Source organism: Uloborus diversus, chromosome 8, assembly GCF_026930045.1.
Source record: "Uloborus diversus isolate 005 chromosome 8, Udiv.v.3.1, whole genome shotgun sequence".
Lineage (NCBI taxonomy): Eukaryota > Metazoa > Arthropoda > Arachnida > Araneae > Uloboridae > Uloborus > Uloborus diversus.
The window spans coordinates 42,994,979-43,134,237 of NC_072738.1; the positions used below are offsets into that span (position 1 = coordinate 42,994,979).

The 139,259-nt window shown below is 32.7% G+C and overlaps 4 protein-coding genes across 6 annotated transcripts in view; 2 read left to right on the forward strand and 2 right to left on the reverse strand.

The window, feature by feature from the left end:
• The first annotated feature begins 29,279 nt into the window (after positions 1-29,279).
• LOC129227744 (protein FRA10AC1-like) lies at positions 29,280-31,093 on the forward strand. Its single transcript, XM_054862349.1, has one exon. It carries the CDS (start codon positions 29,374-29,376, stop codon positions 30,259-30,261), a length of 888 nt encoding a protein of 295 aa, XP_054718324.1. The 5' UTR covers positions 29,280-29,373; the 3' UTR covers positions 30,262-31,093.
• A 14,236-nt stretch (positions 31,094-45,329) lies between these two features.
• LOC129227497 (DNA polymerase delta catalytic subunit-like) lies at positions 45,330-106,196 on the reverse strand. The gene is made up of 19 exons (XM_054862072.1): positions 106,019-106,196; positions 104,442-104,731; positions 103,087-103,180; positions 98,081-98,249; positions 96,517-96,737; positions 94,950-95,116; positions 91,419-91,664; positions 81,399-81,509; positions 79,802-79,993; positions 74,946-75,262; positions 74,263-74,410; positions 66,336-66,569; positions 63,440-63,612; positions 62,268-62,420; positions 61,872-62,104; positions 60,849-60,962; positions 59,585-59,640; positions 48,179-48,276; positions 45,330-45,501 (listed from the first exon to the last, which is right to left on the reverse strand). Exons 1-19 carry the CDS (start codon positions 106,194-106,196, stop codon positions 45,405-45,407), a joined length of 3,291 nt encoding a protein of 1,096 aa, XP_054718047.1. The 3' UTR covers positions 45,330-45,404.
• Positions 106,197-109,453: 3,257 nt separating this feature from the next.
• Positions 109,454-117,027, forward strand: LOC129227843 (5-formyltetrahydrofolate cyclo-ligase-like). 3 transcript variants are annotated; one of them, XM_054862457.1, is made up of 5 exons: positions 109,454-109,522; positions 110,320-110,427; positions 111,061-111,194; positions 112,789-112,919; positions 116,706-117,027. In XM_054862457.1, exons 1-5 carry the CDS (start codon positions 109,514-109,516, stop codon positions 116,924-116,926), a joined length of 603 nt encoding a protein of 200 aa, XP_054718432.1. In that variant the 5' UTR covers positions 109,454-109,513; the 3' UTR covers positions 116,927-117,027. The 3 variants fall into 3 exon arrangements, with proteins under 3 accessions (XP_054718432.1, XP_054718433.1, XP_054718434.1); XM_054862458.1 differs by lacking the exon at positions 109,454-109,522 and adding an exon at positions 109,647-110,206; XM_054862459.1 differs by lacking the exon at positions 109,454-109,522 and adding an exon at positions 109,647-109,879.
• An 11,609-nt stretch (positions 117,028-128,636) lies between these two features.
• LOC129228333 (uncharacterized) overlaps positions 128,637-139,259 on the reverse strand; it is a 16,717-nt gene continuing 6,094 nt past the window's right edge. The window contains exons 2-3 of the mRNA XM_054863012.1: positions 130,297-132,173; positions 128,637-128,825 (exon numbers count right to left, since the gene is read on the reverse strand). Coding sequence (XP_054718987.1) covers positions 128,637-128,825; positions 130,297-132,173 — 2,066 coding nt within the window. The remainder of the gene's footprint in view (positions 128,826-130,296; positions 132,174-139,259) is intronic.

Sequence of the window (139,259 nt, forward strand, 5' to 3'; positions counted from 1 at the left end):
GACAATTGTTGTATTGTTGACTTTCTTTGCTTTTCGTGATTGTTCAAGGCTTTTCTCAAGTCAAATCTTGAAGTAAGATTTTTGCACAAGATTGGCAAATAATACATGATTTGGCTGATGATTTTCCATTTAAACGGAACTTTAATGTAATTAATGGTTTTTGTTATTATTTATGCTGATTGAACACTTACTCATTATCCAAACAACCAGCAGATCGCCAAAATTTTGGCAGAAAGATTTCCGTAGCTGATGCATTTGGCAGTTTTTTCAACGTTGCTGTTTTTGAAGCCGAAGGCTACGTCATAATGTTTCTCAGCTTTCACCATGTAAACAAAATATCGCCAATCAAAGAATTTTCAAAAGACTTTTTTTACTGTGTTAAATAATCCAGCAACTAAATTAGGCAAATCCATAAACAGCACAAAAACTTCCATTAATTTTCCTTTTTGCACAATTTCAAACAATCACCAAATTTTATTACTTATTTTGGAAACATTTCGGATGAAACTCTTTAGCGCCATTTTATGGTGACCAAAAGTATCTTAGCATCTGGCGATAATATCTCTGTAACGAAAATTAATATCATATCGTTTTACAAAGTAAGGAAAGAAGGGGGGAGCATCATCGAAGGTACCCCGAAACGACTTTCGCAAATTCGGTAAAATCGCACCAAGAGCCACAATGATTGAAATTTCCCGAAATAACTAAAGCAAGTATTAAGGGTATTACGAGCGCAGCTACTTTTTTTTAATCACTTCGTACTTCATTAGCCATACAGAGAAGGTTTTAGATGTTAAAAAAAAGTATCAACAGAGTAATCTTTTTAAACATGAGAAGATTAATTTCATGTTTTTTAAATTTGTATATGCTTAAATATAGTGCTTTCGTTTCTAAATCAATACTACTTTGTTCTTTATACTTATTGCTATTTTAGTTTTATAGGTAAGGAAGAAACTCGATTTTTAATCACGTCAAAAAGATGTGTTTTAAATTCTTTCACTTAAAACAGAAAACAAAAGCAAGTAACGATTTTTTCTAATAATTATTACTGACCCAGGCAACGCCGGGTATTTTTTCTAGTATAATATATACAGCAGCTCTCTAACTTTCAATCAAAACTGATTCAGTTACAGTCCTGGTTTATGAGTGGAGGGCAATCTCGAGAACCACCGCACCTTTTGAAAGACATTATTCCAGATGGACATAAATTATATATTATGAGTACAGCAGTTACATACAAAACCTGAATATATTTTCTAAAAAATACATTACTTTCCAAACACCAACATATAAATCATTTATTAATTGTAGAGTTTACTTGTACAATAATTAACAAACACGACACGCGTTCTTGGGCAACTTTTTTCTGCCTATTTGCAACTGTCAAAAAATTATCTTTCGTATTATCGTTGTTAGCATTTGGGTAATTCCACGGGTAACTGACTGAGGTTCACAAAAGAATAATCATTTTGTCACATTCCACGCACACACTGCTAGCCGCACAAAATGCAACACCAAGTAGTAGTCAGAGCGAAACGAAATTTTACACACGTGATGGCAAAATTGATATTAGAGAGTGATTACGAAATAAAAGCATAATGATCCTTTATTGCTGAAAAAAAACCAAATGAATGAAGATTTAAGTTGAGCCATGTCTAGCGTAAATGTACGAGGCGACATAGTCGAGCATTGAGGCATAGCAGTCTCGCACGATGTCCTACGTATTCCCGTACCACTAGGGATTGCAATACCGGTATACCGAATACCGGTATTTGGAGCTATTTTGCGATTTCGTAATACCGGTATTTGATGGTGTAGGATACCGGTATTAGCTAAAAATAATAAATAAATTTTAATTTAAGAGTTTTCAATTTAACTAATTAGGTATCTACTGTTATTTTAAATAGTAATTTCTTTTTCAATGAGACAGTTCGATAATATCAATGATTAAAGTAGCGGAAACATTACAAAATGATATTTTCATCACCACAGATGGTGTGATGAAACGCACTTGCGTGAGTTTATCTAAACCCCTAGTTAGTTTTTCCATTTCCTCGACTCTCTCTCTAGTGAAAATTATTTTCAAGTGTACTTACGAATGTGTTTGTGCTATGAACAATTTATTTCAACCATCAAATACAGCAATTCTTTATGATATATTTTTTAAATATTTGTCTCAACTGTACTGACTTTTTAGAAAAACTCTTCTTTGCTAGATTAACAAACAATATAATTTGTCGTCACCGGTATTAGCTGCTGTTATGCCTCACTATTTAGCTTTATACCAAATGAGATAATATTTGAAATACCTTGAACACTTGCAAAGAGCTAAGGCATAATCAGTTGGAACATATTTTCAGAAATTTACATAATTGTAAAGAATTTTGAAAAGGAAACGAAAACAAAAAGAAACTAACAAGATCGAATTCATCGTAAATTTAAACCAAAGAGTTGATAAAAAGTAAACACAAACCTATTCTGACTAAGAGGAAATCGTTGAAGATGATGGTGATATTAGAAATGAGTTGTCGCTCGAAAAACAGTTACTATATAAATAGTAACTGTTCAGCTAAAAATAACAATGATTTAAAAAAAAAAACTACCTATTATACTAAAGATACACTCTTACTCAAAAAAATGATTTTTTTCCAAACTAACAAGTTAAAGACCGGGTTATATGAAGATGAAGGAATTTAAGCAACTATATGAGGTGTATTGAGCTCTTATTAATGGTCCCAACTTCCTGCTTGAATTCAGAAAGAACAATTTCAACTGCAGGATTTTTATTTTTCATTAAAATGAGTTTGAGGCTTCGTGACAATTAAATAAATGCATTATGTTTCTTGTTATTATTAATTTTTTATCATGATATTTGTTCCTTCATTTTACATTTGTTCACGATAAGTAAATAATGCACTTTTTGCACAAAATAATAAAATATGTCAAAGAAATCTAATGTTTTTTTGGGAAATTTCCAATATCGGTATTCCGGTGTCACGTTAAAAAAAATACCGAATACCGGTACTGTATTTTCGGTCCGGTATTGCAATCTCTACGTACCACAATCACCGTAACGAGCCACTAATTCGATCAAACTCATAGGCTGTCCAATTTACCGTCACAAGTGATCCCAGATGTGCCCGATTTGTGACAAATCAATGGCATCGCGCAGGCCACAGAAATTGATAACACTACACAAAAAGAAAGAACTTTTTGTCTGCATCCTGGTTTTAAATACAGTGGCAGCCGCTTATATGAATCACGTTTGTTCTAAACGGTTTTAATTCCATAAAGCTGCTAATTCAATAAAGCTGGTCTTGTTCTGTTTCTGACGATTTGATTCATTAAAGCGGCTGATTCAATTAACCGGCGTCCGCTGTAGCAACAATTCCTTCTAATTTTGGGTCGAGAAAAACAAATGTGTGTTAGTGGATTTCTTTTATTAGCTCTTGTTTTCAAGATACACAAAAGCCCACTGGGGAAAAATGCACACAAACCACACATTAATTTGCAGGTAAAGTTATCTCTTTATATTAAAAAAAAGTAAGGTCAAAGACGATTTTGAATAGTAATCTGTGGCGGGCCTGCGTCTAGGAGATCCCATAGCATCTACAGCCTTGAAATTTTGTACAAAATTACTTGGAGCCCCGGTGGTTTGCACTTGGGGTTTTGTTTTTTAAAATTCGAATTAGTTTTTCTGTAATTAATTTTTTAAGCTCAAATTTCGCGTAAATTGCCTATTAAACGGATGAAAAATTACTTGCACATATTAATAGAATATATCGTTGGAAAAGGTAGAATTTTTCACGTTCTACGCAATTTGTTTCAATGCTCTAACTTAAATACGACGAGAGTTATCTGCGTTTGTAGCTCGAACTTTTTTAGGCTTAGCTAAAATTTGGGCACTACCATCTTCATTAGAAAGTGAAAGAATTGTTACCTAGTTTTCTTTTTGACACCACTGGAAAGAGAGGCATTTTTCACTCGACCTATAGTCGAAAAACTTAGCTTCTATATCTCCAAAGAAAAAAAATGTTACAAGCAGTTTTAATCAAGTTCGAAAACTCTCATTTCGCTCTTATCGCTCTGCAAGTTGATACAAATTATTTTGAAACCTGGGAAAGGGGATCTTTTTGTTCCAAAGGGAGCTCATAATGCGTTTTTAATCTGGTTCATTTAAATTGACTATTTAAATCTTTGCAAATCAAATAAGATTGCGAAGCAATCCTCGGGGGTTGGTGAGCGTTAGTAAGCAGGAGGCAGAGCCCAAGTAAAAGGAAAAAAAATATTCTGTGCAGTTAAATATTAAATAAGTCTTGTTTCACTAAACAAAGTTTTTTTTTCCTATACCAGCAGTTGGTTTTTGCTGATTGCAGACAGGGTTGGTAAAAAAAAACCGTTTTTTTTTTCAACCCCCCCCCCAAAAAAAAAACCGTTTTTTTTGGTTTAAAAATCAGGGTTTTTTTTGGTTTAAACCGGGTTTTTCTTTTGTTTAAATACTATTTGCGAGAAAAACAATTCATTTTCGGAAGGTCATTAAGGTTCCATGTAATTAACAGTTATTCAATAGTCACATTATACCTAATTTCTTGATTAATTAAAGAGATTAGAACAAAATCTTGTAACTAAATTAAATAACTAAAATAGCTTTCTGCGGGGAAATATTGATTGAAATGTTTGACTTGATTAGCATATTAGTATGCATGTATATATAGACCCTTTATGATACGAAATACTTCAAGAAGTGGTTGTGATGCGAGTTAAGATAAAATATAATGAAGATCCAAGAAAAAAACTTTATAAAACCAACATAATATGAATAATTATCGAATAAAGGTAAAAGTTATATTTTTAAGCATAATCTTTTCAAAAGAACAATTTTCATATTTTTTCTTTCTGATCTTACATAATGCTGATTTTTATATACACAATGTCGCAAATATTGAAGTAAAGCAAAATGTACAACAGTACATGATTGAACAGTCAAAAAAAAAAAACGATTGCTGTTGTACTGGCAAAGTTTTAAAAAAAAGTGCTGCTCTATATTCGACTCCGTTCTTATTTTGGAAAGACTTGGAAAAGATATCGACTATCGCTAAAACAAAGAACCAAATCAAAAATACAAAAATTGGTGTAACATGGCTTAAATTACAGCTTATTTACTGGCATACATGTTGCATCCAGCATTGAAGTTTAAAAAATATTAAATGCAAACTCTTTAGAACAAATAAATGTGTAGCAAATTCTATTTCAAGAAATTTTTTTTGCCAAAAACGTTATATACGTGAAGTATAAACTTTTTTTTTAAAATTTGATTCAAAAAATATTATTTGTGTTCACCTGCAGAACAAATCTTAATTTTTAGGTGCAAACAATTAAGTTAGACTGTTGATTGATTACCTTACAAGTCAAAGTTAAAATTCCAGGAAAGTTCAAATAAATGGGCAAAAATGTCACATCCCTGCAACAGGAATGAGCAATATAATGGATTGCATCTACAATAAAAGATTCAATCGTTAGTAAATCTTAACTAATCATGCAAATTAAGCATAATGATGGAAGTTGACTGAAATCTGCTTTATGGCACATATATGAAATAAAAAATATATTAATATTTTTTTTCGATTAAAGCTTGTAATACATTTTGAAGAAGCAACTTTGCAATTTTAGTATTTATCTCTGCAACTTAGCTAGGAACTTAGCATAAATGGAATTTTACATTTTTCAATATGCGTGGGGAAATCAATGTAAACCTGTAAAATGGATTTTTTTTTTTTGGCTTTTTTTAAAAAAAGAACATTTAAAAAAAAACCGCATGGTTTAAACCATGGTTTAAACCAACGTGGTTTAAACCAAACAACCCTGATTGCAGTGAACGCTTCAGCTTTGATTACTTCTTGTACGTCAAAGAAGGATCATTTCTTGTAATAGTTCAGCAGTATTTGGTGAGCTCAGTCCATAATGACCCCGATATCTGCAGTCCATTGTAAAAATATGTTGGTGTTAAACCTTTCCTCATCGCTCTAGAGCTTTTAAGCAACATATTCTGGAGGAAATAAATGAAATCGAGTTTCAGAGACATATGTCTCATCAATGGTCACATAACTTCTAGTGGGTTTTTCGACCAACTGGCTTTAGTTCCCGTCTTCTCTGCTGCTTAAAAACACTCGTAATACACCCTTAAAAGCTTGCTTGGTGTTTTTCTCTCTTCCCTTCAAATTTTTTTTTTATAAAAAACAAGTGACCTCCATAGTTCACGTATTTGAAGGGCCGTTAAAAATTCTCTCCAAAACATTAGCTTTACTATATCTTGGAAATTTCCCGCTAAGTTAGTGGATAACTATCTTTGTTCACAGCTTTCTTCATTATCCCAACAGAATGAGGCTGGGACGAAGCAGAAATGAGTGGATCTACTGGAGGCTCATTTTGAGACATTTGTGAGCATATTTCGTATATGGTAGTATCCCATAACATAACTCCAGCTGTGGGTGCGGTTTGCCGCAGAAAAGTTAAGGCCCTTTTTTTGAGTTCACAGCGGGTTCTTCAAAAGCGTAGAAAACTATTAACATTGCCCAAATACGATCTCGGTACATACTGTTGCTAAACAAATCCCTTCGACCTTGACACTACTCCAAGTGGATGTGGCAGTGTGAATGTTCTAACAAAGCCTTTGCTTTTCAGTGGCATATAATAACTTGTGAAATAATAACGCAATACTCTGCGCACAATAGAATACTCTATCTGAAAATTACTTCATGAACAGAACACTGACGAACACAAGATTTAAAAAAGAAAGTTTTATTTACAAGAACGGAAGCTTAACTGAACTAGTGTTGGTGTTGCCAAACAAAAAGTTTAAATTCCAAAATTACAAATCATGATACGATATAAAAGAATTATACGATATATTACAGGCACACCGCAATCACAGCTGGAGTAACGTCATGAGTTGTTATCGGATACGAAACATGGTCATTCCTAAAATTGATTCAGAGCACTATGAAAGCCAGCTCTACGTTTGTGTTTATGCTTTAGTCACATGTGTTGGCACTCACGGCGGGCTCTCAGGAGCCATTTTTTAACAGGACAATGCGCGGTCACACACAACAAAGGAAGGCAGGGGACTTCCTCTTCCACATTATCAACTCTGGCCTGCACGATGTCCATATTTGTCACAAATGAAGTATATCCGGTATCACTTGAGACAGTAAATTGAACAGCCTATGAGTTTGATCGAATTAGTAGTGCATTTTCAGTAACTGAATTGATTATTTCAGAAAGGGCATAACTCCAACTAACGCAACTTTTCAGGAATCAATAAAAAGTGAGAAATGAACTAAATTCTACGAAAATTATTATGACTAATCTAGACTCAAGTAGGATTATTACCTCACCTTAAATTACGTTTCTTTTCTTCACTAAAATTAATTTTTAAAATTTTTTTAACTTGGACTTATGCCTTTTCTGCAATAAATATCCTGAAAAACTAGTTTAGAGTGATGAAAATGTAAATCAAGTGAAACAGATTTGTTTCAGACTGATTTATGATAATAAGAAATAATATCACAAAGTGACAAAAATAATTAGTGTAGTCCATATTAATAAATTAATTATCTTAATAAAATGCATCGTGTATTTTCTTCTTTCAGTCGTCTTGTTTTTAGTGAAATAATAAAGTCTGGTGAAAAAAATAAAAAAAATACAAAACCTAACAAACTGAGATAAAAAGCAAAAATTTTACAGATGTATAAAACTAGATTCAAATTCATATTCATCAAATACATCCCCCATGGAAATATCATTTCCTATCCTTCTCTTGTCGTCTTGTCTACTTTTGTGTACCAAGTTCGATGTACATTATGACTCTGTTCAAAATTGCACTGAATAATCATCTTGATGTTTGTTATTTCTTCAAACAATATGAATATTTGCACTTAATACTCAATATTGGCAAAGGCAGTTCAGCCGATAAGCGTCACGTCGCATTATTCTCTTGAAATCCGTCCATAAATAGGTAGCCTGAAACCGTTCCTTTGATGTTCTATCGAATATTTAAACATGATGTATGTCGATAATTGAAAACATTTGTCACCCAGTAGAATCTTTCGCCAAAATCTCAATTTCGGAGATAAGTCCTCTTCAAAAATGAAGGGCACCTGTTTTAGCAGTTACAGATTTCATTGTTTTCAACAGATGTGTCAACGGTGCATCTTGATGTAATTTCAGAATTTCACTTATAAGAGAATGGATTTAACAAACTAATAATCTGTCACATTTGTTTAACATTCGTTTTACTGTCCTAAAATCCCGGTCGCAAAGGGCAAACAAATGTTCTCTCAGAGGAAAGTCATCAGCAATCTTCAAAGTCATCATCAAACATTTCTTTAGTGTTATTTCTAGAAAAAAAGTCTCCTGCAGTGTTGTTTTTATTTTGACCAGCGTATATCTCACTGAAAGCATACGTTTTTTTCCCGCAGTTTCTAGAGTGATGTTAGTAAAAACCCTGAGAAATTAGCGAATTTCATTCCAATTCCGTGATTTCGAATCCCCCGTAACCCCCCGAACTGACGAATCTGCCATAATCGAAATTAGGCTAGATCATAGGAGTTATTTGTTTTTACTTTATTACGCCAAAAAAATCGAGTTCTTCTATGATCTTGCTATTGCGTCTAATCTATTTCTTCCTTCGCGTTTAGAAAAGCGTCCTTCGCGAAAGGGCGTAAGTCCGGAACTTATGCCCTTTCTGCACTGAACGAAAAATGTGACCCCTAAATAAAGTGCTTTGTTGTACAAGGATTGACTTCCCTGCTACACCAGTCGATGTCTCTACATACAAATGTGGGAAAACCACACCTAACTCAATTTTGAAAAACATGAGACCAATGCCGTTTCTGAAATAATCGATTCAACTGTGGTATGAGGATGACGTAGGATATCATACGAGACTGCCATGCCTCAATGATCAACTGTATCGCCTCATACATTAAAGCTACAGTGAGCTAGCTCAACAGGGTATACAAACCTCTATTTATTTGAGATTTTTCTCAGTGACGAATGATCGTTTTGCTTTTATTCATCAATTTCCAATATCAATATTGCCATCACGTGTGTAAATTTTCGCTTCATTCTGAATACTTCTTCTTGGTGCTTCATTTCGTGTGGCCAGTAGTGTGTGTATTATTTAAAAGATATTTTCCCTTGGTTTGTTGTTCTTTTTTAAGTTGAACTTAATAGAGTAATTGATTTTCTAAAATACTGTTAGGGTGATTTTTAAACTAGTATGTTGTCGCCATCACGAAACTTTCTTCTATATATATATATTTTTTTTTTCTGATCCCTCCCCATGATTGACGAGGAAGCAATATTCCCAACAAAAACAAAATTACACATGCAAAAACTTGACGACCATCCCAATGTCTGAATTATTACAAAAGCAAAGCAGAGAGCGAAAATTGAAAGTTATTTTTAAAACCTTGCTTGCATTAATTACAAATATTTTATTTGTTAACAAATATAATGGCAACAGTTATTCATTTTAAATCATTGCGATAACATTTCCGGCTATTTCCCAAAAATTAAAATCACGTGAAATAAGCAGACGACAATATTACAATTTATCTTTCTTATTGTTGCATTTATAAAGCTATTTTTATTTACACAAAAAAAAAAAAAAAAAAAATCAGCCCCCCATGGAGCGATTGCCGCCAAAATTGAAACAACGCCTATTTACAAATAGATTCACATTTATTCCAAATTTCATCCAGAACGTAGCATTACTTCTTGAGATATGGCACTCACAATGAAAAAAAAGAACATTCGATTGCGCCACCCCCTTTTCAGCTTTTGACACCAAAATAAAATCAGCTCTTATACCCACTACGGGCTACTTGCCGATAAATTTTTCTTTCATTCCGTTCATTATTTCTTGAGATACAGCACTCACAATTGGCGACAAAAAACGTTCTATAGCTCAACTCCCGTTTGAGTTATTGACGCCAAAATTGAATCAGCACCTGTTCCTGTTAATGGCAACATATGGACCAAATTTTGTTTGAATCCGCCAGTTACTTCCTGAGGAATATCAAGCACGCGTAAGTAAAAAAACGTCCCATTGCTCCACCCCCCTTGGAGGAATACGCGCCAAAAACCAATGGGCACAAATTCACATAGGGGCACATATGTGTACCAAATTTCGTTCGATTTCATGCGGTAGTTTTTGCTGTAGAGCGGCCACAAAAAACTGGTCACACACAGACGTGACACACACACATACACACAGACAGACAGACAGACATTTTCCAAAAATAGTCGAAATGGACTCAGTACACCTCAAAACGTTCGAATCCATCAAAATTCGAAAATTTGCACGAATCCAATACTTTCTTCTATGTATTAGATATAGAAGAAAGTAAAAATGGGAACTAACATTAAACTGACATTAAAGTATTCTATATGTCAGTCAGTTATATTTTAACTACTTTTTAAAAATTAATTTAGAAATATTTGGGAGTTCAATTACGCTGTTAAGTTTAAATTGAAAAAGTTATAAACTAGGCTTTATTAAAAAGTAGATTTCACATTAAAAAGCGACAAAATGCTAACTGTTTTGTTTTGTAAATGTTAGTCAGTTACCCGCGGAATCGCCCTTGCCCATTTAATTAAGTCTACGAGTCCACGTAAATATTTTATGTTTTGTGTCAACGTTTCTGTGTACCACATAGTTTCAAAATAGAGATAGATACTCTTATCTATCGGTTATAGACACAATGGGCATGCTATCCTTCCTTGCTCGAAACTCAAAAACGACCGCTCAAATATCCTTTTGTAATGGAAATGTTGATTGCATGACAGTCCGAACACAATCCCCTGAATGTATTTAGACAAATGGAACAAGAGTCGTCTGCGTCAAATCGATGAGGTGTTGCTGCAGAAACGACGAATATTGTGCTTTGAATTAACGAAGACATCGTTTAGCGTCCTTTTTTTTTTAGATCTTTGATGCTCACTGCAGCATTATTTCTCTTTCTAATAAAGCTTCCTTGTAAAAGAGCGTATCAAATCTTATTTTTAGACTGTTCCTAGTACTGGAAACAGAATAGAACTTCAAGATGTTGCTGCTATGAAAACAAAAATTCTTTTTTCCAAAACACTTTTCTCTTTAACCTGAAAAAAAAAGTTGAGAATTGATAAATCAATTTAAATCTGAGAACTTATTTTGAAAATAATTTGCATGAGCTTTTCCATTAAAATTAAGGGCACAAAATGAACAATTTTACCATCTCTGACAAGGAAATATTTTCCTAATCCTGATGAAGGAAATTACTTACTTACCATCCAAGACATACGTTTTTAAACTTGGAAAGGTAGGTTCACCACCGAAAAGTTCAAGTTTTTCATTACTAAATGAAATTACCTATTTTTAATCCAATCATGTTTTTTAAATTGCTCAGTAAAAAAAAGAAAAAAAAAAGAGTAATTCTTCACTGAACATAAAAGGACAAAACAAAAGGGAAGAAAAATAAGAAAATAACTATAAACGAAAACCATTCAGGTCATTAAAAACATAGACCAGCACTTAAGAAGATTTCAAAGCTTTTTAAATACGAATTTCATGACTATTTGAAGCTATTTTCTAAAACCATTAGTCTTCCTTAGTATAAACTAATTATGTATGTGTTTATAGGGGTTTGGGGTCAAAATGTCGCCACCGAAATGTCGCGGGACAAAATGTCGCGGCCAAAATGTCGCCGGACCAAAATGTCGCCTGTCCAAAATGTCGACGGTCCAAAATGTCGACGGTCCAAAATGTCGCCGGCCCAAAATGTCGCCGGGCCAAAATGTCGCCGGGCCGAAATGTCGCCGGTCCAAAATGTCGCCGGTCCAAAATGTCGCCGGGCCGAAATGTCGCCGGTCCAAAATGTCGCCGGTCCAAAATGTCGCCGGTCCAAAATGTCGCCGGGCCAAAATGTCGCCGGTCCAAAATGTCGCCGGGCCAAAATATTGCCGATCCAAAATGTCGCCGGGGCAAAATGTCGCCTGTCCAAAATGTCGCCGGTCCAAAATGTCGCCGGGCCAAAATATTGCCGATCCAAAATGTCGCCGGGCTAAAACGTCGCCTGTCCAAAATGTCGCCGGGCCAAAATGTTGTAGGTTCAAAATTCGTTTATTCAGTTGGTGAGAAATATTTAAATGTACAAAAATGATGTTTAACACCAAATTTGCAGAATAAATGGTTACTGCCTTTAATGAATGTCTCCGTTAAAAATGGGACTGGACTAACTGAGTTTCATGATAAATTCTAAAAAGATTATTCCGTTTTGATTCGCAACTCTCGGCTGTTTTTCAGCAAACAAATAGAATACAAGCGTTACGTTATCTTATTTCTTGTGACTCGCTATCTACCAACTGTAAAACGTTCTGACGGCGTTCAGTTCTGACGTTCGCTAAATTATTTTAAACTTTTCTTCAAGAATAGTGTGCGTTTGTATGTGACCGATTTTTCGGGACATTCTACGTCAAAACCTGTAGTAAGAATTCGAACGATACCCGCAAGTAACCATATATGATTTAGAGCTGCGTGGTTTTTTGCGTCAATTCGTTCAAGATAGTGGAGTAACTGAACATTTTCATCGATATGCGTGACTGTCATTGCTCAAAAAATGATGAACGGAATCAAATAAAATGTTAGGAAGCAGCAGGGGGACAGATTTTGGGCTGCATAACACCAGAGGGTGGAGCAATCGAATGTTTTTTCCTTTCTTTTTTATTATCTGTGATTGATATATCTCAAAAAGTAATACAGTAGACCCTCGTTTTCAGCGGGTTTATTTTACGCGGTTTCGATTATACGCGGTTGAAGATTTGACACCTTTATTTTATTTACGCAGATGAGTTTCGGTTTTACACAGATGCGGCAATGCAAACAGGTAACATTTTCCTCTCTTTCAAAACCCAAGCTCCTAAAGATTGCAGATTACACGTAACTAACTGCATTTTGGCGTGCTAATAATCGAACTTGGGTCCTTGGAGACATTTTATGCGATTGGTTCCAGAGCTTTTTCCATCAGAAGTAAAGTGATTAAACTCACACAGTTCAGAACTCACTGGAAGAAGAGCTTTTAGGAGTGACAAAGGAGGTCAAAACCAACGCGGATACCGACTCCGGTGACACACAACCAAAAACGCTCACATTGAAAATTTTCGAACCATCCGTAGACAATAGGAATGATCTTTCTGATTTGTTAGTAAAAGAAGATTCTATCATGGAAATGACGCAAGTGATCATGGATGAGTTAATGCTAAGCAAAGAATTGGAGGAAAAATTCTTAATGACTACCAAAAAACTATCATAGTCAGCTCTTCTTCATAAACAGAACACGAAATTAGTTTGTTTTCTTTATGCATATTGTGCATAAAAATTGATATAAGTACACATTAAGCTTATTATACAATTAGTCATCACTAGAATGAAGTAATTTTTTTAATCTACGGAACCTAATTCCTATTTTGACAATAATATTAAGTCTCAATTTACGCGGTTTTGATTTACGCAGCATTTCCGTGGAACATAACCCCCGCGTAAAACGAGGATCTACTGTACAAGGGTTAAGACAAAATTTGGTCTACAGGTATATCTTAAAGGGCGAGTTGTTCATTTATTTTTGGCTTCAGTGATCCCAAAAGGATGGATCACAGAATAATTTTTATCGTTTTATGTGACTGCTATATCTCAAGAAGTAATGCGAGGATTCATGCAAAAATGTAGTATACAAGTGAAATTAAACGAAAACAAGCCTTATTTTCGTTCTAAGTTGAGTTTCGTAATCGTTTACGTGAGTCAGTGTAATTAAATAAACAATGAAAAATATACTAAATTTATATATGAGAGGTTGAGCATGATATCAATAAAATCTAAATTAGCCGTGTATTCCTCTCATTTTTGTAGCACTTTAACTAGCGTGAGTGTTAAATAAAAACTGAGTTTGCATTCTTATATAATTTGCGTAGTAAAAATTCACTAATCAAAACAGCAATTTTTTCTGAGAGAGAAAAACTTATTTGTTTATTATTATTATTATCAATATTCTTTTCTTTCTGAATTACCAAGCTATATTGAGCTGGAACTATTACTTTTTGAAACTCATTTTAAAAATAAGTCTAGGTCAAAATTGATCTGAATAATCTCATTGATATCAGTTATTTCACCCTACATTATGAAATTTTTTCTTTTCTATTTAAAATTGGAAAATGTGATTAGCTGACAAGCGCTATTTCGCATGCATGAAAGTATCCTCTTGAAAACCTTCAATAAAATAGCTGTTCTGAAATTGTCCCTTGATGTTCTATCGAATATATAAATTTCATGAATAATGAGAATTGAAAATATTTGTCATCGCGTAGAGTCGTTTTTCAAAAATCTGAGTGAAAGACACCTGTTTTAGCAGTTACGGGTTTCATTGATTTCAAAAGATTTGACGGTGAACATTTCGACGTAATTTCAGAATTTTACTCATAAGAGATGGGAGTTCCCACGGCAGTTTTGATCTTACTTTAACCAACGTATATCTCACTGAAAACATAGTTTTTTTTTTCTTTACAGTTCTTAGGGTAATGTTGATAAATCTATGAGAAAATTAAATTTCATTAAGATACTTTTCTACTTTATTTCCACCCTGGCCCGTGATTTCGAATTTTTCCAGTGAAAGGGGAGAGGGAGGATAACGGGCGTATGTATAACCAATGCAAATTTCATAGGATTGCTATAAAAACCACTCCCACTTGTGTATAAAAAAAAATTCAAAGTCGAGGGCCATTCCGCCTGATCCCCTAAATGACTGACCTGTCGCTACCGTAATAATATGCTAGAGTGAAGGAGTTATTTGTTTTTACTTCATTACGCCAAAAAATACAAACCGCCTATTCTCTTGCCATATTCAAATTGCGCCTCACTATTCTTTCATTCGCGTTTAGAACAGTTTAGTTTTACTTACATACCAATTTTTTGTCTGAATCCTTGCGTTACATCTTGATCCTTTATGTTACATCTTGAGTATTATTATTAATCAGATTAAACGAGAAAGAGAATTCCGCTGGAAAGCATCGACGTACATTTAAATTTTTCGTACAAATTGAACTAGCGAATTTTAGGCCGGCGACATTTTGGACCGGCGACATTTTGGACTGGCGACATTTTGGGCCGGCGACATTTTGGGCCGGCGACATTGTGGACCGGCGACATTTTGGACCGGCGACATTTTGTACTGGCGACATTTTGGACCGGCGACATTTTGGACTGTCGACATTTCGGGCCGGCGACATTGTGGACCGGCGACATTTTGGACTAGCGACATTTTGGACTAGCGACATTTTGGGCCGGCGACATTTTGGCCGCGACATTTTGTCCCGCGACATTTTGGCCGCGACATTTTGGGCGTATACCGTTTATAGGTGCAAAATGGAGCAGAATCACAGGAAACAGAGGAAAATGGAACAATTAAGAAGAAGCTTTCGTTCGGCAGTGTATTCATATAGAGTGACAATGATGATATACACAAAAATATCCATATCTTCTCCTCTTTACAAGTATGAACTGGAAACCATGTAAAGCAAAATCATTTTCTAAGAATAAAAGCTTGCAACTAGGGTAACGGCACCAGTAACAGACAATCTTAAGACATCGCTCTCAGGTTAACTCCATTTTCTGAGCTTTTTAATGTATTGACGTTTAAAACTATTTTTCTCTCATGCAACTACATCTCATCTGGGTCATTATACAAAACACGTAGGTTTTTGAAGTTGGAATTCATGAAAAAACAAATCTTCAATTTTTTAAAGTTATTTTATACTGTTCCTTTTAGGCACCTTTTTACTCTCACATAGTTAGTCACATTCTTTATTGGTAATTTTGTAACTTTCTTTTGTAGTTAAAATTTTGGATGTGAACGGAGGGTAACGGATAGAGTAAATATATATTTTAAATGTTATTTTTAAACTTTTCATTTAAATAAACATTGCATCTTGTACGAGGATCACGATTTGCACTGATTAAAATGTATACATCTTTCTTAAAATAGATTCTTAAAGAAAGTTGTATGCTCCATTTCTGATTGTATATCCTCCATTACATCCATACTGTAACGGAGGATACAAATACTTACAATTTAATATGATCATTGTGTTGATTTAGGATTAACGCAACATGTTATTTAGAATTTACTTAAAAAAAGTGATTCAATTTTAACTATATTTTTTTTTTTTACACAAACTATTCTTTCCTTTTTAACTCAAGAACGGAGGATAAACAAAGTTAAGGACCTATTTGACTTCAAAGAGAATAATGCTGAAATTCTATAACTTTACTATGAAGACCCAGAGTTGAAAAGGTCTAACTTGTGATTCTAAACCTCTGTAATGAGCTGCCAGTACCTGCCGTCTATAGGAAATTCTATTCTTAATTAAATCCTGAATGGAGGATACAAGAAATACTGTGACCGTGATTCAAAAGATTATATATTTTTTTTATTTTACAACATAATTCTTTTAGCCTATTTAAAAAACATCAAATGATTTAAATTTCACTACTAAATCTGTTATATTTTTTTGTATTGAATAAATAAATGAAAAAGTACATGGGAAGAAATGTGTTTGGACATGTAACGGAGGCATACAAGTATCCCTCCGTTCAGTGAAAAAAACATTTAAAAATTTTTATAACATCATTAATTTGTATTGATCATTTTCAAAATTTGTTATACTTTTCTAAATCTCATAAAAAAAAGTGCTTAAAAATAAATATTTTTGATACCAACCACCCTGGACCTAACAAAGCGCGTTTTTTGTAGAATGACTCATCTAACGTTTGGCTGCTCTTGGATCCTCTGAATAATTTAATTCTATTTTCATTTGCTTAATTTCGAAAAAAGGTCTGATCCTCAGTAACAGACCAAAAAATCTGATGATACTCTATAACATATAGGATGAGTATTGGACAAAATTCTCTCTTTCTCTACAAAATGGGCAAGAGCTCTTTATTTTAGAACTAAAGCCTTAATAACTTCAAATGAGCATGAAACACCAGCTGACCTCGTGGCGGCTGTTCATAACCTTCCATTACTGCCTTCTAAATACCGACTGGCTCATAAAATTCACCCTGATAATACTAGATCGTTGCACCACATTCATTGGTCACAGCAACATTAGTTTTACCCGCCTAAAATTTTTATTATTTAAATCCAAACTTATGACTGTCTGTTACTAGACCCTTGTCTGTTACTGGTGCCGTTACCCTAACGCAGCGGTTCCCAACCTTTTCCCTCTTGCGAACCCCTTCCAAAGGCAGAGAGAAGTTAGTGAACCCCTTGGGTACTACGTAATAAGTAGCAAGCAAAAAAAAAAAGAGCGCGCACACACACATAGACAGTAAAATTTGGGAGATTTTTTAAAGTTTGATGCTGCTCCTTAGTTTATAACAAGAACGAAAACATAATTACAAAATATAAAATTATAAATATTGCCACGAACTAAAATTGTCGCTAAAAAATAAATGCAAAATAAATTCACCAAACAATAAACACAGTGGTTATTCTGTGTTCAGCTTCAATCAACTTTGAAAAAATTTTGAAAGGGGGACATTTATGGAACAAAGGTTTAAAGATTGGCTAAAATTTTTCTGACACAAGGGTACATTTATCAATATTATAACTAAATCAGAAGTCAATTAAAAGATATTTAAAATATCTTTCTGGAAACTGTCTCAGATTAATAAAATGAACTTTTTTCTTACAGTAAAATGAGAAAGATCTCTAGGTTTAAGTGTCCTTAAAAAGGACTACGAGCCTAGCTGCTTGATTAAGATATACTGCGTACATTAATCGTTTGATTGTTGAAAGATTTTCTTGTAATTATACTATTAGCGCGGAGTAAAATGCGTATACTGAAAAATAATAGAAGCGTCTATTTTCAACATAAGCATTTACTCCAATTTTTACACAATATGTAATTTTTAACAAGACAAATATATTTAAGCTTACTTACTACAAGAGAAATTTTCTGCACAAATTTCATAAATTCCTTATTTACATATAGCGCAAATGAAGTTGCAAGGTTAAATTCCGTTGATTTTTTCTTTTTTTTTTTTTTTTTACTGTGTAAACCTCACACTGACAAACTTTCACTCTCACGAAAAAATTTTATAGTAATTTTTCATACTTCCTGTGGTATTTTTAGGTTGCTAGCCATTCTTTCCCTTTTTCGACAATAAAGCTCGAAGTAAGTTGTAGTCTCACTTCTACGCATTTTTGACTCAACACAAGAGAAGAGGGACAGCTCTTCGCCAGACTCAAATGGTAAAGAAAGACTAAGCATCAAAACAATTTTAGACGCTCGCATATAGCCCATGTAATGTTTTCATCAAGTTTAATCAATCTTTCCGATACAACGTTTCTGAAGAAATGAACGCTTTCAAATTCTTTCATCTGCGTACATTGTATTCAAAAGTTGAGCTTTTTCAGGATGGCTTCAGGGCTATCCGTCCCAATGGAAGCGCTAAAACTGGCACTTCGCAATGACAGACTAAATTACTTAAATGTAAAATAAGTGAGGAAGTTTGCAAATATTTTCATGCTAAGAGTATCAAATGTGCGAGAGACAAATGTATAAAAAAGGAGCAAAATTTGCTCAAAATCGCTTGAACATAAAACTTTACCAGAAACAGCCATGTTAAAACTCCGCAATTACAAGATTTTTTTTTCGCGAACCCTCAGGGGTTTGCGAACCACCGGTTGGAAACCGCAGCCCTAACGCATAAAAACACTTGAAACTACTTCCTCTAGGTCTGGGAGAATGCTAATGATGGCATTGTCTCTAATAAAGTAATTTTGAAACTCATATCGCAAATGTCTTTTTAATGCTTTGAGAAATATTTTCAATAAAACTTTTGAGCGAATTAACCAAGCCAAACCAATTACTTTAACAGAACTTACACAAAAGAAAAATCCAAAAACTATACCCTTCAGTTCAGTTTAGGTATTGCACCTTCACACCTCCTGAGATTAGGTTCTCACTTCTCAGTCAAGAAGATATTGCTTGAAGCCCTTACATACAGCAGTCAGCACTATTTATAACAGCTCAAAAGTGTAAAAATATTTCCCCTCCAGCCATAAGCCTTAAAAATTTATCATTCATAATTAATTTTTAATTAGTTTTAGAAATTTGTTAGACAGTGCTTTTTTAAAAGTCTTATTAAAATGCTTTAAAGTAGTATGTTTGAAGTTCAGTGAGAGCTAGAATTGAATAATAGCTCAGTGTAAAGACAATTTCCCTTTAAATCGAAATACAACTTGAACAACTTTCGAAAAAATAAATTTAATCAAAAAATTTAAAACGTGAGTGTTAAAATGTTTGAAATTAAAAATAAATAAATAAATAAATAAACATTATTCTAAATGCATTTTAGTGAACACATACCAAAGTTTTCAGAGTTAAATCATGAAAAGTTGCAGCAGTTGTAGGAAATAATGAAGAACAATTTTTGCTAAAATTTGCTTTAAAATCTTTTAACTCGAGTTTTATCAGAGCAACAAAGTTCAATAACAATGTGTTCTTTTTTCACAAAATTTTTAAATTTAAAAGTTCTAAAATATTTGAGATAAATGTTTTTTGAGAATTTGTGAAAGAATTTATGATTTTAAATGTACTTAAAGGAATGCATCCAGAAATTTTCAGAGTGAGGTCACGAAGGGATTAGTAGTTACAGCAAATAATGTGAGAAACATTATTTGCTACTTTTTTAGTAATTGCTGAAACTGCTGATCCCTTCATGGTCCCACTACAACAATTTCTGAATGTACAGCCGAACTCGCTCATATCGAGCCCTGATTTAACGATAACTCGGATTTAGCGATGAAATCGGAAATACTTGGTTGGTACAAGTTAAACTTGTACCAACCTACTTTTTGTTACTTGGTTAAGGTCTATGAGAGAACAACTCGCTTTTAACGAGCAAATCCAGCTTAACACGAGGAATATTTTTGTGATTCAAAAGATTTCTATTGACTTCCAGCTCAGCTTAGCCTTTTTTGGTAAATTTCTTTAACACTCCAAAGTTAACTTAGGTTTAGTGATAACTCATAAATCATGAGAACAAGCAATGACAGAATTTTTTTTTTTAAATTTGTGGAGTAAAGAAACATAAAAAAATTACATATATCATATATGTAATTTTTTTATATACATTTTTTTATATGTCATTGTTTTTGAGGAATATACATATAATATGTATATTCCTCAAAAACTGACATACCGTAAACGAGGGCTACTTTGTCTGAAGTGGAGAATAAGATACAATGTCCTCTATCAACCTTCAAGGCACAATTTTCTCCACATATTTTGACAGATTCCACTAGAGAGCATCCCCAAGCACTCAATTATGTATACCAAGCAGTGCTATAGCTCAAGAAGCAACACTAGTGGTTTTGCGTTCCTTGTGCTAACATGTGCCTTCATAACATCTTAAACTTCTCCTTGTAGAAGTAGTTCTACATCAGCTAAGTGTTCTTTAAGTACCTATTTATAAGCGCTATTTAATATTCTATGCCGTAGTATAGTTGTACTTCTCATTTCTGTTTAGGTTTTTTTTTTTTAAATTTGACAGCCCAGCATAAAAACTTGAAAAATTCCGTAAAAGAGATTTGGAGAAGTAAAGAATAGCTAAAATTAAAACTCTAGACAGGAAACACAAGAAAACACCTGGAATTCTCGGCAACGGATAAAGAAAGAGATTGCAGACTCAATTCACCAGGACTCAGTTACTTGGCCTTCATTATGGAAGATGAAGAGGAATTAAAAGATGCAGGAGGTTTAGAAAAAGGTTTACCCAGGTGTATCTACTTCTTCAAATATAGTTAAATTTATTGGAAAGTTTGTGGAATTTTATTATTGTAGAATGGAATGAGTCAGGTTTCCAAAGATAGCTGTTCATGCGAGAGAAGGAGCGAATGTTGAGAGCAATATGGAACGCACCAAAAAGTTTCGGAAGTGACCGAAGATCCTTTGTTTTATGAATGGTGTTATTTTAATAAAATTATTCAACCTCCAAAACTGATGAAAAGTATACTGTTATCCGTTGGTATTTTCTGAGACAATAACTAGGTATGCACACACATTTAAAAAATAACAATAATTTTCCTTAAAATAAATATCTGCGGCTCAAACTTCTAATAAAATGTGTAGATTTTTTTCTCAACAAAATACTTTTCCCCTATGAGCACACGTCTTTCTTTGTCTCAGTTAGTTCTACAAAGATTTGAAATAGGGAATATCACTTTGGGCCGAAGTAACCCAAATGCAAGGGTAACATTGACATAAACAAAAAACAATAATAAAGGGTAAAAATACTTGGAAATAAACTGATCACTATTCAAGAGTTAAATTAAGAGATTTCTAGAAATGTAAAACAAGTTTCCACAGCTTGGAAATAAGAATAGTTATAAAATTATTGTGTGAGAAAGGAGAATGAGAAAAGTTCCAAAATCTGGTCCAAAGTAGCCCGCGTTTACGATACGAAAGAGAAATTCTGGCAGTGTTAAAAGTAAAGTAACCAACTTCTTTGGAGCACAGCAACTATGATGAAATTTTGTGGTTTTTTCCCACAAACTCTTTTCTTATGAGCACTCGGTACAACGAGCAAATGTTGCGGTCCCTTTGCGCTCTTTAGAAGCGATTTTGACTGTATTCATAAAAACAAATTAAAAATCACTTTTTTAATGTATTCAAAACTCTTTCTTAAAAGTTTTTTAAATTTAAGGTTTTAAAATACTATTTGTAATTTTTTTCTTCTAAAAGTATTGGAGTTTCATATCAAGTTAAAGCGGATATAATAGTCCTTAAAATAAGCTATTATACAGGGTGTCCGAAAAGTCCTTGACCCATTAAAAAAATTCATAGAAAACCAACAAATTGTCATATGAATTTGCGGTTTGCACCATAATACTTCACAGGTTCAAGAGTTTTTTCGACATCGAAAAACTAAATGAAAAGGGGGAAAAAAAGAAGAAGGAAAAAGTCATTTCGCAGCCAGGGTGTCGGTATATGCTATACTGTACGGGGAGATATCCCGTATCTCATGGCGAGCAAGGCTCACACATTAAGGGGTAAACTCCCAGCTGGGCTGACGCCCAGCACGGGGACCTTCCCCGGCGCAATTCGCAACTCCAACGAACTATAGGGGGCACTGAAGTCACTATCTAATGGCAGACTTAAAAACTAAAACAAACGCACATGGTAACGAAGAAAATGCTAAAAGTGTTGTGATTTTTGTTCATACGTATGATTTTTTCGCTTTATTCTTTTAAAATTAATTTTCAAAGTCTTGTGGATATTCTGGCCCACGTAGAAAGAAATGAGAATTCAAGAAGCATTACTAAACGTCAAAGATTAATGCAAACTACGTAGTTCGTAGTTCTAAGCAGCTATTTCCACGATGTTGAATTCGATATTTATCAATTCTTGATAAAACTAAATAATAATTGTGGCCTGACAAGAATAACAATTAATTCTAGAAAATTCAATATGACATTACAATTGTTATCGAAAGAAGATGATACTTTTTTGCCTTGCTTGGCTAGCGCTTATTGTTTTCCATTTGTAGCTGATGTATTTCTCTCGAATTCCCAAATCGGTTAATTTAAAAATTTTCTGTTTCGATTTTTCTAATTTCTGAGTTACGATTTAATTGTGTCATGTTATGCAAATCATCAACAAAATTCTCACGGAAATATATGGTGGTAGTTTTCTTTTCAGTTGATTGATCATTATTTCTTTTCACTTATCGAATTCTGTAATCTTACTACCATTTTATTCCACTCATGATAAAAATTAAAAATGGTTTAACTAAAAACGCAAAATCTCGCCAAGGCTACTTTGCTCGCACTATACTAAAACTATAACCCTAAACAAATTTGGCGAAACGTTTCAGCTGAGAATAAAAGGAATAAAGTAAATTCTTTCTCGGTTATTCATTTTGTTCTACGATAATATATTCAAGAAAATATTTTGCATACTGTCCATTCCAACTAAATGCTGCTGTAAAATATGGTAAGTTTAATTAATTTAAGATTAAAAAAAACCCCATAATCTTACAAATTCATACAAAACAATAAAATTTTTTACCTTGTATAACGTTATCCAAGTTTGTTAATCCAGAATTATCGCTTTCACCAATTATTAAGGAAATAATGAAAACTAACATTATTTTGAGAAGCTCGAGAATACTACTAAGGGACGAATTAATTTCTGTAGCTGAAAGCAAACTAAGACACATCGATTGCGTTAATAAATACTAAGAACAAACTGCCTGTGTTTACGTCAACAGACACACGTGGAACGCAACGTGGCAATGTTTTAGTTTCATTTGCAGTTTTGTAAATCACCGCAAGGTAGCGTATTCGAGCGCTGGAGTTCCAAATAAGCACCAAGACCGTCCCTCGCTTAGATGACTATCGACCGCCGCACTCAGCCGTGCGGAGGGCCCGCTGCTCGGACCCCCCGGACGGTGGAACCTAAGGCTTACAGCTAAGTGGTGGGGTGTGTGCTGAGAAAAGTATATGCTATGCTTGTAATTCTTCGTTAAGTAATTTCCATTCCTTTTTGCGTTTTCCCATGTCAACAAAAATGATTTAAAAGTAACTTTTAACTCGTTTAGAATCGTTATGAAAATTCAAACAAATCATATGCAAACCCAAACAAAATATAAAGCACAAAAACATAAAATAACAAAACATATACTAATAATGAAATTTTGTTTTAAAAACTGTTGATCAACTTACAAGAAATAAAAAAAAATACAATAACTAATAAAATATACAATATTGAATAAAAAGAAAAAAGTACTCACATGTTTCCTCCAAAAAATCCATGTGCTTGAGCAACATTGTGGGACATACCATGTTATCCAGTCATAATGTGAATGTCTGAGAGCTATAATACAAACTGACCCAGCTAAGAACCAAGACCACACATATTCCAAAAGAAAAATATTTTCAATTGGACCATAAAAGTAATTACTATTTCTGGATACATACTATTGCCTCTAAATTTAAAAAAAAAGAGGAAATATCAACAAATTGAAAGAAAAACCTTGATAGTATTTTTTCTTCAACCATTTAGTCGCAAGCTATGTGGAATATTACTCATGGAATTACTCAAGCTTATTACCCATTTCCACTCGATTTTCTTTTACTCTGACAAAAGGGTCCATCACCCTGCCGCTCACCAACCCCTGAGAATTGCTTCGCAATCTTATTTGGTTTACGAAGGTTCAAAGTGCTTGTCAAGATGAATCAGGATTTAAATATATGCTACGATTAGAACACATCGCTCTCCCCTTCCCATAGAAAACAGTTCCAGCAAAGAGCTTATTAAATGTAGAAGAATATTAAAATCCCACTTCAACACAAAGACGAAAAGAACTTGAAAAAAATATGTATAACAAAATTTTTTTTAAATAACGCTTTAAAGAGCACCTCTCCCCTAGACTTCAAATTAACTTGTAGCAAATTTCACACCTTAAGGGCTTCTTACTTATAGCAAAACAGCAGTTTTGTACGTTTCGTTGTCTCTTGTCTCTACTAATATTTTGCTGCTTAGCTCCGGACTTGAACTGAGTTGAGCCTAGGACTTTCACTAAATTAGAAACCCTTATATCTGTTGTTCTAACTAAATGAGTCTCCGTGTGGTGACTGGAGCAGAATAGTCCCAACGTAGTCCATGCGTGTCGTAAGAGGCAACTAAAATGGGCACACAATCCAAGGTTTGAGGCACCATGCTGATGGATGGATGGCATCTGGGTTCTATGATGTCTGAAACGGTCCCCTCAAGAAACTGGGAAAAACCTTGTTGTAATTTGCCTTGCACTCGTACAGGGTGGTTGTGCGGGTGTTAACCTTTTACCACCGCCCAGTTCCCAGCTCCTGTGGAGTTGGAGGCTGGCTTGGTGAAAATCAGCAACCTTGCTGCTGCAGGAGGTGAGGGTGTGGGTCTGCAATCCACCGAACGAGAGGGGGTGAGGGTCTGCAACCCACCGACTTGGCAGTAAGGGAGTACTCATTTGGCAGGGAGTACTCATTTGTGTACAAAAATGAAACAGGCGCTAGCACAGGCAGAAATGGAAGAGGTTGGTATGGGAGGGGAAAGCCACTGGGCCAACCATTCCTGAGAAGGCTGGAGAAACCAAACGTCTTCAGTCGGAGGTTTCAACTCCTTCCCCTGCACAAACTGCTGTATCTTAACGAGTATGGACAAGTCAGCCACAGTCCTATCTATGCTCAAGCAGTGACTATGCTTAAGATGGATGTTGTGAGAGAAACCATCCCCTTGGAGAGGTTATCTTGCGATGACATTGAACATATTCTGCTTGTCATTCTAAGAAGGACACTGGGAAAAATACTGGGGCAATTCCACCATTACGGACGTAGCAATCAGATTTTAAATACACATAATTTTAATTTGGTTTCATTAAAAGCTACAAAAAAAAAATTTCTGGGGCATTCCACGGTATTTTTGACATTATGTAGAGTCCGTAACGTGACCTTTTTTTGCCATAACTTTTTAATTTACCGTTTGATTTGCAAATTATTTTAATTTGAGCTGGTGTGTTGGTAGGAAAAGATCAAAATAAAATAATATGCTAATCAAACAGTAAATTAAAAAGTTATGGCAAAAAAGGTCACGTTACGGACTCTACATAAATGTCAAAAATACCGTGGAATGCCCCTTCTGTTGTATAGTTTGGTGTTTATTTATGCTAGCAAAAATTTGGGTGTAGATTGCTTGATTACAAAAAGTACCAAAAAATTAGAACTGCCTGTTAAGGACATAACTCAGAAAACAGCAAAATGTATGCTTTGTCATACGATTGCCAATATTCCTGTGAATTATTCATAGATTTCTAAAATTTTCTTTTAAATACTTGTTCTAGAGATTTCAAGCTTTCTAAAACCATAAAGTTTTCACGGCTATTGTTTGTAAAATTTATGGTAAAAATTAATATACTTGTTACGGACATAACAAAAAAGTGTTACAGACGTAACGTGTCTGATATGCTGATTGCACAAAGCAAATAAAAGCTTAGATATACTAATAATTTTTGTTGAGAGAGTGCAATGGTATAGATTAACACAATAGTATAGATTTAATCTAATTATTCTTTAATTTAAGTTTTAAAACTATAAAATATTCAATGTATCAATGAAACAGTAATTTAAATATTATTTTTTTGTGGAGAGTAATTAATAATAAAAAAGTAACTCCGTAACTTTGGTTTAAACTATTAAACAACAGGAAAAATTCTTATCTCTAAGTTAGTTTTTAAATAAAAAGTAATATCAATTTGGCTATGCTTTCAGAATGATAGTTTGAAGAGAAAAACTATAATTAATATATGTAATATAAATTTTTGAAAAAAAAAAATCTTTTATTAATGAAAATTATGCACAGAATGCTTTGGACTTTATCATGTTAAATGATAAAGTAATTTTCACAAAAATCTACTTGGAGAACACTTTTTTTTGTACCATAGTGCATTGATGAAGCAAAGTTTGAGAAATTAAGGAACCCTCTAGAATATTTTTATGCAAGTTATTAAGCATTACTTGCTAATCTAGAATTATTAACTCCATTAAAATTTGAACTATAACGTTTTTTTAAAGCATATTTTATACACGGCTAGACTTTTATTCACACGATTGGTAACCGAATTCCTTGTTGGTCGACAAGGAAAGAAAACGCATAGATTTAAAAATTTTATCTGTTGCCAGCTTCTATTTGCTAACAAATAAAATACTTGCAATAGATTTTTGATAGTTCAAGGCTTTAAAGAACATTTTCAATTTTCCCTTTTAATTCTACACTTGCAACTCAGTTTTTTTTTTTTTTAAATTTTAGTTACTTGTTTATTTATTTATTATTATTCTTTTTTTATTAGTATTATTATTGTTATTTTATTTATTTATTTATTTTTTGAGGCAAGCAAAAAAACAAATTGATAATACTTTCATTGAAGTATGTCATTCATCATGCTTTTTTCAATTCAGAACGTAGAGCACTTAGTCTGTCTTTGCTCGCTCATAATGACTCTTAAAAAGTGTTTTAAGGACTTTAACGCATGTAAATTAAAACGGTGAAAAAGGAGGCAACACACTATTTGGTTCCCAAAAGGCTTGGAAAATATCCAGAGTTTTTATAAATCAACAAAAGCTTTAACTAAGGAGCTCTTGGAAATTAAATAAAATATACCTAGAAAAATATTCAATCATATTTTATTTCAAGGTATAATACATAATATTTCTGTTTTCCTTGAAGGGCACATCTCACATGCACATATAGAGAAGCCACCATCAGTTCGTACTACTGACTACAATATTTTACACACAAATATCCAAAACAAAAATATTACAGTACTTACTTCACGCCAAGTATCACAACCTGTTTTGAGACTGAAGAAATCATTTAAAAGAATCAAGGGTTGAAAAAACTTATATATATATATATATATATATATATATATATATATATATATATATATATATATATATATATAATTAATGAGATTTAAGAGCAAAAAAAGTTTTTAAACTATGTGGGGTAGATTGGTTGGGTCTAATGTGCCTCACAAAGAGTGGACCAACCTATCCCACCTTCTTGGTCTGAAAAACTGATGTCATAATTTTTTTTCTTTTAAACAAAAAATGAAAAAAATGCCAATTATATCAAGCTAAAGAAACTTACTTTAAGAAAGGAGTTCAATTTTTCCTCCGCAATCTTGATGAACACCATTAAAAAAAATAAAGTTAGTTTTGTGAAAATTACTCAGGATTATTGAAATGACACTTCCTGGAATAGAATTTGTTCAATATAACTGCACCATGTGATTGCATTATAAGATTTGTAGGACCATAGGTGCTATTTGTTGGTCATCAAATGAAATAAAAAACATTAATAATATTAAAATAATTGAGATCGATTCAGCGTGCCCCACGGTTCGACGTACACCACCTTCCCCCATACCTAGGAAATATCAAAAGGACTAGAAATCCATTCTTTTCCCAGGTCTTTAATAAACCCCATATGAATTACTTATAAGCATCCTGTAACTCAATGTTTTATGTTCCAACCGAAGATTATCAGTCAGACAAAAATGAGTTGCCAAATATTCCAAAATAAGGACTAAAAGTTACAATATGTGGTGTAGTATTTGAGTGGGTAGCCCGGGACAACAATTTAATTAACAAGCATAAATGAACAAAATCGAAAAAAGATTGGAATGCTTGAGTAAAAAATCGAAAAAATAAAGAGAAGTTGTCTGTCCCCTCGACTACACTACTGCTAGAGTATCTACCAACCTTATAATGCATGTATATATTTGATCAAGAATTTATTTTGTACCTGCAGTCAACTCTCAACAATTCAAACAGCTAAAAGGTTTGAGTTATGGGAAGTTTCCACAGCCTCCTCAAGAGGATGGGATCCAATGAAAACTTTGTGATAAAGGAATGTTCAAGTTATAGGCTTTCAGTGGATTGTAATACAACAAGCTATGCACTTTATAACGTGCGCGTAATATAAGCTTCCAAGAAAATATTTATACTCCATCAGTTTGTTTAAAACGTGTGAACATTTAAAATACTTTTTTGGTCACTGAAAAATTTACCTTTCAAACGAAAATTGTATAAAACATAGGTAGGGATTTGTTTATCCTTTAGCAAGTGCATTTGAATGAGTTTGATTGCTAGGAAATAAACAATTATGCACGCAGGTTGTAAATGCACTAGTCTTAGATTATACAGGATATTAGATCTTAACAAAAAGATTCATACAATAGACTTACCAATAACGAATGTATCAAGTGACGAATTGCTTCCGAAGAAAACTCATCAGTTTGTCAAGTAAGAGGTAATGTTATGCATTATGAGAAGTAAATACTTCTAAAACCCAGGTCAACAGTGTTTGTATACAAAATTAAAATATCCGTGCAGACTACTTGCAACTGTAACTGAACTCAAAAACCGGTTACAATTAAATGAACTAGTATTATTTCTGATATATCGTAAGAAAATATTCCGCAGATTTGAAAATAGTATCTTAAAACTCTATTAAACCCATCAGAAAATGTCTTATATTTACCACCATATTTATTTTGAACAAGTCAGAAGAGCTTTCATCTTCTCTAGTTTTAAGACAAGAGTATCTGGCAATAGCTACAGTTATGTTTGTTTACAACTGTTTGATGTCGCGAGAATTTTTCTTTTTCCCCATGCTTATGCGACAATAAATACATATTTCATTGACTCTTTAAAACGATATGAAGTATTTTATCTAAAAATGACAGAAGCAAGCACTTCTTTTCAAGTGCCTTGTTCAGAAGACTACGAATCTGAATTTGAATACGACGCAGATGTCGGTGAAAAGAGGAAAGCAAGACAAGATTTAGCAACACACCACGTACAGCCTAAAGCTTTTAAACCAAACAGGCAACTATTTCACGACGAATGTAGCAGGGAGCAAGGACGCAGCCAACAACAAGCTTTTCTTGCATTAGATGCATACACTCGACACAAAAAGTTAGTGAATGAATATGTTTTGTGTTATCGTGGTTCTACCGCAAAACTTAAACGTGACATTTCAAACTATAAAACAGATCATGACATTATCAGAGAAAATCATAGGTTTTTGTGGGATGATGAAGAAGCATACACTTGGGGACAACAGCTCGCTAAAAAGTATTACGATAGACTTTTTAAAGAGTACTGTCTGTGCGATCTTAGCAGGTATAAAGAAAAAAAAGTTGGTATGCGATGGAGGACTGAAAAAGAGCTGATTGTTGGGAAAGGACAGTTCTTTTGCGGAAATGTACATTGCGAAAGAAAAGACGATTTGAATACTTGGGAAGTGCTCTTCGGGTATTCCGAACATGGGGAGAAGAAAAGTGCTCTTGTTAAACTTCGTTTATGTGAGAGATGTTCGGACAAATTGCATTATGGATACAAAGGGAAAGTTGGCCTGAAAAAGAAGCATAAGAAGGAAAACAGCAAGAATGATAGCGATCGTGCTGAAACTTTGCTAAAATCTACTGAACAAGGGCAGTGTGATGAAAAGATAAATGAAATAGCTAAGGATCAAGATAATATTTGGAAACAGCCAATAAGGGAAGAAGTTGAACAGTCTAAAGAAGATGCATTTGAAGAATATTTGGAGGAATTATTACTATGATATATTCTGTAGACTCTAGAAACTACTCTTGTATGTAATAATGTTATGATTTGAAATTGTTAAATTATAAGCATGAAATTCATTGCAATTTTTTCAAAGTACAAGTACGTGCTATAGAGAAAAAAAACTAATTCGAATAGCCTAATATACAGAGACTGCCAAATAGTATTTTTGATTTAGATTGCCATACCTATGAGTTTAGTTTGTATGGGATAGAGACAAAAATGAAGTTTACTGAACATACTCGCTAAAAATAGAGAAATTTAGTGCAACAAATGAGGTTTAAAGTCAGCGGGCTGATTTATATGCAGGGCAGAATTTCTAAAGTTTTAAAAGAACAATTCTTAGAGAAAAACACCCCAAATCATGAACATTTTTCCAATTTTAGTGCAACTCTTTTAAGCAGATGCTAAAGTAGTAAATACTTACACATTCTGCTATGATTTAACCTGTTCAGTCTGCAAAATATAAAGACTAAATAATTACATTAAACAACCAACTACGCGGAAATTGCTGCATGCAGGCATTTTCCCCGATAATCGCTAATTAATGCTCTTTTTAAAAAAAATAATGTAATATGGTTGCAGCATAAAATTTTTTTAATATTGAATCAAAATAAAAGCAACAAAAATCATAACAGCGAAATCAAACCCTTTACAAAAATAGCAATCGCAGAAGTAAACTCTTTGTGCAAAAGAATAAAAATTAGATGTTTTTTAACCTAAAAATGATCATTAAATTTTATTTTTCTCTTTTTATAAAGTTTAAATTCAAAATTAGTTGCAAAACACTCCCTATTTTTTCAGAAAATAGGGACTGGACCTATACGAGGGTTTTCAATCCCCCCCCCCCCCCCCCCGATTTTCCTCCTAAAAGTAGGGGGGAACAATCGACTTATATACGTTTATATACATTAAGTATATAAAAACTTAATTGTAAAAAATATAAGCAGAATAAAAACCATTGTAGTAAAACACATCAGGGTCATCTGTGCCATTATACTTCTCTGGAAAATAAAAGCAATTTTAAAATTTTGATATATTTTAGTCACATAATTTTGAGCATATCTTATGCCATTTATCTCCTGCCATAACTAGGAAAATGTTAATATCAAAATTGATTACAAACTGAAATAAATAGATTCTGAATTTCACATAACATTAAGTTTTTTGAGCAATCACGATTGCTTATTGTCCTCACTTGACCGCCTTTGGCGTCTGGTTCCTTTTTCAGCTTGGACCAGCAGCCCCACCGTCCTCTGCAGGCGCGGCTCCTCCGGTCCTGAACTATCCGCTCTCCTGGTCAGAGGTGTCCATGTCCCTACACACACGCACACAAACGACTTCACACACATACACTCACACACGCCTAAGTGCATACACACAGGTCTGCGCACACACCCAAGCCTACACACACACATAACTATGCACACGTATCCGCCCAGGAGGAGGAGCAGGAGCCGTTTCTAGAAACAATAACTCCAATGAGTAGAGTCCTGTCGCAGTTCGTGATTGCGAAAAACATAATTTGAATACAAAATTTCAGAATTCAAATTAATTTTTTTTTTTGAGTATACAGTTGGCTCTCTGTTCAACGACTTTCAAGGGACCACAAAAAATCGTTCTTAAGTAGAAAGTGTCCTTCAACAGAATGCTTTTAATACTAAAGTGGACCATCTGGGACCGTGAAAAGCCGTCTTTAAATAGAGAGTGTCGTTAAACAGAGAGCCTACTTTATTTCACAAATTATATTATAGGTATAAAATATGTTGGAGTTTTTTAGCTACTGGCTTCAACAGCATTTAAGTTCATGCATAGTGGCCTTCAGACCTCTGCTTGGCAGCTCGTACAAAATAGTACCATGATTCTCAACCTTTTTTCTCTCATTGTAGTGAAACCTGTGTAAGTTGACCACCTGCAGTGCACTACTTTAGTGGTCAACTTACAGAGGTTCATTTATATAAGGGCTTTTTCCGTGCCTGAAAAAGGCAGTCAACTTCACAGGTTTTACTGTACTTATAGTTTTTAAGTTTGGCAGTACACTAATAACAGCAGAAATATCCTTGTGTTGCATAATGTGAAAGCGAACAATCAATACTAACATCAAAACTAAAAACATCACTAAATTAAAATTAAAATATCTCCTTCAAAAAATTCTCCGAAATGGATAAAGTAAGCTTGGGTACACCATCACTAGCAGTTTATCACACACTTGACAATGTTTTGTGAAAACAGTTGACTAGATAGTTATGTTAGTACCGAAGAACCTAATCCGATGCACAGATCAAATTAGCTAGTAAATATTAAACTTTTATGCTTGTCGATTTTATTTGAAGCTGCAAGTAGGTTGTACAGACATTAATATTCAAATTCCATATTGGTTTACTTATATGACAACAATGAATACCAATACAACAAAATAAATTTTCACCCTTGATTCAATTTCCTTTGCATTACTTGAATTCCGTTACAAGGAAATTCTCTTACAACGAACAAAATTTATGGTCCCTTAAAGTTTGTTGTAACAGGATTTTACTGTATATTGTTGACAGGGCAGGCTGTAGTAGTTTTGTGCTCGTTAAGAATAATATATATGTTTTTTTTAAACCATTTAATATGCTCTCACATATTGCTGCAATTCAAGCTGCAAAAAACTAAGGAACAAATTAGTTTTTTTTTTTTTTTTTTCATTTTTTGTGCCTCCTTACATTTTGCTATCGTGAAATTAGCCACCCCTAAAATCTACCGACCAATACTCAATTCAGCGAAAGCTGATAGAGGAAGTAAACAAAGAGGATCACTACTTTCATGACTTACTCGCCCGATTGGCAATGCTGTTCGCATTGAAAGCACGGACATTTCGCTTATCTGATTGGCGCTGTTTTCAATCATCCCAGCGCCAAGCAGACAGCGGTAACGCCAATTGTCACGTTGCTTCGTTTACGTCCACTATCAGCTCTCGCTAAATGGACTATAGGCAGTGCCACAGGTTGCCTACCCTAAGGCCCCTATATATATGAGACGACTCATCAGCTTAAGATTAGCCATTTTGGATCGGCGTGCGTTTGAGTGTTTGTCTTTTCTGGCGAGTTGTCGCGTCTGGTGATTGTTCACTGTGAGTAATTATTAGCGGCAGGTAAATTGTTTATTAAATAAGTATTATTTTCGGCACGTTTGGCGAAATCTGAAACTTTGCTGTGGTAACCCTAGCAGTGCAACAATGAAAAATCCGATCCAAAATGGCTAAACTTAAGCTGATGCGCTGGCCTATCTATATAGCGGCTCTAGCCTACCTCAGAAGCCGAGTCTGGTTGTTGAGAATTACTTCTCTACAAAGTATAAAATGAAGGTCTCCAAAAAGCGTCTGTTTGTGTGAACGAGCAAAACTCGAGAACTACCCGGCCGATTTTGCTAAAATTTTCACAGTATCTTTATTTTAGCCCTGGAAAAGTTTGCAGACCAGTTCGAAAAAAATTCGACTAGTAGTTCTTTTTTTATTCCAATTTAAGCCCTATTTTCACAGAAATTCTCAAATATGGGGATGAAAACATACTAGTACATATTAATATTACATATCGTTGGAAAGGGTAGAATTTTCTGCGTTGTACACAATTTGTTTCAATGCTCTAACTTACTTACGGCGAGAATTATTTGTGTTTATAACTTGAATTTTTTTAGGCTTAGCTGAAATGTAGGCACTACTTTCTTCGTTAAAAATATCAATAAAAAGTGAAGGATTTGTTCCACAGTTTTCTTTTTGACACCATTGGATAGAGCACATTTGTTACTCCAGATCTATCTCTACCTGTGGTCGAAAAACTAAGCTTCTATCTTGAAAGGAGAAAAAGCTACAAGCCTTTTTAAATCAAGTTAAAAAAATCTCATTGTCCATTCAAACTGTTACCCATTTTCTTTCATATTTTAATTCCTTAAACTTATTTTATTTTATGTTTCCATGGTTACACTTTTAAAATCCATCTTTCTCGTTTTAATTTCTGAAAAGTATTTTAAAATCTGTCGTCATTGTTTGGGAGGGAAATTTTGCACGCTGTTTTTTTATTTTATTTATTTAAGCCAAATTGTTGAATATATGTCGTTTAACCCAATTTTTATTTTTAGGGTAGTCCGGCAAAGCCGGGCTAACGCAGATAATACTTAATGTAATGCATAACACTTCTTGCTACTTGGCAAACTCATGATTTTTCTTTGCAAGGTTTTTGTCTCTTGGAACATTTGTAAGTGGTATACTTACTCAGAATTACCAACTGCTCCGCAAAAACTTTTCTTGCTCCGCATTTCCTGGCCGAGCGTTTTCAAGCATGACATGGTGTTTAAAGCTGTTTTTTATTTTTATGCTGGTGCTTAAAATGATTATCAAAGCTAAAAATTTTTTTTTAAATAAGTGATTTTAGTTTTTATTGAATTTTACGCAAAATACCGAGCTGTTCCACAAAATTTCAAAATGCTCTCAAAATCACCACAGATGCTCTTCAAACTGTTTCCCCAAGATTGGCAACCCTTCACTTACTGTAGAAATATTTTTGTTGAGATCTAAGATTAAGCGAGCATTTCTTTTTAAGTCCCCTGTCCCCCCCCCAGAGGACTATTTGAATACAGTGCTGATACCAGTGAAAACAGGAAGGCATATGCAGCCTATAACTTTTAAATTGCCTGTTTAGTTGAACCAGTCTGACTCTGCTTGTGGATATTTTCCATGGAGTTGAGAATCGTCAAAATAATTGCTTATGTTTGTGTCTTAAAAGGCAGTAGAGGAAGTCAAGGCACATTGGTCCGTTCTTTTTTTTCATGTCCAATAGATACTCATATTGTAATATTTTGTTGCAAATCAAAAAAATTTTTTGTTATTGTAACGTGTAATGTGATAAAGGTATTGTTGATAACATTTTAAATATAAATTGAGACCTTCTAATATTTTGTCAAGTATTTATTTAGTTAATTTTAAGCTTATTTGTATTTTAAATATTTTATACAATTAACTAGTGGCACCCGCACGGCTTCGCCCGTAATAGAAAAATTAAAGGTCTTTTGGTTCGCTTGTATATATTTACAAATAATGTATGATGAATTTTCTCGACAATTGGCTTGTACCGACGTTACAGTTCCACGTTATAATTTCGTATCTCACCCATTGGCTTGCGCCCATGGTACGATTCCACGTTATGATAATTTCGTAATTTATGATAGTTTTTTTTTCTTAAAATTTGAATAAAAAAAAACCACATCGAATTTTTGAAAAATCGCTTCGAGGTGCACATCCCCATGCTACATACTAACTTTGTGCCAAATTTCATGAAAATCGGGCCGAACGGTTTAGGCGCTATGTGCGTCACAGACATCCTACAGATATCCTACAGACATCCTACAGACATCCTCCGGACAGAGAGACTTTCTGCTTTATTATTAGTAAAGATGAAACACAAGCATGCAAAGTGAATTAGTTTTATTTACCACTCATTCATTTCCTAAATCACTTATGTATTCATTAATTTTTTTATTTATTTACCTTCCTTCATTTAGTAATTCACTTATTTTCTTATTGATTCACTCTTTTATTCACTTCATTATTTTTCTTCATGTATTAATTTATTTAATTTTTCGTTTACTATTTTAGTCTTTTGTTTATCTTTTCATTTATTCACTAAACCTTATTTACTAATTCATTCGATCAAAAATATTTTTATGATCAAATGGAAAATATTTTATCAGAAATATATTTTATTTTTCACAATGCCCTTTAAAAAGGAAAAATAAGTAAAAATTTTCCACCTTTTTTTTTAAAGGCACAAATTTACTGCCAAAAATTAAAGCAAGTTTTATTTTAAAATACAATGTTCTTTATACACTGTAATTTTCAAAACAAATTTCCAATTTGTTCACTTTGTAAAAGCCTAGCCATCTGAACTGTTTCACTTTGCCACACATTCCCCTACTATATTTTTTCTGATATATAATCAAACACGGGTGTATGTAGAGGAAAAGGGGCACATATGAACATGGTGTGTTTTACTAGGATAACGTCAAGCAAAAAATTAGTAAAAATTCTCAAGTAATGGCAGTAGCAGCCCTACTTCTTAACCAAACTTTCAGAGCAAGGAACCAGTTTCTGCTCCATAGTGACAGCTACTTTGTTTCAGCAGATACTGATGTTCTTTTATCACCGTCTTATTTGTGTAAAAACATATTATAAACTAATTAATAACCTAAATTTAGTTATTTTAAATCATTATATGAACATTCATGTAAATTTATACCAGTGTTTAAATTTTGTAATAGAATTAAAAATTCTTTATTTAAAAATGAGTTGTAAGGTAGATGACAGGGCACTTGTGAACACTACATGTAGGGGCACATGAGAACAATGCCCATATCCTCTCTGCAATATAAATTTTTGTGTAGGTTTATTATAACTGTTAAAAGGGGTGTAAAGATTTATAATTATTATTTTGCTGCAATAAGTTTGTAAATTTACTGTTAATTATTATTACATAATTATTAATCATTTATTTTATTATTTTGTATTTTATAAATTCTTTAATTATCAAATAGTTGACCAAAAATTTTGTGGTACATAATATGTGCAAGGAAAATAAAGACAAAATATTTTCCTCCTACTAAAAACTAAAGTTTAGAATAATCTTAAAATTCATCATCATTTTGTATGAAGTTTAAATGCACTATACAGGTATAACAATAATGAACTTTAGACAATAAAATATTCTTTGTACTGTTTAGTTTTATAAGATTTTTTCTTGTCGATCCAGTGATTAGAACATGCTTTGAAACTTTTAAATTTGACAGCAGATTTATATAATTCGAAAAACATATTTTCTTAATGACAGTTACTGTACATTTCATACTGTTGTACAGTTCAGTTTTTAACTGACTCTTGAATGTAATTGGTATATACGTATATGCTTCATTATAAAAAGTTTTGTGTTGAAATATGATGCTCATCCTGCATTTTTCAATCAAGTTCACATGTGCTTCCCTATAGGGGCACATGTGAACAGAGGCGTAGCTAGACCAGACTTTTTTTTTTGGGGGGGGGGGTTCTTTTATATATATATATATATATATATACAGTCGGACCTCCATATATCGAAGTAGCAAATTTTCGGAAAAAAATTCGATACATAGAAATTTCGATATATAGAAACGATCTTATTTTATCGTACAGATCTCCTAAATCACTAAAATTACAGCTAATTTTCGTGTATAAAACCCAATTTCTAATTTATACGAGCAACGGATTAAATGAAAGTTGAAAAATAAAAAAAAAATAACAGAAATTACATTTTTGCGCCTTCAGACATTTTCATTCTTCTGCAATTAACTTGATTCTCAACATTAGGGGGGTTTCGTTTTGACAGTGTAATCGAGGGAAAAGTAAAAAATCAATTTACTTCACTTGAATGATTTTTACTGAAGCTAAAAATCTAGGAATGATCATCAACAGACAAAAGGGATAACTTGAAACTGATTTTACAGTGTTACTGGTTACAACTTAGATTTGAAATAAACTTGAAGGAATTTAAGAACTCCAGAACGGAGCAGCGACCTATCTACACAGCCCTCAACCCCAGATTACTTATGAGTTTCGTAGCAACCTTTAGTGAACATAATTTTCATTTTTCATGAGACAAACAGTCTGAAGTGGAAAAAAAAATTACGAATGTCTCGAAAAAAATTTCGATATATAGAGATTTTTTCGATACATAGAAACAATTTTTCTATGTAATGAATATAGAAATTTGCTGAAATTTCGATATATAGAAAATTTCGATATGTGGAAGTTCGATATATGGAGGTTCGACTGTATATATATATATATATATATATATATATAATGTAAATTTTTTTAGTATTAAAAAAAAAAAAAAGATTGAGGTGAATCTTACATACTTTGGAATGGGGTGTCCCAATTCCGATACTTGTGTCAAACAAAACAAAAGCAAAGATTTTTTAATTTTTTTAATGTTATGGAAAATTCAACTTTTTTTTTTCTTTTCCCTCCATTTAATTTAAAGTGAAATTTTCTAGCAACGTCTTGTCAAAACCAGTCTATCCAAGTTAGAGGGAAATCAAATATCTGATGAGTGTGCTCCTTTCATTTCAGTGTGACTGCTTAATTTAGAGGCTAACACACATCTACAAAAGCTGGCATCCCTGAAAGCTAATACAATTCTATTTCCGCCTGTAAACTGGATGTTTGACTTTCAATCTCATCGGTGTTCAGACTATAAAGACTATTTTTACTAACTTGGTTTGCACTAAAAGTATGAAATAAAATAAAAAAAGACTTCTTGAATTATAACCCGCAAAAAATGAAATTGCTTTTCATATCGTTATATTTATATGTTGCTTTTTATGTATTTACATTTATGCTTATTCTAAAGCAGTTAATAAAATTTGAATAAAAAAAGTTAGGGAAGAAATATAGGCAGTAGAAAGTTATTCGCTCAAATGCATACCATCTGTTCTCCTCTCAAGTCTTTATTTTTAATTTTATTAGCTGCTTTAGAATTTACATAAATATCTATATGAGAGAGCAATTGAAATTTTTGGGTATTATAAACAGAAGTCTTTTTTATTTTCTACTTTTTAATCCGAACCAAGCTAATAGAAATAATCTAGATCCATTTCGTTTTTAAACATTTTATTCATGTAATGCTATGCAGTTTTTCTTTTGAATTAAAATAAAATTACCTTCAGAAGTGTCCGATAGGATTAATGCTGCTTTGCAGACTGTACTTCGTTTTCTTCAGACGAAGTTGACTTTCTCTTTTTAGAGCAATTCTTTTCGTCATTTTAATTTTTTTCTTTGGGTTTAAAAAAACTTGTTATTGGTTTTGCTCACTTCATTATGCAACAACTTTCACTTAGAATGTACTATTTTAAACAGACTGAACTTTTCCAAAAGAATACGCAGTAAATACCGGCTGAAAAATCAATGTGATTGCAATGGATACTTTGGTTAGCAAAGGTCGTTTTGACTATGACCTATGACACACACAAGACCAGACCAACAAAAACCTCTATCGTCTCGAATTCCGGTTATGCTATCATTTTCGGATTCGAAGGCCAATGATCTTTAAAGCAGCAAACAAAAACATTTTTTTCAACTCTGAAACAGAGGAATTGTCTTCAAGAGCTGAGGAGGCAGTGGAAAAAAGGGAGAAATGTGTTCCACGAATAGGCTTTCCAGGAAGATTAACCAAAGGACAGTCGTTTCGCGCACTTCCTTGGGTACTAAGAGTAAAGGGGGTGAAATTCACAGGTTTGACATGTTAAGATGAACATTTCAAGTTCATGGTTAAAAGTCATTCAAGTTAAAAGCCATTTTGCTCTGTTATCTGGATTAGTACTGGTTCTTTGGTTGCTCTCTTTCTTAAAATTGTGATTCCTTAGAAAACCGAAATGATAGAAGTGAAAAGAAAGTAGAAGTTTTTTTCAAGTGATGAAAAAAGGAAAATTGTAAAATACTGGCCAAGTTAGATTTGCAGCAATTGCTAACCTCAAGAGGATAAATAATGAATTAAAAAAAAATCAGGGACCAAAAAGCAATAAAAGACTTTTTCTTGAAAAAGATATGCTTAAAGTTTCTTTTACTGTCAAAATGATTCCTTAAACTCGCAGTAAAGCACTTAATAATGTAATAATAGAACAAATACCTAACAAAACTAATAAAGAGGAATTTTAATCAAGAGCCCATATTGTCTTTAGTATCGATTTCAAATTTTCACCATCATATTTCAAATTTCTATAAAAAGTTTCTTAAAGCCCCCGTATTTCGAAACCTCTTTATCTCGATTTTCTTCTTTAATGTGAAATTCGAAATATACAGATTCGACTGTATGCAATATTCCCACTGCGGGGCTCATAAAATTAAACATATTAAACAGTTTGCAGAATCTATGACAAAGAAAGGCTGCATATACGTGGATTTAACAAATCAATCTCATTTCTAAAGCGAAGTGTCAAATTTCACTCGATTATCAAAAAATGTCGCATCAGAGGGAGGCGTCCTTATGCTTGAGGGTCACACATGAAGCAGATTTTCAATGGCAGGGTGGGGGGGGGGGACGAAGTGTATTTTTAACCTTTGTTACTCAGAAAAAAGTCGTTTTGATTTTTTTTCCTTTTCTTCTTTTTCTCTTTTTTTTGAGACTAACGTTTCGGGGGGGGGGGGGTTGTCCCCAAACCCCCCCCTTAGCTACGCCCCTGCATGTGAACGATTGAAGACATTTTTCAAAAATTCCATCAAGTAAAGAAATATTTTTTGGAAAAATCTGAAAAAATTCCATGGCACAAAGAAAAGACTGTTCAATCATGGGGATCCTTTTTCTGTGAGAAATTGATAATATTTTCTGAGAAATTAAGAAATGAAAAAAAAAAAAAAAAAATTCACATGTGCCCCCTTTTCCCCTACTTGTATTAGCATTTTTTTAGGCATTTCTCAATGACGATTTAGATCTTATGGTCAATGTATTTTACCTTGCAGACTTTTTCTTTTTTTTAATTTGTTGCAGACAGCGTAAAAATATTCTGCAATTGGGGAAAGTACAAACTTTTTCTCTTGAGCAAAAAAATATCAGTAATGAGCATTGACCAATGCAGTACGTTTAACATGAATGGCACTCATGCACATCAAACCAAGTGTAAAATTAGGATTTTTACATTAATGGTAGTCAAACCTATCTATGTTACTAAATGCAGAGCATAAAATCACTTACCAAAAAAAAAAAAAAAAACAAAATTTAAAGGGTAAAGTAACAACAAACTGCTGCTACGTTTTTTTAATGTAACAAGGAACTGCTTTTTAAATGCATGCAAGCATTGTGCATGGTGTGCAATGTGCTCATAATGTGAGCTTGTGTATGGAATACATGGCTTTGCATCTAAGAGCTTTTGCATTGAAAAGATCAAACTCATTGCAGTAACAAAGCACTTGTCTGCAATACTTATAGATGTCTTGCACTTTTTTTTTTCTGATAATGTCTTGCTGGTGCTAGAATTTATTTGTAAGTATCTCACAGAAGTAAGTTTAAGTAAATCTTTACAAAAAAGAATAAAAAATCTTGTATTACATTGTGTTGTAAGGTTGGCGATGCTTCTCCATGTAGAAATTCCCACATAGCCCAGCCCTAATTGAAGCTCTCTGTTCTAGAGTAATTAAGTATTTTCTGCAAAGCAAGGAAAAATCAGTAGTTTAATAAGCAAAGTTAGATACTGGGTTCTTTAAAAAGGAAATTAGGAAATGTGTAAGCTTTAAATAAATGTTAACTTCAATATCTGCTGATTTTAAGAGAAATCTTTAAAGACATGAATTTCGGTTGATGTAAAGATCGGTAAAGCTAAAATATGAAGGAATAGGAAATTTCTTGAAGTTGCTCAGTCAGGATATCATAAAGGCCTTGTGTATTTTCTTACTTCTGACAACATTATATCTGTTCTTAAGGGCAGGGCCTCCGAGAGCTCAACCGGGCCCCGGGGAAAATACCGTCTTGCGGGCCCCCCTACAACCACTAAAAAAAAAACTCTTAGTTACATTTCAGTAATTTCAACTGCACTTTCTATACAGCGACATCTGCGTCATAGTAATCCCAGGCGTCATGGAGAAACGGAATCGTTTTTGGTAGTTTTTCATCGTAAAAAATATTAAAAAGATGATTAAATAAAAATAAAAAAAGCTAACCACTCTAATGTTAAACAAACATCTCAACACTAGGATTTGAGCTGAGTTCAAAAGTTCTATAGCATGACAGATAAAATTGAGGAAAAAGGATTAACAAAATGCTGAAATGTTACACGTTCTTGTCGTTCAAAGGCCTTGGTGTACTTCATCTCCAGTTGAAAATTCAGTTCAAATTTCATTTATGATAGCTTTAAAGAAATACATACAGTAGCTTCTTTTTTTTTTAAATGTAAAATGAAAAATCTTGGATTATATGTTTACCATTAAGAAAACAAATGTTTGGCTTTTAAAAAGTTGCAAGTCCCCTCCTCCATATAATGCATTTATTGGTGGGACATAATGCCCATTAAGACCAGGTTGAGACCAACTTGAGAGTAATTTAAACATGTTAGTTAAGATTTTAAAAAGATTAAGTTGACTATCGTCATACTTGCTTCCTCTCTCAGATCATGCAGTTTCTTTTTTTAATGAATTAAATATTTTTATTTTAGCTAAAAAGCAAAAATAATTTGCATTATTTACTAAATTGAGACAGTATTTTTGTATTTTGCGAAAAATGCGACCGTTGGGGAAACCCTGCTCAACATTTTCAAAATTCTTGAAGTCATTCTATTTATTTTTTCAAACGTATATATAACAAGAGAGAGTCTAGATTTTTGTTTGGAGGGAGGGGGGACTCTTATTACTAATATCATACAATCAAATTTAGGGAACTGCGTTGAGCGGGGAAAGAGAAATAACCATATGAACCTATAGTCATAAGTGTAACATTCGCGAAGGTACTGGTCTCCTGGAAAATGTCTGAAACTATAGTTCTAAAATTGCTGTTTAATGGAAGACTGGTAATGTTAGAAGAAGTCCGAAAAATGAAGTTTATGACGATTTTTAACCAGAGGGAAGAGGATGGGAGGGGGGGGGGATCGGGGATGCTCTCTATTTTTTTAAATGGAAATGAAAAATCCTAAAAATGCTAAGTTGTAAACCATCTTTGTTAAAGTTTTGGAAACTGAAGAGGTTCAGGCAACCTTTCCCCGGATCATTTTTGAATTTAAGGTTGTAAAAATGCAATTATAAGCTCTCTTTGTAAACGTTAGGGAAAAGGTTTGGATTCGGAGCCTCTCCGTTGGTACTTTTTCGGAATTGAATACCCAAAAAACGAAATTTTAGAAGAGTTTTTATGATGTGGAAGGAGAGAGGATTGGAGGTACTCTCAAGAAGTTTTTTGGAAATTGAAGTCCCAAAAACAGAATAGTAAATTATATTTGATGACAAGGAGAAATGTTTGGAATTTCTTTTGAAATTTAAGCCCTAAAAATGAAATTTCATATTATCTTTAATTATGTAAAGAGGACAGTTGGCACTCCTCTGAAATGGTTTTTTGATCTTAAAATCCTAAAAACCCATTTCTTAGCTAGTTTTGATGAAGTAGGAGGTGGGATGGGGTTCAGGGCTCTTTCCCGAATAGTCACAAAATTAAGTCCTATAAGTGCAATTACACGACATCTTTTAGGATAAGGGCTGGGGTTTAGTGAATCTCTCACAGGAATTATTCGAAATTGAAGTTCCAAAAATGGAATTTTAGGCAATTTTAGATGAACTTAGAGGGAGGTGAATTCGGGACTCTTTGGTGGAAATTTGTTGGGATGAAAGCCCCTAACCCAAATAAAAGATAATCTTAGAGGATTTTGTGGAATCAAATACTCTGGTACAGGGGGGAGGGGTCTGCAATCCTATAGCTCTTCTCCTGGATTTGCCCCTGAGCTCAAGTATTAGTACTACTCTAAAATGCTATGTTCCCCTACGTATTTTAATTTTTAAAGTATGCAGTGATATATTTTTTTAATGTAGGGATCATGTCGCGATCCCATAAGAAATGTTAGGGGGGGGGGTGTCACAACCCACAAGTTAGGAACCTCTAACGTGAAGCTACCCAACTGTGTGGCGGGCATGGGTAAAAAGTCAAGTAAAGCGTGAAACGAAAGGAGCGCACGCTGTTTGTCATGGTGGTCCCCCTACTAGTCGTTTTTCAGCCCCCTGAGGAATTGGTGCACAAGCACTTGATGCTGTGAACATGCAATAATGGGCTAAAATGTTGAATGAGAGATGTTTTTGTTTTTCCAGCACCAAAAATAAGATCAGTTAACACGTTAGCAGCATATACTCTGAAAAAAAAAAAGTTTTTTCCTTTTTAGTATGCGCCCGGGCCCCCTCATGCCAGGCCCCGGGGATTTTGCCCCTGCTGCCTCCCCCCCCTCTCAGCGGCCCTGCTTAAGGGTCACGTTACGAACTAACCCAAATAGAAAACAAATAGGAAGAAGTCCAGCAAATGCTAAAATATATTTGGCTACGGTAAAACATTATTTCTTAGTAAAACATGAAAGTTTGTTTCATTAACAAATATAGCAATTAATAGAGGATTCCCAGTATAATGCATGCAATTGAATCCCAGAGATGTCAATATTCAGGATGATCATGGTGTAGTTAGGAGGGGGAAAAACAGAAATCATACAAAAAAGAAGCAAGATAACCCTGCACTTAAAATCATCTCTGCTTACAAACTCTCAAGAGTATAAAACTACTAATACTGGGAAACAGCTTGCACCATCTAGTGGCATGCAATATATAAAAAAAACATTTTTTTTAAAACAATAAACTGGAGATTATGAAACCGAAATTAAACAAAATTTGCCAGTTTTGGGTTTTAAACCCCTAAAAGTATCCCTTTTATAAAAAACCAATCAAAAAAAAAAAAAAAGTGTACAACTGAAACTTAGCAGACTATTTTTTTACCCTGAATTCTAAAATACAAAATATGTCATTATATAATGTTTTACTTGACTAATTGGTAGTTAAATATAAATGTGACATCATAGTTCCAGATCTTGAGTTTTCCCAGCAATGTGCCATACTAAAGCTATCAAACAAAAAATACTCTGATACTAAATTTATTTACTCTGTTGCTTCCAGATGTTTGCGATAAATATCTACAAATATATAATTGCAGGTGATCTACTTGCCCAACAGTTGAACACCCATTTATTAATATATATATATATATATATATATATTAGGACTCTAATCCTCGAAAAGTCATTTAAAATTGAGCAATTTTTTGAGCTTACATTCAAGTATACAGTGAACTCTCGATAACTCCAAGTCCCAAGGGATGGGATAAAACTTTTGACTTGTGGGAAGTTTCCACAACAGTCTCAAGAGTTTGAGACCAAATGAAAACTGCAAGATAAAGGAATATTAAAGTTATCAAGATTCGACTGTATTTCCTTTGTCTTACAAGAAGAATGAGCTTCAATTTTATTATGAATTTTATTTTTAAAATATCCTTTGATACATTACATGCTATATACAAGTTATTTCAAATAACATACAATAAAACATGATGTCAGGAAAAATGTAAGAATTATCCTATATCACCAGTCAATTTGCCCGAATCTCTGAATCACTTTTTCTTGATCACTGAGATCTTTTTGAACTTTTTTTCTCATGTAGAATATAGGACAATCTCGACTATAAAAAGAAATATTTTTTTAGAAACATGCATATATATATATATATATATATATATATATATATATATATATATATATATATATATATATATATATATAAAGTTGAAGTGGGAGTAGTTTCCCTTTTTTTATTGCTTGAACTTTTTAGATAAATATTTATTTAAAACGAGTATTTGCATATCATGTTGCAGAAAACTAACAAGCGAAACATTGACGGATTAACCATGTAGCAATTGGGGCCCTGACAGGGATTCAAAACTATGCATGATAAATGTTTTACCCAGCCGTATGATAGGTCTTTAATTCTACATAGCGACGGGCCGCCAGAATTGTAAAAACTGCCACTACATCAAAAGAAAACTTTCCATCTGGTTTTTATAATAAATGTGCATCTTATTATTTTAAAACCATCAACTAAATTTTTAAAAGAAAAATTAGCATTAAAATATCTTAATTTCTGCTACGTAGACCCAGTAGCAGAAACTTTCTAGCCAGTCTGTGACACTGTTTTGGGCAGTTGAAAATAATCTGCAGCATTATTATTAGTTTTATTTTTTCATAAAATACACAAGTCCCTTGAAAGGTCAAGATTCAAATATGTTCCAACTGGCCAGTGGCCACTAGACCCGAAAACCTTAGTGGCCCCCACTGTCCCCGAGTTTCAAAGTATAAAAAGGGTGGGGGGGGGGGGGGGTCACTACTTTTATAAAAATAAATAGAACTCTGCACACTATGAGAAACAATTACTCAATTCATATTTATTTAAATGTGGAAAATTCAAGTTAAAATAGGTTTTTGAATTTTTTTTCAAAAAATGAATAAATAAATTAGTGAATGAGAAGTTGGCAGGAAACTGCATTTTAGATGAATGTTTTGGTTTATAACAGACTTCCAAAGCAACGACGATCAAATACAATTGTGCAGATAATAATTCATTTTTCATGAAAATAATAAAAAAAATAAAAAAAAACATGATTTATTGTATATTTTATGTTACCTTCAATAGTTTATATTGAAGTAAACTGATCAAAACTTGATCCAATTCTTTTTTGGGAACTTAGGCAAGTAATAGTCTCATCTATTTAAAACTTGAGAATGACCAAACATGGCGTCTACGCGAAAAATTCAATGATTATAAATATTTTTTTTTTAATTTGCAAAGTAGTAATAGAGATTCAAAATCCTTGACATAGTCAGTTTTTAGCACATTAGCCTCTAAATCAATGAATATAGAATAATATTGTAAAGATAAAGTTTTGCATTTTTCAAGACAATAATTAAGAATTATCCGAAAAAAATGGCACACTTTGCACAATTTTCAATAGCATGAATTGCAATAAACATCCAATTCCGTTTATGAAAACGTAGGCACTTAGAGAGTCTTGCGTACCAACATCTTGGGAATGACCAAACATGGTGACTACGGCAAAAATTAAGATCTTAATTTCTGAATTTGTTGCTAAAAAATAATTTAAAAATAAAAATCCTCTTGAGACGACACAAAAGTTGAAAATTTTTTAGCGCTTTTGCGTCTAAAGCAACGAGGATAAGGTGAAGTTTTAAATATGAAATTTTTCCTTTCTCAAGAAAATTATTTTAAAAAATCCGAAAAAAGATTTGCTGCACATTTTAAGTCATTTTTATTAGTTGCAGTTAAATTAAACATCCAATTCTCCTATGTTTTGGAAAATGTAGGCACTTAATCATCTTATCTACTTCGATCTTATGAATGACCAAATATGGCGACTGTGTTTCTAGCTGAAACGCTGAAGCATCCATCGCTTTTTTCCCGTCAAAAAACGAACTCCGAACGATCTTTTTGCCCAGTTGTATTTCTTTTTCTTTCTTTTATTTATTAATTTTTTCTTTCTTTTTGTTTTTTGGTAAAATTATCTGCAGGCCGCTGAAAAATCTGCGACGCACGTCTCGCAATTTCTGCTACCGGGTACGAAGACTTTTTTTTAAATCAATCATTTACTAAATGGTGTGCCAATGAGGTACTCTCAATTGTTATAAAAAATGTATCAATGCAAAAGAAAAAATAAGTCCAGAAACAGCAATTTTGTAGACGAAAGAATATTGGTGCAACTGAAAACTGACGATGAAACTCAAAAGTTCTAAAAAGGTGCTTTAGTATTCATTCAGTAAACCCAAAGTATCAAGCTATTCTCAATATTTTATTCCTGTTTCTTTGTAATCAAATTTCTAATTTCTACTGCTCATTGATAATAAGAGGGTAGTTGAAAATTATCAAGAGCCAATCAATTTACATTGGCTATCTTCTCAAAAAGAAATATGGAAAACAAAAAAAAACCAAGATGAGGGGATTTGCAATCTTATCCGCTAATGGTGATCAGCGGGAACTCCCACAAAAGGATTTTTATTGCATGGGACTTTAGAAAAAGTTGCTAGAAGATTGGCGGTAAAAAGCATCACAGCAGCTAAAATGCGTAACTTTTTAAATTTGAAAAATTTTCACCCCTTTATGGGGAAAAATTTGGCTGCAATGCTAATATATTCAGGTGGTTAGAGGCGGAATAAAAATTTACGGATCTGTGTTTGTCAAGGACTTTCAAAATCCCTATTTCATCACAAGGAATATCGAAGGTTTTCAAAGACTCTGGGAACTCTGCGATATAAAACTATAAAAACTGCGATATAAAACTATAAAATACCTAGTACAAAGGACTTCTTCATGCAAACTTCCCTGGCATCTCTGACACTCGGTCCAAAGACGAGCAAATTTTTCTTCAAATGAATTCAAATATGCCATCTGAAAAACAAGGAACATGATAATAAGCTAAGTTATTGAATTTAAAAGAATAATAACATTTTAAAGCATATCAAGGTTGTCACAGGATTTATACTCTATTTGGATTAAAAAAATTCCATGACTTTTCCAAAACTTTTTCATGGTTTCATAAAAACTTTCATGACCTTGTTACATAAAGAGAATAGTACTATTTAATGTCAAAAATGCCAATTTTTGGAAATGAGCATTAGCAAAACTTCAGATTTGAATGCCACAACGTCATCGAAGCATTGAGTTAAGTGAAAATACAGTGAATGATATAATGCAGGGATAGAAGTGACATTTGCCAACAAAAATATAGGAAAATATAGGAATTTTCTGAAAAAAATATAGGAATTCGATGGAAAATATAGGAATTTTCTGCAAACAATATAGGAATTTTTCGAAATAATATAGGAACATTTTGAGAAAAAAAAGAAGATATACAGGAATTTTCATAACAAGGCTAGCCAGTATGACATTTTTTTTCAAAACGCAATACTACTAGTATTCGATTAAAAACATGTAATAACACTACCTGACATAAGTGCAATACATACGCATAAATAAGTCTAAAAATACAATTCTGATTTGTTCTTATAATCTTAGGCACTTAAGCATCTTGTCTGATTCCATCCCGTGAGTGACCAAATATGGCGACTATGTTTCACATGTAGATGCTGGTCCGGTAGCTTTCTGGTTGGAAAAAAAATTGATCGTTCTAGATTTACCCCATTATGTTGTTCGTATATTTATTTTGTGATGTGAAATTTTGTGAATGAGCTGCTTTTGAGACGTGGAATTTTGTGAATGGGGCCGCTTTTACGATGTGTAAATTTGTGAAGGGGCTGCAAAGCGGACCCAATTTGGGTCTGAAACGACTCCAAAGTGTGCATGTTTTTCCGACTTCTTCGATTCCTTTAAAATCGGGAACAGCTTTGCATTTTCTTTTTTGAAAACTTGGCTGTGCGGCTTCTACAGAGGCATTATTATTAAAATGAACGTTTAGTTGATACGCGAACTGCAGCACCTACATTCCGCACAATCAAAACCAAAACAATCAAAGTTGAGATGAGCTATCCCGCAAGCAACAAGAATTGTAGCCCTAGCCAAATCCAAAGTTCCGAAAAAAAAATTTGCGTGTGTGGGGATCTGAAACGGTAGTTAGGCGGGGAGTCCTTCATAGAATGACGTCGTCAAAACCTACACAGCACATGCACCCATCATGATCGCCCAAGTTCATAGACGCAGAGTTTGAAAGTTTTTAGGACTTGCACAGGAACTTCATGGGCGCAGAATTGAGCTGAGCAGATGAGCTAAAGTCGAATGCTGCTCCCAGGAAGAAACACGGTACGGGGCTCCCAGCACATTTTAGCTTTAGAAAAGGGTAAAAGAGGACCATTTTCAAGTAAAAAGAGGACTAAAGAGGACCAGTTATGATTAAAAAAAGGACCTTGGGAGGACCATTCATTTAAACCCAAGGAAGCACCAAAAAGTAAATTAGCTGCCTAATGCTAAATTCGTGAAGATACTTTTAATTATCCATAATACTGAGATTTTAAATGATACAATTCCTTTATCACCTTCTGCACAACTGATTTTTTTATCCCGTGAATAATATTATTTACACAAACATTTGGATGGGGGGGGGGGGGGGGGTAGGCATTTACCTCAGCACTTAAGGCAGCCTCCTTAGAACTAAATAGGCACAATGAAACATTTTGAATTGAACCAGAATGCTGGTAGTCTCACTTAAGAATAGATGAATCTGTGCTTCATCTTTCTTTAGTTTAAAATTATTTTTGTGTTTTTCTGTCTTGTAATGCTTCTTAATAGCATTATATCCCTTATGAACCAATATGAATCTATCACACACCAAACAGATCTACGGTGTTGAAAGTTTTCTAAAAATGTCTGAAATGCATCTGCTCACAAAGAGAAGCAGATCACATGAGGCTTAGTTTTGCAATTTTCATATTCAAAGTATATCTCCAAGAATCATAAAGCTTACATTAAAAAAAAATAATATGATTGCAAGGCCATGAGTGCTTTGAACTTTTATGGGAGAAAAAAACAAATCCCCCCCCCCCTTCTAGCAGGCATTATGCCGCCTGCCTTGTCTACTGGTCAGAGAAGTCTGACTGCAACAGGAAGGTCCGGGTTCGAATCGCGTCTCGGGCATGGATGTACATTCTCTCTCCTGTCCTTGTCCTTTCTGTGTGAATGTGTTGTTTTGCTGTGAATGGTTGCCTACTCTATAAACGGGTCCTTATGGCATGTGTGTTATGTAGAAGTCAGACTTCACACCAAATTACAGTACAGTTGGAAAAATGAAGCAGCGCACCCCAAATAGCCAGCCTAGCTGGAACACGATGACAACAACAACAGCATGCATCATGACAATGAAATGATGTTCATAAATGTAACTTTATAAAATTACATAATTAAACTTTGTTTCATATACAAACGCTAACGCTACTTTAAAATGTTATGTGCTTAATTGTTTAAATTTAATACCCCCCCCCCACACACACAAAAAAACAGTAATAACAGAACATAAGCTAATAATAATCAAAATTAGGTTTGGAAAACTAAATAAATTTGAACTAAACAACACAAAAATTATTAATATTTTAGTTATTTAAATAAAAATTAAATCAAGTTAATCTGACTTAGCATGTTAAAATAACTTTTGATTGCCATAAATATAAAAATATTTATAAGATGCAAAACGATTGAAAGCTCAGAGAAGCAAATTTTCAAGAACCAAGTTCAATGTTGGCATGTTTCCCATAAAATATATTTATTTTCTACTAAATTAAACATAAAACATGCTAATCTAAGGTGGCATATGGGAAAATAACATTCGATAGAGCAAAATATTTTAATATTTACATGATTCAAAAAGATTGAAATTTCAAACATGAAAAGCAATTTTACGCGAAGTCCGTGTAAGTTCAATGTAACTATGGTTTCCAAAATAATTCCTTCGTTAATTATTGAAATTAAATGAAAAATAAGCTGATCTAAAGAAGCATATGTTAAAATAACTTCCAACTGTCAAAAACATCAAAATGTTTACAAGATGCAAAAGGATTGAAACTTCAAACGCGAGAAGCATTTTTCCGCGAAGTCCGAGTAAGTTCAATGTTGCCATGGTTTCCAAAATATTTCTTTCGTCAATAATTGAAATTAAACGAAAAATGAGCTAAACTAAGGTAGCATATGTCAAAATAACTTCCAATTGTGGAAAACATCAAAATATTAACAAGATGCAAAAGGATTGAAATTTCAAACGCGAGAAGCAATTTTCCGCGAAGTCCGAATAAGCCAATGGAGTTATGGTTTTCAAAATATTTCCTTCGTTAATTATTGAAATTAAATGAAAAATAAGCTAATCTATAGTAGTATATGTCAAAATAACTTCCAATTGTCAAAAACATCAAAATGTTTACAAGATGCAAAAGGATTGAAACTTCAAACGCGAGAAGCATTTTTCCGCGAAGTCCGAGTAAGTTCAAGGTTGCCATGGTTTCCAAAATATGTCCTTCGTCAATTATTGAAATCAAACGAAAAATGAGCAAAACTAAGGTAGCATATGTTAAAATAACTTCCAATTGTGGAAAACATAAAAATATTTACAAGATGCAAAAGGATTGAAACTTCAAACGCGAGAAGCACTTTTCCGCGAAATACGAGTAAGTTCAATGTTGCTATGGTTTCCAAAATATTTCCTTCGTTAATTATTGAAATTAAACGAAAAATAAGTTAAACTAAGGTAGCATATGTTAAAATAACTTCCAATTGTGGAAAACATCAAAATATTTACAAGATGCAAAAGAATTGAAACTTCAAACGCGAGAAGCACTTTTCCGCGAAATACGAGAAAGTACAATGCTGCTATGGTTTTCAAAATATTTCCTTCGTTAATTATTGAAATTAAACGAAAAATAAGATAAGCTAAGATAAGCACATGTCAAAATCACTTAGGATTGTAAAAAGCATCAAAATATTAACAAGATGCAAAAGGATTGAAACCTCAAACACGAGAGCAATTTTTCGCGATATATTATATCGAATATATATGTTCAGAAAATTACACTAACGAAATATTTTTAAAAGAATTACAAGCACAATCCAATTATTTTTGAAAGAATTCAAGCAATAAAGAAACTTCTCATACTTTTTCAAGGTTTTCAAGCACTTGAAAAAAAAAAGACCTTTTTTCCCCCCAAGAACTTTATAAGGTTTTTCATGGGCGTACGAACTTGGTTTAACACGCGTTGCGGCGGCGTGTTTGGGTGTACAGTAACTTTTAATGAAATGAAAAACTTTTAAAATCTGACATTTAAGTAAAAACAATATAAAAGCGGACTTTATCATAAAAAACGAACTTTGGCGGGAAAAGCGAACCATTTGGGAACCCTGCCAAGATAAAATGGCATCTGTGCGTGGCTCGCGGAAAAGGCAATAGCTAAAAGTCGGGGGAAAAGTTAAAAAAAAAAAAAAAAAAAAAAAAAACGGATACTGAAAACATAGGAAAATATAGGAATTATAGGAAAATAGGAACTTTTTCAGAAATATAGGAAAATATAGGAATATAGGAACGCTGCGATGCCTGTATAATGATGCTTAAATGTCTAAGAATTTTTCTGTAAACGGGCAGAATGATAAAGAATGGGGAAAAGGTTGAATGAGTCAATAGTAAGTTACAATAAATTTCCTTCAAAAAAATGCCTTTTTTAGTGTCATTAGTTCATTTAAATCATCCACACAACTTGACAGTATTTCGGTTCTTTAAAGTAAAGCAACATTCTTGAGTAAATTCCTGCTTCTAAACCAGATATTTAAATAAATAAATAATAATAAAAAAAAAATTCAGTAGTGATTAAATATTCTGATTCAAATGAACTTGTCTGTTTATTTGCACATTTTAAAATACATATAAATTAATAGGGTCAGTAATTCCAGAGCATAGTTTTTGATTCCTGACATTGAACGTAGCAGTGGGTTGCATAGATTAGTTTTGCAGGCCGTATGTTGGACATTACTGTTTTACAGTAATTAGAATTCCCCTATTTCTCTTTTCTATCACCTGATTAAAGATCTTTGTTTTCTAAAACCTTCAACAAATTAAGATAAGCTCTGATAAATTTAATAATAAAATTTTTTAGAGTGATAGAAACAAACTCGGGTGCAATTGAATTGCGTTTGAGTAGGCGTGGCAAGATGAAGAACATACAAGTTCACTACTACAGAATATAAAATAAAAGAAATGTTGAAAATAATTGTAAATTAAAAATGAGTGATGTCCAAGCAGTAAAATTATATTGCAAAAAAAGACGAGTGGCTGCTACAGAATTGTATGCAATGGAGATTTCAAAATTCAGATTTGTTTTTGAGATCATTCATTTTTCCACTTTTAATAGCTTTTATGCGCAATACTGTTAAATCACTTAAGTTTTCTAATGCTCTTTTAGCTACTGTTCCTTTCTCTTTGCCCAGGACGTTTTCCACGACTTCAAATTAATTTCCATGACTCTGAATGAGAATTTCAATTTTCCATGACTTTTCCAGGTCTGAAAAAAAAGGCTTATTTTTTCCCCCATGACTTTTCAGGATTTCCATGACCTGTACAAACCCTGTCATCATTGTTAAGAAAATTTTTAAATTTGAATGCAAATTAAGCTTAAAAATTCATTGCTTGAGGTAAAAGAAAAGTAGGGAGCTTATTTTCAGCTTTATAAGCTTTGGTTCAGGACTTGAAAATATCAAGATGTTTTCCAAGATATCAAAGATATCAGATAATTGATATACATATAATATTTTCATTCAACACAAACTCAATTCTCTAAATAGTATTAGCATGCTCAAATCCCACTGTTGTTTATTTTCCTGAAAATATGACTGTATTAACTAAATTTAAAAGGAATGTTTCCTTCATTATTAGCTGCCATAAGCGGCTTTACTCATTTTAATTTATGTGAGCTACTTTTACAAGATTATACAATTAAAAAATTAAATTTATGCATTTTCTAGTACACAGGCACATTCAGTCCCTCCCCCCTTTTTTTGAACAAGATCAACTTAGAATTTTCAAATTAGCATTTTTTTTTTTTTGTATTAAAATTGAATATAACACTATATGACCAAAAGTATTGGGACACTTTCAAAAATTCACATTTTTAAGGATTTCTCAAGCAATAAGAGACTAACTGCTTTGTAACTTTTGTTACATAAAAAGTATACTCCCACTGTCATTTTCCAATAAAAGTTATATCCTTGTGTTTCGGGGATCAGTAACAAAAACAAATCGAGGAAAACAAAAATGTTTTTTTGATCATCATTTATCATAAATAGCTCAGAATAAGCTGTAAATTTCAGAAATTAGTTTACTTACTCTATATGCAATTATTTTATACTTTCAAGAAAGCATCAGTGATATTCAGGAAGATATAAGCATTTCTCCCAAACTACGAATTTTATTTGAAGGTTTTTTGCTCATAACACAAAGTTTTCCATCAAAGTTTACCAAACTTTCTGAGAACTTGGCAGCATACAAAAGAAGTGTAATACTCAAATTTGAAGTTAAAATATTAAAAATTTTATAAAATACAGTCGAACCTGTTTATCTCGAACCTGCATATCTCGAAAACCTGCATATCTCGAATATTTTTAATTTCCCTGCATTTGCAGCCAAAATTCAATGTATTTTCCATGTTTATCTCAAAAAAAAAAAAAAAAAACCTTTATATCTCGAATTCCAGCAATGCGGTCATTTTCGGATTCAAAGTTCAGTAATCTTCAAAATAACTAACAACAACTTCCCTTAAACACAGAAACAGTAGTATGTCCTCAAGGGCAGAGAGGGCAGTGTAAAAAAGACAGAAATGGGTCCAGGAATATGTTGGTTTTCTGAAGACCAACGAAAGGACAGTCGTTTTGAGCACTTTTTCGGAAGCAAAGCAGAGGGCAGAGAATGGGACAATGAGGTGAGAGGTGAGCTCGACAGATTTAAAATGTGGGGTGAGTTTTTCAAGTTCGTGGTTAAAGATCCTTCAACTTAAAAGCCGATTATAGGCATGAAAAAAAAAAATTCTAGAATTTTTGAATGGCAATCCATTAATGAAAAAATAATAAAATGGTTCCTCCGATGCAAGGACCAACGTGTTCCAGTAAGTGGATAAATGCTACAGAAAAGTGAAAGATTTTTCCAATGATAGATTTTTAACCATTGCCAACCTTAAAAGCATAGTTGAATCCAAAAAAATTAGGCACCAAAAAACAATAAAAAACTATTTTGCTTGAAAAAGGAAAGCTTAAAATTTCATTACTGTTAAAATAATTTTTTAACTTGCAATAAAGTACTTTGTATAAAATAGTATAATAAATACTTAACAAAACTAATCCGGAAGAATTTTAATCTTTCGCATGTATTGTCTGTAGTATAAAATTCAAACTTTCATCATCAGATTATAAATTTCAATAAGTTTCTCAAAACCTTCGTATCTCGAAACCTCTTTATGTCGAATTTCTTTCCCTTCCCGTGAAATTCGAGATAGACAGATTTGACTGGGACATTTAAAGCAATTAATTTTTCACTGCACATGCCGAAAGAGAGCAATGTATAACTTTCGTAATCTGAAAAACAACTAGATTCTTCAACACATGAGAAAATTCCAGTTGAATATCTTTAAAATTCAGAAAGTTATCAGCGATCTAATGAGCCGAATTTGAATAACTCTTGGATAGGCAACGAATCTTGAGGAATCGTTTGCAACTAATCTGTTTCTATCATGAATCGCACTGAACAAGTGAAATAAATGTTGTAAACTTGCAAAAGATCCCTCATGATTCGTCGCCTATCCAAGAATTATTCGAATTTGCCTCATTAGATGGCTGATAACTTTCTAAATTTCAAAGATATCCAACTGGAAATTTCTCGTGAGATGAGGAGTCTAGTTGGTTTTCAGATTATGAAAGTTATACATTGCTATTTTTTGCACATGTGCAGTGAAAAAGTAATTGCTTTAAATGTCCATATTTTATCCAATTTTCCACATTTTAGTATTATACATCTCTTGTAAGCTGTCAAGTTTTCTGAAAGTTTGGTAAGCTTTGATGAAAAATTTTGTGTGTTATGAGCCAAAAACCTTCAAATAAAATGTGTAGTTTTGAAAGAAATGCTCATATCTTCCTGAATATCACTGATACTTTCTTGAAAGTATGTAAAATAATTGCATAACTAATTTCTGAAATTTACAATTTATTCTCAGCTATTTAGGATGAATGATAATCATAACACATTTTTGCTTCCTCAATTTGTTACTGATCCCCGAAACGTGCAGGTGATGCAACTTTTACTGGAAAATGACAGCTGGAGTGTACATTTTATGTGACAAAAGTTACAAAGCAAGAAGTCTCTTATTTCTTGAAAAATCCTTAAAAATGTAATTTTTGAAAGTGTCCCAATACTTTTGGTCATATAGTGTATATCATTTGATATGTATCGCAAATCCTACTTTAGCTTGATCTATTTCACCTAGTAACAAAGAAACTTCCTTGCTGTTAAACTTTGAAAGTTGTATGTTTTGCTTCTTATAATTTATTTACTATCATTTATTTTTGCAGGGGGGAAAAAAGAGGGGAAATTTAGAAAGTGCAGTGGAGGATGAAGAAATAATTTGAACGTTTTTCGCAATCTTAAACGTTGCACAAGGGAAGAATTTTTTTAACTGGAGACATTAACTATGAGTGACGATTATTTTGTAAACCATTATAATTTAGTAGAAAAGGGAAAACTGGGTAACAAAACAAATACATAAATAAATAAGCCTTTAACTATAGACTATATTACTAAAGCATTTTTTGAGCTTTAAAAAAAAAGCTATCAAGTTGTTCAATAAACTTTATGTGTAAATTAAGAAGTTTATACATATCGAGTTTGTTGAAGCGTGTTGGCTTTTTTTCCACTTTAAGTACTGATTTATAAGCATAGCTTAAAATCTTGTGTACTCTTTACATATAATGTTTGTGTACTTTGCAGTTTCTTTTTGCACTTCAAAAGGTTATATATTATCACCTTTAAAGTCGGTCAATATCAAATAGTTACTTTTTTTTGTAATTTTTAATGACTGCGATTTTAAGTTCTATATTGTGGCTGGGAACAAATGGAAAAGAGAACTGGAAATGGGCTATCATTTTTTTTTTTTAAAATTCCTGGAGCTCTGGACATGACAGAAGACTTTTTTTTTTTTAAACAGGGGTCTGTCCAGGATTTTTCACAGGGTCCGTTTTTTGTGAAAAATAAAATAATTTTGTGAAAAATCAATTATTTTTGTGAAAAATCAAATAATTTAAAAAAAAAATTTCTTGTAAAAACGAAAGTTTAGACTCTTGAGATGGTGGAAACTGCATCATTGACACTTAAAGTTGAGTGTTTTCTCTCTTTTCTGTTGAGAATATCATTCTTGAGTGTTTTTCTAGTATTTGAAGAGAGGGGGGAGGCATCGCTCCCTTGTAGATGGGCACCCCTCAAGTATCAATATTTATCTACCATTCTACATCATGTTAAATTATACTAGAAATGTTTTTTGTATTGTATTTAAAATAGCTGTAAGAAAAAAAAATAGGCAGGGGTTCAGCATTTAACTTTTTAATCCAAGACACTGTTTAAGAGCACAGAGTTTCGTTCAAACCTTATAAACTCCGGGATTTTCACAAAAATAAAAAAATATTTTATTTGTTATTAACTAAGCGTACTAAACATCGAAAATTCGAAAAATCAGATTTCCACAGCGGGTGCAAAGAGATTGCAGTCCTCAAAGTGAAGGAATCAAAAGCATAAAAACGGCTTGTGAAATAAATATTTTTGATAAAATTACTTTTAAATTGCATTTTAGAGCCCTATGATAAACATATCATTAATATCTGGACAGAGTTGAAGCAAAATAAATAAATTAATTAATTAAATAAAAAATAAACCGTCGATTCAGCATTTTAATTATTGACTCATAAAAGAAAATGGAATTCCCCTTTAAAAACTTGAAATAAGCTTTGTTACAAAAATAAAGAGACTTTTCATCTATTTGCATCCTAATAAAGCGAAGCTAGCTTGAAAAAAAAAAAAAAAAATGATTCTCATATCGGATGTAAAAAGATTGCGTTTTTCAAAATGTAGACATCTATAGAAAAAAATAACAGTAAATAAAAGTTTATTTAAAGTTAATTATCCTTTTTAGTATCGAAAAACCAAACCCATATAACTTTCTCCCAAAATAACAGTTTAACATCGCACCACCAGACACTAAGTGGCGATAAGTTTAAATATTGTAACCCTATCTGAAGCGATCACATCCGCCCCACCCATACTATCCTTTGCAGTTCTAAATTCATTTCACTGTATATTATTGATGATTAAATCATGAGTGGGGAGAAAAGTGCTTACTACGCCTATTCAGAGAATGTTGACGCTTTTCCAAAGAAGTTTACAACAACACCGCTGCATAAAACAAACAAGCAAAATTATAAACCTAACTGACTTTCAGCTGTTAATTTCTTTCAAGGAAACCAACAACAGGCATTATATTTATTTGGCGGTAGTAATTATTTATGGCTTGCAGGAGCATCACAAGAGTGCCGATTTTTTTTTTTCCTTTTGCAAAATTAGCTGATTTTGTATAAGTTGATTTCTCTAATTTAACTTTAAATATGCTGTATTATTTTAATTTGAGATTTGCTCTTTCAATAAACTATTTGTGAAAGATCCGTTTTTGTTTATCAGAATTTTGTGAAGGGTCCGTTTTGGTTGATCGGATTTTTGTGAAAGGTCCGTTTTGGTTGATCGGATTTTTGTGAAAGTTCCGTTTTGGTTGATCAGATTTTTGTGAAGGGTCCGTTAACGGACCCAAATTTGCTCTGGCCAGACCCCTGTTAAAGCAGTGCAGAAAATTTATTTTGTTTCCTTGTGATTATATATACAATAAGTTTAGCTACATCTAGTACAGTGAAACCAGTATAAGTTGACCACCTGCGGTGCACTACTTTAGTGGTCAACTTAAGCAGGTGATCAACTTATAGAGATTGATTTACATGATAAGGTCTAATTCTGTGCAAGGAAATAGCGGTCAACTTAAACAGGGGGCATCTTTACAGGTTTTACTGTATTAGAAATACTATTAATAGCCTAAAGAAAAATTTTGCAATCAAATATTCTTAACAGACACTGAAGAAAGTTTTTAAAAAGTACAACAAGATGCATAATATTTATATATTACAACTGAAAAATTACCTCTGTTTGATAAATTTCACTTTTCTTGCATTCACAATGATTGCATACAGGTGCATCTACAAATAGAAATATACAAGATTAAAAACTTAAACTTCATATAAAAGTTTTAACTTGTGTCTCCTTTAAATATTTATAGTAAATTCAAATTCATAGAAAAGATAATAAAAAATATTTTAACAGAGAAAAGAAAGGGACGTTTAGTGACCCTGGAAATAAAAAATAGTAATTCATTATTAGTATATTAAAGCAAATGAGATTCTTGTAACTATGAAACATGTGTAGATACAACTTTCATTAAATTTAAGAGTAATGATAGCATATTCAGGTGGACTCCGGAAGAACAAAATCATTTTCCCTGACAATTCCATGACATTCCCCCTGTCCAATTAACCTTTTTTCCTGATCCTCCTGATGGCCAATTTTTTATACTTTTATGGCTATATTCCTTCCTAGCCTTTTACACTACTTCACGCATTAATTATTTATGTAACAAAATGAGCAACATTAAGCTGAAGGGCACTGAGATTACTTATTTATAAGGAAAAAGTTTAGTTACAGAATTGGTTTAATTTATTTAACAGAACTGAAAAAGAAAAAAAAAAGGTTAATAATAAAAGAAATCTTTTTATCATTTAAAATCAGTCTATTTCTCTCTCTACATTTCCAAAGAAACCCAAAACTTTTTTAGATTTCAGCTTTTAAAACTTTTGAGGAAAATCTGTCCTCTGGTACCCCTCCCTTTTAACTTCACAAAAAATACCTCAAAATTGGACCTTCAAGACTTTAATTTTGGAAAATTAAATGGCAGCTAGCTTTGCTAATATAAAAAAATATATTAGTTTTACATATTTTGGTAATTTAATATAAGTATTTACCTTGAAAGAAATATTTGGAAATTCATAAGGAAAAAAGAAAATGTTTGAGATTAGAAATAAATATTTAGTAGAATTTAAACCAATCTGCTCCAATAGGGGAGCTTCTAACTTTGCCTACCTAAATGGAGAATGTATTCTTTGCTTAAAATCTTTTCGTGAGAAGTCAAGTAATGAAACTTAATTTTCAAGGAAAAAGATTACAGGAAACACTTTAACTTTAAAATTTTAATCAATCGTATAATATATCATTACATTTTCAGATCAGGGGAGTTTATTTCTTTACTTACTTACTAATCATAGATTATGCCAAACCTGTCATAAAGGAGCAAGCATCGATTTACTTTTAACATTCATTTATAAAAATATATTACAAAAGCTTTAGAAGTTACCTTCTTTGTCAAGCAGAGAACGACAACCAATACATGTGCTCCTCTTCTTTGTAAAAGCAGACAGTGCACCAATTTTTGAAGTTACTACAATTTTGGTTCTGGTGTGATCACCACCTGTACGAAGATTAAAAGTTTTACTTTGAATATTTCATGACACTCATTAGTATATAAATTTCAAATATTCTGAAATTCTTTTCAAATCATATCAATTATATAACACTTAATATCAAATTTAAGGATATGAATATAGCAAAACAATAAAAAGATTCTTTCTTTTTCCTACCAGCGTTCAGGACAAATAGTCCTGACAATTTAAAACAATGGAAGGAAGGAGCACAACCCTGGCATTACTAAAATTACATTTATTACACTCCATTGTCCTTTCTATCAACTACTACACCTGGTTTAACCTGTTGGATGTGCCCTAAATACAGCTGTGTTTTTTTTATCTTGATTAGAAGCCAAACAACCCCATGATCCCAGTGATTAATGTTAACATCAATCTTTGTCCACCTCCATAACTTAGGCAAAGCACTGAAGAGGAGGAAAAGCTTCCAGTACCCTGCAACCAAGGTAACTGCTAGCGACTGACTTTTGGACCTTCAGACCCTTGAATATAATCAACAAACTTGGTGAATATATTTGCAGTGAAAGACCTCTAACACAAAATCTTTCGATTTAGAGTCTAAGAACTGAAAATCAATAAATTTAAAGTTTATTAACAATCAAAAATATAGGGTTGAAGACTTTTTATGAAGCTCAAAATTTCTTAAGTTTTAGAGAATGTTCCAAAGGCCTCATTGTCAAATCATATAGCACATACTGAAAAATCAGTTTAAAAAACATCAATAAAAATCCATTCTGAACAAGTAAATAAATTTTGATGGATAAAGAACAAAAAACAATAAATAAATAAAAATCTTACGAAAATCATATTTCTATGAGCAAGGCTATAAAATGTATTGAACAGGGGGAGAGGGGATTGTATGGTTAAAAAAGAAAAAGTACACAGAATAAACTTACAAAGTAAAATTGATTCAGCCTTTTCACCTAATATAGGCTCAAAGATTCGAAGTAAGGGTTTTGAAATTTGATTTTCTAAATAATATTTAGTATCAATTGGAATGTTGTTTTCTAACACATAAATTGGATCTTCAGACTTCAGGTAAGCAGCTGTTTTCTTGCTTGCAGCAATAATCACATATGGCACTCTATCTCCTAAATTAGGTGCACTTCCAGGATCTCGTTTCTTCATCCTACAAAATGAAAACAGATAAAATAAAAATTTGAAACGACATTTCATAGTAGAAGAAGCAGAATAGGGTTTATTTCTAATCATTGCTATTGTGTATTTCAAATGGAATATGAGTGCCAGTATTTTTTTTCCTAATTAAACAAAGAGATCAATAACTTACTGACCTGTGTGCTAATTCTACATGAGCTTGTTTAGCAGCATATTCCTTATCCGTTTTAGTTAACTCCTTTGTAATAACCAACTGTGATATATCGATTCGATTACACAACAAATCTGCAATAGTCTGTTTTGCATATTCAGTAGCACCTTTTGGGTCCCTAAAAGTGAAAGAATCATTAAAAGCCAAAAATTTCCACTATAATCTTTACTGTTTTGAATATATCACGATGAAAGCTTTTACTTTTTAGTAAAATTGTCGACAGTATAAATGAGCTGATGCTAGGGCAGGGCAGTACATTACGAAGAACTGGCATGAATCCCACATCATTAAACTTTTAGACTTAAACAATTACTTAGAACATTTTAGACTATTTCCCTTAACTGATGCATCAAAATCGCACCAACTAAAAATCTAAACACTGATCCAAGATCGTTGCCATTTTAATCTATAATTTTTCCACACCAATGTCAAATTAGTAGTGTTTCAAGCTAATCTGGCTTAAGAACGAAGGTGTGAACAGTTAGTTAAAGGGAACTTTTCAACAACTGCTGGTGGAAGTGTCATAAATGAACAGACTTTCATTTGCTCCTAAAACATGTAGGAAATGTAAAAATTTCTTAGCTTTAAACGAAAACCATATTGATGAACAAACTTTATCATATAATTTCTCACCAAAGACAAAGCAAAGTTTAAAGAAAAAAATAGTAACAAAAATTGCAGATTAATATGTAGGTATTACAACATTTTTAACTCCTTTTAAATACAAGCTTGTGACTGGGATGCACAATTTTACTTCAATAAACTCACATCCTTTTACATTAAAATATAGGCTCATTGTAATTCCAACACACGTCTGCAATATTTATTGTCACTTTACTCTTTTAATGCTAGTTTTTTTTTTTTTTTTGGATAGTTTCTAGCTAGTGTTAGAATCTTGTAAGTAGTATCTTGCATAGTATGTATTTTTATATCTTGTATATATTTTGTAAAACTTAAAGAAGCATGTTTAAAAGTTAAGCTTCAAAAAATAAATAAATAAATATGTGATACATTGCATCATTGCATGTAAGGTTGGCAATGCATCACGATGTAGAAAGTCTTACATCACACAGCCTTAACTTATGCTATGAAAATTTTTTCAACATCACACAATAGACCGAAAAACATTCAACATACCTATCAATCAAAAGTTTTTCTAAACATGTGTTGATTAGGTTAGCAACTAAAGGACAATTGTCTCTTCTTACGGTCTCTATACCCTTACAGTCCATTTTATCATGAATTTCTGGCTTTGTAAAGTACAATCCAGCATATCGCTTCTTATTAATCAGCAAATATGGAAAATAGACCTGAAATAAAAAAACAAAATATAATAATAACATACTTTTAACGCCCCTGCAAGCATTGAAAATCAGAAATCCAAGATTTAGACAAGCATATTTTTATACTTTGCATTTTACTTAAAAAGTTGAGACCTTGGAAAATGAAGAAAAAACAGCAATTAAGATTCTTTTTTTTTTCATATTACGCTTTAATGTTTCATTATTTCTTTTAAATCAAAATGCCAACTATTGAAAATGTTAAAAATCAAACTAATATGCATATTTTCTGCTTTCTTTTCATACCATCTTCCATTTCATTCTTAGAAAGTTAGTTTTTCTTTATTGAATTGATAATTATCATGTTTCACTACCTTTATATATTTCACTTTTCCAAAATAAATTTCACTCCTCCAAAAAAAATGTCAAAAAAAAAAAGAGTTTCCCTGACTCCAGCAATGTCTCTGGTAATAACTAGAAGAATAGATATGAACTTGATTATTGTTGCTTCAAAAAGAAAAAAAAACTTCGAAAATGGTTTTTTCGTGTGCTAATTCCCAATTTTTTCTCTCCTTATTTTTAGGACAATTTTACTGCCGATTTTCAGGCATGTTCTCAAAAATTGTTCTAGTAGAACTGGTATCTTCACAAAAATGTTGTGATAAAATTGGCACCTCAATAAAAAATTGCTGATCTGATTTATAAGAACTTCCTTTTTGTAGCAGTTTTCTTATTTTTATGTTTTTTGTTTTTTCATGAAAAATATGCTTGTGCAATTTCACATTGCATGTAATTGTGCTACCATCTTTCTAGATACCCATTTTAATGGTAATTTTCTGAATTGTACATTGTACAGAGTAAAATGCCTATCGAGCTCAAACATACAAATATATTTTTCTTCTGACATCCTAAAATTGTGCTTGAAATTTAAAAAAACTCTATGCTCTTCCAGTATTTTGATCTCTTTTTGCTGAAAATGATCAAATAATTATTCTTTCTTTCTTTGCAATTTGCAGATAATTTCTTTTTAAAAACTGGTTAACATAATAGAAAATAGTTTTGATGACATTGCATTTTCTAATGAAAAATTAAGGTGCAGCATTTTCATATTACAACAGGACTACAAAAACGATTTAAATCACCTCTGAATTCATTAGGACAGTTAAAGAACATATTTCAACCAACTAGCATTACTGAAAATGGCCCAACTTAGTGATGGTGCATTCTATTATGCAAATTGAGTAGGTATAGGAATCTAGTGGGTAGGAACACTAATTCTATTTCACTTCTGATTGCTTTTTAGGCCTGTGTGAAGAAGGAGTTGCAAGGTAGTATACTTGGTTTTTACTTATGGTTAAGTTTTTCTTAATAAATCTTTTTGCTGTTTTGTTTTATTTTTACTCAGCAGTTAGATTTTAATGATCGATAATTTCATTTGCTAACTTGAATTTTTAATAACAATTTAATCATGGTATTTGAATTCACACACACTGCCATTGTCATGCATTACTAGAGCTCTTCATTTTGGAAATATTAGAACAAACTTTTGCACTTTCACCTGTCAGCTTTACTTGTTTGTTATTCTAACATAATCTGGATGCAGCTTGACATGGGATCAAATTAAAGGTACAATTAAGTCCTAAGCCAGACAAATACTTAACATACTTAATTAAATAATTTTATCATAATAACGTTGAACATTTTTACACCTTTGAAAAAAATGTTATTGCTTACATTAACAATAAAATGCATCTAAATTGTAACAAGAAATCAGAAATATAAAATAGACAGTAACAAGCTACTAAATGCATGTAAATCGTCAAAACCCCCTAATTTACTATGAAATAAGCCTAAGATTTTACGTTAAAATCGAAACCCTCAAAATTTGTTAATAAGAAAGAAGAAACAAACGAATCGAAAAGACGTAACTATGGCAACTCCAAATAAAACATCAATAATTTGAATGGAAATGAGAGTTTTCGAACTTGATTAAAACTGCTTGTAACTTTTTTTTCTTTGGAGATAGAAGCTAAGTAGTTTTTTCGACCATAGGTCGAGTTAGATCTGGAGTAAAAAAAGCCACTCTTTCCAGTGGTGTCAAAAAGAAAACTGTGGAGCAATTCCTTCACTTTTTACTGACAGATTTAACGAAGAAAATAGTGCCCAAATTTTAGCTTAGCCTAAAAAAGTTCGAGCTACCCCAAATGCTAATAACTCCCGCCGTATTTAAGTTAGAGCATTGAAACAAATCAGGTACAACGAGGAAAATTATACGCTTTCCGATATGTAATATTAATATGTGCAAGTAATTTTTCACCTCTTTAATAGGCAATTTATGCAAAATTTGAGCTTAAAAAATTAATTCCAAAAAAAACTAATTCGAATTTTAAAAAATAAAACCCCAGGTGCACACCCCTAGGGCACGAAGTAATTTTGTACAAAATTTCAAGGCTGTAGGTGCTATGGGGTCTCCTGGACGCAGGTCCGACACAGACTTCCTTCCAGAATTTCTTTGAAACCTTACCTTCATTTACCATAAAGAGATTATGACCTTGTTATCTCGAAAACTCAATATCTCAAATTTTTTTTACTGTCCATTTGACTTCGTGATATCGAGAATATACTGTATATGTTTAATTTCAAGGCACTAGCATAATAGATACAGTGGTATGCAGGGATCAATTTTATTTTCAAACATCATGGAATACTTATTATTTACATATTCTTAAAACAGACGAAAGAAAAATTAAAACCTTTTCAAATTCCAACTTGATGGGTTCATCAAAATGGCTTGTAACATAGCTTGCAGCTTCTCGTCCGATTTTCATTGCTTCTTTAACAGTATCCACACCAAAATTCACCATTACAGAATCTGTGTCACCATAAATGACTTGAGAGTTATGAGCATATCCATTTTCAATAGTATATTTTTTCTCAACAAGTTCTTTAGTCATTTCAATCATTGTTCTACCAAATGCTGTGACACTCTGAAAAACGAAAGTCAATTAGGACATTTAAAATCATAGTATCACAGGATAAATTTAATAAATTTTCATAGAACAAACACATTTATATTATTACTCAAAATAAACATGTCCTCACTGACTGAAATTAATTTTGAAAACAAATGCAGTATCAGAACAAGAATTAGGACAAGCTTTTCATTTTAGAGTCACAAAAAGACAGCCACTAACAACAGCTGTGAGCAATTAATTTTTAAATAAAGCGCTTTGGGACTATTGAAAATATTTATTCCTTTAAAAAAAGTCTAAAAGGGATGTGAGTATAATCAAATTGTCTCGAGAAAAACTGCAATTTACCCCTGGTTTGTCTCACTTTCCATAATGAAAGCTTAATCTGTCTTATAGACAAAAAAAAAAAAAAACTTTTGCAAAAGCTACAATTATTGCCCTCTTTTGTAAAATAACCAATTTAAATCAACGTAACTTGAAACTTCTTTAAAGTTTCAAAATAATCAAAATGGAGGGAATAAAAAATAACTGAAACCTCTAAATAAACATGGCATGCAAATTAAATATAAAGCATAAGTTGTCATGAAAAATGCTGCAAATAGCTGTTTCAAGGCTACAATTAAGCCCCTTCATTCAAAATTTTCGTGCTAAAAGTGCTCAATGCATAAAAAGAAAGGTGCGAAAAAATGGAAAGTGTTCTCTCTTGATTTCCCTGTTGTGTGTTCAGCACATTTGACCTTAATAAAGAGGCTACACTGTAGCTCTGAAATTAATGTTTACGGCATTTTTATCCGAATTTGAGCTTTAGTTATGCTGTGTTTTAATTTTATTTACATTAGGATTTTCTTAAAAGATTTTTTTAGAATTATCTTAATCTTTAAAAAAAAAAAAAAAAAAAAAAAAAAAAAAAAAAAAAAAAATTGGAAACCAAAAAATATTTGGAAATAATTTCTCACAAAACAGATGATTAAGAGAAGACTTTCTTTTCAATGCATTATTAGAAAAGCACTTACTATATCACTGAAAGTTTTAAAATCAGTAAGAAATGCAAAATTAAATTTCGTGTAGGTTTTAAAAATATTAGCCAAATCTTTCCAGGGTTTGAAATAGGGTTCAATTTCTAGGGGGGAATGTCCCCCTTTACTTTAGGTTCCAGGGGGATTTTTTGAATTTGAGGGAGAATTTTTATTTTCATAAGCACTAAAAATTTGTTTAGTACAGTCATAAATTAACAGTAATCATTACAATACTTATCACATAAAGACTTTATTAAATAGTAATGTAACATACAATGCATCAAGATCAATAGCATCTAACATTTTTCTCATTGAACAATTTTACAGTTTTTGCACAGTCGAAACTATCAACAGTTGTTTTTGAGTCAACAATGCGCATTAAATGAGATAAATTTACAGAATTTAACCTATTTCTATACTTGGTTTTAATACGGTTTTGGCTGCTAAAAGATCTTTCAAGTGAGGCCGAACTGACTGGTACAATTAGGGCTATTTCAAACATACGAGCAGTACTGATATACATTTCTTTTTTATTTTGAAAGAAAGATATTTGCAACATCTAGAAAAGGCAGCGCATGGTAGTTTCTAACTAGCAATTGATAAATATCAGTATATTCTTCTGATAAATTTTCTTGTCCTTTATAATAGCAAAATGGAGATTCAGTTTTTTTTACCAGTTCATGGCATTTTTCGAAACCTGTTACCTTCATGAACAGTGGATCATACGCTGAAAAACATTCTACGATGGCCATGCTTTCTGTGCAAAATCTAAATTTCAGTCCTTCTATACCAGATGTTAGGAGATTAACTTTTATTTTCTTCAATTCGGGATATTTTACGCTATCAACATTATTTATATGATCTTTTATTTGTTCATAACTGTTTTCTGATAATTTTGAAACGTTGCCAGAAGTGGGAGAAATATTATTGCCGTCATGATTAGAATACAAAATTTTCTGCATAAAATTATTTTCAAAACTCCCAACATTCTTTTACAACGCAAGGACTTATTATTGAGAAATCAGCAATTTCCTTCTGGAATACCTTGCTGAGAGTGTTAAATATAGGGAGTATATCCATTAGGATGTGGGTTATGTAAACAAAACGGGTTAATTTAACATGTCGAAGCAGCCCAGAAGCAATTGTGTCTCTCCCAGCCGCTATTTCATTTTCCAGGAATATTATTAAACTATCTAAAGTTATATACACTGTATGAACGCAATTGTAGAGGGACATCCAACTAACAAAGTGGAGTTCGGAATACTTTAATTCTGCACTCTCCAACAGCACCTGAATTTCTCTCAACTTTGCACAACGAACAGCTGATTTATGAAAATACTTTTAAGAGTTTCATTATACGATTTTACACTTTGGCAGCTTTTAGTAGCTCCTTGTAAGGCTAGCGCTAATCGATGGGCAGAACAATGTACAGTAACAAAGTACGAGTTTAACGACTGAATGCGGGCGCTCACCCCAGTCTTGTGTCCAATCATGGCTTTTGCGCCATCGCATCTCAGAGCTACAACTTTGGGAAACGGTATCTCAAATTTTTGAAAAGTTTTCTTATTTCTTCTGTCATTGTTTCAGTGTTCCATCACTAATGTGAAGATTTTCAAGAAATTTTACTTTAATTTCGCCGTTTTTCACAAACTGTATATTTATGTCTAAATGCTTGATATTGCTGAGGTCACAACTTTCATCACAAATTAGTCCCACGAAGTTACAGTTCTGCACATCTTCTTGTAAGTCATTTAACAAAACTTTGCCAATTGCTTCCTGAAGTTCATTTACAGAATGATTGTTTCTGTATTGCACAGATGAAGCACTGTTTCTAACACATGGACACCCTTGGGATTCTGCAAAATCCTGCAATGCTCCAAACATAGAAATTGGCAAATCATTAACTGCTAAAAGCAATGCACTTTTCATACAAGTCACCAAAAGATCATTGTTCCTCAATGATGTCTTAGCCACTGCCACATCCATGTCTTTTCTTGACTTGGACGCTTGAATGGCAAATACATGGTCACGACTTTGGCTATGTCTCTGCAAAGTTGATGATTTGTATGTTGTAACTAGTGATGTTCCGGATATCCGTATCCATATCCGCGAATATCCAAGGAAAAATAAAGATCTGTATCCGTATCCGTTACTTTTTTGACGGATCTTAAACGGATCATTTCTATTCTAAAAATTCTTAAATATTTGAGTAAAAGACTCTTAAGTTCCGTTTAAATTAGGTTTTATTTCCTATTTAAATTATAAGGTATCATTTCAGAAGCTAACGGCCCTCTGAGACATGTTTTTTTTTTCTTTCTTTTTTTTCTTTTTAATTTTTAGTTTAATATTAGTTTTTGTTATTGCTTTGGGGATTCTGTTATTCTTCATTTTGGTTTTTCTCGGCATCCTTCAAAAAAAAGTGAGACAAAATTCTCTATTTATTGTTTGTAAGAGTGTTCCTGGCTTTGTTATTCCGGCGGTCGGAGTAATTTGAGAGGAATGGGTCAGCGCAGCTTTACAGGGTTGTATCCTGTATCTACCAAGCAAGCTAAAAATAATTTTCCACATTCAGTTTAAGCATTAATGCAGCACTGACCCGTTTCTTCCAACCCTCTCTCAATTTAACGGAGATTTCTTTAAAGAGTAAATCATAGTCTTTATTATATTTCCGCCGTAGATGACATTTTTTGAAGAAACAGTGTTATTATCATGACGGGAACACCTTCCGTAATAAATTTTACACTTGGATAGTTTAATTGGGCAAAAAAAAATATTTGAGATCCGTATCCGTGGATCTTGACACTAATGATCCGGATCCGTATCCGTAGATCTACTTTTTTAACGATCCGGCACATCACTAGTTGTAACCCCTCCTGAAACAAAATATTTATTTTTTAACTTTTTGATATATGTTATAAATTATGCTCATTTTTAATCATTTAATTTTTTTTCAGGTAAATAACAACGTTATTGTCAAATAATTATTCACATATTTTGCAATTTTATTTTATTATTTAATTTTCTAAAAAATATTTTATAACTAAATAACATTCACCCAATAATTATCACGGTGGAAGTGAACTCAAGTAAAATTTCTTAACACAGAATGACATTTTTGGAAGATCGAACCCCCCCCCCCCCCCATTCCCATAAATACTCTCCAATCATGCATTAAAAAATCATTTTAAAAACATTTTAAAAGTTTTTTTTTAGTATAATTTTTCAGTTTTGGAATGTTGCCAATCAAACTTTTCGGATCTAATTGAATAATTAATTCCATTTTTTGGATCTAATTATTAAATGGGGTTCGTTTCGCATTGATTAGAATGACTGGATTTCTTTTGCAAAGACTTTTTCTGACGATCAAAAAGTAAAAAATTGCATACCTGTTGAAAATGGAGTGTCGTTTCCAGCAGCTTTGCATAATGAACAATAAATACATACAAATCTTCCCATTTTGATCCAGGTTTTTTACCAGCCAATTTTACAATTTTAACCACTTTTCTTGAAAAGTGTCTTTTTTCCTACGTGTTATTTTTGAGTCGATGTTGGCTTCTTCAGTCCTCGATCTTTTCGCCGGTGGATCGCAATTCATTGAAGCCGGGGAACCGGAATTCATTGAAGCTGGCGGATTGGAATTCGTCGATGCACTTGAATTGCTTTATTAAAAATTTATCCATGTTTAGAATCAAACTCTCAAAGACAAAATGGCGAAAAAAACAGAGATGCGAGACGATGCTCAACGAACCCCGTTGTAACCTCTCGCCTCGCAGAAAGAATGCCAAGGACAAATTCCAAGTGTTGCAAGCATTCTTATGAATCAGGTGAAATAAGAGTGGAAAACGCATTGTATAACTTGCATGGTATTTTATAAGTCCATCGTACACTTACATGCTTTTATGATTTTCACTCAATTTGAAAAAAAAAAAATTATTTTCCCCCTTTAAAAAAAAATAGAAAACGGAAATTTTGAAAAAATCACCGTTCTAGCAATAAAAGCCAAAGGCTTGTTGGCATAAAATATTATTTTATTTTATTTTTATTCTCGGTCCACAGCCGATAATTTAAAGAAAATAATTTAAAGTTAAGTGTACCTACTTTAAGCCCAGTCTGGTAAAAGTAGAACTTGTCAACTAGTTGGTGCTGACACTTCAATCGACAATTCCCCCACGCCATAATTAATGGCGACGGTTTACTGAAACCATCGAAGATTGCATGTCCCGATGTGTCGATTCAGAAAGAGTTGAGTTGTCACCTGATTGATTCGAATTAATTCCACTTGTTGACCGCACGTGCTATGGAGAGGAGTACGAATATTCGCGGCAGTGGAATAAACAAATGAGTGATGGTCGAAGTAGAAGTTAGTGTGGTGACGTCATCAAGGCATGGAATCTCATTGGCTGATAAAACATATATATTGTGGCGAGTGGCAGCACTCTGTGTGCACTCTCTCTTCTCTCAACGATCCCCAGTTGTTGTTTTGATCGTGAAGCCTAGTCCGGCTCACGTGTGGGGGGGTTTTTTCCCCGCGATGCTTGCGGGGTTTTTTTGTGGTATGTGATATTAAATCTTCCAAGTCCTGGAATTAGTGAGTCCAGGTGAAGAAACACTTGTGTTGTGTCCGGCCAATTAAAAATGCCGGGGAAGTGAGTTCCTATGTGTCTACCTGAGATGTTCACCGATCTACGAATTGTCTAATGTTGCCTTTCCATTACGGACAGTCCTGAAGTGTGATCCGGCGGACCTTTTGTGTGTCTTCGAGTAGATCCTTCGGAACAGCCAGCGACTACATCGACATATTGGTGACATTTTTCTTTTATTTACTGGAACCACTTTTGTTATGATATTTTGGGGGTGTATTTTATGGGGATGTTATAAAATTCTAGTCATATTTAATAAATGTATTTTTCTGAAACATGTTTTTTTTTGCTTGTCTCCAACTTGACATTACACGGCCAGTTAATGTTGGCTTAGTTTAAATATCCTAACCTTTGGATTTTAAACTTAACTTTAATTATGCCAACAAGGCTTGGCGAACATTTTTCTCCTCTCTTAGAAAGAATGAATGATGTGGTGTTTCCAGTAGGGTTGCTCTAAAAGTTGGATGAGACAGGGAAATCTGTATTGTGTTGGTGGGGGGGGGGCGGCAGGCAGGTGGAAATCATTCGCTCTTCGGCAATACTACGCTCGGAGGAAAAAATTTTTTTCCTTCTCCACTTTCTCTGTCTGGGATTCGTTATCGGGTTTGAAAATTTACGAGGGGAAAATCGATTGATTTTCTGATTTCGTGCGCGTTTCGCGCAATCCAGCGCTCTATTTCAAACCCTGCCTTCAATGAACCATATTTACCTCCGATTTCATGGAGCTAATTCAAGGAAAATTTCAGGAGACAAATTTTGGCTCACCAGCAACAGGGGGAGGGTTCAAATTTCATCCCCCCAACTCAGATTGCAAAATATACCAAAATGAACAATAGCAAAAAGATGCAATTGCTCACCAAAAGTCAAAACATTAATCTAAATTTTAATACAATTGGGAAAATGTATTAAAAACAATAAAGAATCGAGAAAAATAAACTAAATTAGGAAGAGTGAAATACTTGGCTGAAACCTCTGCCACCAAAATCAGGAGAGATGGCAGCATTCAGCATCTTGCAGCTCTTTAGAATATGGTAGAAGGCATATTCTAAAAAAAAGTCTATCATTTTTTTAACAATGCGTCCTTGATAACAATGGGCTGAAAGGGGGAGAATATGTTTGGACACTATGTTATGGATCATCCACAAAACATAATTCAAGATAGGCAGGAAAATATGGTACTTTTTATTTTGTTTGATATCTTTAAGTTTTTGTAGCAGTGCATCGGAGACATGGGTAAAATACTGAGCATTGTCACCAAATGTCTTAAGAACTATGTTTTGGAGCACTTTGTAGCACCAGTCACATCTCTGAAATAATGTTTAACAGCCCGAGTTTTCTGAAGCTAGATAGAAATTTCCTTAATAAAAATGGTCTGATTAACTCTAATCAAATTACGTCAAAACGTATTGGACATTTAAAGGACATGAAGATATTACTAACTAATAATAAATCCTATCCCATCTGCAAGCACTGTCCCCACTCCCAACTAACCCCAGATCATGTTTTTAATTGCCAGGCCCTTATTTGCTCCCTCCTTCAACTTGGAGCACCACCAATTGAAATCCTCTGCAGCCACCGGGCTCCAGAATCAGCAGATCTTGTCATGAAGACTCTTTTGGAGGCATCTAAATCTTTCAAACTCTGGACTTCATTACACACAACAACAACAAAAACCCCCAACAAAGAAATGAATGACAAAATTTTAAAAATTAGTATTAAAGCTATTAGCCTTCAATTACTTTTATTAGTTTGCCTCTTCCTTGTTCAGAGGAATAAAATGAAACTGGTACTAAGATTTATGTATACGCAGCCTTACACTGCACTTAAAAATTCCTAGAAATAACAAAGCATGTGCAAGTAAAGTAAAATCCATCAGTTTTTTTTTTTTTTTTTGCAGTTGCAAATGATTTTTCATCTTGATTACAAACAGCATCAACATTTTGTGGCATTGTAAATATTTTGTAACATTTACACTTTGATCAACATTAATAAATTTCAGTAATTTCATGGTTTCAGAAAATAATTATTAAAAACCATATTAAAAAATCATACTTGTGATATTTCTAAGCAAGGAAGCTTTCCAACTTGGGCACCAGTAAAACCATAAACAGAATTAGCACTAATTTTTAGAGCCAACTGTCGACCATCAAGAACTTTCTTTCTAAAAGGGTCAGTTTCTTTCTTCAAATCATCTTTAGCTCTACAGAACAAAGGGATTAAGGCAGTGGATGAATAAAATTGATTAAGTAGGAAAAAGCATCAATAAAGTGCAGGAAATATGTTTGTTTTTGAAAAAGAACAGTATTGTTTTAAAGCAAAATAAATGTTAAAAATCACAACAGTAACACATACAAAACTGTTATCACATATATGATAATAATAAACATTTACATCTGTTTGTACTGTATGGGATCTCAAATCCAGAAAAGGGGAGGGGGGGTAGCAACCATTACTGATTTCAGAATTTTCTGGATTTTAGATCCATACTCAAAAATTACGAAAATTATTTATATTCTGCAATATTTGGCAAATGTTTTTATATTTTGCTAGGTTTGCTTCAAATTTCCTTGTTTTGTCCAGTAATCTCAATGAAGGCATACTTTGGTAGGTTAAAAAAAAGTAAGTCAGGAATGATTTGCAGCGTTGATATGATCTGCAACGGTAATTAAATTTCAACAAGCTTTAATAGCTACATTAGAGCAAGCATATTTAAATCAAAAAGCTTTGTGACTTACTTCTTCCTAGCTGATAAAAGATGCTCTAAAATCTCAGGTAGCAACCCTTTTCGAACATGTTTCTTCACAAATAAATTATTAGAGGGAGTCTTGGTAAAGCCATCTGGACCTAATTGATCTCGCATAGCAATGGACTGAAGCAAAGTAGTATAGCAAAGATTATGAGCCATCATAATTGATGGATATAGAGATGAAAAGTCAAGTGTTGATATTGGTTTGCTGTAATATCCTTTAATGGGCTCTATAACAGTTGCACCGGTATAATCTTCACCAACTTCTGTCTTCATAGTTGGGATAACAAAATCATGTTCCACTGCCTAAAAATATAGGAAGTCAAGATCCTTTTTTTAAAAAAAGCACCAAAAAAGCCAATATAAAATAAAACACAAATAGTATTATTATTCAAGAAACATCTTTTAAACACTAGTCTTGTACATCTGAAGATGCTCATATTTGACCCATTTCCATCAGAGATCCCTAACACATTTACTTTTCCTTTCAAGCATAATTTCTATGAGCTATGAAAAAGCCCTCAAACAAGAATGAATCAAGAACCCAAAAAAAAAAAATATATATATATATACCTTATATTTCCATTATTCTTTAAAATTATTTGCATCACTTTTGTTTTATTAATATACTAGCTTTTACCCGTGGCTTTGCTCGTGTTGAAGCAGATTTTGTCAATTGTTTCAGGCCAACATAGGCAGAGGTCAAATACTCACACACACAAAAAAAAAAAAAAAAACTACATAATATAAATCAGAAAAATGTATAACAGTAGAAAAGAGGATAGTCATGGGCAATCCTTAAACTCTCTCATTCAAATAAGGTTAACAGTTCTTAAATGAAGTCAACATTTCTCTTAAATCCCAATCTCCGTCAGATAATGCCCGGTTCTACGCCGGCTATGTAAATTGTTGCAGAACCTTCTGCCAGAGAAAAGAATGGAGAACACGCAACACATGTTCTTCCTGAATAAATAAGGAGAAATATGCCTAAAATTGCAAAGGCAACAGTTCCAAACTAGAGTCAGCAGTCACTACAAATCTTAATTTGAATATAAATCCTAAAATGTCTCTTTAGAGTGAGAACATCACCATCAAAAAGAAGTCAACAGTTTCTAATAAATAACATCAACTATCCCGTTCAAAACATCTAAAAGATCAGAGTAAAGATCCTGTTAAAATCAGAATAAACACAGCAGTTTTTTAAAATTCCCATTTAAATGAGGACAATAGTACATAAAACTTTACATAAGGAAAAGAAAAAAGTTCCCAAAAATCCCCATTAGAATAATGACATCAGCCTTTTCAAATAACAATGACCTCGCTCGAAAATTTCCGTCAGGAATAGTTCCGAAAATCTTTACCAGAAAAGTTCTAATAGGATTTAAAAGAAAAACTTTTTAAAATAAGAACAGTGTTCTCCATTATCGCCATTAGAATAAGGACATTAGTCCCATAAAATTCCAATTAGCATAATTAATCCTCAAAAGCACAAAAGCACAGATGACCACTAACCGTTTTATAAAAATTAAAAACAATGCGCTAAAGCTAAAGTGGTCACTTGGCGAGGCTGGAGATAAAAAATGGACTTGGCATCTGGCAAGTAATGCACATTTTAATACATCTTTTTTATGTTATTTGAACGTTGTTTTATTTTTTTGGCTGATCATCCTTAACTTTAATATTGAACTTAAAAATATTTTTACCTTAGTTAATTTAGCGGGTTTTTTTTAACCAATTTAATGCAACTTTTAAAATGTCTAGGTCGCCAAGATTATCGATTTTTTCGTCCCAACCTCGTTAACATAACTCTGCCCACTAAATAAATAAAAAATGTCATTTTAGGTCTATTTTCCATTTTTGCAATTAAACATCATTTTAAGCCGCGCTAAAAAGCAAAATAATCCTCCAAGTCTACTGTTATTTGCCAAAAGGACTACACACTACTACACATTCACCAGAAACTTGCAATGTTTATGATACCGTGTAAAAAATGTGCATATTCTGGTATAATGTTTTTAAACAAAGGGGATGTTCTGCTCTTATTTGGGTTATTGGCGAAAAATAATCTTTTTTTGACGTAGCGGGGGACGGGGATATATTTCGTGGCTTGCTTTATTTAGTAACCGGATTACTTTACATTATATCGAAAGCGTTAAGCTTGTCCTTTTGGAACTCATCAAAAGTTTTGACCATTTTCCAAGTTTTTTTTTGCAAGTCTGGGAATGTTTCTCGGTTGATTGAGACTTTAGTTTGCAAATTTCGGAAAATGATCATTTTTCCACTCATCAACAAAGCCATGAAACAATTCTTTGGCGACAATGGGATAAATTGCCAAAGAATTTGTTTTTGAAATTTTCCCCCAAGTTCCACGAAGTTCAGGGTTAGCCGTGTAATACGTAAGGGCCAAGAAGCAAAAGATGTTGATATACCATACTTTATTTTAAGAAGTTTCACATACAGTCGAGTCCCGACTTACGCGAGGGATACGTTCCAAGACCCCTCGCATAAGTCGAAATTTCGCGTTGTGGAAAAGGGTATGCATAAAATCTTTTATAAACGTACCCAATTATTTTAGAAACTTGTAAACACCCCATCAACTGTTAAAAACCCTTTCTTAACCATACATTACTATTTCTTACATAAAGAACTGAATATTTACTTAGATATTTAAAAAAAAACCATTTTATTCAATATAAAATACTGCTACGATGCACAAATCAGTGATCAATGGGAAAGAAAGACAAAATAAACTAGCATATGGTACGTCTGTATATATAGTAAGAAAAACAAATGCACTATAGTTGTACTGTACAGTAGATCCAGTAATGATATTTGTAACTTTGAAAAGCGAAGATGATAATGATTTATGCTGCATGATCAAACCATTATTCTAATATATTTTTAAATACAGTTGCTTCACTTGTTTTTTCATATTGTTTCCATCTGTGACATTGGCAACATTCTTCTTCCTGGTTTCTTTAATTCACACTACAAGAGCAGCTTCCATTTTCATAAATTTTTGCATTTTACTAAGATATTATTCATGAACTTTTACGGATTTCCCTTTCTTGACTTTTAGTTGTATGTATGGAAGATTCACTCATACTTAATTGTCGTGCTAACTTCGACGCATTTTTTAATTGAGATTCAGCTTTTCAAGAAGCCTCATCAGCTTTTCGAGAAGCTTTAGTTTTCCTTTAATTGTCAAAAACTTTCTCTTTTTCTTTCAATCTCCACAAACATTAGATAAAACAGCGCTCTTAGGTGTCATTATATTTCATCTACTTTTTCATTTAGAATGAAAAAATATAAATGGAAAATAAGGAGTAGTTATTTGTATAAACGATGTTCAGATTAGTACGGTGTGTGAACTTCCATTTTTAGTAATGCGAAAGGGATAAAAGTTTATTCACGAAAAAAAAATACATAGTAGCCAATAACAAAGCCAACACTTCACACCACGATTCCCCTCGGAAACTTTTCGCGTTGCGGGTGAGGAATTCGCGTTAGGCCTAAAATTCTTTACTGGTGAAAAAATCGCGTTATAGCCATTTCGCGTAAGTCGGATCTTGTTGTAGCGGGAGTCGACTGTAAATTGAAGACCTTCCCTTTATTAAAACGTTGAAATGGCAATCCTGTTCTGGTCAACTAATGAAATTCTAGTCAGTAATTATTCATCTGGAGCAAGACAAATCTATGCAATTTGTTTTGTTTTTTTTTGGCAATTTATAGTTTTCAAAATGGTAGCGATTCAATATTAAATTATATTACATCTAATGCTTACAGGGTGACAAATTAGAGCCAAAAATAGCTCGTACCGACTTTTGAATTTAATTCTAAAAGAAAATATTCATGCACTTATTTTAAGCAAAACAACATCATTTTGGCATCAAAATGTCTTGGTTTGCAATACAAAAAACTCAAGATAAGCCTTGTTTTATACTCGTAATATAAAAATACTTCTTCCTGTCTTGGCAAAAACACTTCGCAATGTAAGTCCAAAAATCAAGATAAGCCTCGGTTTGGATTGTGAAATCAACTTAAAATGACAAATTAGGGGGTGTTGTAATTATCTCTCGAACTTCGGGTGAAGATCACCTTGTACAGTTTTTCAAGGGCTTTAACATGCTGCAAAAATTGAACAAATATGACTTTTTTTTTCACCAGATATTTGCAAACTGATGATTTTGTTTAAAATTGGAAAAAAATCATGGAATACTTTTTTTTCAAAATGAAAGGTACCTGATGTGCACCCCGGCACCCATGACAACGTATCTGTCTACAAAATTTCATGATCGGTTGGGTAGTTAAGGTGTGAAAAGGTAACAAACGAACAAACAAACATGGTTACTTTCACATTTATGATATTAGTAAGGATTTCTTAGCATAAAACTTACAATTTTTTATTCCTTCCTTTTGCGAAAAAAAAGTGCTGATGCACAAATTTAATTTTTTAATAGTATTCCCATTTGTGAATTTTAGCAAAGGTATAGATATTGTGGATAAATAAGTCGGCATATATAATTAACAATTATCTTTACACTACTAAGTTTCTTAAAAGCAACATTTTCTGTACAAAATTTCATGGACAGTAAGACCTAATATAGTAGACCCCTATTAAGATAACAGTAAGACCCCTATTTATATATATATACATAAATAATTAGTTATGAGAAAACGTTTAGCTTAAGTATATAAGATAAGTAACAAAGTATGTCAAGCAGATATTTCTGTAACAATATTTGTGCTAAACCTGTTTAAAAAAGTCCCTTAAGATTATTGCTATGGGTTATTATTTACATGTGAATAGGTTGAAATAGTGCATAGTATTTGAAATCTACTAACTTTACGTAAAATCTGAGATATAACTTTAATCTGTTGTCCTCTTGAAAGCAAATAAGTCAAAGGAACTCCTGTAACCCTTGACATTTCAATGTAGTTAATAATACACATTAGTTTATCTAGGAGACGCAGCGGTAACATGGCATCTTTAAGACAATAAACAGCCAATCTTCTTCTAGTTTGATCATTGCCATTCTGAAATGAGGAAAAATAAATAAATAAAAATCAATGGAATATATGGGGAGGGTACAAATTTGAATTAACTTTTATAGAACCAATTAAAAGCTCACTCTAAGCAATTATGCATCCATCTAACTCATTAATCTGAATAACTTTCACCAATTAAAACTGATTTGAAAATGTGTAATTAATTAATGAACAAGTTACTGATTCAAATTGATCTTTTCTGTAAAATCTTTACATCAGTTTTACAAAATACAGTGAGAGAAGTACTATTTATGAATGAATGAATTTTATTGCATGAAGAGGATGTAATAAAGTATTTAAATGCATTTTTTATGCCAATAAATGTTTGTTACAGCATTGTAAATAATTTTTTTTTAAATAGTATATTATTTGAAGTTCAAATTTTCAATAAAGAAAAGGTCATAAACAGGTCCTTGTATAACAAAAACTTAATCCTCCATAATATTTTACTGCAACCTATACTGGTTGATAAAAATTGCTCATCAATATCTTTATAAGCCATGATTATAGTTCATGACTTTTGTTGGTAACTTAAAAAGGATGATTGAAAGAGGAAATATCAGCTGCTACTGAAGAGTATTTAATTTTCTAGAAGAATGATTTAAAAATTGCTTAGGAGTAGTGAATATGGGTTCACTATATCTGAAATCCATGTTTTTTATAAATTATATTAAAGTTTCAAAAATGCATTATGAAACCAAAATTCTGCTCAAGCTAACTAATAGTTCTGCGGAATTGATTGTACATTCTTTTCCATGTTCAGTGATATGTAAATTATAATTTTGTAACCATAAAACAGTATGTCATGCTCTCTATAACTGGTAATTGGGTTACTGATACAAATCATTATTCCTATGTGTAGTTACTACACAATTTATCATATTATAAAGTTGACGATTTTTTGATTTGTTACAATTAACTAAATTAAGAAATGCCAAAGGAAAAACGGTTAGTCTGCATAGCATTCATGAAAAGACAAAACTAAATTTTTGATATAATTCAAAAGAACACACGATACATTAATGAACATTTGCATCAAGGATGTTTTAAGATACAGTTACATACTATTTTAATGAAGTTGAAGAGAAGAGAGGAACCATTTTGCTGTAAATAAATTTCATCATATCAAAATTAACTTTGAGTCTACGTTAATATTAGTTGGGAATCTTAGTAGTCTTCGTTGTAACAGAATTTAGGCTGTTCCAGTTTTCACTGAAACAAGATTCAACTGTAATTCACTATAATGATTTTAGAGCTTTATCTTAATGCATATACTTTTTTCCCTTTTGATTTGAACAGAATAAAAAATTTGGGTTCTACAACAACTAATTTTTAGAATGACTGCAGGAGCTTTTGCAATTTTTAAAGTATCTACTATCATTTTTAAGATTACCTGCAAATCTGTAATGATGGAATGCTGAACATCTTCTTTTTGCTCTTGAAGAAAGTGGTAACTCACAGCATTTAAAGTATAGGAACGTAGCTTGTAATCTCGAACTAAAATCTAAAACAGAAATTAAGTGTAAATGGGATGGATGCAACAAAATGTCAATAATTAATACTGAAATTCTAAAACTTCCCCTTTTTTTCAAAGAAAATAGCCGATGTTACATAAATTATGCAAGTTGTACGCACAGTATGGCTCATAGGTCTTTAGAGAAACCTTGAGGGTAGCTCAGGCATATAAAACCAAGCCATTTATACATTAGTCCAGAGGTCTTCAATCAGAAGCCTGCGGGCCACATTCCATTTGCAGGCCGAGGACTGCTGATGGCCTTTGAAAAAAGTGAGAAAGGTGACAAATTTGAAAACAAAGGTGACTAAAAGGTGACAAATAAAGTAACTAAAAGGTGACCAAAAGCAATTTGTTAAGAACTCAAAAAACAGAAAAGGATTATCCCTTTTTACCTACTTTTACCAAAATAGCCTATATGCTTTTTGTAAAGACTTCTACAGTTTCACTTTCAATAGATGTTTTAATTTTTTCCATTTTCTTAGTTTCTTCTTCACAATCCTTTCTTTCTCTTCTTTTTGCTTCTGTTTCAATTCCAAATCCTTTTTCCTTTTACATTCCTCCATGTATGTTGTGTAATTTGCGTGTGCTTGTTGTGCACATTTAATCATTTCTGGACCAATTGGTAAAGAAAGCAAATGAGGATATTCTTTTACAGCGTCTTTAACTATAAGTATGCTGTTTAAAAATCTTTCAGTCCTTGCTGTCTTATTTTCACCAAAAAGGTGCTTTGAAATGGAAAATAGTCTTTCAATGTCAGCATTACCATGTGATAATGCAAGTGAAGCTTTTATCACCTTAGAAACATTAGGAAACTTTAGATCGTTAAAAGTTGAGTCCTTTTTTGAAATGTGCTGCTGCCAGTAGTTATCAATGGTTTTGTTTTCGGATGCCTCACCATCTTTTTCAGCTGCAAAAGTTTCTATTCATCTTGCAACCTATCGAGTGGAACATTAAAAGGCATGATTTTGGCAACCTTTACCAAATTTGTACAGCTTCTAGATTTACTTCTCTTTTGCCAAAAATTTAACACTTTTCAGTAACCCGCTTGATATGCAACTTTTTTCTTTTACATACTTGCATGCAGTCACACAATGCTTTTTAACAGCTCTTAAAAACATAACCTTTTCATTTTCTTTCAGTTTTGACAGTTCATCTGTCACCTCTCCACTAACAACGAGTTCTTCAAGAGGTAGTCTGTTACCAACTGCAAACAGTGCATCCGTGTCTACTTTTGAAAAATCAACTTTCTTTATGACAGAGGCTTTTATAACCCGAGCAATAAAAGTCTGAACAATGATCTCTATTTCATGGTACAATTTATGTATCATAGGCGCTTGGCATTGAAAGCGTTTCGTGAACTGCATAAACAAATCATCAGATGAAAAGATAAAATGCAGCTCAGCTTTTACAGGTCTTTACAAAACATTTGCAACAGCTTTATATGACCTGCATTGCATAGCTGAGTTCTTTTTTAAAGGCACATGTTTAAAAAAATAATACTGAAGAGCATCCCACTGTTCCAGTAGTCTGTTTGCTGCAGGTTCAAGGGTAAGTCAATGGGTAGTTGTGTGTTTCAGGAACTTGTGATGAGGTGTATTTAGTTGAGCTTGCACTTCTTCAAAGTCCTCCTAATGGGAAGGCCAACCATCAAAATAGCTATAAGCACTAAGAAGAAGTTCAGATGCTTCTTCACCTAAATACTGCAATGCTTTGACATACGCATTATGCATTGTATGAATACTGCAAGTACCAATATTTATTAGGTTTTTTTCTCGTGTGTCAAGGATGACAGTGTCAAACAACCTAAAAACCTTTTTATTAACATAAGGACCATCCAAAGGAAAGCATGAGACATTTATTCAAGAATAATTACTCTCGGTAAGTGCTTCACATAGCTTCTCAATTGAAATTTTACCAACTGCCTTGCCCAAGAAGAAAGTTTTGAGATGCCTTGTTGTGATGCAACATTAGCTTTCAGACCAATATGTTATTGTTCGTTGCAATTCTTTTTTGTCTTTGACACTGGTAGTTTCATCAAAGCTCAAAGTATAATAGAATAAACATGCTTCTTTTAACATGCATTCCCGAAAATAAGGAGCAAGTCCATCTGTAGAAGGGATAGAAAGGCTGGTTCTGCTCATAGGGTGCAATTGCAAGTGATAAAAAAATTCCCTGATTTCCCGGTAGCATAGCTATTTTTCTTAAGCAACAACAAGGTACAACAAGGCACATTTAAGGCTATTTTTCTTAATTAATTTCACTGTTAAAGCTATCATTCAGATACTTTTCAAAGATTTAATTATTTAAAAAAAAAAATTCTAAGACGCATTTCAAGAAAGGTGAGAAAGGTGACAAAAGTTGCAAAAGGTGACTAAAAGTAACCAAATTTTCAAAAGGTGACTAAAGGTGAGAAAGGTGACTGACTCCTCGGCCTGCATTTGTGAACAGCTTTTATACAGCCTGCAGGGAGCTTACAAATTGTAATTGTAATATCGGACCAAAAATGCAATACGAGTACAGTCCTCTTTACTTAATCAGGCAACGGATAATTGAATACCCTGATTATAGGAATATAAATCGGTGGAACAAAAAAAAAAATCCTATAGCTATAACGTTAAATTTCCCTGCTGGAAGAAATATTTTTTTCATCAATCCTTGCTTAATTGCATGTATATTCAAAGTTCCTTGAGCGAAACTGTTACAAGTTGAATTTTATGTCTCTTTCTTGCAAAAGGCCACTTTTAACATAGCACAAAAGAGGCAAACTGTGTTACACGCTCCCATTGGTCAGCAGTGTTAGACCATGACATCATACACCCTCAAAAAATCCCAACACCGTTAAAGGGACGTCTGCTAAATCCTGTTTGAAGAGCCCCAGACATGCAAGAATGTTTTCACATAAAGTCTCCTCAGGAAACAGTTTGTTCAAATAATTCCTTAAAGATGAACTCAGAAAGATAGACTATCAAATAAAGAACAGCAGTTACTACATTACAATCACTAGAAGCACATAAATTACTTTTATGTTAATATAGTTTGTCAATAAAATATTCATAAGGGCATTTCCAAGATACTAGGGACATCACAGTAAAAAAAAAAAAAAAAAAAAAAAAAAAAAAAAAAAAAAAAACTTGAGCGTATCAGTAATTTTTTTCTTTCATATGAGGTAAAAAAAGACTGTATTTTTATAAAATCATGCTAAAAAGTGTTAAAAGCATATTTTTTGTAAGTTTGATAGGCACATTTTTACAACACTACTTAGTGTCCGTGCGTCGTTGTATAGTAGCGATTATGAAAGTTAATTTTTTTTCTCTTTTTTACTAAGGAAATTGATATGTCTACATTTTTTTTTATTGAAATTTAGTTTATATGGGAAGAGATTAGACCAACAAAGAAACTTCAAACTGTTATAATTGTCATGTAAGCATTTTATTGAAACTAGGCCTCATACTGAAATAACATCAGTCACAAAATTGTATAAAAGTTTCAATTGCCTAAACAAAAACAAAGTTAAGTTTATAAAAAGTCATATTCTCTTCATTTATGATGATATCTTTAATATTCATTCCTTAAAAATTTAGAAACAGTTGTAAGTTAATTAGTTTAAACTATTTTAAAATATGAAACATGAGTCACTGTAACATCAGTCACATTTCTCTTTTCGTTAATATACCTTGAACAAACTGCACAAATGGCACTGACTGCTACAGAAAGGCAAAAAAAAAAAAAAAAAAGAGGCAAGATAAATTATAAATTAAAGGAAAATATGAAGATTACAAAAAGGAAAATAAAGTAGAAGCTAAAAAGAGCAGAGGATAAAAGATAAATGAAAAAATTCACAAAAACCTAGCATAATTAAAAAAGATAGTTCAAAATAAAGTTAAAAAGAGAAATAAGGTGAAGAAGGGGAATAAGAGTAGAAAACATCTCAAGCATTGAAGATCCAGATTTCAACTGTTCCTTGTCAAACGGTCCAAGGCACAGGGCCGTAGCTAGTCATTGATAGAAAGGTAGGGCATTTGATTTACCCTGCAAGTTGCTGAAGAAAAATTTTTCAAAGGGAAGAATTTCACGCATGTTACTCATGACCCAGGACTGTCAGGGGGGTTAAAATAATGAAACTTTGGTAAAATTTGTTAGTCATTCAAAGCACTTCACAAAAGAAAACAGCAGTGGTAAAAAAAAAAAAAAAAAAAAAAAAATTCAACATGAAATTAGCCAAACAGATACTCCTAGTTCTCCATGTATTAAATTTGAGTAAAAGTGCTACATCATCTATACAGAAATATTTCTAAATGTCACAGCTTCATGCAAAGTTCAGAGCTATCACCATATGATTTACAGTAGTGTTTTATTAAGCAAAGAGTTTTATTTGAGTAACACTTTTTTCTAATTCAGAAGCTGTAGCAGGTATTTAGCAACAACACATTTTTACAGTAAAGGAGGGAATCACTTCCAGCAGAACCTGTTCCAAAATTGTTGGCTGAGGCTAGAGAAGGGGTTCTAGTAGGATATGACAAACAATTCTATTACAGGAAATTAGAGGCATTGAAAAATAGGCGTATTTAGTAAGTGTCAAGACCAAGCAGAAAAACATTGGGAATAGCCTGACAATATCGATGAAATTTGTTATTCACATGAGAAAGTAATAAAATACTTAGCGCACTAGATGTAGCAAATGCAAGGGGACTTTTTATTTCATGAAATACATTAAAAATATAACTTTTAAAACTATAAATGTACTTTTCTCGTAATTTAAATAGATTTTTACAATTTTAAACAAACCATATGTTAATTTTATATTCAAGGAAAAATAATTTATAAATTGCAGCAATTTATTTCAAATGTAACATCAGTCACAAAATCTTTGTAACATCAGTAACTGGTATTAAATAACTTCTATACTTTCAATTTTTAAGTTTTTTCAATGAAACAAAGTCTAAAATATCCATTTTACGGGAAAGAAATCTGTTTAGATTTTATGGTATTAGTTTAAAGAGAATATCAAATTATATATAAGTCACTTTTCTCAATGTTTCTTCTGCATAACATCAGTCTCCCCTTTTTTTACTCCCCTTAATCTCCTTATCTATACATATAATAAAACAAGATGTTTGTGTGTGTGTGTATGTGTGTGTGTGTTTGTGGCGCACATCCTGAGAAAACGGTAAGGCCTAGAAAGATGAAATTTGGTACACAGGTGCAGTTTTTGCTGAAAATGTGCACCTCGGGCTTTGGTTTTTGATATTTTAATTAGAAAAAAAGTTATTTAATGTTTTATGTGTTTTTTTGCACTTTTTAGTACTTTTTACCTCACAGACCCCGAACCAATCGCACCACACAAATATTTTTTGCACTATACTGTAGGGAATTTAATTTTAAATATGATGAATGAAAAAATTTTGAAGATAGAGCATTTTTTGTATTTTTATAGGTTTTTGAAAATATCTTTATTTTGCATTTTTTCTGAGTTAAATTTTTTTGAAACCCATCCTGCAAAAAGTATTAGACCCTCAATTCTAAAATTTTAGTTGGTAATAGTAAAAACATTTCGCCCCCTTCAGAAGAAAAAGGTTTTTAAAAATACGCAATAGTTTTTTTTTACAAATTTTTTAATGGCAGAATACAACGCGAGCTGTTCGCTTGCCGGCTAAGTTCCGAACTTACCTCATCACGTGATCTAACTGAAATCATTTGCCTTCTCTTCACTTTTTTTTTTAAAATTTTTTTGCAAGCGCTATTTTTTGAACACTACGAGGAACATAGAGCCTTTTTTTTTCGGGCTATTTTGATTAAATAAATAAATTCCGCGATTTTTTTCATGATCTTTGTTTTTTTTTACGGATTGGCAGTTAGGTTAGGTAGATACAGAGATAGAGGTTGAGTGGACAAAAAATGTTTTTGTTTTCGAATTAATACTTATATAAATAAAAAAAGATTGTACTGTCAGGAGGTAGATATGCATAGATCGTATAGATTGATAGATAGACAAATATAGAGGTCGATAGAGTAGATGGACAGCAAGAAAGAGGCATGCCCGTCATTTAAGGAATTTCAACAGGGTGTCAGTGGTCCCCCCCCCCACACCATGACTTTGAAAAAACAGTGCTTTCACATAAAAGTGGAAGTGCTTTTTGTTATTTTTCGACAAAATTTGCATGAAGAGTACGTCGTTTGTATCTCCCCTCCCCCGCCTTTAAAAATATTCCAAATGACGGAACTGGAGATAGATCTAGAAAATATTTTATTCAAAGTACTAATGATATAGATAGATATAAATTGATTGATACCTCCACGAAATTTGTTTAAGCAGCCGCCGAAGGCGGCAACATCGGCGTAAAAAGGCGAATGATAATATTGATATATAGAGAAAAACATTGATTAATACCGTCGCTAAATTGTCTAAGCAGCCGCCGAAAGCGGCAACCCTGGTGCAAAAAGGTGGACCAGCTGCTCGTCGAAGGATGCTAGTAGCAAATAAAAGTAAGGTTTCTAAGAAATTCTGGAAGGAAGTCTGTGGCGGACCTGCATCCAGGAGACCCCGCAGCACCTACAGCCTAGAACTTTTGTACAAAATTACTTCGAGCTTAATTAGGGGTGTGCACCTGGGGTTTTAATTTTTTAAATTCGAATTAGTTCTTTTGTAATTTTTTAAGCTCAAAAATCACGTAAATTTCCCATTATTACCTATTAAAGGGGTGAAAAAATACTAGCACATTATTAATATTACATATTTTTTGAAAGGGTAGAATTTTCCGCATTCTACACAATTTGTTTCAATGCTGTAACTTAAATACGGCAGGAGTTATTTGCGTTTTTAGCTTGAACTTTTTCAGGCTTAGCTAAAATTTAGGCAGTACTTTCTTCATTAAATCTATCAGAAAAACCCGAAGGAATTGTCCCACAGTTTTCTTTTTGACACCACTGTAAATAGCGGCTTTTTTACTCCAGATCTAACTCGACAAAGGTCAAAAAACTGAGTTTCTATCTCCAAAGGAAAAAAAGTTACAAGCCGTTAATACCAAAGATCGAATAATTTCATCTCCATTAAAATTATTCATGTTTTATTTGGCCTTGCCACAGTTACGTCTTTTTGATTTGCATGTTTCTTCTTTCTTTTTTGTTGGCAAAAGCCATTTTTTTGGTTCTTGGAGAGATTCGTAAAAAGCTTGAATGTATTTTTAAATTGTTTAAAACATACCTGTAAATTCAAACCAATCCGAGAAAAATAGATTCCCGGTCTTAAAAGACGTAAATATCCAGCGTATGAAATCCCCGAGTGACTAAACACCCAACAAGTCGATCACGTGTTTCGCCCATCGGCGGACGTGACGTCAGAACTCAGAGTTGAGGATCTTTCTGCTGAAGATCCTCATGAAGAAGATAATGAGAATGAAGAATTCCTGTGAAGAAGATAATTTAAAAATAGCAACAGTTAAAATAGTAACTGTGTTGAGTTGCTTTGAGAGGCAATAGATGCAAATTTTGATGACGTCACGTCATGCGTTGGGGAAACAGTGATAGTTTAAATAGAAAGTCAATCAATCAATCGATCTCTTATGATTTGCTTCCGTTCTGCAGACGGTTTGTTTTGATGTGAGCATGTGTGCTCTGGTTGATTTGTCCACGCAGGGGACGTGGAAGTTTAATAAAGAAATGGAAAATTAAATTCGTTTTGCCTGCTAGTAGTGCAGGATAAGTTCTTAAACAGTACCCTATGTTTGGAAGGCGGTTTTGCAAAAATTAAGAAAAATTTAGAAAGAAAGAGTTGATGTATTGAATTAGGCTTAACAGGACCGGAGGTTCCGAAGCTGCTCATCCTAGGTTCCGAGCTGGTCGGACCGTACGGGTTCAGTGTGGGGTGAAGCATCTCTTCGACTGCGTGTCCCCTATTAGGGTGAGGTGACCTCTAATAGACTCTACTACTGAATGTTCTCCTGTTTGGCAAAGAAACCAGGTAAATAATTTCCTGTACTGCATATGGTGAGGAGCTCTCTACTGTGGTATGGGTGTGCCTGGAATGCAGTGACCATTGACAGAGGATGGTCTGTCGTCTACGAGTGGATGTGTGTTTTTTTCAACTCAACAGTTCATCCTATTGATGGATGTGGCCTTCATGTTTTGTGTGCCAAGTGCTTGTGTGTGGACTTACAAGGGTATGAAATTTTTCCAATAGTTTTTTCTTGGAAATGTGGCATGCTGTTTAGGGGTGTTTATTGAGGACGTTTTAGAACTGAAATTTAGAGAAAACGAATAATGTGATATTTCTTGTTGTTGTATGTTGGGGGGAAATATTTAATTTGTTTATGGGGATTTGATTTTATAAATGTTGAATGTTTGTTTTTCCTATCTATATTTATACATATGTTTTAAATAAAATGTTATTTAAATTGAAATTCAGTTTCCCTTGCTTCATTTCTCCCGAACTTACCATTCCACATCCGTTGGTCCTTTTCCCGGGGGCCAACGTTTTTCACAAACTTCAAGGGCTTCGATTTTAACGGAAAATCTTAGGCTTAACTTAATTCAAGCATTGAGCTAAAGAGCAAAATATATTACTTAAGACTACGAATATGAAAGAGACTTTTCAAACATACAAAATTGCAGTTTTGCAATGCTCAGGAGCCCATTAGCCCTCACGGCTCTGCAAGTTGGTACAAGTTATTTTGAAACTCGGGGAAGGGGTGCTTTCTGATCCAAAGGGAGCTCATAATGCATTTTTAATCTGTTTCTTTCTAATTGACGATTTAAATCTTCGCGAACCAAATAAGATTGAGAAGCAATCATCGGGGGTTGGCAAGTGTTAGCGAGCAGGGGCAGAGCTCCCTAGTTTTACACAAAAAAAATTTCCTCCTGTCTGAAACCAAGTGTGGGGGCAGTGATGTGCCATATGATATTTTTGATCGATTTCAGAAGAAACAAAACTTAGTTTCAAGACAGTGCTGAAATTATAAGTTAAAAAAGGAGTCAAATTGTAATGTCAGTCTCATAGAATGACCCATATTGTGTATTGCATTTTAAAATCTCATTGCATTTTAAAAACTGGTACCAACTAAAAAATAAATACTAATGATACAAAACTAAAATTGAGCTGTAATTCATGGCAAAAATTCCGGATTTTGAATGTCCAGCATTTATCACGCCACTAAGAGTTTTAGTCTGATTTTCATAAGCTGCAGACTCAAATGTATTGCAGCTGGTATAGGTAATACTTAAAAGTAAAAACCCTCTCTCTTCTGTTGTCTCACATGGCATGTAAGAAAAAAAGCCGTACTCTCTATGATAATAAATGCATGCTTAACAAAAATATAAACATATTGTTATTGTTGAGAAAACCAAGTGTAAATTATGTTTCATTTAGTTTCTAATATCAGTTCTTGTAACCTTTTTTTTTCGTAAAGCATTATTTTGTATCGTTCAAATCAGTGGTCTTCAAACTATTTCCTGTTGAGCTCTGTGGTATAGCCCTAGAAATTCCGTGAGACAAAATAAAAATTTGAAGCTATTAAAATGTTATTAAAATATATAAAGAAGAGCATATATAAACTGATATTGCAGGTGACATCAATTAGGCTAAACAGTTGATAGTTTGAGTGAAAAAAAAGCAATCACACACCATTTGTAAGGCATAGTGGAGATATACTAAATTTACATGAACCAATGCAATGTCATATCCAATTTATGTCAAAATTCTACTAAAAAATACAATACTTTTCACTAATTTGCAGTACATAAAGTTCCTACATTATAACATTTAACTGAAAACATTATTGGAAAATACATTGTAATAAAAGGGTAAAGAAGGCCCAGGATTTTCTTTAAAAGTTCTAAAAGTTTCCATAGGGTTCTATGAAAATAAAGTTACAGAGCACTACTTCAAACCCACAATAAAATTACCTGTAATAAATCAAACTGAATTCTTCCTTCAATGTTGATCACTTTATTTTCTCTTTTGCCCATTTGTCGAGACTGTAGAATAGAGTCCTTAATCAAAGAACGTATGTTATTTATTCTTCCTAAATAAGGAAATGTTGGCACTTTTAGGTGGTTGGCTCGGTTGATTAAATATGGAAGATCAAAGTTCTGAATATTATATCCTGTGATAATATCTGGATCAACGTCTCTGACGAACTCGGCCCATTTCTGTAATTCAAAATCACTCTCATAAAATTCACTGTCTTAACAACTACAAATTTTAAACATAATTTCATGTTTCAAGATGAAAAACGACATTGAATAATAATTTGAGCAGACATAACTGAAAAAGGAAACAAAAATTGTTTCAGTTAATTTCAGCCAGTATTGGATAATGACAGTAGCATGGTATGTACTGTTTTGAGGAAACAAAAAATAAGGACCTTAAGGATCTAAGAAAAAATTCAAAGACCTAAAAATAAAACCCAAAATATTAAATTAATCATTAATACATATTAAAAATAATTCAATTTATTAAATTAAACAAAATAATGAAAGAGATGAAGTTTTGCAGCTAAAAATTTGACAAGTTCAATCCATTTGCTCTCAACTAATGGGGCAGATCCAACAATGTAAATATTGTAACAAACTTGCACGTCAGGGATCTCTCTGCTGTATTCCTGATACTGAAGTGTTTTGACACATATTTGTAATGCCGAGTTTAAGAAAAATAATTACTAAAATTTAAAAGAAAATTGAGTGGAAAAGGGTTTAGATGTAAGACACAAATTGCACCATTAGTATAACTTTAGAATGGGGGGGGGGGGGGTGATGCTTTTCAACGTCCTCATCACTCAGTAAGCTGATTTGCCAACCTTAAAGTAAAAATTTGGATTTTTTTTTTTTTTTTTTGCATATAAAAGTCATGCTTTTTCAATTTTTTATACACAAAACAATCCACTGCAACTTTTAAAACACTTAATTTATAAATTAGTTCTGCAGCACAATTACAGAAATTAAGTAACCAAAAAGTAATTTTATTCATTTTATAACATTGCACAATACTACATGTACAATTTTCCAAGTAGAAAAATAATACGAGTTATTCTCTGGCACAGTATTTTTTTAATTAAAAAATCACCATTTCAAACCTAAGTGATGTACATGTACGTACCTAAAGTAGCAGTAGATTTTTCACTCTTTTCAGAAATTTTTATTCCAGCTCTGGCATATGGATTGGTGACATATTTTTTTATATAATTCCTATTTTCAGATTTAAAAAGCTTGTTGCATTTAAGCCTGTAACATTTTTGCCTGTTACTGAGTCTAAACACTTTTGAGTTGAAAAGTTTTGCAAATTTTGAAACAGATTTTTGTCAATTTCTTTCATTTTTTTTTTTCTTTACCCTTAATACTGCAAAAAAAAAAAAAAAAAAAAAAAAAAAAAAAAAAAAAAAACCTAGGCATTTTTTCATAATGCACTCACTCAAAAGGACAAAATAACTTTTCTGGATCAGAAAGGATAATTTAAGTATTCCTGTAGTTTCCACTTATTCCAAGAAAATGACACCACAAATGAAGAAAAGAAAAGTACGGCTCAAATCATGTAGAGAATTTCTTATCATTATCTAGCTATTCAATCATAAATTTGAGTGTTGAAACATGCATATTTTTCTTAATGGGAAAGTTTGGTTTGAAATGACTAGAACCCCACTTTTCTTCGTTTGTGGTGTTATTTTCTTCGAAATTTCGAAAACTACAGGAATACTTAAATTGTCCTTTCTGACTCAGAAAGTTATTTCGTCTTTTTGAGTGCATTATGAAAAGTGCTGAGTATTTTTTTTAAAATTCTGTTATTTATTTTTTTAGTGTATATGTATTTCAGAAATAGAATAATGTTACCATCATGAAACTTCACCTTATTTTTTCATATACAGTGAAATACATTTAACAAGAAAATGCTTAACATGAAAAATCGGTTTACGCAAACTGGTATAGTGATCCAGACTATATACCAAGCACTTAAATATAAATCTTTTAACACGAAATTCGTTTATCATGAAATTTTTTTTCAGTCCTTTCAGCTTCGTGTTAAACGTTTTCCACTGTAATTCTATTATTCAAAATTTTAATTATGATTACTATTAATATTACAATTGTTAAGGCAAAGAATATTTGTAACAATGGGTTTTATATTTAATCATTAAATGGGAAAATTACATGACCTTTGTCTTTTTCATCCTAACTAAAAAATAACTTTATTTTAGAATTTTTCAGCATTGAGTTGTACCTTAAGATTAAGCTAATCATTTAGTGAAATCCTGAAGTCTCTAAGTGGTCTAGTTGCTGAGATATAAGCAAAAGCAAGCCTCAGATTTTTCTGTAACAAACATGCCAAGTATATGAAAAGTGCTTAAAAAGTACCTGTTAAATTTTTGCAATATCAGAACCGAGTTGAAACGCAGGGTGAGGATTTCCCCCCCCCCCTATTTGCTTTCATGATATTAAAAAAGAAAAGAAAATGTTGACATGCTTAACATTATAGATAATTAAAACTTTTACCTAACACGCTTTAGCATATAAATAGGGCAATTATAATTTAAAAGACAGTGTATCAAATATTAATAATCGAATATTTGAGTTATAAGGCTTTGAGTTATAGAGAGTCGACTGTATAATTTTGTTGCTTCATGGGGGGATGCTCTCTCCCCCTTCTTTTGCTAGCTACCCCACAGCCCTGAGATGGTAAATGATTGTTTTGGAGCTTCCTTCAAATTTCACTTTCCACACACAGGGCTGAACAAATTTGAAATAAAGACTTTTCTTTCACTATCATTGTGAAAATAATGAGAGAAAAGTGCTCGGAAACCAAGTTTCAGTTTTGTTCGTTTGGAGTTCTGCAGATCATTTTTTTTAGTTTGATTGATTCTCAACAATAAATTTACAATGAGAATGACTAACAACAGTTTAAGAATTGTTGATTTGTACAATAAATTTGGATTGGAATAAACTATCTCCATTTAAAAACGTCTTTTTTTTTTTTTTGCTTTCATTTATGCAACCATGAAAAACTAATAGGACAAAATGCAACCAATTTACATGATATAATACCAGCACTTTCCTATTGAAGTTGAAATGTAAATAATGTAGAATTTAAAAAAGAAAGAAACATCAAGAGCATACGAAACAAAAAAACCACATAATTTCAAAACAATATTAACAGCAGATGCAAAATCTACCTTCTTGAATTCACTATAGCAATTGTTTTTAAGATTCACAAGTTTCAACACACACAAAATTCAGTTTTTTTAAGATTCACAAAAGGAATCTTGAATTTGTAATTGATTTTAAATGATTGGTCATTTATAAAAATTAAAAAAAAAACAATGTACTTGTAAAAAAAGATTATTTTTAAGGGATTTTATCAAAATATCTTTACAGCTTATTTACATGTAGGACATATATTACTGGAGGACAATAATTAATAATTAACATACAATATGTAATACTCACAGAAAGAAGTTCTTTTTCTTGTTGATATGACAAAACATGTGAACCAATAATGGGTGCACAAGATTTCAGAGTAAAAACATTGCGAATGAAGGGATCTTTCTCTCCTTGACGAACCACCATGTTAGCTATTTGAATCACAGGATCCTTGTCAGGCTCCGGAAAAATACCTAACATGAAATAAAAATTTTACAGTTCAAAACAACCAAACAATGCTTTTAAATTCAAAATGAATTGTTAAATTAAACTATAAACAATATAAAATCTATATACACTAAATGATTATGCCAATAAATAATTATCACATTGTAATTTGTTTACATTCTAAAACCTTTCAAGAGCAAAACTGTCGTGGGAAGGTAAAGAGCAGTACCTGCAGAAATGAGTTTTTGAGATATTTAAAGAAACATGTTTTGAATTCCATACTAACAATAGTGAAATTCTGGAATTTGGACGATTTTAACATACATTATTTTTAACGGAAACCACATGAGCAAGCATGTATAAAGCTCAAGTAAAATAGATGACAAAAATTCAAAAACTGTAAAATGCAAAATTAGCAAATATTGCACTTTACCTTCCCATAGCAGAAAAGTATCATCATTTGTTCTGCTTAAAAAAAGGATAGGTGGAATAAACTTATTGATCTAGTCAGAGTTAAAAAAAAAAAAAAACATTAATATTTATACATTAAAAAAGACAATCATGATTTTTATCAAAGAAAGAAAAATAACACCTTTAAATACTATTTTTTAAAATTTAAGTTACCCAACTAGACTTGAAAACTGAAATTCTTAGTTAATTGCCAGTGGCGGCAAGACTTTTTAGTCTAGTAGTCCCTTGAGTAATACTTTTTAAATGGAAACATTAGCATATGAGACCTAGTTGCAACGCAATATGTATGAATATTTCTCACAAATGGAGCAAAGGAAATTTAAGAATTGCTTATGGCAAAAAGATTTGAAGAATATACATGATTTTCTTAACATTCGCAACATTGAATACCATGAGAAGGCTTGGGATTGTTTTTACATTATATACTAACTGCAACGAAATAGAAATGACTTTTTTAAAAAAATCAATGAAATAATTATCTATGAGTAATAGGGTTATAAAAAAGTAGCCGGTTCAGTATTGAATTTAGCTGCCGAAGTAACACATTCAGTGGCACATGATTTTTTCAGGTCCGGGTAATAAGCAAAACAAATTCAAACTTATTTTTCATTGCAACACAAAACAATGCTTTGTAAAAAACCTATATAGCATCATTTTTTATAAATACTTTATCATTTATAGTTCGGCTGCAGTGTTGTCGGATTGACGTTTAAAGTACACCATATTGCTTGATTGATTAGTACTATACTTTATTGTATGCTCTATGCAGGGGTTGTACATTTAATCAAAACAAAAAACAAATATTCGGCATACTTATAGTTCCACATTTGCAATCATGATTGAAAATCATCATTTAAGTAAACATATTTTTTCTAAACTCAATTTGATCCAGATAAACCAGAGATATAGATCAACAAGGTTCTACTGTGAATATAAAATTAAAAAGATTCCTTACCTTTCCTGCCAGCACACTCAATATCAAAACTTAAAATTCTTAATGGAGCAATTGCCGACCACTCTCCTTCTGGCTCGTGTGATATGAAATCATTCCATGCAACATCCAGCTCAATCTGGCATCGAGAAATTGCACTTCTCGAGCTGCCAGATAATAGGCGATATTTACCAGCAGGTATTTCAATCCAATTGCACCCAACTAATTTTGTATCAACCATAAATCTGGAAAAAAAATTTTTACAAATGTTTGAAAATACTCTATGAGAATAAAAGTTATAAAGCATTTTACTTATAATAACGGTTCCAAAATGCCTAATCCCTGCTCAAATTTTGAAGTTCATAATTTTTTTTTTTTTGTGAAAAAGCAAGACATCACTATTTAATAATAGTATATATAAAATAATTTATAGGTTATAAAAAATATTTTAAAAACATGTACTAACCTCTTGAGGTAATAGTAGTTTATCATTACAAAAAAAAGGTAGTTAAGATTCGATTTAAAATTTTAGTTGATGGCGCTTGGAATTAAAATAACTTCTTTACAGACTTAGTTTCTAAAAAACACCACTCATAGGTTAAGTTTAGCCGAGGCAAATTATTATCTCATTGTCTGGAGATAAAAATTAGTAACACTGACAGAAAATATGATGCTGGCTATGATAAAATGTTGCTACAAATACTCTACTATTCAAGGCACAAAAATTTATGACAGGCTATAGATTTTTCAGTTTTGGACAATACAGGAATATGTGTGTATCAAAATATGTATTTGTCCATGAACATGTAAATATGATCCATGAAAATGTAGAAAGGTTAATTATTCTGCATGAAAATGTTCTTTTGACTCTTGCGTTTAACAAATATATATGTGTTAAAACATATATGTTTATCATATATGTTTTAAGGCATATATGTTACATATGCCTTAAATGATCTGAAAAATTATAACTATACAAAAATTAATGCATCATTTAAAGTATTTGACTTTGACTTTTATAAGCTTGGAACAAATTAATGTGCTAGTAATGAAATTAATTTTAACAATGGGGATAAATAATTTTTTAAAAAATACTCTAAACTTTATACATAAAAGTCAACAGGAAATTTGAACTTTTCAAGGCATATTTTAAGGGGAAAATACACCAGAAAATTTTTTTTTTTTTTGTTAAAGGCTATCAAAAGTATTATGCATCTCACAGTTAATCGAGCAAATGCTACACATAACATAGAACTTTAAAATGGCACAGCATGTAGAAAGTATAAGTTTCAATTTAAAAATAACAAAAGAAATAACTACCTATGCACTCATTTTAACTACATTTATATCAAAGAATATTACCCTTTTTTGTGCTGTCACTTTTCGACTTATTTAAATGTTTTAACACAATTCATCATATGGAGTTTTACTCATGTTAATCTTTAAAGAGCAAACTTTTAATGCTTCACTGTCTATAAATGATAATTATTTTATTCTACAGCCTAAACTTCAATACAACTTTTTCATACAGAAAAACATATTAAACATATACACATGTTTTTTGAACTGAAAACAGATTTGAACTCACTTGATTTCAAAATCAATGTTGGTTTCATATGCAGAAAAATTAAGCATACCAAAGCGACCAAATTTAACAGGACTTTCTAACAAGCGCTTTGCAGCTGGCAGGAACTTGGGTAACAGTAAAGTGATCTTTAGGAAAGGAATTTTCCCAGTATTTGTATATCCATAAATACCTAAAGTTTAAAATAAAAAAAAGAAATAGATTTTCTAGTGTGAATGTAGATCAAATATAGTTTGGATTAAAATTAATTTGAATTCTGAAATTTTAAATTCAAATTATGTTTTTGCAACCACAAGCTGCAACAGGACCCTACTCATTGGAATTGTTTCTAGAAACGGCTCCTGTCCCCCCAAGCCTGCCCCTCCCTTTGGGCGGTTACGTGTATAGAGTTGTGTATGTGTAGGCTTGTGTGTGTAGACCTGTGTGAATGCACCTTGGCGTGCATGTGTGTAAAGGCATGAGGGTGTGGGAGACTGTGTATGGGGGTGTGTGAGTGTGTATGTGTGTAAGACATGGACGCTACCGACCAGGAGAAGCGGATTGCTCAGGACCGGAGGAGCCGCGCCTGCAGAGGACAATAGGGTTGAAAAAGGAACCGGACACCAAGGACGGTCAAGTAAAAACAATTAGCAATCGTGATTGCTTAAAAAAAAAAAATCAAAATTATAAGACAAAACTACAATTTTTTAGCAAAGGGAATCATAACTTTTTATTTTTAAGAGAGAGGAAAAGCAGCACTCCTATTTCACAGCTTCAATCTCTTCAGCATTCGTACATAAAAATTTCCATTTGATTTTCTTTATCATTAATTTTACCTAATTTTTTAAAAATAGCTGATTTTTGATATTTTATAGTTTTAATAACATACCAAAAAATGTCTTACGATTGTGCACAAACAAATGCATATTACTTATTTCTGAATCGTATAACTGTAAAAGTAGCTAACAGAAGAAAAATGAGTAAAACAGCTGATGCTAAATTAACTCAATTAAAATCGATAGAAATGTAAAATAAAATATTAGATATAAATAATGAAAAAAACATTAATTTTAAGTTTACATATTGTAATTATAATATAAGAAAAGACACTAGTTTGAAGACATTAGTTTGTGCTAATTGAAAATATCAGATATATATCAAAATATCCAATATGTATAAAAATATCATGATGTTTTCGGACCCTGACTGAAATACACTCAAATGTTAGATTGTTCTACTAAGTGTATCGTTTCATAATACTCTTTTACAATCGGACATACCAAGCTAATGAACTGAAAACTCTGGAGAACTTTTTTTTTAATCAGCAGAATGATTCACATATAAAAAACAAAGGTAGACAGCCAAGTTTTAAAAATATATAATAAAAAGGAACTAATAACACTCTACAAATAGAGAATTCAATTATATATAAGTGACACATGCAGTTATAAAACATCAAGTTAATCACAATAAAATACCTATGAGCCGGCAAAACTACAGCGCATAGCCTCCTAAAGTATTTAATTCGTGCACTGCACAGTTTAATTCTCATAAGACAAGTTTAAAATATTTTTAAAACAAAAACTGGAATACTACATAAAATATTTGTAAACCAGGAAAATTATTTAAAATTATAAAAAAGTGGGAGGAATACATGAAATAACTGTTGGGTGGCATGTCAGCAAAATTTATAAATTTATTTTTTCTTTTCCATTTTTGTTTCAACAAAATTATACATAACTTAAGACTAATATCTTACTCTAAAACAGAGGTTCCCAACCGGTGGTTCGCGAACCCCCAGGGGTTCACGAGGTGCAGGAAGGGGGTTCGCGAAAATTTCGGTGCAATGGCGGATTTTTCCTAGTTTGGTAAAAAATTATAAAATATTCAATTTGCACACATAGTACTATTTTTTTTTTAATTTGAAAACGCGCCAGACTTTTGTATTAAGCTCAAAAAAAAATTTCAGCGGTTTTATAATCTTGGTTAAAAGAAATTTTCTCCTTTTTTTTTTCGATAGACAACAAAAAGAGATATCCTTCCTTCTTTATTGCGAGGCGCCATGCAGAAACGTTGTATTAAGCTGTGGCGGGGATCACGATGACCTTAAAAAGGCGCCATCGCGTGGAGTCAATCAAACAATATACATAATATACATATGTCGAAAAAAATAAAGAATTCTCAAACAATGCATCATAGGGGTATTATTTCTAATCTGGTTGAAATATAACTCGGGAATTTCCGTCGAATTCAGTCATCGAATAGCAGACATGACAGCAAAAGGCTCCAAACTTAAAATTTATTACTGGATTTTACCCATCTGTTCGTTTTCAAAAATATATAACATCAGCATGCTCATAGTTCTGGGGAAATAGTTGTTAACAGACGTATTTAGAGATACTTTAGAGATGCTTGAAAACAAGTGATTTTGTTTGCAATTGGTTTTGCTACGTGAACTTGCTACTCTGTTTGTGAAGTTATAATCGTGTTGGTAATTTTTATGATTTAATAACTTTCTGCTGTTATGGATCGATGGTTGAAAACTGGTAGTTTGGTTGAGCGACAAATGGACAAGCAGTCAATCGATCAACCCTCAACATCAGCAGTAACTTTCGAATCAACACAGGATATTGAAATAGATAGCTGTAATGAACTGCCGCCTCCCCCGACTAAACAGAAAAGTGAACTAGGGGAGAAAAAAGGAAAAAAGGGAAAATATGACAGTGACTATTTACAAATGGGCTTTTATTTTACTTTAGAAGAGTCTGAACCTAGACCGCTTTTTCTTCTCTGCAACGAAGTTCTAGCGAACAGCAGTTTGAAACCGTCACTTCTGAGAAGACACCTCGAAACAAAGCATCCGACACACAAGGACAAACCTATCGACTATTTTAAAAGAAAATTGGAATATAATAAAAAGTGTAGCGTCTCTACGTTCCTGTTAGAATCCAACGAAGATAGTAAAATGGCCCTTGAAGCTTCATATCGAGTCAGTTATAGAATTGCAAGATCTGGACAGCCACATACAATTGCAGAAAATTTAATTGGACCGTGTGCTAAAGATATTGCTAAGTGTATGCTGGGAGAAAAGTCAGCAAAAAAAATTGACCTGGTTCCGCTATCAAACAACACAGTATCACGCAGAATTACTGATTTGGCAAGTAATGTGGAGAAAGAACTTGAGAATAGAATAAAAGAGAATAATTTTGCGATCCAGCTTGATGAGTCGACTGATGTAGCAAACGCTGCAATATTACTTGTCTATGTTAGGTATATTTTTAACGATACAATTAAAGAAGATGTACTATTTGCAAAACCTTTGAAAACCAACACAACTGGAGAAGCAGTTTTCGAACTGGTCAACAGTTACTTTGAAGAAAATGGAATAGATAGGTCCTTGTGTGTGGGTGTGTGCACGGATGGTGCAAAATCAATGACAGGAAAATTTGTTGGCTTTGTGGTGCGAGTAAAGAAGATCAACGAGAAAATTGAATGGACTCATTGCTGCATTCATAAACATGCATTAGCATGTAAGCGTATTCCCGCAGAATTATCCGCTACTTTGAATGATGCGGTAAAAATTGTAAATTTCATAAAATCACGTGCCACAAACTGCCGTCTATTTCACGCGCTTTGTGAGGATTTGTGAAGCCTTCATGTTACTTTATTTCTTCACACAGAAGTTAGATGGCTTTCCCGTGGCAAAATTTTGACAGGCTTATTTGAATTGAAATCAGAAGTCCAAGCATTTTTTGTTGATCATCCATTTCACTTGTCCACTTGCATATTCGATCCTCTTTGGATGCAAAGGCTTGCATATTTAGCTGACATCTTTTCAAAATTAAATGAATTAAATCTATCCTTGGAAGGTGCAGTTGTTAATATTTTCTTTGTATATGATAAAATTGAAGCTATGGTAAAAAAAATAGAATTTCTGGATCCAATGCCTGGAAAGGGGTGAGTTTTCTTGTTTCACTTCTCTTAGTAGTTTTTTATCAGAAAACTCAATGAAACTTGATGAAAGCGTTAAAAGAAATGTATGTGAACATCAGCAACATCTTGAACTAACTTTTGACGAGTATTTTCCTAATAGGCGTAACGTCCCTCTCTTAAACAACTGGATACGCAATCCTTTTGAAGGAAATCCATGCTTAGAGAACACCCTGACATTACCTGAAAAGGAAATGCTCATCGAGTTATCCTGTGATAATTCATTGAAAACTACCTTTAAAGAGCTCTCGTTAATTGTCTTCTGGCTCAGTGTAAGAAATGACTATACCGTTTTGTCCAAAAAAGCAATTCGAATTTTATTACCATTTTGTACAACATATCTGTGCGAGAAAGGATTTTCCTCCTATACTTATCTCAAAGATAAATACCGAAGCAGATTGAATGCAGAGCCTGATTTAAGACTCAAACTGTCAGACATTGAACCAAACTTTCAGTTTCTTTGTTCCGTCAAACAGCCACAAATATCGCATTAAGGATTTTTTCCCCAATTTAAAGTATGCTTAAAAAAAAAAGTTGGTTTATAAAACTTCTTGTTTATAATTTTTCTTGTAGATGTAGTTTTAACTTTTTATTAATGTTTGCACTTAATGATATTTTACAATTATATTTTTGTTTATTGCAATCAAATGCTGCAAAAAATGGAAAGCAAACATGCTGTTTTTTTTATTGTTTCTTACATGTTACTAATTTCAACATCAGGGGGTTCGCGAACTTTTTTGCCTCTTCCAAGGGGTTCGCAAAGAGAAAAAGGTTGGGAACCGCTGCTCTAAAATGTAAAAGTAAAAGGTTCTTTAAAATGGAGTTTAAGGAATTATAAAACTATAAAATGTCAATCATCATTCATATTAAACTTTAAACATGAGTAAAGGGTAATATGAATTTATCCCATTAATTTGCAATTCAAACACTGAAATCCTACTGAAAATCAAAAGATCCAACAATTGCAGTAAAACTTTCATACACTATTCTGAACTTACTGCACTATTTTTTATTTGATTATAAACAAAAAATCACCTTACTTTCTTTTTTAACTATTTCAACTGAAAGAACAGCATTGCTGATATTTTCTTTGTTGGATTTCATATCAGCAAGTATTAGTTGATTCAGAATTTCCTAAAAAAATAACAGTTAAATACTACAACTTAATATATGAACATGAAATTAGCAACATATTAAAATATTAATGCAAATATGAGAAAATGAATTGAAAAAATAAATAAATAGGGTAAAGGCACCAGCAACAGACATGCTTAAGACATCGCTCCCGGTTAACTCAATTTTCAGAACCTTTTAATGTATTTAGACTTTTTAAACTATTTTTCTCTCTTGCAACAACATTTTACATGACGTTTAGCTGCTTCTGGATCCTCTGAATTAGTTAATTCTACTTTTATTTGCTCAATTTCGAGAAAATGTCCGACCCCCAGTAACCGACACCAAAAATCTGATGATACCCAGAAACAGATAGGATGAGGAAAGGATAAGTAATGGACAAATTTATCTTTTTCTCTTCAAAATGTGAAAAACTTCTTTATTCTTAGAACAAAAGCCTTATTAAATTCAAATAAACATGAAACATCAGCTGATCTTGAGGTGGCTGTTCATAACCTTCCACCACTGTCTTGCAAATACCAATTGGCTCATAAAATTCACTCTGATAACAGCAAATGATTACAACAGCAACATCAGTTTTACATGCCTAAAATTCTTATTATTTTAATCCAAACTAATGACTTTCTGTTACTGGACCCTTGTCTGTTACTGGTGCATTTACCCTAAATAAATTTATAGCTCACTTGTGGTCAGACAACAAAAAAAAGTGCAATATGTCCAAAAACATTATATAACTGAGGTCATAAAAAGCATTCAAAATGATCAAGAAATATTGCATTAAATGCTTTCACCTAAGCAGAAAAAATTTCATCAAAAAACAGTCAGGCTTAATTCTTTTTGTCATTTCTTGGACATGAATTACATTTTTGAAATTTTGCATTGCTAAATATACAGGAGAAAAAACAGCTTCAAAGGTTGTAAACAAAACAAACACTCTAGTTTGACTTGCTTCAAGCAAAAACATAAAAGTTTTGCTCTTAAGTTCCTTAGCATTACTGTAAACTTTTCTTATTCATTCTAAATTAACTTCTTTTTTTTCACAGGTAGATTTGAATTTTAACAGTATTAAGAGAAAGCCTCACGTTTTTCTGTCACAATGTTTTAAGTAAATAGCATGTAAAAACTTTTTTTTTTAAAGTCAACACTAAAGTTACAAAAATTACGTGCATGTTTATACATACAATGCCATAAGGTTTTTTTTTTACATTCAATTAAACAAATGTCTGGACAAAAAAAAATTAATAACGAGTAAATTTCTTACCTTAAACATGACACAATCAGACGACTCGAAATTTGTGGGAGCAGGAACAAAGAAAAATGGGAAAAACCCATGCACATGGCACATAATGCTATTCCCAGCTTTAGAAACACCAAAAATTCTCATTATTGGCACAGGGCTTGAAGTACAGCGAGTCATTCCAGGAACGGGTTGCCCAACATAGTAATCTATATCTATTTGTTGAAAAACAATACCATCTTGACTAGGGTTTAAAGAAGGGGGAGCAGGACGTGACCACTTGGAATTAGATGGCTGAGAACAAGGGGCATCACCTAAAAATTTAATAATAACAGTTAATACCAACCAGCAAAAGATTAACGTGGGTGAAATAAAAATAAATAAATGAAGCTAAATAAACATGCATTTCCCCAAAATTATATTTAATACTTGCATTAAAACTTACCATTTTTTCTCTTTTTATTTCCATGATAAAGGGATTAATATTGACAACAGTAAACAATATTTAACAGTTAAGGTGGGAGCTTATGTTGAACATTTTTAATAACAATTTTGAAGTATTTGACAAAAATTACTAACTTCACTAAAATTAGCATCTTTCAAAACACATTCTAACATAAAAAAATGCTACAATATTTTTTTTTTTCCTTTATGACACAAAAAATAAAGAAACTGCAAATAACCATGAACTAAAAGAACTCACTTTAAAAGAGGAATTCAATTTATTACTGCACTCTTGATGAAAACCATTTTAAAAAATTAATTTGCAGATTTCTGAGAATTACTCAGCACTATTGAAACAACTTTCTGGTATAATACTTGTTCAATACAACTATACCATGCGATTTTGTTATAGGATTAGTAGGACCAGTGGCATATACAGACTACCATTTTAGGTGGGGTCATTCTGAGGAATGAACCCTTCCCTTCCCTTTCTCAATCCTTTAGAAATGAACCTACAATTTTGGGCGAGGAAAAAAATTTTGAAACTGCTTGTGCATAGGTAAAAAAGCACCAAATTGAACAGGAAAAAATGCACCTAATAGGGCAAAAATGATACTAATTAATTACATAAGCACTGAAAAGAAGTAGTATTTTAAATGTTTACTTTTAAAATTTGTTGATGAAATTAAAAGATTACTGCAATTGTTTATTGTTTCCATTTATTCATGAATTTTTTGAACACAATGAATGACTAATAGTATCAACAGTTTGGGGCGTCATGAACCCCTGTGTAGTACTAAATGTGCTATTTGTAGGTCATAAATTGAAACAAAAAATGGTTACTAAAATAATTGAGGCCAGTCCAACCAGCCTCTATCTGTAAAAATATTCAAATTTGTATGCACAAACAAATCCATATTTTCATTTATTAATCAGCTTTAGTTTCCAGTTCAAATTGTGCTAGTTTTACTGACAAGTTGCTTTATAGGTTTTTTTAGAATAATAAAAGTTACATTCAGAAATGATATTTCCTAAAAAAAATTTCCTAATTTTGGATTTTAAAGGTGTATGAGTATACAATTTATGAACAATATAAAACAATAATATGAAGTATTTATTCAAAACCTTTAAAATAAAAAATAGTAATGGAAGTTTACCAGTAGAATCTTGCAGTTCTAGTGACTCGGCCTGAAATTCTTCTTCTAACTCATCCATGAGAGCCAATTCCTCTTCAAAGTTACTTCTTTCATACTCTTCATCATCATCATTTACTTTCTTTTTCATGAATTTTTGAGGAGGCCCTTGACTGCTTGAAAACTTTCGTTTTGAATCCATAGTTAGTTCTAGTTTATAAAAACATTGACTTTAGTACTTTGATGAAACTTTATACAACAGTAAAAGATAGTTTATAACTCCTATAAAGATTGTGTAATAGTTTAATTTGAAATTTAACAAATACCTAAAAGTGCTAATAATCTGAATATTTTGGAAAACATAAAATTTTACCCACACAAAAAAGATTTTCTTGACAAGATTTTTCAAAAAAATAATTTAAAAAAAAAATAATTTAATAAATATTTTGCTTATTTTTATCAAAACAAGCTATTTACAATACTTATGATCACTAAATTGACATTTCAAAAAATTTGGAATCACAAAAAGATTTTTTGCAAAAGCAAAAGTTAAATTGCAAACATTAAGTCATTCTTATACTTACTTTATAAAAGAAATATATTTTTTCAACTTTTTTTTTTTTTCAAGAAAGCCTATTTTAAGAAATCAATTCCAATTTTACTTGTATGCTGAGTAAACAATTTTACTTTAGCAAGTGATTTTTTGAAGCTTGATAGATAGCATTTTGGCCAATAAGTCTGTGTTTATCTTTTCAAATGGTTGATGGCCAATGGCGATCCTGCTAAAAATTGCTTTGAACCATCAATAATGACTGAAAAATCTTGTACTATCATTTGATTTATGTACATTTTCATAGATCAAGAAAAAATGAATCCTATCACATGTACCATATAGTAGATATTAAAGCAGGCCTGGATCCATAAATTTTAGACCCCCCCCCTTGCAAAAAATCAGCAGGGCCCCTAACTTCGTACTGAATGCTCCCCTCCCTCCGGACAATTAATTTTTAAAAGTGATTGTTATTTTTTTACTTGCTGTAATGTTTTTACCTATGTTTTGAATCTATTTGTTTAAAATATTATTTATTTATTTATTATTATTATTTTAAGGTTTTTAACTTGCCTGTTTATACACTTATTGGTAGTTATGTGGGCTTTTAATCCTGATTTTGGAAAACTCATTTTATTTATAAGTTATATGAGTAAGGAAACAAGTCTCCCATAACTTGACGCTGTTCCTCTTCCCCAAGATTCAGCCAATCTTGTAATTTCAATCCAAACTGAAAAAAAATCCAATTCCTAGAAAGTTATTTCTATTAGTTACGATTCACTGTTGTTCTCACCATATATGCAATGAGTTTCAAGAATAGAATCTTAATTTATTTTTCGACTCTTTTTTTTTTTTTTTTTTGGTTTCTTGAGCCGTCGGTCCCTTATGCTGTGCTTTTCATTATTTAAAAAGAAAAAAAAATACTGTTAAAAAGTACTTGGGATTAGTATGCATAAAATATTCCAAATTATAAAATAAAACATTGTTTCTGTTATAAAAGGTCTTCTAAAAAGTTCCCTTTTTATTGAACTAAAATGTCCTTTTTATCTGAAATCATACTGTCCCTTTTTTGGTCAGGGGACTGGTCTGCAGACATATGCTGCAGATATGAACTTGGTTTGATATAATAATCAATAATATCAATCTTAAACATTGGCTGGGTTCAAAATTTGATGAGATAACTTTATGAAAAATATTTAATTACAAAAAACTACAGTAGGAGCCCTTATGTATTTTACGGCCTAATCTATCAAGGAATGTGATTTATAAACTGTTTTTCAAGCTTTGATTGTAGTAAACCAACAATACTTGCAAAGGAAGCCTTTGTTGTTTTACTTCTATTGATTTGAATTTACCGAGTCTTCTATCGTTCCCACTCCCATATTCATGGATTGATTTTTTATACCATGTTCAGCTCAGAAAGCCTTTTTCAAAAGGTGAAAGAGTAAACTATCAATGCAGAAACACCTGGTAAATTTATTATCCCCCCCCCCTTTTTTTTAAACAATACAGCAAAACCAGTAAAGTTGACCACCCTTTGAAGTTGATCACCTGTCTATATGGACCAGTTTTTTGGCTGAGAATCATATGGATGCCTCAGTTGCTAAATCGATTAACTCCACTTTTTATTAAAATATTCATTTCTGCTTTAATAGTGCTTAATCAATGCTTAGCATAGTTTTGGCTCAGTACATTTCTGACCATGTGATGGCAGAAAATTTAACACCAGGTCCTATTTACTCCTATTGATTACATCATCATCTTCATTTCTTTTCCTTACTTTTTATTTTATGGAGTTAATCGATTGACAAGTGAGGCATCCATATAACATCGATTGACAAGTGAGGCATCCATATAACAAACTGTTTGTAAGTTGACCGCTAAATTACTGCACCACAAGTGGTCAACTAACACAGGTTTCACTGTACTCTGACTGTACCATGGATTATGGAAATACACAAAAAAGTTAAATTATATAGTATTTTTTAAATGTGCTCTTACAAATTTATTAACACGATATTTATCTCTAGCTTTGCTTGTAAATTCTGTGTGCAGAGGGTTTTGCCTTCTTTCATTAACATGTACAGGTAAAATTTGGGAAAGTATATGAAAAAAGGTTAGATAAAAATTTGTAATATTCACTTGGTTTAAACCTTCTTTTAAACTTTCAAGATTTAAGTTTTAAAATATTTATGTACCCCTTTCATTGAAATGATAAGAAAGAATTAGCAATAAAATTTCTGAAAAACAAAAGCATCAAGTGTCAAAATGTGATTCATAAATGTCAATTCAGATCGCAGAACCAAAGTTTGACATTTCCGGGAGAAAATTAAACCTATTTCATGACATTTAAAAGACAAACATAATGATAATATTGCTCAAAGATATTCACATAATCAGCAATACATTCCCTTGATTAAAATAACCCAATCATGAAATAATAAAACCAGCATTAATTAGGAATTTACTTACAATACTTAATCAATTCAAAAACAAATAAAACTAAATGCTTTTATAGTTCATAGAAATCATTAAGATTAAAATAATCGCATTTAGAGCGATAAAAACGAACATAAAACTTTATATAAGTGAAAAATGTTGTAGATTTCAAACTTGAACTACACCACTAGGTGAAAACAACATTGGTTTCCATGACAGGGGGAAAGCTTTGCCGCCAAAATATTTAATTCACTTCAACTAGCAACATCTGCTGATATCACTGAGCTATATGAAAGTTCCACACTTTGACTACGTATATACTAGTTAATTAGGGGTATTATTTATTTTTTTTAACTAATATGGAAAATATAGACTATGTACATCATTTTTCATAATTTCATTTTAGGTTATTTATGAATATGTAAATAGTCTTTCGCATCGCAATATTAAGCTTTGCTTCCTCCAGTCTTTATGCTCTTCATTTTGCTTTGTATGTAAACAAACTTTCGTACACGTGAGTGAATTGAGGAATGGAGGTGGTAAGTTATTATTAATACAATTTTTAAAGAGATCTAAAAAACTTAGAATCCTAGTTTTGTATTTTTCTGAAATCGTTCCAACGCTTAATGGAATAGTTTATGTTTGTTCTCGTAGGCGGTTGTACGGGAGAGGGGAGCAAATGCCCCCCCACCCCACTTTTTAGAATTATAAATTAATGTTCGATTGAAGAGTAACTTTTTACCGTGTGGATTGATGTATTTCACGAAAGTAAAAGCTAAAAACTACAAATAAATAGATTTCTTTCATGTTATTTCGTAAGATGGAACTTGGGATTGGAACGGCGAAGTTTACTGGTCATCTGCCCCAATTTTTGAGGCTATGTTCCACATTTTTAGGTTTTTTAATCAGTATTGTTAAAATCCATTAATATAACCCAACCGTACTCATCTCTCCTCTCCTCCCCCCCCCTTACCTTTTTGGTGCACCAGCCACTTACGTTTCTTTCACCTAAACATTGAATCATTTTTCTTTACGATAAATTTTGCTGAGTCTTTATTTTTGGTAAAATTGTAATTTCTAGTAGTAATTTTAAAATTTAACGTTTAACATTATTTTTATATTTTGTGTACATTGTTAATTGATTGTGTCAGTTAGTCTGTCCCCCTCCCCCCCCCCCCCAAAAAAAAAAACTAAGTTATTTCTTTTGTGAACAAATACATTAGGTACCTTTTTTTAATGTTGTAGTTTTCCTTTATATGCAGAATTAATTTTTACCGATGTTTGATTTCAAGTTTTTAAATATATTCCTTTTTAATTTCAATGATTTTAATTTTAGATGTCTTTGAGGGTGGCAAAAAATGCTTTGAGGCAAACACTTAAAGATACATTAAGAAATATGCCTCCTGAGGAAAGGCAGATGCAATCTGATGTGGTGCTTAAAAAGGTATTTGCTTCCAATTGAGTGTTTTCTGCTTATTATTATTTCATGGGAAAATGAATCTCAAACGCAAGCCCAATGAATTCTCATGTAGAACATTTGCTCAGTGAATCAGTGATAAAATGAAATCTATTCTCCCTCATGAATATTATTTTTATCATCTCATTTAATAAATATGGCGGAGGTGCCTCTGAAGTAGCGCAGACTAAGACTACACCATTGAAATATTTCTGGTGGTCTTATTTTTTTTTATGTGTATAATTCTTGATGTATGATTTATTTTTAAATCATACATGCAGAAAAAGGTTTAATACAAGAGTCAATGTAAGTGAATAGCCAAGACATAATTCCCAAACAAATTGGGAAAATTGGCAGCTATGGGAGAGAAAACGATGCCTCTCCTCCCTTAAGTCACCCAAAGATAGCCTAAAATAAAGTCTTCAGCTTCCAAAAATATTTTACCCCACTTGTATAAATTCCAGTCGTCAACACTGCCTGGAAAAAATACTATATTAACTAAAGAATGATATTTTTAGCTATATATACACTTTTTTTACCTTAAGCAATGTATTTAATAAGCATACTTAATCTATTTACGATATACTCTTATATTATACTTATGTATTTCAAATATTTTAGCTATTTCAGAACAAAAAATATTTGGAGAGCAAAAGGATTAGTGTTTACCTCAGCAGAGATATTGAAGTGGACACCAAAGGAGTTCTCCTAAATTTATTTAAGTCTGGCAAAGAATGTTTCATTCCAAAATATTGGTAAAAAAATTTAACTTAGCTTTTTTATTCTGAGAATATTTTTGAAATGTCTGAACAAAATTATATATTTTTTGTTTTGAAACAAAAAATATATAATTTTGATTTGTTTATTAAATTTCTCTAAGTATGTGTCATTCAAGTTCACATGAATATGTATCATGAATATGCGTTTTTTTTTTTTTTTTGAAATTTGCAAAAAAAAAAAAAAAAAATGCATAGACATAAGAACAACTTTTCTCAAATAGCGTTACATCAGTACTGTGTTCATGAAAAATACTGACCGAAAATAAACAAACATATTGCTAGAAAGTTTGCTACTTTTGGGAATCTTCTCTGAAAGAAAAAAGTAAACCAAAGCTTTTTGCATAGCCATCTACTTGGCACCAATTTGTTCTAGTCCAAGCCAAACATACATTTCACAAGCACCAAGTGGTATGTTTCTTTGTTTACATCTATAGTCGATATTTTTCTGTAAATGCAGTACATTTACCTACATCATTCTACATTGAATAAGTGGATCCCCGAACATTGTAACTCCAAAACATGGGGATGCACTTTTTGTGTGTTTTTTTAAATGTAGTTAATCATAATATTGTTTATACTGCAGAATTTTGTCAATTCATTAGTTACTGGTTAAATACTAATATTTAGGTTTTAAACAAAATTTTTAAACAGTAAAAATGCATAGTCTGACCACACTAATGAGGTGGAAAGGCAAACATCCAGTTTACAGGCGGAAATAGACGCATCTATTAGTTTTCAGGGATGCCACTTTTACAGTACATATATATTAGCCTCTTAGCAGAGTCAGATTGAAATTTACAAAGCACAGGCATCAAATTTTTACTTTTCCCCCTCATTCAGATAGACTCGTCTTAGCTGGATTTTTGCCAATTCCATGTCAACCATGAACAGATTACTTCAATCAAGAGAAAAATATAAATAGTTGTGTCTTTCTTTAAAATATGCAAAATTTTGTATTCAAATTATTAAGTTGCTTTATTGTTTGTGTTAAAATCAACATTGATCAATTTTAGTGCTAAGCTAAATATTTATCATATGTAGTAAACTAACTTTAAATTATAAAGTACCAATAATAAATGTAAATTGATTACCAGTAAAAGAAATTTCTATGGTAAAGAGATAGTAGTATAAATTTCACTGAAGCACTTTTTTTGTTTTTCAATGGATTGAGAAATAAAAATAAATGATGGTCTTCACACTTCCATTTGCATTCTTCCAAAAAATGCATATTTTTATTTTATTTGTTATTTTGGTTCCATGTATAACTTTAATATATATTTATATATTTGTTTATTTTTATAGATACAGAAAAATGTTTGATCTGCCATTTTACTATTAATTTTTTGTAAATGATTTATTCATTTATTTTTCACAACACATGAAAATTACTTGATTCCAGCCCAGGCTTTAATCTAAAAAACAACTGCTGTTTGTTTCGGTTCTCTGGCTTACATTTGGTATTGTAAAAAATGTAATTGCTTATCACTGAGAATAATCGTTTACTTCTTGAATAATTTATTTTTTATGATGTTGTATTTTATTACTAATTTTTCTTTGTTTTACTTTTCAGCTCCAAAAGTACTCAAATGGACATGGTAAAACTTAATTCATTAGAAGACTTTGATAAACTCCCTCTTACATCCTGGAAAATAAAGCAACCTGCAGAATTAGACAATAGTTATGAAAATGCTCTGTGCACAGGTGAATATTTTATTATACAATATATGCTTTATTAAGCTGTTCTTTGTAAAACTAGCTTAATTCTTTCTTTATACTTAGTAATCTATTTCTGTGGTTTATTTTCGGGGACACTTTTTTATTTTTCATCTAAAACCACGCCAGTTAGAAGTTTTTGCTCTGTGTCTTCTTTATATACATGGCCATTTCACACAGGCTGCATCATAGAAAATTTTTGAAAATAATGTTTCTTTGATAATGTTGGCGAATTCATTTAACAAACAGTCCATTTCTTAGCTAAGCTATTCTGTAGTTGCTTGGAAAATGGAATTAAAAAAAAAAAACCTTCTCTTAGATTAGACCTGCATAAAAATTAATTTATCATGGCTTGTCAACTTTTTTGAATGCTGCCAGTTTCAAAATGCTTGGTGAGCCTCCTGCAGGAGGTCAAGTTTTGTTAAGTAATCTTTTCTCTTTAAACATAAACCAGGTGATTCCTGATCAGAGAAGAGAAATTTTATATGATTTAAGTAGTTCTAACCTGTCTCTTAAATAACTATAGAAAATCAGAGAAATTTGCCATATATATATAAAAAAAGCAGGAATTTTAATGAAAAATGGATTGACGCAAATGTGCGATATGTTTGCATTTTTAACAGGAATTTCACATTTTCCTTTTACAAAATTGGATAATAGTCTGCAAAATGGGAATGCATATTTTTTTTCATGTAATTTTTTAACCCTGGCTGAAAATTTAAATCTTTAAAACTTTTGTCTTTACAAACATTTCTAAAAGGTTTACAGAAACTAGCGATTAATTTCAGTACCATTCAACTTAAAATAGAATTAAGGTATAGTTGTGTTTATAAAATTTATTTAACAGATTACTTTAATAGTTTTAGAAAAAAATAAGCAAGATCTTAAAATTGGCATAAAATTAGGAAAAGGGGAAAGAAAACAAAACTTATTGCTTTAGGCCATTTGCCGCAAATTTGATTTCTAAATAAATGTATTTATTCATAAAAATAGCTTTCCGAATTTATGCTTATTATGTCTTGGAACTTTTGCAAAATAATGGATCTTGAGCTAGAATTTCTTATATCAGCTAAAATACTACACTGTGCACTGTCAAAATAATCATCTGAAAAATTTCATTAATCATGGTAGGAAATCTTTGCTTTATAAGTATTTCATTTGGCTATTAGATTGAAATTTCATAAGCTTTTCACTTGAACATTGTGATAGTATAAGGTTTAAAGCATACATAAAACATAAGCAATTTCTTTATTACAAATACAAACACAAAAGTGATGACCAACAACAGGCTCTGGGCCCAGCTAGACTGGTCCTAGTCAATTTACAATTCCCTGTGAAGATCAATGACCGTCTTAAAACTATCTACTCCCTTGCTCGTTACCACCTCTTCCGGTAAGCTGTTCCAAGGTTCCACTACCCTGCTAAAATAATAATTTTTCCTAATATCCATGTTAGCCTGAGATTTAAATAGCTTAAAACAATGACCCTTTGTCCTGTTTTCAGTGCTAAACTTTAGCTCTGTAACATCTTTCATTTTGGTAAATTTAAACAACTGAATCATGTCCCCACGGTCTCTTCTTTGCTCAAGAATGTACATTGTTAGCATTCTAAGCCTGGAATCGTAGTCTAAATGAGAAAGTCCATTTATTAGCCTTGTAGCCCGTCTTTGAACCCTTTCCAATACATTAATATCTTTCTTAAGATAAGGGGACCAAAACTGAACAGCGTACTCCAAATGAGGTCTTACCAAACTTCTATATAAGGGCAGGAGAACTTCTTTAGAATTGTTTTAAATAGATCTATTAATAAACCCAAGAAAGTTTTATAAAACTATGACATTTGAGACACAATCGTAATTTTAAAAATATTTTATTTAAATATAATTGCATTAATTCTTTGATATAATTTACTTAGTAGCCAATGAACCAAGGGGTTCTTTAAGCCTCTTAAATGTGCGACATTTTAAATATGCGGTAGACTCTTGATTATCTGCAGGTGGGTTTACCCACGGGGCAGATTACACCCTTCACTTTCAAAAAGAAACATCAGTGATGATTAATAGCTGAATATAGATAAATGCACACATTTTAACTTAACAAAAGTGCAGAATGTATTTTTTGGCTATTTGCTTCCTTAGACCTATCTATTGCTTCCCTTCCAATGACATTAAAGCTGTTTGGTCACCAAAACCATACTGAAACCTGATGTTTAAATCGACATAACTTTACTTACTACTTAACATCTTCCCTACTCACTGGTTTTTTGACCTACCCTACTTCCTGATTTTTAGACCTACATTACTTACGTGTATAAATGAGTAGCCGGACTAGTCTTGAAAAAATCCTCTCCCCTCCCCTTTGCATGCTTCAGGTAACCTGGATTGATTAGTTGCAGTTAATCTGCTTGCACGATTTGCATGCATATGTGGGTAATCCGTCTGCAATAATGAGCAACCCTTTTCTAGCTTTTACACACACCCAAGTCCGGGTCTCTTAAATTTTGGGTCCCCCTGCAACAAAATCTATAGGGCCCCTCCCCAGAAACCAACAGTGTATATTTGCAATGTTAGTAAGTCTTAATGCTTTTTTTTTTTTTCAATTTCTTGGGACGTTGGGCCCCTTAAGGACGTGATGCCCCCACACTGCAGGTACACAGATCTGGGACTGCAAACACTGTTACCATTTCAGCTATAGATTAAATGTATGCAAGTATTTTTGATCTTTTAATGCACTGTTGCGTACATTATCATTGTTTTTACCTATTTGTTTATCCGCAGTGACAACACCACCCTATTCTGCGGATAATCAGGAGTTTACTGTAGGTTCCTTAATACATGTAATTGTTCATATTGTTGCTGTTAAACAATGAATGCAAGTAGTTAATTAAGGTTCAAAGTGGATGTGTGTTCCTGGAAAATATATTGTCATTGCTAAAGTGTGCTCGCAAAACAATTGTTTCCTTCTTATGTGTGCATAACTTGAAGAGGGAAGGGAGTGGAATTTCCACCTTGTTTCAGAATTTAAGAAATTGGATAGTATAATATTTCTCATTGTAATTGGCTAGTTTTGTGATGATTAGTCAAGTTTTGATACATTTTAGTACTTTAGTTAGATTATTAAGAAAATGTCAATGTGTTGACTTCCTGTGAAATTATGTTTTTGTCATTTTTTGCCTTCATGTCATGAATGGGAAGTGTTATGATAAATTAACATATTGTTTGTGCAATCAAAGACCTAAAAATAGTAAAAAGCATCTAAAAGTGAAAGAAATATTTTTAAATTTTTGAATTTTTTTAATGTTACTTATTTTTTAAAGTTATTTATTTACATTGGTCAGTGGAGCAGTGAAGGGGGAGAGGGGGGGAGACACTTCTCAGAGGCCTTTGTGTTAACACTATAGCAAACCCTAATGCAGTAGTTTTACATGTAAAGACTATTTTAGTTTTTAAAAAAAAAACCTCTAGAAGATAATTCAGGCTGCGTAGTGACAATGGTCAATAAATAATGTTTATGGAGCTTTGAAAAAACACACACATGCACGCACACACCATCTCTTGTCTCCAAAATGGAAAATTTTATGCTCCAAAAGATGTTTTAACCACCTGAAGCTATGAGGGCTAAGTATTCTTTCCAGTGCCCTAAAAATTGTGCCAAAAAAGTTTGGATTGGTGTAGAAAAAAAAAACATGGTAACGTTTTGAACACATTTAAAAAGGTGTGAAATTTTTTTTTAAATCTTATAACAAAGACACTTGTTATTCTCTGTTTTGGTTTAGGTGGATTAGATCTCATTATAGTACCTGGCATTGGTTTTACAAAATTAGGTCATCGCATCGGCAATGGAAAAGGATACTACGACACATACCTTAAAGAATGTGAAGAAAAATTAGGTAAAAAAGTTCCTACTGTGGCATTAGCTTTTAGGGAACAGATGGTTCCATCAATTCCAGTTGATGATCATGATGTCCCAATAGATGAAGTCATTTTTCCTGACTAGTGTAACTATAAACTATCATTATTGTTTGTGTTTTTAAATTCTATTGCTCCAAAGAAATTGTTAAAAATAATATATATTTTTGTACTGAATAAAACAAAAATTTTATTAAGAATTTTTGTGGTATTTTTTATGTGTAACTAAGTGCTTTCCAGTAATTAAACCTTTTTTCATCTAGTTCGAACAAAAAACAACTATCAATTTTTAACAATTATTATATGAACTAGAAAGTCCCCCATCAAGGTATGACGGGTGAAAATTGCTTCTACTCTTCTACATTTGAACGAAGCCATTGCCTGATATTTTGATGTTTGAAATTTTAACCCTAACTCCAGTGGATTAACCCTAAACTCCAGTGGATAGCTTTAATTTTCAACCATTTTTTCGTTTCTTCATTCCCTTAAAATGATTGTCTTACCAGTAAAACAGTTAAGTTACCGGATCGAGTTCAGTCTTGTCACAATAAAGCCTTTCCCTACATGTCAAACATTACCAAAACACATTATCAAATTATCATGCCTTGGCGCGAGTTTCATTGTTGAAACTACTCGCTAGGATCGATCGAGGCTACTCGATCATTGGCTTTTATTTATATGCGGATAATTCCTGCTTCATCTGAGAAGCAAAATGCATCGAATGTTCTTATTTAATCATGTATGCATGGTCTAAAAACTTAAATTGTATACGTTGCTTACTTTCACCAAGAACTAACATAAGGTGTTGTGTGAAATATCAACTAGAATAAAGTAAAATTATCTGATAGATAATGGTAAGTTGAAACCTGGCTCTTCATGCAAAAGAAACTTAAGGGCTCTTTTTTTCATTTATTTTTTACTGTAATAAGTGTATTGAAAATCAAGGGTGTTTCATAATTCATAATATGAAAAGGGTTCAGTTTTAAAATTGTTTTTGCATGAACAATTTTTACAAAATTTTACAATGTTTACATGTACTTTTTCCTTTAGCCTTCTTTCATTGGTTTCTTCTGTCAAAATCTTCATTCAATATGCTATATGAAAAAAATCTTGTCCCTGGAATTCAATATTTCTTACACTTTCTGTCCAGTTAAAATTTTACTGTAATAAGTCAAATTTTTCAGTCGGTATAAAATTTTGCAAATATGCATCAATATTTTTACTTATTCATTTTTTGGCCCTTAGTTGACTGCAGTAAAATTTGAAAAGTTCCCAGAATTTCGGAATATTTTCTAAGATTCTGGGGGTAATGGGAGTGCTTTTTCTTTGTATAAATTAATGTTTCCAACATTGTACCATATTTTGATATTAAATATGTACTTTAGTATATAAGATGCTTTTTTTTCCAAAAATTTACAAGTTATTTTAACAATTTCTGAAAAATAAAAAGGTTAAATTGTTTTGTTCTTTTAATGTTACAAATTAAATGCAAGTTTAAGAATATCAATATTATTAAACTGATGGTTTGAAATGTGAGTTTTGTAAACACATGTTTCAAAGTTAAGAGGAATGTATATCTAACAAGAAATGGATTTCAAAATGATTGTGTACTTCAAACAAAAATACGATTTTTTTTTGGTTTTCTAAAACTTTCAGTTTCAACATGCAGTAGACTCTTCTTTTATGCCGGTCTGTTATATGTGGTTTCGATTATACATTAGGGTGGGGCGAAAAATAAAAAGTTTTTCCGATCAACTAGTAATAGTTGCCAAAAGTTGTCTTTGGTGATAGTTAGCAAAAGTGCAAAATTTGATGAAGATCGGATAATATCTTCAGGGGGCGCTGTGGTCACAAAGTTTTATTATAGATTTTTTCCCGGATTTCATGGTTAAAATACGAAAAATAATGCTGTTAACTTATATCATTGCATTTTTTTACTCATAAGATTTATTTATGCACTGAAAACATATGAAATAACCCATAAAAGTTCTTTTATGTTATTTATTTATATTTCCAGCATCTTAAAAAGAAACAAAAAAGTAAAAAATAGTGACTTTTAGGACAATACTAAGTAAAAACTGATGAATTTTACAAAATGTGACACAAAAATTATGAAAATGCAAATATATTAGACAAATAAAATTAAACAGCACTATTGAAACAATAATAAACAATTTTAAAAATCTGTAAAAATTTACACTACATACGTGATACAAATTTATGTGTCACAGTTAGAGCTTTTACGAAAATAGTCTTTTTTACTTTCAAAGAAAGGCAGTTCCTTTCGAGCCTCTAAACGTGCATGAATGAAACCATCCCTGGCTTCTATTCCACTTACGGCCAGAGATGCATCCGTCACCAACTTTACGCAGCGCTCCACAGATTGAGTATGACAAGGAAATTTGCACATGTTTTGAAAATGAGGAACATCTCCGGTTTTCACTAAGTCATGTAGCTCGTCCTCAGTTAGTATATTTGTTATAGGAGGTTTTGTTATAAGCACTTCTTCACACTGCCAATTGATCAAGTCGACATAGTCGGAAGAAGAAAAGTTAAGGTCAGGGATGGTAAAAGTACGGATATCATTATTGTTCACAGAATTAGTGTCTCGTACTCTCAAAATCCGACGAGCAGCTAACTGCCGTACATGCCTTCGATCATCATTTAACATCGCCAGCAAGATGTTTTCAGGATGTGCAAAAAAGGCATTCCGCTGAATGACTGGATCGATGACATGTAACAGGTCGTCTGGCAAATAACGCGACAGATGAATAACGTGCCACAAGTTTCGTGCACCATCCTTGCATGCTGAGTTGCACTTAATTAGAAACCAGCAAGGTGTATAAACTTTAATAACGAATGAAACAAGCATTTTTAAATTTCCTGTTGGATATTCTGTGCCGATGTACAAACGCAAAATCCGACTGGCTGTCGTGAGCCATCTAGAATGACTCAAGGAACCAGGTACTCTTTCAGAAAGGTGTACGGAGCAGTTGCCACTAATAACGGCTTCAAATATTTCCAGTAGATATTTTTGGTCAGTACTTAGGTCCCCTCGGTCGATAGTTGGCATGTTTTGAATATTGCCCTCAACGGCTTTATATTTCACTATCGGTAGTGATTCGCAGCCTATCAACATTTTGCCAATAGGACCGCTGAATCCTCGGGGATTAGTACTTGGTCCATCCAAGTATTCTACTAAATGGCGAAGCAGCAATTCGTTGCCATGAAGCTGGCATATTAACCACTGCAATGGTCTGTGAAAGAATGTTTCAAGGCGTAAAATCACGCCACTTTTTCTTCCGGTATTTACTGCAGTACCGTCACATCCGACGGCGCACAACTGAGTAATATCAATTTTGTTTTCGACAATGAAATCCAGTATGCCGTTTGCAATTCCTTCTGCGTTTGATCGATTTGGCGAAATATGTCCTAAGTATTTATTATATGGCAGCATAACCAGTGTTACATGTTCTTCAATAATTATTTTTCGATGATAACTGCCGGACACAGATTGTTCCAAGAACAATGTACTATCCTTTCGGCCATCAAAGTACAGACCTTGTACATCAGCACATTTTGGCCCTTGGTGATGAGCTTGCAGATTTTTTCTCACTTTTTTACGCTCTCGTTTCACTTTGCTTGGATCGATTATATTTGAAGATGTTTCAGGAGAAATTAAGCTCACGTCTTCTAATATGGATGATGCCAACGCGGCCGCTGATCTATTCGAAACACCGTATCGGTCACACGTTTTAGAAAATTTGTTCAAACTGACTCTTGCTTGCGAAGTGCTTGCTTTATAATTTATAACTATAAATTCAGGATCCTTTTCGTCCGTACCTTCTATTGAATATTCTTTATCAATTTCTGTTTCTTCAGAACCTTCTTCACGGGTATTAACTATGCTTTCCCTCTTCATTCTTCTTTCTTTTTTTGTTCAAAACTCAGTTTTAATTTTCTTGTGGTTTGAATATCAAAGTTTCCAATAAACATTTTTCTATCACCACGCTGATCAAAAAGAAAAAGTTGTTCTTTGGAAGGAACTTTGCGAGTCTTGTCGCAGTTACACGCACTGAAACGGCATTTACAACAAGCGATGTCGAAAAGTTTTTCTCGAGCTTCGGATGAAAATAACTGCATCTTTGCGTTAAACGCATTTGTTTTAACAGATTTTTTGTTCATAGTTTTCTTCAGGTTTTTATATTTGCCGTGAAATTGTCGAATCATTTGAACGATTCGTTTATGTGAAACTATAGGAATAGAGGAACGATGCCATATCTCTTCTAACTTCGTGGCTACGTCTTCTGCTATCTCAGTCACTGTGGGCTCTTTGGAAGAACTAAACTGTTTCTTTTCGTGTGCAAGAAATAAATAATACTTAAATACATCTTCATACGTAGGTAGCACAGAATCAGACAAATTTTTTGGTGTTCCGAAAATGGAATCTTTTAACATTTTCCTTGTTTTTACTTTCGATCCAGCACAATAATCCTTCGAATGTTTTCCGCTCATTATGGTGTTAGAGATGGCGTTTCAATGCACTGAAAATATAAACATACACTGTGCTGTGCACTCGATGCTGTAGAAATGCATCTGGAACTTTTCTCGGTTAGAGTTCAAGGTTGTATGACGTATTTAAATGGCATTTCACATGATTCTAAGAGCTCGACGGCAGTGTCTCTTCAAATTACGGAGTTTTTATAACAAAACCATGCATTGCTTTCTTTTAATGCTAACGTTTAGTGACCAAATTTCTTTTGGAAGCTATTCTATATGTTCTTAATACATACATGTCCTTTAGAATTAAAAAAGGTGAAATTAAAGTTTGATTTTTACATTGAAACCATGATATTATAGGAAAAAAACAATGTTAAAACTTTGCGATCGCAGCGCCCCCTGAAGATATTAACCGATTTTCGTCAAATTTTGCACATTAGCTAACTATCACATAAGACAACTTTTGGCAACTATTACTAGTTGATCGGAAAAACTTTTCATTTTTCGCCCCACCCTATTATACATGGTTTAAGATTTGTCACCTTTTTTTTTTCTTTTTTTTTAAATTTTACGCAGATGAGTTTTGGTTTTACACGGATGCAAAATGCAAACTTAAAATTTTCCTTTCTTTCAAAATCCAAACTCCTAAAGATTGTAAATTACATGCAATAAACTGTATTTTGGAGTGCTAATAATTGAGCTTGGGCCACTGGAGACATATAATGCGATTGTTTCCAGAGCTCATTCTAGAAGTGAAGTTATTAAACTCACTGGAAAAAGAGCTCTTGTGGGTGACAAAGGAAGACAAAACAAACAAGGATACCGACATCGGTGACGCACAACCAAAAACGTTCACATTGGCAATTTTGAGCCATTCCTAGACAATAGAAATGATCTTTCTCATTTGTTAGTGAAGGAAGATTCTATCATGGAAATGACACAAGTGATCATGGATGCGTTAATGCTCTGCAAAGAATTATAGAGAAAAATACTGTATGACTGCCAAAAGACTATCATAGCCAGCTCTTCTTTATAAAGAGAACATGAAATTAGTTTGTTTCCTTTATGCATGTTGTGCATAAAAATCGATATAAGTACACATTAAACTTATATAATTAGTCATCGCTAGAATGAATTATTTTTTTATCTATGGAACCTAACCCCTATTTTAACACAACTATTAGGTAGGCTTGCCAGACGTCCCGGTTTTCAGACAAAATTCCGGCGTCCCGGCCGGTTTACTTCACGTCCCTGAAAAAGATACGTTTGATTTAAATGACCAAAAAAAGGTTTAAAAATAATTGAGTGTGAAGGATTATTTAGGGGATAATTACTTTATCATTTGTAACATTGGCTAAAATTAAAATCGGATTAGTTTGTGAGGATTTTTACAGCGAGATATAAACTAAAAAAGACTCTAAAAAAAGTCCCATAAAATGAAAAGTAGTGTTCAATTTTTTATTCCTCATTCAAAGTGGTTTTTCTAACTAAAATAAATTGGAAATATTTACATCTACGAAGTGTGATGTTGAAAGTTTATCTGCTTATGTCATTTTTTATTACCTCTGTTTTATGTTCATAACTATTAACCATTTTTCATAGCATTGAGAATAAACTCCCCTACACTCCAAAATTCAGCTATAGGTGTGTACCCTTTTGAATACTAGCAGCGCTGGTGGGGGGGGAGGGGGGCACTTTGGTGTCCTAGTTGAGCATTTCAGAAATCTAGCAAGCCTACTATTGGGTCTCAATTTACGTGTTGTTGATTTATGCGGCGTTTCCGTGGAATGTAACCCCTGCGTAAAATGAGGGTCTACTGTATTTGTGACTAAAGAGTGGGAACCCTGAGATGTATCCTTCTTTTCCAGGTTTTGGCCAGAAATACCAATTTATTACATTATAAGAATATTTTATTGATTTTTTACAAGACATTTCATTTACAAGTATGTTGGCTGTGAAAAACACTTGAAAAATAACTTAAAACTGACATCTATAACACAAAAATTACCTTTTTTTTTAATAAACAAATTTTCCTTTATAATAAAACATGTTCCAAATCTCTGGTAGTAGGATCTTAAAAATATTTATCAATTTCCAAACATGCTTTTAGAAAATATGAATCTCTATACATGCATTCTCTTTTAACCTTATTCACAAATGTCTCAATGTTAGTTAAGGAATGTTTGAAATTAAACTTTCAAGAACAAATTGATTTTTAATTTCTCTGCCATCTTAGTTATTGACACAATTTTTATTTCTACTGTAACAATTATAAGCAGCATCATTAAGTATTGTAAAAGTAAGTATCAATATCAAACATGTTTTGCCTCCTCACAATTAAAGAAGAAAGAAAACAAAATGAAATTTTATTATACTTTTCCTTTATACTATCATTTATCATGTATACTGCATAAGCGTCACTGGTGAATTTTTAAAAAGTCAATCTGTGCCTCATACATCTCTTGTGGATCCAGTACTCTCTACCCGAAGACATAATGATATCACGAATAAAGTGCAGTAATTTTAACATTATGGAAAGATACCAGTGATATCCTGTGCCTGATTAACCTCTAAAGCTAGGGGAAGCTCAATCTCATTTGGGGCCCTCTGCTTTCTGTTTGAACATTTTTTTGAGCAATCACATTGCTTATTGTTCTCACTTGACTGTTTTGGCATCCTATGATTTTATTTTCCCCCCGCCTCTCTCAGCAGTACCACCATCCCCTCCTGATACTGCTCCTCTAGCGAAAACAATCTCCAGGTTGAGTTTATATCCTACACACACACACACACACTCATACATACACACGCACACACACACACACATACATACACACCTACACGCAAACACACACACACCTACACACGCAAACACACACACACCTACACACGCAAACATACACACACATCCACATACTCATGTCTCCACACAGACACAAACACACACGCCTACGCACACACTTGTGATGGCGAAAATCATAATTTGAATTCCAGATGTCAAAATTCAAATTAATTTGTTTATTTATTATTTTTTTTAAATTTCTACATGCAGTGACAAACAACTGGTTGCTATAATGCTCAAGTTTCTTTGTAAGCTGCATCAACGAGGGGGAAGAAAACGTATTTCAGTGAGCATTGCTGCATGAGAGCTGAAAGCAAATCGATTATTAATCGCTGTTTAGAATAATGATAAAAAAAACAATAGCAACGTTACATGAAACCGAGAATGCATCACTTCGCTTCATTCGAAACAAATATAATTATTCTATCATAAAACTGGAATAATATTCAATCCATTTCATACAAGGAACAAAAATGAACCTGATCATTAAGCAACGAAAGACAAAAAAATCTTATCGTGTATCCTAAACTACTTCTTTCACACCCATTTAGGAATAAGTCTTATCATTATTAAAAACATTATTAAAAATTTACTGCTCAAAATTTTAATGCAATTTTATTGTGCACAACTGTTGGGACATCCACAAAAAGGTAGTTATGTTTCTTTAAAATTAAAGTGAGGACATCGCTATTTTCTTGAAGATTAGCAATGTATTGATATTTATAATTGCTTATTTTTTCTTATGGAAAGAAAAGCAAAACTTCATGCCTATAACAGTTGTTTAAGGTTAGGTTCTAATTTAAAAAACCCGTTACCCATACTCTCCAAATCTTTTCTACATTTAACAGGGCCGGATTTGGAAGTGTGGAGGCCCCGGGGCAACGAAGGAGTGGAGGCACCTAATCAGGGTTTGAAAAGATCATCATATTTTCGAAAATACCCGATATTTTGATATAAATCCGAATATTTTGATATACATATGCATATATCCGATATTTTCGACCCGGTGAAAGTTAGGATATTTTGTAAAAATGTTATTGTGGGGGCCCCTTTGTTGTGAAGGCCCCGGGGCAGTAGCCCCGCCTGCCCTCCCCTAAATCCGGCCCTGACATTTAACCATTTTTGTAGAAAATGTCCTGAATGTTATGATTTTGAAAACTGTAGATAAATTTAAGAAGTTCTATGGGAAAAAAAACTCATTGGAAATAATAGTGTAAAAATTGCACTCATAACCTATTTTTGTTTTCTTTTCAATGTACTTTGAAAAACCTGCTTAATACTTGTGGGGAACAGATCTTTTTTAAAGTGTTACTGATCAATTAATAAATGAAGATTTAGTAATTTTTATGTAATGCTCATAGATGTATCAGATATGTTTCTTAATTACAGTACATTAATATGGTTCAAACTAATATAGTTTGATTTCAATGTCAGATGATTACACTTTAAGTAAATATTGATGTCATTGCTGAGTTTTACAATGGTGAACACTTTAATACAAAAGAATAAATAATTTTCATGTTGCTTAGATTGAAGTCAAAATCAGTACATATTTTCAATAGATGTTAAAGGAAGTACTACATAAATTCAATAAACCTTTTTTTTTCTTTTTTTGCAATGTTTTAAATTAAGTTTTAAAAAACTATTATTTGTTGACATGCCAAGATAAGTTTAGTTTAATAATGTCAATATATTTTGAAAATTTTGCATCAATATTAAAATGTTTCTAATAAAACCCTTGAAAGAAATGTTATATAGAAACTTAAGCTGAAGATTAAAAAACTAAAACATAAATATCTTAATGAACTTTGATCTTGTAATAAGTACAGTATATAGTAATGATTACAGAAACTTCGGAGTAGTTGCACATAAATTCTTGTCTTTACTAATTTAACAAATAAGGAGCTTTGTGAAAGAAGATGTGTGACAAGTAAGTAAATAAGAAACTTGTGTTTGAAGTCTTTGTCCTGTTCTCTTTCTTTGCTTGACGCTTTTTGTTTTTTAGTAAGGTGTAATAATGATGATACAAGGAAGGTGTTATTGTATATTTCGAATTTTTGAGCTGTTGAAATCCTTCAGTCTCGGTCTAATTTTTTTTAGTTTGAACGGGTATTATCACATCATGAAAAGCTTATCGTCTCGAGTTCTTCGATTCGGACGGATCTTGTAACATCATTAAAAACTTTCCAACTTAACTTCTTCAGTTTGTGCAGACCTTGTCACATCATTAAAGTTCTTCCAATTCAGATTCTTCGGTTTCGTGCGAATCGTATCACATCATTAAAAACTTTCTAACTTAACTTCTTCAGTTTTTGCAGACCTTGTCACATCATTAAAGTTCTTTCAACTCAGGTTCTTCGGTTTCGGGCAAATCTTGTCACATCATTAAAAACTTTCCAACTCAACTTCTTCAGTTCGTATAGATCTTGTCACAACATTAAAGCTCTTCCAAATCAAGTTCTTCGGTTTCGGACGGATCGTGTCACATCATTAAAAACTTTTCAACTCAACTTCTTCAGCTTGTACGGATCTTGTCGCATCATTAAAGCTTTTCCAACTCAAGTTCTTCGGTTTCGTGCGAATCTTATCGCATTATTAAAAACTTTTCATCTCGTCTTCTTCAATTACGGCGAATCATCGCATTGGTTAAAATAGTTGTATTCTTAGAACTTTGCTGAAAAAGGAGACATCTTTGCTTTAAAAGAAGATTACAGGTTCATTCAGTCAAAAATTTACATCTAAAGTAGTACTAAACACGTTCTTCCACAAAGCTCTTCAATTATAAACACTTTATTTAGCTACTGTTTTGGGTGCTACTCTTCTCCTAAAACCGGAAAATAGTAGAAATTTAATATGGCAAGCAGTTTGTTGTCTTTGACAAAAAGTTGACCAAAAGCAGTTTGTTGTCTTTGACAAAAAGTTGACCACAAACATTAAATTACCTTCTCCAAAGACTAAAATAATTTTGATATTCCTTTTCCCAGAACCCGAAAAATACCGAACTTCAGGTCCATATCCCACTTAGATTTTGAGGATAAAATATTCTGCAATTGCAACAAGTTTTACAGCAATTCCCCAACTTTAACATGAATGGGAATCAGCATTTTTCTCACCCGTAATTTGTAATAACAATTCTGTTATGAATTTTATCTGCATAATTTCCTTCAATAATTGAGCTAATCTTTAGGAACATTAATTGAGTTATTGCCGAACTTCAATTTTTATTTTTCGTTAAAGAATGAATATGTAAAATTTAAAAAAAAAATGAATTTTCACTTTTTTGCCCGATTTCTAGAATTTAAGAGAATTTACCAATCTCCAGCTGTATAATTTCGATTAATCTTCCCTTATCCTGGACCGGACTTCACCTGCATGATTTTAATATTGGTACCAGAAGATTTCGTTTAAAAATGAATGCATTATTTGTCTTCTATTAGATTTGGTTTGATGCATGGAAATATTTGGAGCTAAGTCAAGGGCAGATATCCAGCTTTCAGTTTAAGAGCAGGTCGTTATCGGAAAAGAGGGGCGGGGAGGAGGAAAGTGCAATATTTGGATACATATAGGAAGCTTGGGGTGATTTTTTTGATATATGTTGCTTTTAGGCTATATTTCGTCGCTCATGACCCTCCTCCAGATCCGCGCATGAGTTAAGTGCGCTGGTTTCATTCTTTCTTTTTATTGCTAAGTATTAAAAGAGCTGTAAGAAAATTACTAAATAGACTTGCAATAACCATGATGCAACAAGATTTTTGTCGTGACATTTTAATTAAGCTTAGTTTTCTGAAAGCACAGATAATCTAAATAAGTTCCAAGAGAGGTAATGAATTAAGAAGAACGTTCTGAATTACCACAAGAATGCAAAAGTATTGAATATGAAAATTAAGACTTGTTCTTCAGTGCCATGGTCCGTGAAGGTATGAAAACATTCCCTGGAATTTTCACAACCTTGTATTGGATGTTTAAACTTTCATCCAATCTTCACAAAGAAAAAGAAACATGCCATGGCATAAATAATTATAATTTTGCAATCATATATTTGTTGCATCTTTCTTTTTCTTCATGATCATTTTTGAAAATTTCTGAAAATTCGTATTTTGGACGAACTCCTTTTTGCCTGACATGAAAAATGTTTTCTTTGTTTTCGGTGAAAATTAGCATTACGGTTTTCTTGTAAAAAAGAAAAAATTGTGTTCTCAGGCAGTAAGCCATAAAGGTACCATGTAGGTTACGAGCCGGTCGGTAAGCATACTGGGGATTGGCGGGTAAGTGTCCGGGGTGGGAGGAAGTAGCCTGTTTCGATTACGATGCAATAAAATTCAACCACACAGTTTTGTGAATAAATGATATGCTGGACAACTTTACTTAAAAAACAATTTGAGCCGATTTTTGATTCCTTCTGAGAAGAGTAGCTACCCAAATCTAGTTCCTTGAACATTCCTACACCATGTAATTATCACGCAGGTCGCTTGATCCGGAGGAACACAAAGGTAAGAGCTATGGCAATACCAACAACAAAGACAATTCCAATGGCCATGCCGACCATGTTGAGGGCTCGTCTTCTTCTCTTGTGCAGAAAAGTACGCCTGTAATGGGCTTCCCAATCACGGAAATTGATGGGATAGGATCTATACAACTCGTCCATCTGTAAAGCAAATCAAGAGTTATATTTCTATCAAAAACGACGGAGTTTGACGATGGATAAAAAAATAGTTATATTTTGAAATATTTCTTAATTTGCATAAATCATGAAATCATGTGATTAGTCCGCATTGTGATACATTGGCTTTTTGTGCAAGACTTTCTAAAAATAACAATGTACTTCAGAAATGATTCAAAGAAAATTGATTTTTAAAACCCGCTACACATTATCCTCATAGAGCTTTTTGTTTCAGCAATAGCAATTATTGAGAAAAAAAAGCATGATAGTGTTAGGTGTTTGACCAGGTAAGGGAGTTCGTTTTTTTTTGGGGGGGGGGGGGGGAACAGCCTTCCGAAACTTATAATTCAGTATATGCCTCATTGGTCGGTCACGTGCTCTGGTACTATACCAGTAGTATTGGCGGAGAGGTACATTAGTATACTGAATCGATTGCAAAAATGTAGTATAGTCATCAAATGCTTGAACTTCTTAAAAGGTCCATTTCAAGAAAAGTTTCACTTTTAAACGCATGCTTTAAAAAAGCAACTAAAAGTAACTGTATTTATATACGTCTTTAAAATATTTATTGATTTTAGTTATTAGTTAGTTAATTTAGTTATTTCTCAGGGATTTACAGCCGTGAATACCTACCTATTGAATTCAAATTGCCTTTTTTTATTCACTGAGGAATGGAATGAAGAATGCTACTTTACTGATCTCACTTCGCGCAAACCTTATGTCTTGATTTCTGACATAAAAAGATTTATATAGTCTTTGTAATTAGTAGAAACTAGTCATACGATCGTTTTTAATTTAGTGGAATAGCTTCTGTTTAAGTAATCACACAACTTTGATTTTTAATGCTAAAATTCATATGAAATTGATCCTATTTCTTGACATAAAATTTTACAATTATGTCAAGAATAGAAATTAACAGTTTTCCTCATTTTCGCATACGAAATTACACCTTACGCCATATCTACAACGCTAATCTAACAGAAGTAAACTGTGTTTTATAATATCTTTTCACTATAAATAAACCATCCAAGAATCTATGATAAAAATTTTTTTAACATTTTGATCTATCAACGCATTCTAGTGTTAAGATATCATCTCGATTCGTTCAGCAGTTAAAGAATTAGGATGTTTTACAAATATGCATATTTTTTCCTACCTCTAACAATGTATTGTTTCTCGCACGTTAGGTGACAAAAATTGATTTGCAGTCGAAAAAATTAGTCTCAGTTTCCGAAATCTCTCCAAAAGCTAAGCATTGTTGAGAAACGGCTTGTTTTCAAAAATCTTGCATTTGTTTGTAACTCAAGTTTCGCTCATATGTAATTTGAAGAGAAGAAAAAAATGTTTAGGAATTTAATAATTTGATGCAGAAGTACTTGATAAAGGTGTAAATGAGTTAACGTGATGCGCGTTAATCCGATAAAAATGAGATTATGATTATGAGGGAAAAAAATACCTTGACAGGCTCTTTCAAACCCCTGGGAATTAATGGAGGAGCCTTTTTAGATTTTAATCCATTCTCTTTTACACTTTGATTTTTATTCATTGTATGACCATTCAGGTGTGGTAAGTTCACCAAAAACGTTGCCGGACTAACAGGGTTACCATTTCCATCTTTTGGGAGCCTAAATCCTGAATGTAAATGCCTATGCTGTGATAAGTCTGTGTCAGATGCAAATTTAACTCTTCTATGAGACATGCAGTAACAAGTACAGTCATGACCAGCTAAGTGCTGAGGAGAGTTATTATCGAGGACGGATGCTAAGCAGTGTTCACATTTACATTTCTTAGGCTCTCTTAGGGAACGTCTTTCAGACAATGACTTCTTGAGATTACTGGAATTTGTTTGAGAAGTGTCCGTCTCCCTAGAACTGCCATCAGGTGAGTAACGAGTACCAGATCCATTATTTTCTTTTGAAGACGAAGACGTTCTTTTATCTTCATTATTCTTTTGTCTCTTCGGATGGGCATCGAGTAGATTTTTAGAATTGGTATAAGGTGCCCACGAATGTCTTGCTCTTGCGAGATCGTGGTGGTAATATAGAGGATAAAACACGTCATCATCAGATGATGGTGGAAATGGATTGTGATGATGGTGCATGCAGGAACAACACATCCCAGGTATTTGCGGAAGATATACATTGTCGTAACTCCAATGACCTGGCAAAAGTTGATGGAAAGCCAAAGGTCTGTTTACGTTGTCGCAAAGTTTGCATTTATGTGTCATGTGGGAGTCCTGTGTGTCTGAGGTTTCTTTGCTGCTTTCAGTGGAATCTCTTTTTGATTCTTTTTCTAATGAAGGTTTACTTCCACGATGTTGATGCTTTCTTGGTTTCGAGAAATTGCTGAGACTGGACCCACTTGATTCATCTTGACGGGTGACTCCATTAATTTCTTTTGAAATCAATGTCTTTGGCGATGTCGAGCTGGAAATACTTTTGCGATCTAAAGATTTTCCTCCAAGAGCGCTGTCTGTCCGCGTAACCATCACAACATCACCATTCGTTAGCGAACTTGATTCTCTTTTTGGCACTTTGCTGCTAAGAGCCCTTGTGAGAGATTTCATCAGATCACTTTTAGTCTTTTCGATTTCAAAATCTTTTGAAGAATGACTTGGAGGTTTGGCATCCAATGAATCCAGAAACGTCTCGTCAAGTCGACTGCTGTTGTCTCTTTCTAGAAGTTTCTGGAGCTTATCTTTGATGGCTGGTCTTTTGCTGTTACTAGAACTAGGCTTTTGGTTCGAGCTAGTGTCCGTTATGCTGGACATGGTAAGGCTGTCGAACGGTTCTTGCGATGACGAGTCGCTGCTGCCACCGTAGTATGAATTGGCACTGAAATCACGACGACTACCGTCTGTTGACGAGTTTGAAGATAAGACTATGACGTCTTCTGGATATGACACCCTGTGTACATCAGCTGATACGACCACTGCTTCAGGATGGGAACAGTCGTCCGAATCTGAGCTCATGCGTCGTGACTCTTCCAAAGATCCCACATCATCACTCAGACTATCAACTGTCGTTGTGGTCAGACTCTTGAATTGGCAGCTGGAGGAATATCCAGTATCATCTGATGAAGCAGCTCTTCTTTCTACTTCTTCACTGATGGAGCGTTTCAGACGATACGATGAAGGCGGACTTTTATCTTCTAACTGAGTTTCGTCTTCTTCAAAAATAGGGTTGACCCGGTTGACGGAATAAACTTCCGGGAAGGGAGATTTCGTCAAGTGGCTACAGTACAGGGGATCATCAGTGAGCACGAATGGCATAGGCTCGCGATGAGCCTGCCAGTGACTTAGCAGAAGTTTCAACATCTTCCTCGAACAATCCCCTGTAAAGGAAAAAGAAACAGTAAGCAAATAATTGTAAGCCTGATAAATTTTGAAATACTGAGAGAAGCTCTCGGCAATCATTGTAAAAAGTTTTATTTTACTACAAATGCATTATGACAATTAAAAAAAAAAATCTTGACAGTCGATAACTTCAAAATGGAATGTATTACGTACAAAATTAAACGATCCTCCTCCCCCACCACCAAATTTTAAATTTTTAATAATTTAATAAAACAAGAAAAGGTATGCTTATTATTAGCACACAATGCAGAAATCCACGTGCTTTAATTTTTAAAAGAAGAAATTCTCTGTGTGGTTAACACAAATTCATGCATGAAATACACATCAAAATACGTGCTATAACTTTGCTTTTTATTCAGGAAGTTACTTTTTATTCAGTAATAAATAATTCTTTGCTTTTTATTCAGTAAGTAAGGGTTGGTTTGTGCTAATTCTGTATTAGCTACCAGTTTGTTTGGCACTCTTGGCGTCTTTAAGAAGTTTTCCACCTCCAGCTCAAACATTCCTATGCCGGGCTGATAAGTGCTAATAAGCACGAAACTGCAGCCCTCGGCTGGAATTGACTGAGTTGGCGGTGTATTTCATGTAACTTTGAGTTTTGTTTAAAAAAATTCGTGTGCCAAATTCGTTTGGAGAGAGTGAGAGAATGAAAAGGAGAAGTGCGTAAGTATTATAACAAATAATCCAACAACCGTCATAATTACTATCAATCGTACAAAAAGTATTGCTTCTAATTACAACAACGTTAGTCTGAAGAACACGATCTCTTCAACAGCATGGATCTCGAAGAATGCTTCATACATAATGGTACCATATGCCATACAGCAACAGAAACTGTTAGTTTGTTAAAACATTGTTTTCCTGATTGTGTGATCTCCAGAGATGTTAACGTTACTGTTTGACCACCCAAAAATTTTACTTGACGCTATACGGTTTTTCTCTTTGGTGTTTAGTTAAGTCCAAGTTCTATGCTCAAAACTCTCAAGCTAATCCTCAACTTAAAAACGGGAAATTTAGCTTGTGATTACTAATATTGAGCATACTGAGTTGGGAATTTAAAAAAAAAAAGAATCAAATGATTGTGATATGCCAGTCAACCCGCCGCTGCTGTGAAGTCCAAGTGTCATTCCATAATTAATCTTAATATGCCACTAAATCTCATAAAAATTGATTACATATTTGAAATTTACTTTTTCAATCATATCCAGCGCACACGAAAGGGTCTCCATATGTCTTAGGAACATTATTTTTCTTAATAAGGGGGGACAAACCGTTATGTCATTAAGATGGACTTGGACATTATGTAAAAACAATGTGCCTGTATTGCGAAATACCTTTGGCATTTTCCATTTGATGGAAATTGGAATAAACTATTTTTATTAAAATAATTTTTTCCCAGTATACAGTAAAATGGTACAACTTTGTGCCAAGGGGGGGGGGGCAACAATGGGACACTGTTGCCATGGTGATGATTTTGCTCTCTAGTGGCCCCTTTTTACTTCCTTTTACAAAAAAGGAAGCATTGTATTCGCAAAAAATTTTTCACTCAAAAATCGGCCTGAATTTCCATTTTTCTCACCCCCGAATGAATGTTGAGTTTTTTTTTTCGATCCGACCACACGTGGATATATGCCTAGGAACCTACAGACACCCGAAATATTCATTTTGACAACCCTCGAGTTAATTATCACGAATTTTCTCGTGACGTCCGTATGTACGTATGTATGTGTGTATTTATCTCGCATAGCTCAAGAACGGAATGTCCTAGAAAGTTGAAATTTGGTACGTAGACTCCTAGTGGGGTCTAGTTGTGCACCTCCCATCTTGGTTGCATTCGGATGCCCCAAAGAGGGTCTTTTTCCCCTTTTTTTTGGGGGAAATCATTGTTAATTTCGATGTAAACTCAAGAGGTGTTATAATTTGTCGGACACTTTGCGATACATCGCCAGCCTTTTAATCGCCAAATCTTGTCTCTAACTTGGCGACAAATTTGGTGATTTTTTTAATTTTAAATTTGGTTTTGATTAGGCCACTGTTGGTGATATTTAGAGAGTAAACAATTGAATCACATTAAAACTGCAATGATGGGGAAATGACATTAAATTGAAGTAAAAGGAAGTCATGTGATGCACATATCAGCTCGTTTGAACTTCCGAGCTCTAAAAAATTCATCAGGTAGTGTAAACATTTAGGTAGCTAAAAACGCTAGATCAGAGATTGCCATTGTTGTTGTATACCTTAGAAAAATTAGTCGTTCTTAATGCGTGATTAGACTTAATCGTGAAAGAGCCAAAAGACTCCTTTGGGCAGACCACTTATGCAATTTTCCAAGATCTGTTAAGTTTAGATTTGCTTCACTATTTCGTCAGTTATGAATTAAGCCGCTTGTTGACATGGTTGTACCCCGTAGGGTACTATGGGCCACGGGGAAAAAAATTCTCCTTCCTTTTCTTTACAACTTAGATTTTTTTTTAACATTTCATTTGAAAGACGAGATGTGTAGCTGCCATTGCTAAAGTCCTCAAATTTTAAAATCAAAGATGTATAAGGAATTTTCATTGAAAACATCGAAAAATGGCCCATAGTTGGACCATTTTACGGTATTTGTTTAATCACATGAAAGGAAATTGACACAAAAATCACAATAGATATGCATAAAAAAGTTCAATCATTGAGAAGTTTGAGCTTTTCCGCAAGAAACTCATTCTGAGGAATATTTGAGGGCCCAATCTTAAACTTTTGGTAGGGAAAACAGAATCTTAATTTAACGAATGAAACTCCGAATGATTAAATATGAACATTCACACAAAACTGCATCCAATGGGGAAGACGCATTTAATTAATAAAAAAAACTGCAATATTTCAATACTGCCTTCAAATTTTCCGAATCGTCAAAAAATTTCTCGAATAAAGAAATTTTTTAGAAGGTCACAGTGACTACCATTTGGTCGCCCCTGGTTCGAGGTGCGGATTCGTCAATCAAGAATAAGAATATATAGCCCAGGGGACATAAAAGGTGTTTTTTCTTTGGTGCCCAGAGTTTAAGAACGGATTTGACATATATTTGGGGCTTAGAATCGAAATATGGAATTAGTTTTCCCTGTGCTGTTGTTTTACCCAAAATGTGCTGTTTTAACTCCTGTCTACGCACTTCCAAAGCATGTACTACTATAAGCTTCTAAAACAAGGATTGCTTCCAGCATATTTGCCCTATTGTCATTCTGCACTGCAGTCCAGCTACGTTCAGGAAAATTCACAACATGGAGTATATATCTGGAAGGTTCAGTAACAACGCTTCAATGAATTAAAGTCAACTGGTAAGTTCTTGCTTTGCATATATTCGCTTCGCATGATGTGGGACGAGTTGGATCTTTGTATATAATATTTTCAGGGCCCAAAATTAATGTAGAGGGTTACCCTAAACAAGCAATTTTTGGGGGGTCCTCTGCACAGTAGCGGATTTTAGGGGGGGGTCAAGGGGCCCTCCCCCCCAAAGGATAAATTAATTTAGCTATTTCATTTATTATTTTTATTTCACTTCTCTATAACAGTTTTTCAGTTATTTAAAAAGAACACCCAACACAAGCATATTTCGAACTACAGCATTTTTCCATAAAATACACCGCCAGCTCAGTCAATTCCAGCCGAGGACTGCAGTTTCGTGTTTATTAGCACTTATCTGCCTGGCTTATAAGTGCATGAGCTGGAGAACCTCTTAAGTAAGTCTAGAGTGCTAAACAAACTGGTAGCTAACGCAGAATTAGCACTGACCAGACAAGTGACCGAAGCCATGGTTCGGTACAACTCGAATATTGAAGGCAAGGCATAGTGATTTCTGTAAATTACCGCCCTATATATGGCCCCAATGTATCGGTAATTTACTGAAATCACTATGCCTTGCCTTCAATATTCGAGTTGTACCGAACCAATGTTTCGGTCACTCGTCCGGTCAGTGCTAATTCTGTATTAGCTACCAGTTTGTTTGGCACTCTAGGCTTTCTTAAGAGGTTTTCCACCTCCTAATCTGTCACTCTTGTGCCGGGCTAATAAGTGCTCATAAGCACAAAACTGCTGGAATTGACTGAGCCCTGCTATAGGGCCGTGAAGTACTGAAAAGCATTTTTGTTTGCAAATTGGGGATCAGAATATAGAACTGAAAAATACATTTAATTCACCGATTTCCAATTCAAGGGAACGAAATATCGCGATTCGTCCATTAATTCTTCTTTGATGGAATTAATTATTAACAGTTTTAAAAAAGTGTGTGTACGTGCCTAAAAGAGTCATTTCGATCCAGGAAGCTATTTGCGAAATAACAGGTTTCTTTTTTAGCTTATAAAAAACGCAAAATGAAAGAAATCACATGGTAGTTTCTTTGCAAAACCATGATATTAATGGAAACGGCACTGAAGTATCATGGATTTAAAAACAAATCAGTAATTGCTTTGAAATTTGCCAAGAAATAATATCTGAATTCTTCAATAAAACTTATGTGTTATGAAGCTGTGATTTTCTTAATTACATACTATTTTATAACATGTAAATTACTTTATAAAAACTCAAAATGAGGTGTGGTTTTTTTTTATAACCATGCCTTTGTTATAATCATAATGACATAATGACAATGTTACTAATTAAAGCCGTTCATTTTATAGCATCTCGGTGATATTATATTGGGTTTGGTATTTAATTCGGTTGAAATGTTATTTTACGCGCACAGTCAAAGCATATTAGTGCATAATATTCATGTACCGAAAAGTAGATTTAATCGGCCTTAAGTAATCCTAAAAAACATTTAAAAACAAAGTCATGAAAACTTTGGTATGAAACATATTATATGCGGGGGGGGGGGGGGTGCGCTATTTAATTTCCAGGAGTTATTTCTGTATCTGCACCTGCCTCTGCAGTCAAAACTAAAAAACTTAAGCGTTTATGGAGAACCTGGGGGGGAGGGGGTTCAGGGGTGTTGAGATATTGAACCACTCATTCAAAATGCTTGTTGTTCGGAGACAGAACATCCCACACATGTACACCTACAGGTAAAAAAATTTAAAGGAGGCTCCCTTTAATTTTCTTAAATAATAGACTACTATACAATTTCAGTCTTTTGGGGGCCCTTAAAAATCGGGGATCCATGTCCAATTGCAGTTGGTCGTTTGGTAATTGAGCTCGATTTATTTGTTTAATACAAAAGGAATACAAATTCCATGTTTAGTTTTTTATTTGATCTATGGATGTAACTTAAACCCATGTCACACATATTTCAATGTTATATTTTAGAAATTTGAGGTCCTGTGCGAAATCTGATCTCATATTTGAACTCAGGGTGCCAAATTTATACGAAATCAGCTCCAAATACCATTGCACCAAAATGACTGCTCTCCTGTGTAATGCTTATTATTTGTTACTTTTAGAAAAGAAAATTTTTTAGAAGTTAGATATTAAAGTAGTCGTCTGCGAACTTACGCAAATGTTCAAGAAATCGTTATCGGATGATTGGCGAATATTAGTTTTCTTCAATTGGTGATCACATGATATCAAATGTTCCACGTGTAAGTATTCAGTAGAGCAGCGGTTCCCAACCTTTTCGTCCTTGCGAACCCCGTCCAAACTCCGAAAGAGGTTGGCGAACCCCTTGGGTACAAGGTAATAAATAAAAGGCAAAAAAAAAAAGTGCACACTCACATAGACAATAAAATTTGGGTTTTTTTTTTTTTTTTTTTTTTTTTTTTTGAGGCATTACAAATACTGCTACGAAAATGAATTACAAATATTGCTACGAACTAAAATGATCGCTAACAAATAAATGCAAAACAAATTCACCAAAATATAAACACAGCATAACATAATTATTCTGTGTTGAGCTTCAATCAACCTTGAAAAAAAATTTTTAATGTAAAGAATGATCTTTAAAATACCTTTCAAGGAACTGTCTTAGATTAACTAAATGAACTTTTTTCTTCCGATAAAGATATAGGGTCTGGTGGGGGGAAGTGGTCATATGTCAAATAAATGGCAATAGCTTGGAAAAAAAATGTTCGAAAGAATGTGAAAATTTTATTTTCGAGTAGGGCAGTTGGAAACTACATTTTGAATATAAAATTTTACAACTGGCAAAATTTTATTTGGTAAAAAAAAATATTTTGCGTGAATATGAAAATTTTAAAAATCTAAACACCTCTTTTAACTTCCCTGGGAAATTTTGTTTTTTAGAATTATGAACAGATTGACTGCACAGGAAGCTTCCTACATGTCTCAAGAACTCTTACTCATTAACAGTTAACTGAATCTATGTTAGATAATTTTTTAGAACAATTTAATTAAGATGGGGTAAAGTGGTCATAATCTTAGGCTTAACGAATATTGTTCTTCTAATGTCATTGAATCTTCAAGTATATGGCAGATACAAATTAAATATTAATTTTATTTAATATGTATTGTTTTTGCAGGAAACAGGTTAAATATACGAGTACATACGTATATATACGCATATATACTCGTGTAGGCACGTACATAGACGTATTGACATAAATGCACCAATAAATACGTAGATGGGTATCTGCAAGTATATTTTATCCATACAGCTATACATTCTACTATACACGTATATGCTCGCTTATACTCGTGTATATACGAACACTTATATACTCAGGTAGACACGTATATATGCGTACGTACTCGAGTAGACACTTACATACAAGCATAAGAAATACAAGTATATAGGGTGAGTTTAAACTCTTAAGCAAATTATTAAAAGGTGTTAGAGGGGAGGATAAGAAGTAAGGATCACATAAGGAACATATGGTCACAAATACAATGCTGACGCACTACTTGCACGCAAAGCCAGAAACTGATGGATGCAAAAAAGGTCACAAATTTATTACACAAAGACAATTTTACACAGCATTTTAGGTCTTAGAAAAGTTTTAAAGCGTTTGATGAAATTTGCGGCCTGCAGCTGTAATACATGCGTCGCATTCACTTATCACTCTCTGTTGCAATAACGAGACTTTTGAAAAACTTTCATCAGCCGCTGCACCTTTGTTGCGATGCGTTTATTAGAG

Excerpts from the sequence above, each read along its gene's own strand:
- LOC129227744 (XM_054862349.1), top strand. The coding sequence starts at position 29,374 with ATGACAGAAGCAAGCACTTCTTTTCAAGTGCCTTGTTCAGAAGACTAC.
- LOC129227497 (XM_054862072.1), bottom strand. The coding sequence starts at position 106,196 with ATGGATTCAAAACGAAAGTTTTCAAGCAGTCAAGGGCCTCCTCAAAAA. Across the intron at positions 62,105-62,267 it reads CATGTAGAATTAGCACACAG|GATGAAGAAACGAGATCCTG; the intron begins GTCAGTAAGTTA and ends TTCATTTTGTAG. Across the intron at positions 59,641-60,848 it reads TTCTCTGCTTGACAAAGAAG|ATGCACCTGTATGCAATCAT; the intron begins GTAACTTCTAAA and ends TTCTATTTGTAG.
- LOC129227843 (XM_054862457.1), top strand. Across the intron at positions 111,195-112,788 it reads TGTTTCATTCCAAAATATTG|CTCCAAAAGTACTCAAATGG; the intron begins GTAAAAAAATTT and ends TTTACTTTTCAG. Across the intron at positions 112,920-116,705 it reads TGAAAATGCTCTGTGCACAG|GTGGATTAGATCTCATTATA; the intron begins GTGAATATTTTA and ends GTTTTGGTTTAG.